This window comes from Saccopteryx leptura, chromosome 1 (assembly GCF_036850995.1).
Source record: "Saccopteryx leptura isolate mSacLep1 chromosome 1, mSacLep1_pri_phased_curated, whole genome shotgun sequence".
In the NCBI taxonomy this organism is placed as follows: Eukaryota; Metazoa; Chordata; class Mammalia; order Chiroptera; family Emballonuridae; genus Saccopteryx; species Saccopteryx leptura.
The window spans coordinates 285,936,230-286,080,408 of NC_089503.1; the positions used below are offsets into that span (position 1 = coordinate 285,936,230).

Here is a 144,179-nt window from a genome sequence, read left to right on the forward strand (position 1 = left end):
CCACTAGTATTACCACACAACAATAGAGCTAGCCTGTCTTTCATAGGCTTATGTCCTGGCAGTGCCTTTTCCTCCTAAGTGATGAACATCCTCTTTGCATTTTCTTCCAAAAGAGTCCAGTTTCATCACAGTTGAAGACTTGTTGGGGATGAATCCTTCAGCCTCTACATAATCTTTGAATTCGGACACAAATTTTTTGGCCCCAGACTTGTCCAAACTTGCACCTTCGTCATACCTAGTAACATTGTGTATGCCAGTGCGCCTCTTGAATTTTTTGAACCAGCCTCTGCTGCCCTTAAAATCACTAAGCACAGTAGCACTCATCCCAGGCATTTTCTTAAAGACATCAGCATACAACAATCTGGCCTCTTCACATATGATGGCCTCTGAAGCAGAATCGCCATCTGTTTTGGATTGATCCAAATTAATAATAACTGCTCAACACCTTCAATTGTTTGCAATCTCTGTTTCGTTAGCATATTCATGCCTTTTGTTACATTAGCCTCCTTTATTGCTTCCTTTTTTGCCACAGTGGAACTTAACTGTGGATGGCGACTTCTGTACAAGTGGCTGATTTCAGCAATCTTGAAGCCGCTCTTGTATTTTTCAATGATTTCCTTCTATAATTCGATCGTGTTCCTGCCCTTCTTCGAAGGGCTGCTGGCTCTGGAAACTTTCCTTGGTCCCATGATGGAGCTAAAAGGAAAGGGTTAACTTATTAATAAGGGAAACCCTTAACAGGGACAATTAGATTTGAGTACATGTGATTTTACCTTATGTGCATTACATATATTTTGAAACTGGAAAATGCAAAATAAACACATTACACCAAATACTATATATGCAGTAATCACTTACATGTAATTGTAGTGTTAGCACTCACAGTCAATAAAAAAAGCACAGAGACACTGGAAAGCAATTGAATTGTTTGGCTAGATGTGTGGGGTGATGCTCTCACAACAAGAAACACCACCACACTGAGCAGCAGAACGCTTGGGTCGCCCTTTGTTTTCACAAAATCAGCAGTGAGGTCATGTGGGCATGCCGACAAAATTTGAGGCAACCGACGAAAACTGAGACAAACTTCTTCGTGGAAAAAATCGACAAAAACAGAAACCAGCGATAATAGAAGTAAATGAAAACCTAGGTATTACTGTATATTTATAGATATGTGTTTTTTGGATTTGAAGATTTCATCAGAAAAGTCTGGAATATATGTATTCTTGAATAACCACCTTTCTGGAGAAAATAATTCAGTATTTCTGCATTCTGTTATTTAGGACCAACATGCTATTAAAAGTTATTTCTATTTAGGAAGTTTGTTATCAATCAATGATAATTGTGAAAAATTGTTTGAATGTTTTTAAATAGTGCTATCCTTTACCAATGCTGCCATCTCCTGGAGGCTATTAGGCACTGTAACAGTCAAAGAAGCTTACAGTTCATAGTGGTTTCCAAAAGTAATGTGATATGTGGCTATAAGAAAGCTTCCATATTTTTTCTTTTCTTTTTTTGGGTGAAGGTTTAATTTGAAAAAGGCATATATATAAATTTTTTTTCTATTTCCCCCTTAAAATATGTGACTACCTACCTTCTTAACGACCTACTGTAGGAGACAATGTTACACAATCATGTGTTGCTTAACATCAGGGATACATTCTGAGAAATGTATCATGAAATGATTGTGCATTATAGAAACATCATAGATGGACTTACAGAAACCTAGATGTAGGTATAACTTCCCAGGCCAGTGGTTTTCAAACTTTTTGAATTCAGGGTGCATTTAAAATAATTGTAGGTGCACTATAAAAAAATTTCTGAGAAATATATTATAATAATTAAGTCAAATATTAAAGAAAAAAAATAAAGTCCAAGCATGCTTTTATGGTAATTAAATGAAATAAATACGACAAAATTAAATTTATTCTGACATTAAAAAACATTTTGATGTTACATTTTTTGAGTTATGCTTTTTAGAATTCATAAAAAAGGATTAAAAAGTAAAAAAAAAAAGACAAAATAGTTATCTTTTTATATATATAGATACATTCTTAGTAAGACTTAGTAAATTTGGCAGGTACGGCACGAATGTGTTAAGTTTTTTCATCTTGTGTTTATGAGAAACATGAGCCTGATGTGTCCTAGTGATTTCTTCAATGTTTGGGCATATATTTGAAAGGCAAACTCTCATTTCCACATCAATACATTGAAGAATTCCTCTCTTTTTACTCTTACTTGTGTTGAGGATAGAAAATCCTAATTCACATAAATAGGATGTTGAAAATTCTAATTCACATTAATAGGATATTGAAAATTGTAGTAAAATATTCAAAGCTTTTTTTAGATATTGCCACATATTCTTCTTTTATAGAAATCCGAAAGGCTTCAAGAGACAATTCCTTATGTTTAATCATCAATCCAAAACCCCCACCATACATATCATCTTAACTTGACACCAAACATAGGATAGAAGAAACTTGCCACCAGTCTTTCTGGGGAACATGGGGGGTAGTGTAAAGAATCCAGCACCACAGCTTAACAGCCTTTTACAACCTAATTAGGCAGGTGAGGTAGGGGGTTGGGCAGACTGTCAGCTCACAGCCAATTCCCCACACCTCTGTCCCCCAAACATCTAAACTCCAAAAACCCTGGGGTTTTTTTTTGTCCCCAACAGGCACATATTTCTCTGGAATGCCATAGGGTGCACCTGGAAATCTTCTAGGGTGCACACTTTGAGAACCACTGTCCTAGGCTATAAACCCGTACCACACATTACTATACTGAGTACTGTAGGCAGTTGTAACATATTGGTAAGTATTTGTGTATCTAAACATGTCTAATCAAAGAAAAGGTACAGTAAAAGTACAGTATAAAAGATAAAAAATGGTACACCTGTATAGGGCATGTACCATGAATGGAATTTACAGGATTAGAAGTTGCTCTTGATGAGTCAGTGAGTGACTGGTGAGTAAATGTGAAGGCCTGAGACATTACTGTACACTATTATAAACTTTTTAACATTGTACACTTAGGCTACAATAAATTTATAAAACAACACAAGACTAAATTGAGAACAAAATGATGCAATCAAGAGATGCAATAAACACAAGATGTATGAGGCTGCTGCCAAGGTAACACAGCATATTGTCTTACAGCAAACATTGTTTTTGTAAGTAGAAAGAGTGTACCCTAAAATAAAAATAGAAAGTAAAGTAAATAATAAGACAGTGATGCAGTAATTTATCATCATACATACTGTATATAATTGTATGTGCTATATGTACAATTGGCAGTGCAGTAGGTGTGTTGACACCAGCATCACCACAAACATTGAGTAATGTATTACACTATGACGGTATCACTAGGCAGTAGGAATTTTTCAGCTTCATTATAATCTTGTGGGACCACAGTCATATCTGAGGCCCATGACTGACTGAAATGTTATTATGTGGCACATAACTGTAAGAGTACTAGGATGTAAAATGGATATGCTAAATATTCTTACTTTTGCCCCTCTAGATCTATTATCCACCCTCTCTACTCTGGTTTTTGTCCTAGGGGGAAGAGGCTGACCTATATGGACTATATCAACAAGCTTCCTTGAGTTTTTGACTTCTGATTGGACCTGGGCAATAGGAAGATTTCCTATGTTTAAAACATGTGATGAATTTCATGCTCTCGGCATTTCTGTTTCCTGGCACCCTTTTCTGAACTCCTACTTGGGTTACCTCTAACAGTAACCATGCTGTATTTTGTTCTCTTAAAAATGAATTTATTAGGATGACTTTGGTTAATAAAATTATATAGGCTTCAGGTGTACCCACGCTGTATTCTAATTACTGATATACCAGTTGGTACACGAACCTTGCCCTCCCCACCTGTTCATCACACTGTCAGCTGCATGATATAAGGGCCATGTCTTATTCAACTCTGTATTCCCAGCATTCAATGGCTGTCAGGGGAAAGGCATATGAAAACATAACCTATATAAATGATCACTCTGTAATGACTGGTCTGTGGGGATTCCACTCATTGCCTCAATCTTCCTGAGTAGTAGGTGTAATTGGGATATGAGGAAGAAAGGGAATAAATATCTATTGAGCTCCTACATTTAGCATTCAATATTTTTATTTAGTACACTTAAGATGTGACATAGGTATAATTATGGCAGTTTTACAGCACATACAGTGTGTAATTTGCCTTAGCAAGAGGCCAACTCTGAATATAAGCCCCAGGTTTCTCCTAACTTAATTACCCAGGCTCCTTTCACTTTAATATGCCTTTAGTGGCAATAATTGGTGGCATGGCCTCTATCAAATAAGATTATTGTTACAGATTTAAGAAATTAGAAACTAGGCATGTTTGGAGTGGAAGGAGCATTTTTGAGATTCAGTGTATGTAAAGCTTACTTCAGCAGCGTCATTATTTCTAGATTAATGCAAACAGTTTCAGAAAGGGCATTGGGACAGAGTGAGGAGGTGTGGCAAGATACATTTAGTGCTTTTTATCATTAAGACCTTTTTTTCTTGTTCCTTTTCTCTTTCTCCAGTATGCCTCATCTTCTATCATTTCTCCCCTCATCCTGACTTTGCAGTCTTATAATACTCAACCTGTACCACTCACAAAGCCTTATCATACTGCCTTCTATTGTAAATGTTTATGTACTTGGCTTGGCTCTGGTTCTGTATCTTCTACACCTTTGTATCTTGTTCTGACATTATGTACCAAGTAGATGTTCAATAAATGCCTGCTGGATAAGTCTATCATATATCTCTTTCAACTATTTATGGGATTTCCCTCTCCTCAAGTAGAGAGCAGTAGATTTAGAAGGGGATGTAGAAGGACAAAATAATATACTGTTCACAAAAATTAGGGCATCAGGGAATGTGCAGATACTCCAGTACTTTCAACCTTTTGTATAGTTAATTTTTACCAATGAAATAAGGTTTTGCATCTCATTTGCATAATTGAACAACTTTCTTTGACTTCTCATTTGCTTTTCTGATGTTCTTGTTTAATAAAAAAAAAATAAGTTTTTATTGCTTCATATTCATTTTGAAATATCCCCTAATTTTTGTGAGCAGTATATTTTGTGGGACAATAGTGGAATAGTAAAGTATTGCTTAGACTCCCTTTCAGTGAAGGACTTGTTGCTCCAGCTGCTGAGGTTGTTGTCAGTAGGCAGCTTCAGCTGGCAGTGTCTTTAGGAGTCACTTCACCTGTAAAGAACTGCCTCGGACAAGGTCACACCCTTCCCAGGGCAGCCCACCCCCAGTGACTGATCAAGGTGGAGGTGTAAATGCCTAGAGCTTTTTTTTCTTCTTTTTTTTCTTCTTCTTTTTTTGACAAAGACAGTCAGAGAGAAAGAGAGAGAGAGAGAGACAGACAGACAGGAAGGGAGAGAGATGAGAAGCATCAATTCTTCATTGCAGCACCTTAGTTGTTCATTGATTGCTTTCTCATATGTGCCTTGACCAGGGGGCTACAGCAGAGTGAGTGACCCCATGCTCAAGCCAGTGACCTTGGGCTTCAAGCCAGCAACCTTTGGGCTCAAGCCAGCGACCATGGGGTCATGTCTATGATCCAACGCTCAAGCTAGTGACTCCGTGCTCAAGCCAATGACTACATGCTCAAGCCAATGACTGCATGCTCAAGCTGCTGAGCCCATGTTCAAGCCAGATGAGCCAGCGCTGAAGCCAGTGACTTCGGGGTTTCAAACCTGGATCCTCTGCATCTCAATCCGATGCTCTATCCACTGCACCACCGCCTGGCCTAAATGCCTAGCCTTTATAGCAGGGGTCCCCAAACTACGGCCCGTGGGCCGCATGCGGCCCCCTGAGGCCATTTATCCGGCCCCCACTGCACTTCCAGAAGGGGCACCTCTTTCACTGGTGGTCAGTGAGAGGAGCACATTGACCATATCGTTAGCCAAAAGCAGGCCCATAGTTCCCATTGAAATACTGGTTTGTTGATTTTAATTTACTTGTTCTTTATTTTAAATATTGTATTTGTTCCTGTTTTGTTTTTTTACTTTATAATAAGATATGTGCAGTGTGCATAGGGATTTGTTCATAGTTTTTTTTTATAGTCTGGCCCTCCAATGGTCTGAGGGACAGTGAACTGGCCCCCCGTGTAAAAAGTTTGGGGACCCCTGCTTTATAGCTCAATGTGGACAGCTCTGATGGCCATTTTAGTTTCCATTTGAGAAACTGAGATAGGATTTCTATTTTTTTTTTTTTTTGTATTTTTCTGAAGCTGGAAACGGGGAGGCAGTCAGATAGACTCCCGCATGCGCCCGACCAGGATTCACCCGGCATGCCCACCAGGGGAAATGCTCTGCCCATCCAGGGCATCGCTCTGTTGTGACCAGAGCCACTCTAGCGCCTGAGGCAGAGGAGCCATCCTCAGCGCCTGGGCAAACTTTGCTCCAATGGAGCCTCGGCTGCGGGAGAGGAAGAGAGAGACAGAGAGGAAGGAGAGGGGGAGGGGTGGAGAAGCAGATGGGCGCTTCTCCTGTGTGCCCTGGCCAGGAATCGAACCCGGGACTTCTGCACGCCAGGCCGACGCTCTGAGCCAACCAGCCAGGGTCTAGGATTTCTATTTATTATTCTGTCTTTTTAAAATGGAAGTATATTCATTAAAATTGATGAGTAACTTCTAATCCACAAAGTATTTTTGACCCATTACCTCACTCATATAAATTGGATTACAAACTGTTTTCTTGAGGAAACCCATCTAGAATATTTTTCTTCTTTCTCTATCCCTTCCCTATGTTATGTCAAAATTTAGTATATTATAAAAGTTTATTGATGAGAACACTGAGCACTTGATCCTTCTTTTGTGTAAAAATTGAATTCATATAGCACTTTCTGAAGGTGTATAATAGGGTAGGAAAAATATGAGTGTTGGAGTTAGATTGATGGTTAATGCACATAAAATGTCTGACACATAGCAAATATTTAGTTAATGTTAATTTCTTTCCTGTGTTATGTTTTGTTAATTTTGCTGGCACCTTCGTAATATTATCTCCTTGTATCCATTCTTCCCAGCCAACATCTCTATTCCAAATAGTCAAAATCATGTTTTAATAATGAAAATCTGATTAGTTTCTTCTCTGCTTAAACTCTTCAAACTTCCTAATGCTCTTAAGATAAAGACCAACATGTGGGTGTGAGGGGTGGGTGGGGGGCGGGAGGGAGGGAGGAAAGGCGGGTAAAGGGGGTAAGTGGTGAAGGAGGGAGACTTGACTTGGGGGGGTGACTATACAATACTGTGTACAGATGATGTGTTGTAGAATTGTGTGCCTGAAACTTGTGTAATTTGGTTAACCTTTGTCACCCCAGTAAATTCAATAAAAAGGGACAAAAAAAAAAAAAAAGATAAAGACAATTCTTACCTTGGTCTCTGACAACCTGAATGTCAGGCCCCGTCTGCCTCTGCAGATTCATTTCTTATAAGGCTGCTGTCCTTCCTTCTCTCTGCGACAGACTCTTTTTCTCTTCCCCCGGTCTCTGTGTGTTTGTCACGTCTCTGCTTGTTCCACTGCCTGGAACGCTTCCTTCCTGCCCCTCTCTACCTTCCTTCTCATCCTTTAGATCTCAGCTCTGGAAAGTCTCTCTGATCTGCTTGCCTTCCTCTCACCCCCTGTTTAAATCATTGTTATATACTTTCACGCAACCACATTATTTCATTTTGTGATACTTATTTAAATTTGTAATTAAGTACCACTGTGATCAATTAATTGATTTCTGTCTTTCCCACCAGACTAAGTTCCATGACAGCAAGAAACTGTTTGCTGAATTTCTCATAGCCTAGTTTAGTGATCAGTAGGCCGTCAGTAAATATTGCAGAATTTAATCAGCAAAACCCCAGGAAGGTGTGTGAGTGTGTATGTGTATAATTTTATTATTACTATTTTAACAAAGGAGGAAACCAAAATTCATTCAAGTCCAAAGTCATACAAGCTTGTAGGCTCAGAGAATCTTACAATATTTAAAAAGAACATTTTTTTAAAAAAAGGATATTTAAGCCCTGGCCAGGTAGCTCAGTTGGTTACAACATCATCCCAATATGTCAAGGTTGCAGGTGAAATACCCAGTCAGAGCACATACAAGAAATAACCAAGGAATGCTTAAAAAAGTAGGATAACAAATCAGTGCTCCTCTCTCTCTCTCCCTCCCTCTCTCTCTCCCTCCCTCCCTCCCTCTCTCTCTAAAGTCAATCAACCAATCAAATAAATAACAAAAAATTCTAAAAAAATATTTAAATACATTATTTTTCTCTTTTGTATTATCCATCTAATAAAATGTGTGTATTGTTTTTGATCTAATGTCTTATTTTTTCCAATTACTTGGCATTCAGAAGACTCTGATACTCCTTTAAAATTGACTTGTGAGTTTTGATATGAATGGTAAAGAAATGCAATCACCTTCAAATATATATAATTATCCAGCCCTGGGAATATAAACTGATCCCAAATTGATATTCAAATCAATTAATCAAAAACTTGAGCCATACTAGATAGTTTATGTTAACAATGTGATTTATGATGGGGCCATGGGCTGTGCTAAATCTGTTTGACCTCTGGAGGGACTGGAGACTGAGTAAGGTTAGTCACAAGGGCACTCTATGCTGACCTGACTAATCTCCGGTAGAACCCTGGACACCAAGGCTAAGGTGAGTTCTCTGGTTGGCAATATACCATACTTGTCACACAGTGTTGCTGGGAGAAGCCACTCTCTGCACAGGTGCTGTCCATATGACTCCACTGGGGAAAAACTAGAAGCTTGTTCCTGGTCTCCTTTGGAGTCCACCGTATGCACCTTTTATGTTTGCTGGCTTTAATCTGTAGCCTTTCACTATACTAAACAGTAATCATGAGAATAACAGCTTTTCTGAGTTATGTGAGTTCTTCTAGTGAATCACTGAAACTGAGGGTTGTCTTTAGCGCCCCTGTCACCAGTGCTTGATAAAGGTGTGAACTTTGAGATTCTTTGGATGAGTTTCAAATGTGGCTTGAACATTTGCTGTGTGACCTGGATCAAGTTAGTCAACCAGATTTCTTCTCCATTTCTGCATAATTAAAACAAGCACAATAGCATCTATGTTACAGTGTTAGTATGAGGATTAATGAGAATTAATATAAGTAGTATACCTTGCATGTCTTTTATTAAATGTAACTATTTTTTATCATATTGGGGTAATTTAGTCAAAAGGGAAATTCTTGTCCACTGGCTAGTAATTTAGTCCAAGGGGAAATTCTTGTCATGTGGACTATGGGAAAATTAGGTTCTTTCTTACTTGGTTCACTCTTTGTAAACTGATAATCAGTTGAGTCAGCCAGACGAACTGTTCCTCCTACTCACAGGCACTGCTATGCTGGGCAGGGACAGCACAGGAAAAGAAGAAAAGGATTTTTCTTCCTGGTTCTAAAGATATACCTAAGATTCATACACATGCAATTAGCCTCTGTGCAGTAAAGGGGGTGAGCCCTCAGGAGGGAACAATTCATCTTTTGTGACTCTTTAATTTCAAGATATCCCTAAATGTTCCTTTTTTTAAGGTTTTTATTTAAGTTATTTGGATGACATTGGTTAATAAACTTATATAGCTTTCAAGTGTACATCTCTATGATACACCATCTTTAGATTACATTGTGCGCTTACTACCCAAAGTCAAATCTTCCCCCCTCACCCCTTTACCTTGGTTACCTTACATATATATAATGGAATACTATTCAGCCGTAAGGAAAAAAATGAAATAGTGCCATTTGTAACAACATGCATGGATCTTAAAAATATCGTGCTAAGCAAAATAAATTAGACAGAAGAAGCCAAAGACCATACGATTTCATGCATATGTGGGATATAAAACTAAATGTTTATTTTAACCTATTTCGCCTGAATAACAACACTGGCGTGGAGAGGGACACCATGCCCTGAGACTGGCCTCTGCTTCCCCTTCCTCCCAGCCCCGCCCCTCACATGCACACAAATACACACTGTCAAGGGAAGCCCTGCCCAGGGAGTGGCATGGAGGAAAATATGCGTTTTTTAAAATCCCCGATGAAAAGATAACTATGTATGTCCAACATCTAGGTCAGGCCAGCTTATTCTTCTTTAAAAGAAGGGTTTCAGTTAAAACTGGGACACATATACAATCTCAAATTAACCATGGGTTGTATTTTCTAAATCAGTTATTTCAAACTGAAAACATGTCATATAACAGGAATAAAAGAAGCTTGTTTTGTTAGTACTATGCTTGACATATAGTTTTGCACTATTATTGCTACAGCTGAACTCGGCTTTTACGTACAACACTGTATCTGCTGGTGTAGCTCTAGGACTCCCTTTTTATGGCCTGCTTCATCTCTGTGTACATAGTAAGACGCACTCTCCAACTCTAACTCACTGGCAGTGGCAGGGCAGGAGGTGGGTGTGGTGAGAGCTCCAAGGTATTATGAGAAAGGGGCATATATCTGTCTGGATACCTTCGGAGGTCTTACATAATTAGAAATTTTATTATCTCACATAACAGTAAGTCTAAGAAAGTGCTATCCCAGTGATTTAATTACTTTATTAGGGTCCCAGATGCCCAATTGCTATGCTGTGCTATTCCAGGTATTGACTTCCTTTCCACATTGGTAGCAAGACACAGGGAAATTTTTCCAGAATTCCCACAGCAAACTTCCCTTTACATCTCATTGGCCAGAATTTGATCATCTATCCATTTCCAAAATGAGCCGTAACAAAAAGGATGGCATTACTGTGATTTATATTATAATCTGAAAGATTATGGCTCCTGGGGACCCAATCTCAGTGCCCATTGTAGGCCAGTTGCTACTGGAACTGGTGACAACTTTCAGTCTGTAACTCCCTCTGGAGGCTCAAGTCTGGCCACTTGCTTTCCTCTCTCACTGATATTGCATCTTTCTTTGCTCACCACTATACAGGAACATACAGAACTCAAACGGAAAAAAAAAACTAAAACCTTTTCCTCACTTACCCAATCCTGAAACACTTGTGCAATTTTTCATTTTAATTTTTTTAAAACGATTTTTACTTTACTGCTAATACCCCCCCCCCACAACACACCTTTTCTCTTTTATTCTTACTTCCTTCTTTTTACTTGGTTGAATAGTGGAGATTACAAAGATTTATTTTATCTATCTGCTCCTGTATGTGCCCTGACCAGGGATTGAACCCCCAAGCTTTGCACATTGGGAGGATTCTCCAATCAACAGAGTCATCCAGCCAGAGCAAGTAGTAGAGATTTTTAAGAGTGACTCTTCTGGTAAAGAAAGGACTATGATGACATTCATTGCACTTAGAGGAGAGCCAGACTTCGGAGTCCCCTAGGCAGTTCTGATCTGGAACTGGGTACTACAGAGTGTATTGTGGGTAGGGAATGTAATGGGGATTTGGTTTGCTGTAAATGTGAGTCAGGCAGGAGAAGGAAAGAATTGGTCTCACATCCCTCCTCTCTCCCCTTTCCTATTGTTCTAGTTTCTAAGAAGCGAAGCCTGCTATGGAGCCATGTAAGAAGCAGGCAGGGTTTTGGCCTCACTGAGGTGGAAGTAACAGGAACAGGCAGGGAATTCTCTGTAGGTAGAGCACAGAGCGCATTCCTAGCAGCTGTGGCTGACGCAATGCTGTGAGAATACTCCAGCTCCCAGAAGCCTCCTGGGCATATCCAGGAAGGGAGCTCGCCTGCTATACGGAAATGACTCAGCGCCAACCAGGCAGCCTCCTAACCTTTTTTGGCCATTTGCCCTGCTGTAACATCCTATTGGCTGAACCCATGTATATAAGCTAGCTTACTTCTTGAATAAAGTAGATCTGCGTCACTGAACTTGTTCTCTGGAGCCGGGTCTTTGCGTCTCTGTCATCCTCACCCCTGGCAGGACTTGTCCACAATTCTCAGGCAAAGGGAGCTGAAAGAAAGGAGTTCCTGGGATAAAAGTCAGAGGCTGCTGCATGAGAAGCCAAATCGGTTTTCAACAGGTTGTACTGAGGCCCCTGGAAAGCTGGAAAGCAACTTGCCCTCTCCTTAAGAGTAAAGGCATGCACACCGACCCAATTTAGAGCCACCTACACCAATTTTTCCATTCATATCCAGACTCATATCCATGTTTGTTCCCTACAAACCCACACCCGTGCTTTCAGCACAAAGCAATGTGACCTCAGATATTTGCAAATTCACACCCACAAGGGAGCTCCCGTTCCATTCACATCCTATTAAATACATAAAGCACACAATTTATTGCCACAAATGCACAGGGAAAACAAAGCTTTTTAGTCTGCCTTGACTCAAAAGTAATCTGAAAAGTTAATCTTTAGCCAATACCTGGAAACAATGTGGGAAAGTTCTCACATAGACACAAATTCAAGGATTATTGAAATTTTCACCCAAAAAGAAAGAAAAAAAGTTTCTAAATCTAATAACATATGATCTCAGGGGGACCTAATCTTATACATTAATGTTTTTGGTGTAATCATATTGATAATTGTCAAACAGCTGCCTCTGTAAGGGGGAGGAAAAACAAGTTTATATGGACTCTCTCTTTCCTGAATCAGAAGTCTGTTTACATAGAACCAATGTGAGGAGTGTGTTAGGAGGAAGAGGACTGAACGGATCATCGGAAGAACTGAGGGTCAGTGATCCAAACCCCAGCTTTCTCTGATACTTATTGTGAGTTTGGGCAAGAGCTTTGATAAGTCCTGAAGAACACATGTTCTGAAGCATCAAGCTTGTTTTTTGATATTTTTAACAACACAAGTTGAAACGGAATTCCCTTGTGGATGAGGAAAGAAGGTTACTTTGTATATATTTCCTTGGTGCTCTGATCATTGGCAAGTTAGTGTGTGGAGAGGTGTGGAAGGATAGGGGAGAGAAATGGGTACGGAAAGTATACTGGGCTGGGTGTTCACTCTGTGTTGGTTCACTGTGAGACGCGTGGACGGAAAGAGATGAAGGGGAAGAAAAATAATGCTTGCAGGTAGTGGTAACACGGGATTCTCCCCACCTTTCCTGTCCCCATGGGTTTCTTTCTCATGACTATAGCTTTGACAGCAAAGCCACCCAGCATCCTCTCTCCCCTCTCTTTTCCTAACAGATTCTTTATTATATTCTGATAACCATCCTTTCCCCTTCTAATTTGAGGGTGTGGGTAAATCTTTGTTAGTGTAAGCCAATTAACAGATGACATTTCTTGGTCCAGCGATAAGCATGGTGACTTAAGTTTACCCAAACAGATTGAAGGGAGGGATTTATATTCCGTAGTTGGAAAAGTTATCTTCCTCTATAGCCATGCTTAAAAAAACAGTCCATAATGCCAGTTGCCATTGGCAGTCATCTTTCAGCTAGGCCGGAAAACCGACCTTAGGATGGACCTGATGCTAACAGGAGCAGACATCTGAGATCTTGATTATGTCACTGAGCTGTAGCTGGAGCTGTAAGGCCAGTGGCTGTAGCCATGCAGATTTGCATTGAAGCCGGGCAGATGCTAGCTAAAGGAACTGTGGAGCCGGAAAATGGTCGACCATTCCTTTTATTAGTCTTGCAAAGGCAGACGAGCAAGCAGGCAGGGAAAACCGCTTCCCTCTCAGAGCTGATGAGCAAACAGGTGGTGGGGGGAAACCCCTTCTTTGGAAACAGTAGCAAAAAATGGCCCCTCCCAATGGAGGCTGGCAATCTGCAATTTGCCATCTGCCACCCTTAGGGCAAGCACCTGCAGCCTTCTGTAGACTATACACACGTGGTGCTGCCCCGTGCTCAAGCACCTTCAGCCTTCCGTAGACTATACACGCGTGGTGCTGCCCCGTGCTCAAGCACCCTCAGCCTTCCGTAGACTGTACACGCGTGGTGCTGCCCCGTGCTCAAGCACCCTCAGCCTTCCGTAGACTGTACACGCGTGGTGCTGCCCCGTGCTCAAGCACCCTCAGCCTTCCGTAGACTGTACACGCGTGGTGCTGCCCCGTGCTCAAGCACCCTCAGCCTTCCGTAGACTGTACACGCGTGGTGCTGCCCCGTGCTCAAGCACCCTCAGCCTTCCGTAGACTGTACACGCGTGGTGCTGCCCCGTGCTCAAGCACCCTCAGCCTTCCGTAGACTGTACACGCGTGGTGCTGCCCCGTGCTCAAGCACCCTCAGCCTTCCGTAGACTGTACACACGTGGTGCTGCCCCGTGCTCAAGCACCAATCAGGCAAAGTACAAGCAAGCAAGCCTAACATCCTTGTTTGCCCAACAGGAGCCTAAATTAATTTACATGTTATGTGGTGTTATGTTCCTCCTCTAAAGTTCATATGTTGAAGTCCTAACCCCTAGTACTGTATCTTAGAATGTGAGTTTACTGGGATATAGGGATGTTAAAGGGGGTAATTAAGTTTAAATATGGTCGTAAGTATGGGCCCTAAGCCAATATGACCTGTGTCCTTAGAAGAGGGAGTGATACCAGGAATACATGTATTCAGAGGAGTGGCCTTGTCAGGACACAAAGAGAAGAAGGCCTTCTGCACACCAACAAGAGAGTCCTCAGGAGGAACCAAACTGTCAACACTTTGATCTTGGACTTCAGTCTCCAGAACTGTGAGAAACAAATTTCTGTTGTTTTACCCATTCAGTTGGTGGTATTTTGTTATGGCCGGCCTAGCAGACTAATACATAAGGTCATACATTTTCTCACGGCTTAAGAATCGATGAGTTGGGTCTAACTAGTGGTAGTGTAGTGGATAGAGCATTGACCTGGGACACTGAGGTCCAGGTTCAAAACCCCAAGGTCACCAGCTTGAGCGTGGGGTCGCTGCTTGAACACAGGATCATCCAAATGACCCCATGGTTGCTGGCTTGAAATCCAAGGTTGTTGCCCTGAGCAAGGAGTCTCTTGGCTCAGCTGGAGCCCCTCATCAGGCACATATGAGAAGCAATCAGTGAACAACTGAAGTGTTCTCTCCCTTCCTGCCTCTCTTTCTCTTGCAAGAAAAACAAAACAAACAAAAACCCACAAAAGAATAATGAGTTGGGATTTTTCAATTACTTGCATCCAGAATCATTTTTTTTTTAAGTAAAAGGTAGGTAGATAGAGAGACAGACTCCCACCTGTGTCCTAACCAGGATCCACCCCGGCAACCCTCATTGGGGGCTGATGCTCAGACTAATTGAGCTATTCTCAGCACCTGGTTGAACCAGTTGAACTGCTGGCTTCAGGAGGGGAAGAGAGAAAGGTGGGGGAGAGGAAGGAGAAGAGAAGCAGATGATTACTTCTCATGTGTGCCCTGACCGGGAATTGAATTCAGGATGTGTGCACACTGGGCTAATGCTCTATTCATTGAGCCTACTGGCCAGGGCCCCAGAACCATCTTGAACCAGGATATTCTTGATCTTTCCTGCTTCTCTCTGCAAGTTGGCCTTTTGCTGGTTTTTCATTTGTTTTCTCTATTTTTCAGAGTACAGAAGCCAGTTATTTCTGTTGCAGCCTTGGGTTTATTTCTGCTGCAGCTTAGGCTTTATATGGGGTTTCTAGTCAAATAAATAAAACAGATTGATTTGAGTTCATATGTACCAGTTCTAAAAACCCAGAAGAAAAAATAAGATTGATGCAGATGAGTCCAATTTGAAGCTTTGGATCAATTAGCTGGGCCTAGAGAACACAAGATGTGTAGCAGAGATTATGAGAGTAGACTCTTTGAGAAGGAGAATGGACATGTTTTCTTATAGAAGATATGGAGACAGAAATCTTATTGTCATCATATCCCTGGTGCCTAGACCATAAAATAGAGATGAGTCTACTTGGGTATCTTGTCTCTGCACTGCAGTCTAGAAACTGAATTTTCCTGGTGTACGTGTAGCGATGTTCACACTCAAAGAAAGTTGGGAGAGTTGCCTGGCAGAGGCATGGGTGGGATACAAAGGCATCAGGGAGAGACAAGGCAAGTCATGGGACTGTTGTTTGGGGGAGAGAGACTAGAACACGTGTAAAAGCCTTAGAGAAAGAGGCAAATAATTAGAGGCTGGATTAAAGAAGGACAATGAACATGTATTAAGCATAATAGTAGGTGCACAGGCTAACATACAAGCAGTCCTTCTGCCAGCCAAATAACTGTGTCCCTAAATTTACTATGAGCAGTTTGTGAACCCTTTTAGTCCCTCTCTCCTCGTGAAACTGAGAGTAACCGTGAGAGGCCCCTTATACATCACTGTGCTATTGCCTAGGAGGGGACACATGTTAAGGTTTCAGAAGGCCATGATCCATGTAAGGGTGAAGCTATTTAAGAGCTCCCGGACCCTCTGAAATTGATTAAGATGCTACAGTCCATGTCCTTGGCCACTGTATATGGCAAGCCTGATTTCTTTTTCTTCGACTTCTCTAGAGAATCCTGTATTTATACTGGAATATTAGAACCCTATATTCTACTGACAGGGCGTACATTGAAGGTAGATTCTCTGGCAGAAGAGAAGAGCAGGCTGACAGGCAAAACAGCCTTTGGTGGATGGTGTAGATCAGGGGTCCCCAAACTTTTTACACAGGGGGCCAGTTGGAGGGCCGGACCATAAAAAAAACTATGAACAAATCCCTATGTACACTGCACATATCATATTTTAAAGTAAAAAAACAAAACGGGAACAAATACAATATTTAAAATAAAGAACAAGTAAATTTAAATCAACAAACTGACCAGTATTTCAATGGGAACTATGCTTCTTTCACTGACCACCAATGAAAGAGGTGCCCCTTCCAGAAGTGCAGCGGGGGCCGGATAAATGGCCTCAGGGGGCCGCATGTGGCCCGCGGGCCGGGCCGTAGTTTGGGGACCCCTGGTGTAGATGGGATGTAATTGGTTTAGGCACTTGGCCCAGTTGAGAAGTAACAAGTGGAGCATTGGCAAAAAATGGGACCCCCGAGAACAGTCCAAGAGGACTGTAGATCCAGAAAGGCAGTTGTCCTTCTGCATCAGGGCTGGTTGACCACACAGAGGAAATAAAGGTTCATTGCTCTCCTGGGCACTATATTATCTATCCCAGGTAACCTGCCTGTTATCGGATCCTTTGATCCAGAGTTTTGGAAGACAGGATTATTGGCGGTTGGTGGAATCTAAATTATTCATGCAGTCTTTAATTTAGCAACTTGAAGAAACCACTGCTCCAATCTTTACAGTTTTTATAAGAGTTCTGCATGGGAATGGGAAATATCAATGATTAATGTTAAAACTAGGAACAGTGTGGGCAATTTAGGGATAGGACATAGGGAGTCTTCTCCCCTATGCATTTTAGAACTTAAAACATTATGTTAAGGGATAAATAATGAGGCAAGAAATAGAGGTACAAACAGCTTGTTTTCTTCTTGAGTAAGCATGTGCTTCTTCTAATGTCAGCATTTGATTGCTTTGGGGATTATGCATAATAGCTTGTGTACATCGCTGTCACTGCATTTCCACATTGTCTAATAATCATTTATGTATCTATCCGCTTACACCAGGCTGAACTTCTTGTGTATAGGGACTGAGTCTTATTAATCTTTGTATCCCTAGCACCTAGCAGTGATAAATGATGAAAGGTTTATCCCTTTTTTACCAAACATATGTTGTTCCAGAAATCTTTTGAATTAGAAATTTTCTTATAGCAAATCATATCTTAACAGTAAAACAATACTTAACAGACATTCAGAGAATGTTGATGATGCTAATGATGACATCTAGTTTCCATGGCAACATGCACTTATTCTTACATGTTTCTTGGACTATGTGAAACATGGGGAAAAAATATACTTCTTCCCACATCGTGAGAAGATTTTTGTATTGCAGTATTTCTATCCACCTTATTTTCTTTCTATATGTGTTTATCCTAAGTGGTTGAACCAATGATTTACATATTGTGGACTCTAATGAATTCACATTTAGGAATGGTACTGGGGGTGGTGAGGGAGAAAAGCAGAGGCTAAGGGGGGTGGGTTGTTAAAAATATATAGATGACAAACTCATTTCAAAACACAGTCTCTTTTTTTTTTTCTCCTGCATTTTCTCACTCTGATCCTCATCAACTCAACTAAATCCAACTCTCTTTAAATCTTGGAATCATTTCAGTCTGGATAGACCACATTAAAACCCATGAAAGGAGGGCTTAAGCTATTTCTAGAATGCGTCTCTTCAGGATGAATACTCAGCTGGTGTAACATATTGGTTATTAAATACAGTTGGTAACTCTCAGTTCTGACCACTAGCCCTCCTAATAATTCTCTGGGAACAATGACAGTTAACAACTTCTTCTACATCCTTCTAAAACCATTCTAGAATTATTCAAGCAAATATAAAAATATGTGTTCTTTTCCTTCCCCATAAATAATAGCATATTGCATGTATTGCTCTGCCCCTTGTTATTTTTACTTGTAAGTATATTCTAGAGATCCTTCTATATAAACTCATCAAGAGCTGCCTCATTTAATAACTAGAGAATATTCCATTAAGTGAAGGAGTAATGTATTTGTCAGCTTTTTCTAGGTAATAAACAATCCCAAAATATCAGCAGCATTTAACAATAAGCATTTATTTTCTCTCATGTACCTCAGCATGCATCTATTTCAGTCCATGCATGGGTAGTCTTGGGTGCTCTGTATGAGACTGCAGGTCTACAGATCAGGTGAGGCAGTGTTGTTCCATATGGAGGGGTAGTGGATAAACAGGCTGTTGTTATGGTGATGGCGGATGCACAAGTAAACAAGGTTAATTATTTAAGCTCATGTCAAGTCTCTGCTCATATCACTTCTGCTAACATCTCATTGGGCAAAGCAATCTACATGGTAAAGCCCATAGTCAAGAAGTGAGGAAATATATGTCACCCATCTTGAGGTCATGGCAAGGTCATGGATGTGTATGGATAACAGTAATACAGGGAGTAGAATTGGGACCAACAGCTCATCACACCACAAATTCTTTTTTATTTTATCAGATCTCTATTGACGGTTACTTAAGTTGTTTTTTACTTTTTGCTTCCTAATATACTTTAAATTCATTTCAGCTCCAAACTCATTCTACAAGATCATGGGGATTCACTCACCATCGTGCAGACTTGGCCTAGTCTCAGTGTGATGCCCTGGCAGCAGGATCTAATATCAGAGAAGTCCCGTGGACTCTCTATTATTGATCCTTACTGGTTAAAAGGGAGGTGGAATCCAGGGGACGTGATATTTTGAAGACCTAAGACACTATTATTTTCATGTCACAGGACTCTTTGGGAAGGTTTGGGCTACATGTTTCAGTTTCAAAGAACAGTCATTCTTTCTACAAATGCCTTGGTACTACTTAAATATGTGGGTCACCAAAAGCTAAATCTTTGGAGATATGTTTTACAGAAAAGGAACTATTTCTATGTACTTCGGTTCTTTGTCTCATTATTTCAATGGAACACGTTAAGTAGTGTTACTACTGCAAAACATTTAGATAGAATTGTAGAAAAAGAAGGTAAGGTATTACAAGTTTTCTCCAAGTGCACATATATCTATATAGAGGGAAAGTTTCTCAGTGTATGAGAAGAATATTGCTATACAACCTATATCCATTCATGCATTTCCAAGACTGTACAGTCTTCAAAATTATTTTTTTATTTATTAATTTTAGAGAAAAGAGGGAAAGAAAGAGAAAGGGGGGAGGGAGAGAGAGAGGGAGATTTATTTGTTGTTCTATTTATTTATACATTCATTGGTTAATTTTTGTATCAGGTACCTTGTTGTATTGGGAGGATACTCTCACCAGCTAAGCTACCCAGCCAGGGCAAGACTGTACTATCTTCATAAAAGAGAAATTGGGAGATAGAATATAAAGAAATTGACTGAAATGTTCTGCCATAGTAACACAGGTAGCTTCGACTTTTTCAAGTACATGACTACCTTCTTAGAATTCAGAATTATTCTTCTATAACAGGTTGGGGTCATCTTTCTTCTATCTCTACAAAGGAAAATTTATTTATTTATTTATTTATTTATTTATTTATTTATTTATTTATTTTGTATTGAGTGCTTAACTAAGTCCCAGGCACAGAGGATGCAAAGGTTAAAAGGTGCCATCTCTCCATCAAGGAGCTCATGGGCAAAAGTGGAGAGTGAGGCTGAACAAGAAAGCAGAGAGTAGGCTCACATAATGTACATGCAGTAATAGAAGCTTGTTCAAGGTATGAAGTTGGCACAAAGTGGGGAGGATTACCTAGGTAGATGGGGGAAGATGGGAGCAGATGATCCAGGCTTTAAAAGATAAGCACAAATCCATCAGCAAGACAGTAGAGATAGAGTGTTCGATGCATTAAGGATAGAATCATGATTAGAATACAGGCATGAAACAGCATGCATGTTGAGGAAGTACCTAGTAGTCAGCTAGCCAGAGATTAAGATATGAGAAATGTGACTGGTGGCAAAATGAGTGTGAAAAATAGGCATGGATTTTATTTTAGGGCTTAGAACAAAGGGATCGTGTAACTGATTGTATTTTGGAAAGACCACTCTGGAAATGTGGGAAATGGATTAAATAAGTGGGAGGCTGAGGACCGGCAAAGGCTAGGATAAGAAGTGGGAGATAAGTAACATGCTGATGGGAGTAAAGAGGTGTAAGGGGAATATGAATTCTAGAATGATTAAACCTGATGTATTTTAGGCAAATTTCATGATATTGCTCCTCCCTCTTAATAACTCTATTAAGGTTCCTGTGGCCTTCAGACACAATATAAACTCATCAACTTGGCACAGAAAACCCTTCATTAAAAGGTCTTCAGCTATTCTTTCTCCATTCCTTAGTTCCCTTTCCCAATTTGCATCTATGTTCCAGTTCTTTTCAAGTCTCAGAGTCTTGTTAGTTAATTTGGAAAAAGTTATCCCCTTTTTACCTGATGAGCTTGTCTATCTTTTAAACCTCCAGGGCACCTTGGATTTCTTGCACTATTGAACGGAAGTCACCATACTGTAAACCAGTGGTAGTCAACCTGGTCCCTACCGCCCACTAGTGGATGTTCCAGCTTTCATGGTGGGCAGTAGCGGAACAACCAAAGTATAAATAAAAAGACAGATTTGACTATAGTAAGTTGTTTTATAAAGATTTATTCTGCCAAACAGCGAAAATACAACATAAAGTACTTGGTAAGTAATTATTATTATATGCTTTAACTTGCTGTAACTCTGCTTTCTAAATTTTATAAAGTAAAGTTACTTCCCTACTTTATAAATCACTGTTACTGTGGAACCGGTGGGCGGTTAGAAAATTTCACTACTAACAGAGATACAAAAGTGGGTGGTAGGTATAAAATGGTTGACTACCACTGCTGTAAACTGACTCTCTAAGTAGACAACAAAGACTTTGAGAGCAGAAACTTTTACCTCTAATTCTACAGCTCTAGAATAACTTAGGGCTAATTGGGTCGGTTATCAACTAATACTTCTGAGTGGATGAGCGAAGTGCTCCGAGAACGCCTGGGACTCCTGATGCTCAAGTTCTATCTTGACTGTAGTTGTTTTAATACATTAGAGAAATGTGATGTTAAAACTTAAATCTTTGGAGAAGAGTCAGAACATGTAGCATTGCCACTAGGTTCAAATCTAAGAGGAAGCATCTGCCTCAGGTCTTGGCAGATTTCCTTGCCTTCCTCTAATCTGTTCTTTTACCTAACAGATGTCTTAGTACTGCAACCTCAAGATGATTAATAACTCAAGCTTTGGGGGAGAGAAGTAATTTTGTATTTTTTACCAGTACTTTGGACTAAAATCTTTCAATCCTCGTGTGATAATAATTTTATTATTTTCTACTAAGGTGTATACAAGCTTAACTATGAGTAATTGCTAAGAATTTATAATTACTGATGATGGAAGAAATGACAGATGGGTTTAGGCTCATAGGAGCCAGTGGAGAAGAAAGGGGACTATGAGTAAGAGCAAGTAGTAGAGGACATTTAGAAAAGGAAAGGAGGTGGTTTAGGGAAGTCTGAAAGCAATAATTAAGCAGCCCAGTGTACTGGGTTGCTTTGGTTGGTCTGTGGCTTTAGGTAGTAGTTCTAAACAGATGACACAGCCCTCTGGGAGGCCTTAGAGTTACTGGAAAGAACTTGAAATCCAAATTAAAACTTGTGTTTTCTAAATTAATAAATAGTAAAAATACAATTACTGACATGTAATGGTTTTTATACTTGAAAGACTGGGAATGCATCTGGATGAAATAGTAATTCTCATCCTGGTTGGAAGCACTAATTTTGAATTCAGTACCTTATAATGTATAAAGACCTTTTACTTACCATAACTCTGTAGGGAAGGATGGGTGGGTGTCACCATTTTTCAGATGCAGAAACTGAGACTGAGGCTGTGAGGTGTATGTAGTCTCATGAGTTGAATGACCTCAGTTGAAATGAGCTTGCAAATTCTATGGCTCTTAGTACAGTGCTTTTTTGTCTGTGTCACAGAGAAATCTCTGTGGGAAAAAATAATAGCCAGAACCAAAAACAGAGAAAGATGGGGTCAGATATAAAATGTACACTTCTAAGGAACCCAAGAAAAGCAAGAACTGGGCTGGGAGCAAGGTTGGGTCTTTCTGTTTAACTATGGAATTGCAAACTAAGGTATTCTTGAAGTAAGACTTGTTAATGTAATTGAACAAAGATACAATATATGGCCAATTAATTATAAAATAGTTGTTCTTTAAAGATCCTCCCCATTTATTTTTTTTAATTTGAGACAGACCCAAAATTATAGTGTTGAAGATTTATTGTGAGAATAAATATTAGAAATAATTGAAAAGGTTACATTCCCAAGGTTGTAGATCTAAGAATGAACTTCAAACTTCCATTCCAGTGCCAAAGAAAGGAACAGATATGACACACATTTAATACAAAAAGAAATTTAGTGTCTTTTTTGAATCATTAGAATATTTATTCTAGGCAGCAGCATAATAAAGAATGTATAATTCCTGCAGGGAAATCTGTGTCTATCAGACCCAAACTGTGCTAATGTATGCATTTAAAAATTAATTATTATCTCCTTTTAATTCAGTTAAAAGAATAAGGAGTAAACCCATAGAAAAATGAATAGTCTATGGAAGTCCTCCAAGTAGCTAATAATAGAAATAACTATGATTTATTATTATTTTATTAAAATAGTTTACATGCAATATTATATTAGTTTCAGGTGTACAACATAATTATTATTATTATTATTTTTTTTAAAAAATATTTTTCCAAAGTTAGAAGTGGGAGGCAGAGAGACAGGCACCCATATGCACCCAACTGAGATCCACCTGGCATGCCCACCAGGGGGCGATGCTCTGACCATCTGGGACATTGCTCTGCTGCAATCAGAGCCATTCTAGGGCCTGAGGCAGAGGCCATGGAGCCATTCTCAGTGCCTGGGCAAACTTTGCTCCAATGGAGCCTTGACTGCGGGAGGGGAAGCAAGAGATAGAGAGGAAGGAGAGGGGAAAGGGTGGAGAAGCAGATGGGCGCTTCTCCTGTGTGCCCTGGCCAGGAATCAAACCCGGGACTTCCACACGCTGGGCCTACGCTCTACTGCTGAGCCAACTGTCCAGAGCTGTATAACATAATTTGACACTTATATACCTTATGAAGTGATCACCATGATAAGTCTAGTAACCATCTGTCAATGTACAGAGTTATTACAGTATTATTGACTATCTTCCCTTTATATTATATTCCCATGACTTTTTCATTTTATAACTGAAAGTTTTTACCACTTAATCTCCTTTATCTTTTCTACCCATCCCCTCACCTCCATCTCCTCTGCGTTATCATCAGTTTGTTCTCTGTATCTACGAGCCTTTATTTTGTTTTATTTTGTTTGTTTGTTTTAGATTTCACATATAACTGAAATCATATGGTATTTGTCTTCCTCTGTTTGACTTATTTTACTTAGCATAATACCCTTTAGGTTCACCCATGTTGTTGCAAATGGCAAGATTTCATTTCTTTTATGGCAGAGTAATATTCCATTTTATGTAAGTACCACATCTTCTTTATCCATTTATCTATCAATGAATACTTAGGTTGCTTCCATATCTTGGCTAGTGTAAGTAATGCTGTGATGAACATATATATATACATATATATATATATGTATATATAAGCATATATCTTTTTGAATTTATATTTTTATTTTCTTTGCATAAATACAAAAAGTGGAATTCCTGGGTTATATGGCAGTTCTATTTTTAAAGTTTTGAGGAACTGTTATACTGTTTTCTATATTGGCTGCACCAGTTTATAATCCCACCAACAGTGTACAAGGATTCATTTTCTCCACATCCTTATCATCACTTGTCATTTATTGGCACTTTGATAATATCCATTCTGACAAGTATGAGGTGTTATCTCATTATAGTTTTGAGTTCTAATTCCCTAATAATTAGTGGTGTTGAGAATCTTTTCATGTGCTTGTTGGACATTTATATGTCTTTCTGGAGAAATGTCTAGTCGGGTCCTCTGTCCATTTTTTTTTTTAATTTTTATTTATTCATTTTAGAGAGAAGAGAGGAGAGAGAGAGAGAGAAGTGGCGGAGGAGTGGAAAGCATCAACTTGTTGTTGCTTCCCGAATGTGCCTTGACTGGGCAAGCCTGGGGTTTCGAACTGGCAGCCTCAGCATTCCAGGTTAATACTCTATCCACTGTACCACCATGCGACAGGCTCCTCTGTCCATTTTTAAATGGGATTGTTGGTTTTATTTAATGTTGTGTTGTATGAGTTTTTTTTATATATTTTGGATATTAACCCTTTGTCAGATGTTCCATTTGCAAATATCTTCTCCATTCAGTCATTTGTTCTGTCGATGGTTTCATTTAGTGTGTGAAAACTTTCTAGTTTGATGTAGTTCCATTGTTTATTTTTGTCTTTGTTGTCTTAGCCCAAGGAGACTTATCCAAAAAAATATTGCTAAGACCAATGTTTACTGCCTATGTTTTTTTCTAGGAGTTGTATAGTTTCAGGTCTTATATTTAACCCTCTTGAATCCATTTTGAGTTTAGTTTTATTTTAAATTTCTTTTATTTATTGATTTAAATCTTTTTTTTTTTTAAAGTGAAAGATACAGAGATAGGCAGGCAGGAAAGGAGAGAGATGAGAAATATCAGCTTGTAGTTGTGTCACTTTAGTTGTTCATTGGTTACTTCTCATATGTGCCTTGATGGATCGGAAGGGGGGTTCCAATGAGCCAGTGACACCTTGCTCAAGCCAGCGACCTTGAGCTTCAAGCCAGTGACCTTTGGATTCAAGCCAGCAACCATGTGATCATGTTGATGATCTCACACTTAAGCTGGTAAGCCTGCACTCAAGTTGCATGAGCTCAAGCCAGCTACCTTGGTCCTCAGCGTTTCAGGAAGATGCTCTATCCACTGTGCCACCACTGGTCAGGCTTGAGTTTAGTTTTATATATAGTGTACAAAGTGGTCCAATTTTTTTCCTATTATCTGTCGAGTTTTTTGAACACCATTTATTTATTTAAATTTTTATTTATTAATTTTAGAAAGAGAGAGAGAGAGGGAAATATTGATTTGTTGTTGTTGTTTTTGTTTGTTTGTTTGTTTGTTTTTTTTTCTTTTTTCTTTCTGAAGCTGGAAACGGGGAGAGACAGTCAGACAGACTCCCGCATGCGCCCGACCGGGATCCACCCGGCAAGCCCACCAGGGGCGACGCTCTGCCCACCAAGGGGTGATGTTCTGCCCCTCCGGGCGTCGCTCTGCTGAGACCAGAGCCACTCTAACGCCTGGGGCAGAGGCCAAGGAGCCATCCCCAGCGCCCGGGCCATCTTTGCTCCAATGGAGCCTTGGCTGCGGGAGGGGAAGAGAGAGACAGAGAGGAAGGAGGGGGGGTGGAGAAGCAAATGGGCGCTTCTCCTATGTGCCCTGGCCTGGAATCGAACCCGGGTCCCCCGCACGCCAGGCCGATGCTCTACCGCTGAGCCAACCAGCCAGGGCCTGTTGTTTTTTTTATTTATGCATTCATTGGTTGCTCTGATAGGAGATCAAACCCACAACCTAGGTGTAATGGGATGTTAGGTTATGCTTACCAACTAAGCTACCCAGCCATGGCCCAAACATCATTTATTGAAGAGACTGTCTTTTCCCCATTGTATATTCTTACCTCTTTTGTTGTAGATTTATTGCCCATATAAACATGTTTTCTTTTTAAATTTTATTTATTAATTGATGTTAGGGAGAGAAATAAAGAGAGAGAGAGAGAGAGAGAGAGAAACACTGATCCACTGTTTCACCTATCCATGCATTCGTTGGTAAACTTCTGTATGTGCCCTGACTGGGGATTGAACCCACAACCTTGGCATATTGGAATTATACTCTAACCAATTGAGCTACTCAACCAGGGCCATAAACATTTTGGTTTTTATTCTTCTTCTGGGCTGTCTATTCTATTCCACAGATCAATATATATGCATGTTTTGGTGCCAGAACCATACTGTTTTTTTTTGTTTTTGTTTTTGTTTTTAGAGAGGAGAGAGAGAAGGGGGGAGGAGCTGGAAGCATCAACTCCCATATGTGCCTTGACCAGGCAAGCCCAGGGTTTCGAACCAGCGACCTCGACGCTTTATCCACTGCGCCACCAGAGGTCAGGCCATACTGTTTTGATTATTATAACTTTGTGGGATACATTGAAGTCAGGATGCATGATGCCTCCAACTTTGTTCTTCCTCAAGATCACTTTGGCTATTTGGGGTATTTTGTGCTTTCATATAAATTTTAAGATTATTTGTTATAATTCTGTGAAAAAGGCCATTGATATTTTTTATTTGTTATTGTTTATGAAGAGCTATATAGTCTACTAAGTACTCTATGTACTATCCATTTATATTAATCATTAGAAAACTTTTAGGTTTTAAAATTAACATAATTATAAAAATAAAGCTTAAATAAGAATTACTCAGGTTTTTACCAAAAATAAATAAATAAATAAATAAATAAATAAATAAATAAATATAAAGCCTAAATAAGGTAAAGGACAGAGGAAGAAGTTATAAGAAACTGAGTAGGTATTTGAACTCAGAGCTGTCTGAAATCAATGTCTATATTATTAACCTTATGCTAGGTATTCCTAAAATGAGTCATGTATAATATTCCCTGGAAATCTCTGGAACTGAAATCTTGGTCTGGCCATTGTAAATACATTGTCTGATATTTAGCTGTCAATTCTATAAACTTGACCCAAATGGAAAAAAATTTGAGTGCATTCTCTCCAGAAGTCACTAAGTGGAGCTAGTGCACTAAAAAAACCATCAGGTTTTTGGAGACTAGGGAAGGATTTATTCTAGGAAGTCAGCAAAGGCTGGTTTTGATTGGAAAAGTGCTAAAAAAGATCACTTCTTATGACATCTGGCTTTTTTTTCTTTTCTGGATAATATAGATGAAGAGAAAGATGAGAAGTCTCTGGAGGTGTAGAGAATTGCTAGAGCCAAGAGCTATGTGGGATGCATGCATAATCAACAAATTCTGCTCTTTCCCAGGAGTGGTTTTAATAACCTGATGTGTGGCTGAGCTGGTGGGTTGTAGAAGCAGAGCACCCTGCCCTAAGTGGTTTGGCTTCTCTTAGAGACTCCAGCCTTTCACATTATATAATACTGAGCATAGCTACTTATAACTAGTGTTTCAAATGGAGTTTCTAAAATGAAGATAGTGAAGATAATAATTGTTATGTTAGCATACATGTATGTGGTACTTTACAGTTTGTAGATCCCTTCTACTTCCATTCATTTTGAGTGGATGAACCCACTGGCTGAGACTAGATGTTCCTGAATCAGAAGACATAGGATAAGAGCAGATTGGGATGGGGTGACTCTTTTCTTTCATGTCTAGGAAGGCATTATAGTAGGGTTCTTCAGAGAAACAGAACCAAAAGGATGGACATATATTGCAATTCAACAATTGTTTATTGAGAATTCACCGAGAACCAAATTGTTCTTTTTCTTTCTGTCTCCTCCAGTTCCTTTTGTCACAGGATTGAGGAAAAACAATTAGCCCTCTATAAACAAAGGTAAGTCAGGGAACAATATTAAATTCCATTTAGTACCCATTCCCAAGTTCCACTAGGATCATTATTTGTCTTGTACCCTGATCCAGTGGTTGGTTGCAGGGTACATTTCAGAGTTCATGCAAAGGCTGGTTTGTATTGTCCCACTTCCTGTAACAGGACAGTCAGTCCTTGTTTATGTGTACAGTGTGTTCCTGAAAACCACACCACACCACATAGGGATCCGTGGTCACACACATCATTTTTCCCCTCAAGACGAGTGTTTTAACTGAGGGTCATAGTCCTTTTCCAGCTTCTAGAATCTTCCCACATTCATTGGCTCATATCTTCTTCCTTCTATCTTGAAAGCCAGCAGTGGAGGCAGGCAAGTTCAAAATCTGCATGGTAGGCAAGTGTGGAGACCAAGGGAGAAGCTAATGTTGACATTTCAGCTCAAGTCCACAGGTAGTTTGCTGGCAGAATTCCCTCTTCCTTGAGGGTCCTCAGTCTTTTTCTTGGGCCTTCCACTGATTGGATGAGGCCCATCCACATTATGAAGAATAATCTGCTTTCTCAAAGCTTAAATGTTAATCCACCAACATCTGGACCTGTTTGGCCAAGTATTTGGGTACTGTGCCCTAGCTCAGTTGACAAATAAAATTTACTATCCCAAGTAAGCAAATAATTCTCTGCTAGACTTGAAGGGAAAATGGTGTTTCTTCAGCTGTATTTGCTATGATTCAGCACTGTTCATTTCAACTTCAAGAAAAGCAATCTACTCATCTCTTCTGCCTCTGAAATATTGGTGAGTAGGCAATGCTAATCTGGATAATTATATAAAAATTTTTATATAAATATATAATAAATCAAGAATTCTATGAAGCATTGTTTCTAACCTTATCATTCCATATTATGATTAAAATCATAAGATTCAGGCCCTGGCCGGTTGGCTCAGCGGTAGAGCGTCGGCCTGGCGTGCGGGGGACCCGGGTTCGATTCCCGGCCAGGGCACATAGGAGAAGCGCCCATTTGCTTCTCCACCCCCACCCCCTCCTTCCTCTCTGTCTCTCTCTTCCCCTCCCGCAGCCAAGGCTCCATTGGAGCAAAGATGGCCTGGGCGCTGGGGATGGCTCCTTGGCCTCTTGCGGCAGAGCGACGCCCGGAGGGGCAGAGCGTCGCCCCTGGTGGGCATGCCGGGTGGATCCCGGTCGGGCAAATGCAGGAGTCTATCTGTCTCTCCCCATTTCCAGCTTCAGAAAAATACAAAAAAAAAAAAAAAATCATAAGATGCAAGATTTGTTTTGGTACAAGTACTTAGCAATGCATGTAATGAATAGAGTGCTTTTCATGTAAAGTATAGAAGCATCAAATATTATTTCTGGAAGATCCCTAAAGATAATATGTTTAGACTATCTCATTTTACAGATAGTCACCAATCCACCACACAGTAAAAAAATCCATGTGTAACTTTTGACTTCTCCAAAACTTAACTATTAATAGCCTACTCTTGACCGTAAGCTTTCTCAATAGCATAAACAGTCAATTGACACATATTGTATATATTATATGTATTATATACTATATTCTTATATACTATATTCTTATAATAAGTAAGGTACAGAAAAGAAAATGTTAAGAAAATTAGAAGTTACATTAAATTAAAAACATTTAAATTTATTGATTTTAGATAGAGAAGAAAAGAGAGAGAGAAACACTGATTTGTTGTTCCACTTATTTATGCATTCATTGGTTGCTCCTCATAGATGCCCTGACTGGGGATTGAATCTACAACCCTGGCATGTTGAGATGACATTACAACCAACTGACCTACTCAGACAGAACCAAGTACTATACTGTAGTGATTGATACCATAGGTTTGTATTATCTGTTCCAAACATATGGGAGATTTAAAATTTTGAAGAATGATTATTGTGTAGTTAGAGAATGTGGATGATAAAAAAAGCTAAGAAAAAAATATCCCAAGGAATGTTTATATTTCATAAGTTGTAATCAGGTAAGAAGAATGAGAGATATCAGAAATAGAAGGAAAAAACTAGATATATGTGATGTTCCAGAAGTCAGGAGAGTGGTGAAATTAAAGGAGTGATTAGTAGTCCCTAATAGTTATGAATATGTTAACTCTAAAAGTTATTTGGTGGAGTCATTAAGTTTTTCTATATATAAGGTCATATCATCTGCAAGTGAGACACTTTTACTTTTATTCTTTCCAATTTCGATGGCTTTTATTTCTTTTTCTGGCTGATTGCTCTGGCTAGGACTCCTAGTACTACGTTGAATAAAAGTGGTGACAGTAATCAATCATCCTTTCTTATTCCTGATGTTAGCAGAAAAGCTTTCAACCTTTCACCATTGAATATATGCTAATTGCCACATATGGCCTTTATTATGTTAAAGTATGTTCTTCTACACCCAAATTGTTGATCATTTTTATCATGAAGAGATGTTGTATTTTGCCAAGTGCTACTTCTGAATCTACTAAGATGATCATATGATTTTTCTTTTTTATTCTATCACTGTGATTTATCACATTTATTGATTTGTGTATGTTGAACCATCCTTGCATCACAGTGATAAATCCCACTTGATCCCAGTATGTGATCCTTTTAACATGCTGTTAAATTCAGTTAGATAATATTTTGTTGCAGATTTTTCATGATAAAGATATCCATCAGGGATTTTGGCCTGTAGTTTTCTTTTCTTGTAGTGCTCATGTCTGGCTTTTGGTACCAGGGTAATTCTGGCCTTGTGAAATGAGTCTGGAGTTTTCCCTTCTCTTCATTTTTTCAAAATGTTTGATAAAGATTGACATTAATTCTTCTCCAAACATTTGGCAGAATTCACCGTCTCACCCTACCTATCATGTAGCTCATAGGTAGGCTATTTTTTGTTGGAAAGTTTTTGCTTACTGATTCAGTCTCCTTAGTAATTATTAGTCTGTGCCAATTTTCTATATATATTTTTCAAAATTTAGTCTTAGTAGGTTATCTTTTTCTAGAAATTTATAATTTCTTTTAGGTTATCCAATTTGTTGATATAATAATTGCTCATAATAATCTCTTATCACCCTTTGTATTTCTGTGGTATCATTTGTAAGGTTTCCTTCCTCATTTTTTATTTTATTTTTTGAGTCTTCTGTCTCTCTCTTTTTAAAATGTTTATTTTATTGATTTTAGAGAGTGAGAAAGGGAGAGAGAGAGAGAGAGAAAGAGAGAGAGAGAGAGAAAAAGAGAGAGAGAGAGAGAGGAACATTGATCTGTTCCTGTAAGTGCCCTGACTGGGGATCAAACCGGCAACCTCTGTGCTTTAGGACAGTGCTCTAACCCAGTGGTCCCCAACCCCCGGGCCGCGGACCAGTACCGGTCTGTGGGCCATTTGGTACCTGTCTGCAGAGAAAGAATAAATAACTTACATTATTCTGTTTTATTTATATTTAAGTCTGAACGATGTTTTATTTTTAAAAAATGACCAGATTCCCTCTGTTACATCCGTCTAAGACTCACTCTGGATGCTTGTCTTGGTCACGTGATACATTTATCCGTCCTACCCTCAAGGCCGGTCTGTGAAAATATTTTCTGACATTAAACTGGTCCGTGGCCCAAAAAAGGTTGGGGACCACTGCTCTAACCAACTGAACTATCTGGCCGGGGCTTCTCTCTTTTTCTCTTAGGTTTGTCATTAAAAAAATATTTTTTTAGAAAATTGGTTATTCCTTTCCTTGATAATTTCTATTATTTTTCTGTTCTTGGTATAATTTCTTTCTCCTTTAATCTTTGTTATTTTATTCCTTTTGATAACTTTGGTCCTGGTTTGTTGTTTTTCTGGTTCCTTGAGGGGTAAAGTTAGGTTGTTGACTTGACAGTGTTCCTTTTGGTTTCTCAGGGGCCCACAGATTCATGTTAACTGTGTGTGCTTACTAAATGTCTGCAAAGCTCACTTTTGCTGCCATCAGGAGTGTGCACAGGGATCCAACCATAGGTTGGGGGTGTGTGTGTGAGGTGTGTAGAGTCTTGGGGGGCACCCAGTGGCCAATTGGGGTGACCCATGGGCAGAGTGCCCCTGTGGCTCATGCATAGGCTTCTTGTTGAGTCCGTGGCACTGTTATTGGAATTCTCATCTTTTTAATGCCCTGCTGGATTCCTGCCTGACTCTCTTCCCATCACGAGGTCACATCTCAGTAGTCTTTAGGGTGGCAAGAGAGAAATGGGCCTCTTTGCCAGAGTCTTGCACATGTGGGGAAGCCAGGTGCTCATCCACACACTCTTTCCCCCACAGAAGGGTACTAAGGTTTTCTCCTGGCATTAAGCTGTGGAGACAACAGATTTGAGCCAACTCAAAATGTCCTCTTACCCTCTCCAATGCATCCAAACTTGTATTTCTTTTTATTTTTGCTCCAGTAGTGCATTGGCATTTCTCCAATGCATATTTCAGCTGCCACAGGACTCTCTCATCTGTGGGTGATCGTCTAAGACTGTGGTCAAGAGGGGCTGGGGCCAGTGCTGGCTCACCGCAGGGTCCACAGCCAGGGCATATGTGCTTATTACCTGATGCATGGGTGGCTGTGACTCCTCCCGAGTCCCTTGGCATATGGTGTTGGATTCCACAGCTCCCACAGAGGCATTTTGGCACATGGATATATGCCAAATTGTTGTGGAGGGGGCAGGATACAAGGGAGTGGTGTCTTTCCAGCCATCTTGCTCATACACGCTTTTTAGGGTCAAGTGAGAGAAATTGCTTGAAACTGGCAAAGCACCATTCATACTCATTTATTTAACTTCCACCCATTTAATCATTCAACCCCTATCAATCCATCTTGATCAGTCTATTCTTTCATTTAGCAAATATTTAATAAACATCTACAATATGTAGATGTGCATGGACTCAGTATAGGGATTATTAGTTCTCTGATGACTATTCATAAATTCCATTTTCTGAAGCAATGCCAGTTATTAGAATCACACTCTCTCAAACATATTTAATCAGTGTATGCAAATTAATTTGTTTACCAAAGGTAACTGTGTTATTTTAGTATTCAGATTTTATGTTTATTTTAGCTTTTTTTTATAAAAAGGTATTTAAATTTAAAAACCTTTTCTTGAATACATTCTCAGAGCAATTCTCTTTTTTAAAGTAACAAACAAATAAGCTCAGATAATCTGCCTTATTGGATTTATCACAAATAGCAACTATGTGCTTTAATGGGCCAGAATTATAGGTTTGTTGTCACAACATTTTTCAATGTTATACATCTTTTTGTGGCTGTTTTCCAACATATATTTAGGTTCACATTATAACTAGGGCATTACTCAATTTATACACAAATTGAGAATTAATTATTTACATTTTATTTTAACAACAGTATTGTAAAACTGTAATAGTAGCCAAGATAACAATTCCACAAATTTTTGTCATCTTATTAATTGCCAAATATTATCTATACCTGATATCAACAAATCTCTTTTTTATACATTATCAAGATTTTAAGAAATTTTCTTGTAGTTCAATCTATCCCAGATCTCCACAAAAATAGATCTTTGCCAGAGGAACTTAGAGGCCAGTAGGGAGCAAGGCTCTTCGGTCAGACTGGGTTTTTATCATGGCTCTGCAGATACCGTGTGGCCTTGAAGGTGTTTCATATCCTAAGTCACAGTTTATGAAGCTCTTGGTAAAATTCCTCATATAAGGTTTCCATAAATTATTATTATTATTTTTTTAGTATCTATGTTGATTTGATTAAATCAAGGTAGAGAGGTACACATAGTTCTTATTTTTTCTACATTTGTACTTAGAGATAATTTTTGTGGTATTTTACAGATGTTTCATATAAAATTAGGTTCAGCTGTGAGTTACAGAGGCCTAAAATAACAGTGGCTTAAAAAATATACCTCCCCCTCCCATAAAATGCTAGGCTGTCCAGGGCTGGTGTAGTGGTTGTATTCCACAAAGTTCCCAGGAATCCAGAATCTTGAGTTTGTGGCCATTAGCCTCATGATCTAGAAGGTTAGCTATCACCCCAGTCATCAAATTGACATCACAAAAATGCTTGAAGAAGAAAGTGAACAAGGACAGCAAGGGATAGAAGACAGTGACCTTTTAAGGGAGATCTCCAAAAACTGCCACTTATTTCCATGTTTGTTCTGTGGTCAGGAATGTAGGCACATGTTCAAACCTGGCTGCGGTGGAGGATTAGGGAATGTATTTCTGTTCGGAGAGCAGATGTGCTAAGCTTAGAACTGCAAGTCTTCTTACCACGAAGGAATGGAGAGAATGGATACGGGGGGACACTGGCGAACATCTCCCACAATATGTAACTTGTGTATTAAATAGACTCAATTCATTGTAATAAACATATGATTTAGTTGTCCAATAATTTCTACCAACTTTGCCAAATCACCATTTCTTCCCAAGAGCCAGCTTCCTTAATGATAGTTCAGTCTCGTTCCTTATACTTTGTTGGGCTGTTCAGAACAGTCCTGTTTCAATTTGTGAGCCCCCGGCTCTTCATTTAAAAACATCTATATTATATTTAATTCAAAGCTCTCCTCCCCAACCCTTAACCCCCACATTAAGGCTAGAGTAGCAGTTCCAGGGTCCAGAGGGAAGGGGCACCTGGTATTACTTGTTCTTTCTTCTCCCCCCATTTCCTCCTGCTCAGCCTCCCTGAGACGGAGTCAGGGATGGCATGAGGGACACACATGGTGACATCTTCCTACCTTCCTTTTGGCCACTTCCACTGCTTTGGCGGTTTTTGGAAAGTCCAGTGAGAGCAGTGGGGGTTCCTTTAGGCTCTGTTGACCAGGCTTCATCCTGTATCCACCATTGGCATAACTAATTCTTTGTAAGGTTTATGGTGTCTGCCTTTCATGGCTCCCTACGCAGGGTCTGCAGCCAGTTGCAGAATTTATCTCCTGCATGGCTTGAGAAACTGAAAACTGAGGGGACCATCTGTTCCTCCACACCTGGTTCTGCTCCTGTACCCTGCTAGGTGCTTTGTCCCGCTCTGGGGGCAGGTCTTAGATCTCCAACTGGGGCAAGCTCTGCCCTCTTCTGTTTTTTCTTTTTCTTTTTTTGTATTTTTCTGAAGTGACAAGCGGGGAGGCAGAGAGACAGACCCCTGCATGTGCCCAACTGGGATCCACCGGCATGCCCACTAGGGGGTGATGTTCTGCCAATCTGCGATGTTGCTTCGTTGCAACTGGAACTATTCTAACACCTGAGTCAGAGGCCATGGAGCCATCCTCAGCGCCCGGGCCAACTTTGCTCCAATGGAGCCTTGGCTGTGGGAGGGGAAGAGAGAGATAGAGAGAAAGGAGAGGGGAAAGGTGGAGAAGCAGATAGGTACTTCTCCTGTGTGCCCTGCTCAGGAATCTTACCCAGGACTTCCACATGCCGGGCTGACACTCTACCACTGAGCTAGCTGGCCAGGGCTTCTGTCCTTTTTTTTTGGCACTAAAATATACACAAAATCTTGCCATTTTTACCCCTTTTGCGTGTTTAATATGGTGGCATTAATTATGTTTAAAATGTTGTACAACAATCGCTACTATTTCCAAAACTTTTTCATCACCCAAATAGAAACTCTGTACACATTGAAACGAAACTCCCATCCCTCCCCCCCCTGCCCCCAGTCTCTGGTAACCTTAGTCTACTTTGTGCCTTTATGAATTTGCTCTTCTAGATATTTCAAACAAGTGAAATCATTCAATATTTGTTCTTCTTGTCTGACTCTTTTTAGTCAGCATGATGTTTTCATGGTTTATCCGTGGTGTAGTGTGTACTCAGAGGTTTATTCTCTTTTATGGCTGACAATATATTCTATTGTACGTATATACCACATTTTGCTTATTTATACATATTGCCCATTGTGAATAGTGCCGCCAAGAACATTGGCATCTGTTTGAGTTTCTGTTTTCAATACTTTTGGGTATATACCTAGTAGTAAAATTGCTGGGTTACATGATTTTATGTTTATTTTTTTGAGGGATTGCCAAACTGTTTTCCATCAAATGATGGGAAAGGGTGTACAAGGGTCTTGTTGTGTACGTGTTTGATTACAGGCATCCTAATAGGTATAAAGTCATATCTCATTGTGGTTTTGATTTACATTTCCCTGATGACTCATGATGTGAAGCATCTTTTCACATGCTTATTGGCCATTTGCATGTCTTCTTCACAGAAATATCTATTCAAATCCTTTCCCATTGCTTTAAACTAGGTTGTTTGTCTTTTTTTCTTTTGTAGGGGAAAGGGGTGCCACAGGAAAAGAAGAAAGAGGAGAATTCTTCATGCTGCTGCATTGTCCAAGAGCTCACCTTATGCCTGTAGTCTTCTTCTCATGGCTGTGTTTGTTGGTGCGGCAGTTCAGGTTTCTTGTCGCTGAGGTTGGGAGAGGGGTGCAGTAATGCAAGGCTCACAGCAAGAAGTAGGCTTTAAAAATGATGTTCCCAGTAATTACCTCTAGAGGCTCAAAAAGACCCTAGTCAGATCTTAGACAAACCTGCTTCATTTATGCATAGAATAATAATTCAATCTTATTAGAACAGGAAATGACCCTAGAGTTCATTGGATCCAACTCCATTTTCCAGCTAAGGCCTTGTAGGTCCTAAAAGGTGAAGTGACTTTGCCCACTATTTTGTTAGTTTAAAAGTGATTTTTTAAAATGCCTGGTTTATGTGTAACTATAGTTGCAAAAGTAATCTGCAAGAGGAACATATTAGCTGTACAACCTATTTCTGTTTTCCTTCCTCCATGTGACAAAAGCAGATTCAAGAGAAAAATATTTTGTCATCAACTCTAAAAATGGATGGTTTCTAGGCTTTTTGGATCAGGCTGTTATACTAAGTAAATGTAGATGAGCATTATGCTTGTCTAGCACTTACACTTATAACATCCCGACAATCAGTGAACAGGTATTACTATTCCTATTGGATGAGAACATGACCAAAATCGTCAGTTAACTCATGGCAGCTTTTGGTGCAGATTAAGGCCCCTCACCTCTGTGAGGGTGATCTGGCTGATTACTGATTAGCAGCGACTAGCAAGGTGTGGATGGGAAGAACATCAGAATGTGGAATGAGAAGAACCCAGGTTCAATTCTCAGCTCTCTCCTTGACTATTATCTTAAGCAAGTCACTTTATCTTTCTGAGTCTCAGTCTCATCTGTAAAATGGAGACAGAAAGAACACTGGTCTACCAATTGTGGGAAACGAAACAGAAAGTGGAGTAACAGTCTTTTGTGAATATAGAGTTATACAAGTGTTAGTGATTGCTATTATCTGGCTGTCTAGGTGGGAGGTCACTCAGTGTATTATAAATAAGACTTTATAAGGTTTAATGGCATTAGAAGCTTAGGTGAGCTTCAAAGAGCTTCCACAGAGTAAAAGCTGATGTCATCCTCTGGTCTTAGCCTAACCTGTAAGCATTGTTATTTAGAATTCAACAGACACAAGCTAAGTCTTCTTGAAATACTCCCCACTTTGTATGTAAGTATTACTTAGCTTTTATAGTTCTTTCACCCATGGAAAGATGCAACATTTGCTCATTTCACCTAGTATTTAAAGGGTCAGTTGTGAATCTGAAAATCTTTCCAACACACAAATCCAGTCATGACGCTCCTATACTCTTATACACACAGCCATTGCCACGATAACCACAGTGACCTGCTTGTCGTGGCTTCAGCTGCATGAGTGCCCTTCTCCCTCCTTGCTGCCGAATTGCCACTTTTGTGTTTTTCCTTTAAGACTCAGCTCAAAAACCACCCCTGTGAAACCACCTCTGACCTCTTCTTCCTCACATTGATGATGAATTATCCCTTCTCTGTATCTTGAGTGGGTACAGAGGAGTTAGAAAGTAGCTTAGAAATGGGGTCATCGAGAACTGAAGACTCAAAGGAGGGATGCTCTCCCTCCTGGGAGCCTGCCTGAGCCTCTCCTTTCTGCTGCCCTTTTTCTTCCCCCAGAAGTGGGCATCTATTAAACTGTAAGGGTCCCCCGGGCCTGACTGGTGGTGGCGCAGTGGATCAAGTATCGACCTGGAATGCTGAGGTCGCTGGTTCAAAACCCTGGGCTTGCCTGGTCAAGGCACATATGAGAGTTGATGCTTCCTGCTCCTCCCCCTCTTCTCTCTCTCTCTCCCATCTCTAAAATGAATAAATAAACTGTAAGGGTCCCCCGAGACTTGCAACCAGGGGAGCAGTGGGCAGCTTGTCCAGGGCTCACCCCCTGAACCTGTCTCCAAGACCCCCTTTCCTCTGACTAGCCAGTGAGCCAAAGCACCCCGCCTAGCCTCTCTCCTGTTGCTTCTTCTATTCTAGGCCCTTCCTTTTTCACTGTCTCCCACTTTAATAAACGTAGTCTCAAAATAAAAAAAAAAATGATTTGAAGGAGGACATGGAAAAACAGGGAGAGCCAGTGATGGGAAGGAAGGCTTGGGAACAAGATGCATTTAGGGTCTGAACCAGGCGGTGGCGCAGTAGATAGAATGTCGGACTGGGATGCGGAGGCCCCAGGTTAGAAACCCCGAGGTCGCCAGCTTGTGTGTGGGCTCATCAGGTTTGAGCAAAGCTCACCAGCTTGAGCCCAAGGTCACTGGCTTGAGCAAGGGGTCACTCGCTCTGCTGTAGCCCCCCAGTCAAGGCACATATGAGAAAGCAATCAATGAACAACTAAGGTGCCGCAACAAAGAATTGATGCTTCTCATCTTTCTCACTTCCTGTCTGTCTGTCCCTGTTCGTCTCTCTCTGTCTCTGTCACCAAAAAAAAAAGATGCATTTAGAAATTTTACTGCAGATCTGTCATAGTTTTCTTTTGAAAGAAAATATGAAGTATGAGGATTGCACGCTGGCACACAGGGTGAGGATAAGCGTAATTCAAGAGCATAAAGTTAAATATTTTTAGAAAGGCATTGTATTAATTCTGATATGTCTTTTATCAAAGTAGAGAAATTTATTGGATTAACTGGCTATGAATAATTTTTCAGATAAATTTTAATATTTATTGCTTTAAAAGAGCAAAGTCCAGAACTCAACCAAAACTGCTATCGAGAACAGGGCTAAAAGAAACATTACCTTCTTTAATGAAAGTGAGGAAAATGGGGAGCGAAACAGACTAAGGAAAAAAACCAGAGAATGAAAAGAGGACACAAAATTGAGGTGGCTATTGACCAGCCATTATCTGGTGACCCTTGGGGCAATGCCTCCTTCCCAGTTTCCTATTTCTACAGTTCCCCTTACGTAATAAGAAGAGGATAATGCTGGGGAGTCAGAAAAATGTTGCTCAAAATTCAACTAAATATAAGTAACAGTGAAGATATATCTAGTCCCTCAGCAAACTACTGATGTTGCATAGCAACAACTGCCTAGTTTTATTTCTGTCACAGTATTGCCATAAGGAAGCTTTGAAATTAAGTCTTTTTAAAAATTTTAAACAAACAAGCCAGTGTACTTTACTGTACCTATTGAAGTCACCTGCTTCTTTTAAAATTAGAAAGCATCCTCTGAAAGGAGGAGATAATTGAGGTAGCAAAAAGGGAAACAAAAATTGATTGAGTTCTATCTTATAATCTTTTTTTTGATGTTATTTAACTCTGACAGTAACTATGTGGGGTAGGTCTTAGTCTCGTTCTGCAGATGGGGAAACAAACATAGAAGCATAGAGTAACCTGGCCAAAGTCACCGGCCAGTAAGGGGCAGATTTAGGACTTCAGCATTCCCTCCACCCTATTTCTGTCTGACTGTGCTTTGCCCATCACTGTGCACTGCGGTAGGACTGTAGCTGGTGGTAACAACAACTCTTATCCCTTCTGAACATGTCTGGAATTGTGTCTGTAATAAGCTAGTCATACTTCCAGAGAATATCTGAAAAAATTTGGACCAATGTCTGACCCTAATGACTGCTTGTTTCAAGGTACAGATTTACCTGAGAAAATCTAAGTTTACGATTAGCCTAGTACAAGAAACTCAGAGAAAGGCAGACATTGTGAAAACAATTTCCCTTCAGGGCACCTGTGTTCTGCCTATTTGAGGGGTGTTCTTACCATAATTTCTGGTTTGGTGTTTGCAGACAGGTAGTTAGAAGTTACTCAGAAATAAGTTCCCTGTGAATCGAGACATTTACCTCAATCCTTTGTCTTTTAGCAGTTGCCTCTGTGTCTATAAGCAAGATTAATAAAACCAAAGACAAGGAACCCAAGGTGCAGGCATTTTGTCTTCAGAATGCTTACCTCTCGGCTTAGGCTTTGAGGAAAGATTCCACCTTGATTGCCGACCACTCCTGTTCTTCTTACACAGAGGAGGAATTTAATTAAAGAAGTATTTGCTGGGCACCTACTGTGTGCTGGTCATTGTACCGAGTGCTGAGTGTCGAGGGTACAGAGCTATATTCTATCATGACCCCTGACCTCAGGAGATTCTTCAACCTAATTGAGAGGACCTTTTTATCAGCGCATATGTTAACACTGTATGATATATGAGTGCTGTTACAGATGTAGGCTTTAGGTTCAGCAGGAGCACAAAAATAGGTGTCATTCATTCTGTTTCATCACAAAGTTTTTTGGTTTTTTTCTGGAAGAGGACTCACTTGATTACATTAATGCAGGCCTCAGGATCATTGAGGGGGCCTTCCAGATGGAAGGGCAGTGTGGGATCAGTGAACCTGGAGCATACATTTTTGGGAGGGAGAAGAAGCTGGAGAGACAGGTAGGAGTTAGTGACAGTGTGCTATCTGTGTCTGTTGGAGGTTGAGTTATGGTGCAAGGACAGGAGGGATATTCATTCTATGGATGATGGGAACCACTGAGATTTTTAAGTAGGAGAGTAACCTGCTCAGATTTGAGCTTTAAGAAGTCATATCTGGTGGCAATTAGAAGTAGATACAGCTGTTCAAGATTAGATGCAGAGAGCTCAAGAAAACAGTAAGTAAAACAAATCTGAGGAGATTTCTTTGCCAGTGGTCTGTTAGAAATATTTTAATGTGCAGATGAATACTGTGAAGTGAATTTGTTGTGGGTGTTCCCCCTTTGTCTCTCCAGACCCACTTTCTACCCTTCTCTGTCCTGGCTCAAGGAGACTGGCTTTTTGAAAATGTCCCTTGCACACTGGCTTCTTGGTTTCAGCCAATGGAAGGCACCAGCAGGAGATTACAGGATGGGCAGAGAGACAGGAGAGGGAATGTTAATACCCCTCCATTGGGTTGCAATTTGCCAGGGGCTCCATCTGAGGTCACAGTTTTAGTCTGAAAATCCTGTAACCAGTTAAAATGACCTGCAGGTTAGGCTGCCTGCTGTGATACGAAAAGCCAATATTTACGACACAAGGTACTAGTGAAAAGGAAAGAGGTTTATTCAACTGCCAGCCACCTGAGAAGATGGTGGGGACTTCTGTCCTCAAAAGCCATTTTAACAGCTCAAATTCCTTGGCCAGATTATCTAGAGAATCACAGGAATTCAAGAGGGGGAGAATTCCTAGGGGCATGGCAGACAGGCAGTTTCTCTCGAGGGAGAGAAGTTCTTAGCTACATGGCTGGCTGGACTTCAGTGGTCCTCTTGGCCTAATAAGAGAATCAAAACTGTAAGCCTTAGCATGCTGAGAGAGAGAGGAGTGTTCATTCTTCTCACTCTGATGTTAACTCTTGATGTGCATTAGCCAAAGGTCTGTGACTCATCACCAGTGTTAACGTCACTTATTCTGGGAGGGAACTAGGCTGTTGAGCCATAACATAACAAAACTGAGCCAGAGGTGAAAGCATAGGATTGATTATTAACTTTTGATTTGTTTCAGATTATGTAACTTTGATTACTAGATTGGTAATAATAAATCAAAGTTACAATGAGAGTGACAAGCTGAGTTTAATATTTACTAAGATCAACATGGGTAGCTTTATATACATTCTTTTATACGCTTATTTTATTAGTATACAATATATTCCCATTTTAATTCTATTCTATGGCTAGTCAGACTAATGTCAGGAATATAGTGTATTCATTTCCTGTTACAGTCCCTCCAGGCACAGCTCACTCTGGGTTCTAGAGCCACAGTTATCTCCTTCTTCTGGTTCCTTCAGACCCAGCAGCAGCAGTGACTTCCTTCTGTTGCTAGTTTAGGGGAGGAGCTTCACCATCCTTGCTAGTTCCCTTAGCCCGCATACACCTTTCTAAATAGTCTCCTAACTCGAGTATCTCCAGTTAGCACTTTGGAATATGATTGTTTCCTGCTGGGATCCTGACTAATAGAGCTTTGAAACTCTGTCCTTGAGAAATACCGGTCTGTTTCAAGGAGTAGTCTCAATCTGGGCCAGCGAGAAGGAGAGCTGGAACCCAAATGGCACAGGGAAGACAGGGAAGGTAAAGAGGCCGCAGACTGGAGAGGTGCTCAGAAAGAGCTGAGGGAGCAGAGCGGCTGACTGGGGTGGGGGTGGGGGGGGGGAGGCGGCCTCTAGCATGGCTCCTTGGCTTTGGGCCAAGGTTTCACTCACTAAGTCACAGCATAAAGAAGGAAGAACATGTACTCAGGAGGATATAAATAATATACTTTGGGACATACTAAATACACAGTGCCTGTAGGGCCTTTAGGAGTAGAGAGGGGCTCTCGCTCATCTACTGACTTGAAGACCATGCAGAGGTCAAAGTTTTTTATGCGGCTCAGAAGTTACCCTATTTACTGTTGCCAGTCCTTTGCTCATGGTCCTCTCTGTGCCTGGATGGGGAAATATATAGTTTCTAATGTCTTCATTGTGGCTTTGTGACAAAAGAGCCAGATACTTAAAAAATGCCAAGAACCTAGGGCCATATTGATCTTCTTAAAAGGCTCACATTTGTCTCTGTTCTCTCTTTATCATGTGCAAACAAGTCCCCTTTAAGCCAGACATGAAGAAGCCTTTAGCTGCCAGCCAGTCAGCACTGATAAGCTCCCACAACCCCTTCAATTTTTCCGGCATCCCCTTCAGAGGACATATGGTCCATACCTGTCACAAGGTGGCAGTCCTGCCCAACTGGCCCATTATAAAACTGTGGGTGTGCACATTAATCCCCCTGCCCTCAGTTCTCTTCCCGGATGTACCCTTAGCCCAAAAACCTTCAATAATTATAGAAATGGAGTTCAAATTCCTTAGTCTGACAACCAAGTCACACTCGCAATGATAAAGAAGGAAGCAGCAGTCTCTCCAGAGGCCCGATAGTATTTGCAGTGGTAATTAATGGAATAGTTCCAGTGAAGAAAGGAGCTTGAAGGAATGAGGAGGGACTTCTGGGTCCAGATTACATTGTCTGAGCGTAGGATAGATTTTACCAGGAAACAGTGGATTTCCTTTATTCTTTCATTTTTATAGTCTATGATTCCTTTAAAATGCTCATTGCACATACTGTTCCTACTGTTCATTCAGCAGGTGAACATCTGAGTTTACTTCAGTTTTTTCATATTTGTCCTTTCTTCCTAATTAGATTTTTCAGTCCTAGCATTTTGTATTCTTTATAATCTGTAGATGATGCTGTGCTTAAAGCAGGTGTAAAAAAGAGATACTTGTTGAGTAAATGGACGAATATGTTGCTAAATACAAATCACCAACATAAAGCTCATCTGAATGGAAAGGCCTGTGGCAAGCAGCCAGCTGACATCTTAAAAACAGCTCTGGGTGTTGTTGTTTTTTTATTCTTCACTCAGCTAACAATCTCAATCAAGATCAGCAAAGCCTGAGAGTAGGAAAGATTACTATGAAGAATGGAATCATGTTCAATAGGTTAGTGCAGAGGTTCAGCTGCTGGCTTGTTGTAGAATTTTAAGCAAATTCCTTAATCTACTTGGACCTTATTTCTTTATCTATGAAAGTAATCCATTGTGGAGAGACAGCACAATGTAGGAAAAGGAGCATTGAACATGAATCAAACATTGGCTCTAGTCCCTGCTCTGTTGTCAGTTAGGGGTGTCATCTTGACCTCCTAGGCTTCAGTTGTACAATTCTATGTATATTAACACTTAAATAATGCAAACCAAAACCATGGCTGTATATGTGTGAGTGAATATGGTGGGTGGGGGGTGTGATACTTGAATTAGTTATCTGTTGCTGTACAGGCAGTTTCTGGGTTATGGATGAGATAGGTTCTGTAGGTTTGAAAATGTTTAAGTATTTATAAGCACAGAAAGGTCAAAATAAATACTATGTTAAGACAAACATCTGTCTAAGTTGCATTTAATGGGTAAATGTACCTATTCCAATTTACATACAAATTCAACTTAAGAACAAACCCATAGAACCTATTTTGTTCATAATTTGGGGACTGCCTGTATATAGCAAATTACCCCCAAATTTAGCAGCTTAAAAGAACAAATGTTTATAATCTCATGCAGTTTCTGGAAGGTTCTGTCCCAGAGTCTCTCAGAAGGTTGTCGTCAAGGCCACAGTCATCTCAAGGTTCCATTGGGTCTTGAAAAGCTTGAGTTTCAGCCTGACCAGGCAGTGGCGCAGTGGATAGAACATCGGATTGGGATGTGGAGGACCCAGGTTTGAGACCCCAAGGTCACTGGTTTGAGCACGGGCTCATCTGGTTTGAGCAAGGCTCACCAGCTTGAGCTCAAGGTCGCTGGCTCAAACAAGGGGTTATTCAGTCTGCTGTAGACCCCAGTCAAGGCACATATGAGAAAGCAATCAGTGAACAACTAAGAAGCCGCAACAAAGAATTGATGTTTCTCATCTCTCTCCCTTCCTGTCTGTCTGTCCCTATCTGTCCCCCTCTATGACTCTCTCTGTCTCTGCCACAAAAAAAGAAAGAAAGAAAGAAAGAAAGAAAGAAAGAAAGAAAGAAAGAAAGAAAGAAAGAAAGAAAGAAAGAAAAGCTTGAGTTTCAGTTCTCAGTGGTTCATGGCCAAAAGCTTCAGTTTTTTTACCAGACGGTTGCTCACAACCTTGTATCTGGCTTCCCCCAGAGCAAGAGATCCAAGGAAGCTGGAGGTAGAGCTACAGACAGATGAAGAAGAAGGGGGGTACCCAAGTCTGAAGCTGTGGTCTCTTACAACTTAATAATCTTGGAAATGACCTGCCATCATTTCTGTGTTATCCTGTTGGTCAAATAGACCAACCCTGATACAACGTGAGAAAAATTACAAAAGAGTGTGAATATCCAAAACAGGATCGTAGAGTGCCATTTTGGAGGCTGAGTACCACAGAGCTCAAAAGAAGAATTAAGAGTATTTTCTTTTTTTTTTTCTTTTTTTTTTTTTTTGTATTTTTCTGAAGTTGGAAATGGATAGGCAGTCAGACTCCCGCAGGCACCCGACCGGGATCCACCCGGCACGCCCACCAGGGGGCGATGCTCTGCCCATCTGGGGTTTTGCTCTGTTGTAACCAGAGCTATTCTAGCGCCTGAAGCAGAGGCCACAGAGCCATCCTCAGTGGCCGGGCAAACTTTGCTCCAATGGAGCCTTGGCTGTGGGAGGGGAAGAGAGAGACAGAGAGGAAGGAGAGGGGGAGGGGTGGAGAAGCAGATGGGCACTTCTCCTGTGTGCCCTGGCCGGGAATCGAACCCGGAACTCCTGCACGCCAGGCTGATGCTCTACCACTGAGCCAACCAGCCAGGGCCAAGAATTAAAAGTATTTTCAAGCACTATTCCTACCCTTTGTCATCTCATTTGACTCCTTCCATGCCAGAGTGTGAGCTCCATGTTCTCCTCGTTCTCCTCTACATCTCCATGTACCTGGCGCATGTCATGTGCTCAACACTTGTTGAAATGAAATGAATGAATGAGTACTATACTTTATCCATGTTCCCACCCTATCACTTTCTTTCTATGAGATGATAAGAAACTTATCATCTAGTACATGGAAATTTCTTTACATATATAGAAAACAAGGTCCATAAAGGACTCCTGATTTCTTAGCAATAGAGCTAAGACTAGAATCTGACATCTAAACCCCCCATTCTCTGTACTTTCCACTTCACTGTCTCTTAACTTCAGTCTTTGTAACTTGGACTTATCTTTGACACAGAATTCAGTAGCTCTGTTAATACATACATCATCCTCAACAACAGGTCTGCCTTCTGTGTCATTGCCTTAGTTCCCCTTGTATGGAAATATTCAGTAATGCTTTAATTTGGTTTTCCTTCTATATTATTGTGTTCTTTCTGTTCACCTTCTGCTTCTTAAGCCCAAAGCTGAAATATACTGATGACCAAGGTTTCATGAATTTTAAGTTCTAATACTAAGTTGCACTATCGTCTTCTGTGCTATTTATTTTTATTCTGGTGATACGGTTCATAATCATGTGTCTGAAATGACTTCTAGTTTAAAAGGTAAAAGCAAAAATCCATTTTCAATAAGTCCTTTTTAAATCACAGACCTCATTTTTTCCCCCCTTATCTAGTACTAGCCTCATTAAAAAATATATTTGAACTCTCAGCATTTCTAGAGTGAAGATGTCTCTCTCACACTGTTTGAAGCAGCCTTCTCTACTTTTTCCTCTCCGATGAGGGCAAGTTGTACACAAAACTATTACAGCACACACCACATTGTGTTACTTACATGTCTCTCCCCTGTTAGACTGGGCTCCTTGAGGGTAGGCATTGTCTTACTCTCTTTTTGTGAACTCTACTATCATAGTACATCTCCTAGAAGGATCTCCAGATATATTTGTCAAGGAGACCAACAAATTCTTTATGTCATTTTGAATATTCATTAAACATATCCTTTTCCCAATAGTCTCATTCTTACAGAAGATGTTCCTGTACCTCTCTGAGTTAGAGATGGAGGTTTTCCTTGATTCAGGCTGTCATATGCTATCCCTGGAGAATTCTGTATCTCAAAGCCTGACCGGAACAAAACTGTCTGAAAGCCCTCCCACCCAGGGCAATGTAATTTTAGTTGTGCTTGGAAAACCTCTCTCCCACAGGGGTGGTCTTTTTTCAGATAAATCCAAACCCTTTCTCATCAGAGATTTTGGAGTTAGCTTAAAAGAGGCACCTTTTGAATCCAGATGTCTCAAGAAGAGGCTGACACTTGTCTCTCATCTCCTGGCACTTCAGCCGGATTAACATTTTCGTGGAAAGAGCCAGGAACAAGCAGATTCCTGTCAGAATGAAGCCCTCAGTGTGGAGTGGAGGTGGGGAAGCAGGAACATAAAGCAATGGTTGGCACAACAAACAGGAGAGAGGAGCAGAACAATGCTTTTGGTTCTGGCTTCCTGGTCTTTTCTTTTTCTCATGTATATTTCTTGAGTTTGTACCCAGAGTTGGAAATTAACCATGAGGTTGCCACTGGCTAAATTGCTTTGGTAGTGGAGGGTCGCCGTCCTGCACCCAGCTCTGGGAGTGCTGAGAGGGCTGTAGGGACCCGTTTTGCTCAGCAGAGGGGACCATGCTGGCAGCCTGCCACACTGTAAAGGTCGGTCATTTTCAACCATTCTCAAATTAGCTGTTCGTGAAAAACATTTGTTTTAGCCAGACAGTGTAAGTCATACTCTGGGTGACACATGCTTACTTTATAAGTTAAAGGTTAAAATTATTAAAATTATTTTTTTGAGAAATGAATTTTCGGCCCCTAAATCCATAGATGAAGTTAAAGACCCAGGTGATATTAAGAGACGGGGTTGGATGACTGCCATCCTTGTAGCAAGCAGATGTGTTTGCTGCCCTCAGAGTGACGGCGGAGTCTTCACCCTCGTTTGGGCCACCTACAGAGCAGAGGTGGGTTTGGGGTGGCAGGAAGAAGGATTTGGTTACTCTCTGGCTGAGCTCATGGTATTTCATTTTTCTGGGCTCCAAGAAGAGCCTAGTTCAGGGCAGAGTCTTGCTGAGATGTCCTGGACGGGATGTGGTCCTTCAAGGGGGCCTTCGTGGCCCACCTCTGTGGTTCCAGGCACATTCTAGGGCAGGCCTTGCCAAGGCGATGAGAGTGCCTGTGCAATGACTGGCCCATGACCAACCTATTATAACTGATGTGCCTGGGCAAAGCAGCAGCCAAGAACAGAATCCCCTGTCTTTTACTTGCACATTGGAACTTCTGCCCTGTTATTCCTGGGAAGTGCCCCAGGATGGATGCCAGATCCTTACCCCCTTGACTTCTCAGAAATTGCTCTCCGATTCATTTAGACCTTATGATACAGGAACTGATGGAGCTGCCTAATGCATCTTAGCATTTCAATGTTGTTACATTCATAATGTTATTCAATTTAAAAATAAATGTATTTTCTACTTTGCAACTCTTATGTTCTCTTTCATTCAGCTGTTTAACAATGTCAAATGCTTAGAACCAAGATTAGAATTTCTTATAATGGTCTCATTAAACCACAATAAAAGCACAGTCAGGAAAATTTATACTGTAAGGCATGCTAACTAACTCTTGGAAGCCCAATTTACATTTTATAAGTCTTTAATTGGAGGATTACCTCTTAAATTTAAAAGCTTTATGGGTACTTCGGCAAGATATTAACAATAACAAATTTTTGAGTTGTTTTGTTCATTCATCCATTATTTTGGCTACCAAAAAATGATTTGAGACAATGTATCCTAATTCTTTAGCACTGAAATAAAAGGACAAAGATGAAGTCAAAGTCATAAACTGCATTGAATAATTATTCTAGAAAACTTGGACTGAGGGAAATGCTACATTAAAAAAAAATTATTTATTTATTTTAGAGAGGGAGGGAGAGAGAAAGAGAGAGAGAGAGAGAGAGAGAGGGAGAAAGGCGGAGGAGTAGAAAGCATCAACTCCCATATATGCTTTGATCAGGCAAGCCCAGGGTGTTGAACAGCGACCTCAGAGTTCCAGGTCAATGTTTTATTTTTTTGTTATTTTTTTTATTATTCTTTTATTAATTTTACTAGGGTGACATCAATAAATCAGGGTACATATGTTCAAAGAAAACATGTCCAGGTTATCTTTTCAATCAATTATGTTGCATACCCATCACCCAAAGTCAGATTGCCCTCAGTCACCTTCTATCTAGTTTTCTTTGTGCCCTTCCCCCTTTTCTTCTCCTCCCCCCATAACCACCACACTCTTTTTTTTGTTTTGTTTTGTATATCTTTTTTTTTTAATAAATAAATTTTTATTTTAATGGGGTGACATCAATAAATCAGGGTACATATATTCAAAGAAAACATTTCTAGGTTATCTTGTTATTTAGTTCTGTTGCACACCCATCACCCAAAGAGAGATCGTCCTCCAGCACCCTCTATCCAGTTTTGCCAGGATCCACCCGGCATGCCCACCAGGGGCGACGCTCTGCCCACCAGGGGGCAATGCTCTGCCCCTCCGGGGCATCGCTCTGTCGCGACCAGAGCCACTCCAGCGCCTGGGGCAGAGGCCAAGGAGCCATCCCCAGCACCCGGGCCATCTTTGCTCCAATGGAGCCTTGGCTGCGGGAGGGGAAGAGAGAGACAGAGAGGAAGAGGGGGGGTGGAGAAGCAAATGGGTGCTTCTCCTATGTGCCCTGGCTGGGAATCGAACCTGGGTCCCCCGCACGCCAGGCCGATGCTCTACCGCTGAGCCAACCGACCAGGGCACTATGGTCTTTGTTTTAAAGTCCATTTTGTCTGATATAAGTATTGCTACCCCAGCTTTTTTTTCATTTCCATTTGCATGAAATATTTTTTTCCCATCCTTTTATCTTCAGTCTGTGTGCATCTTTTAATTTAAGTTGTGTCTCTTGTAGACAGCATATGTATGGGTCCTGTTTTCTTATCCACGCAGCTACCCTATGTCTCTTGATTGGATCATTTAATCCATTAACATTTAAGGTTATTACTGATATGTAATTGTTTATTGCCATTTTTTTCTTTAAAACTGTAATCCTCTTTTGCTATATTCTTTTTTTTCCCTTTGATCTGTTTACAACAGGTCCCTTAGCATTTCTTGCAGCCTTGGTTTGGTTGCAGTGAATTCCTTGAGTTTTTTTTTGTCTATAAAGCTTTTTATTTCTCCTTCAATTTTAAATGATAGCCTTGCTGGATAAAGTAGTCTTGGTTGTAGGCTCTTGTTCTGCATTACTTTGAATATTTCTTGCCATTCCCTTCTGGTCTCAAGTGTTTCTGTTGAGAAGTCAGAAGTCATCCTTATGGGGGCTCCTTTGTAGGTGATAGTCTTTTTTTCTCTAGCAGCTTTTAATATTTTCTTTTTATCATTTAGTTTTGGTATTTTAATTATGATGTGTCTTGGTGTTGGTTTCGTTGGGTTTCTCCTTAATGGTGTTCTCTGTGCTTCCTGAACATGTGAAATGTTTTCCTGCCTTAATTGGGGGAAGTTTTCCACTATGATATGTTTGAACAAAGTCTCTATCCCTTGTTCTTTCTCTTCTTCTTCAGGAACCTCTATGATGCAGATGTTATTTCTCTTCATGTTGTCACAGAGCTCTCTTAGAGTTTCCTCAGACTTTTTGAGTCTCTTTTCTTTTTTCTGCTCTGCTTCCATGCCCTTATTTATCATGTCCTCTAACTCACTGATTTGATTCTCTGCTTCATCCATCCTGCTTTTAATTCCTTCCATTGTATTCTTTATTTCAGATATTGTATTTGTCATTTCTGACTGATTCTTTTTTATTATTTCAATGTCCTTTTTTATATTTGCTATCTCTTTATTTAGGTTTTCATAATGGCCATCTATGGTTGTTCTAATATCTTTGAGCATCCTAACAATCGTTATTTTAAACTCTGCATCTGGTAATTTGGTTATGTCTGATTCACTTAGGTCCTTTTCTGAGGATTTCTCTTGGTTTATTTGTGTTGTATTTCTCTGCCTCCACATTTTCTCTTCACGGGAGTGGCTGTGATCACGCGCTTGGGTGCACAAGCGTTGGTGGCCTTGGCCTTTGCCCCGCCCCTGTGTGTGACGTTATGCTTGGTCCTGAGGGCACTGGCGAGCACCTTTGCTCAGCTACGGGTCTCTGCCTGTTTCCGGGCTTTCGCCCTGCCCTTGAAGGAGGAGCCTGCTTGAGGAATGGCTGCTAGCCTTGGCTCTACCACCGGGCAGGACTGCGTGCCCAAGCTCAGCTCAGTAGCAGAACTCCGCCTCTTCTTGGCTTTTGGCTCCACCCCCGCTGGCGGAGCTGGCTACCAAGTCAGACCCCAAGCCTGGTTTGCACAGGCGGGGCAAGGCTGTGCTCCTCTGCCCTTGCTCAGGGGCTGGTCTCCACCCTTTCCAGGGTTCCCGCCCTTCTCCCGCAGGCTGGATTACAGGCTGCCGGCAGCTGAGCTTGACCGCTTTTGCATGCCCCCTCCTCCCCAGCCGGGCAAGATTGAGCTCACACCTGAGTCCAGTGGTGGCCAGCTGGCTTCCACCCCTGCCAGCAGAACCATGCTTTTGTCTCCCGCTGCCGCCTGCCTTCCGGCGAGCCCTCAGCCGCATGGGTGGGGGCGTTGCAGCTCCGACCCTAAGACTCACTACTGTAGACCCAAAAGCTCCCTCCTTCTATGCGACTCTGCTCTGAATGCCGTGGGGGAGCTTGTTTGGCTGCTCTCCTGCTTCCCTTTGCTGGTATTGCTGTTTCCGGGGGAAATATTCACTTCAGCTTTGGGGAGTGACTCGTCCCAGGGGTTAGGGTGGCTATCTCCCAAACTGTTTCTCCCTGTGCCTCCTAGATTACACTCTATTCCTGTTACTCTGGTCCTCTCCTCTCTCCCCATCCCCAGAAGCCCCGGGTGAGTGGCTGTGAGGGAGATGTTCTGCGTGGTCCCTTTAAGAAGAATCCTGGGTCTGAGAAATCAGACTCTTTCTCACAAACAGTATCCTGACTTGTTTCCAGCTAAATACTGTCCTTACACCTCTTCTGGGCTCTGGGGCTGCAGGCTGGGGCTTTGTTCCTGGGGCTCAGGACCCTTCCCCCTCTGCTAAACTCACTTCCTGCCACGCGAGTCTCTCCCTGCTGCCGTTCACTCCGGGGAGCTGGGCAGCCTTCTCCGCATTTCCGCTTTTCCTACCAGTCTCGGTGTGGCTTCTTCAGTGTTCCTTGGTTGAAGAGTCCTCTTAGTTTAGTCCAAAGTTGGTTTTTCCAGATGATAGTTCTTAAAATTAGTTTGTAATCCACTTTGGTTCTGGGAGGTGGGAGTTGGTACGTCCGCCTACTCCAGTGCCATCTTGTCTCTCTCCACCACACTCTTATCACTGTCTCTTAGTCTTGTTTTTATGTCCCACCTACATATGGAATAATGCAGTTCTTTTTTTTTTCTGATTTACTTATTTCACTTCATATAATGTTATCAAGATCCCACTCTTTTGCTGTAAATGATCCGATGTCATCATTTCTTATGGCTGAGTAGTATTCGATAGTGTATATGTGCCACATCTTCTTTATCCAGTCTTCTATTGAAGGGCTTTTTGGTTGTTTTCATGTCTTGACCACTGTGAACAATGCTGCAATGAACATGGGGCTGCATGTGTCTTTACGTATCAATGTTTCTGAGTTTTGGGGGTACATACCCAGTAGAGGGATTGCTGGGTCATAAGGTAGCTCACCAGGTCAATGTTTTATCCACTGCACCACCACAGGTCAGGCGGGAAATGTCTACTTTTAAGTCCAAGACTCAGTTCTAGGTTCTCCCATAGCCAAAGCAGAAAGAGAAGCACATGAGTTTACAAATCTCTCAGCTAATATGAATAAGAATATTGGATAATGTCTTCCTGGAGCCAAATTCTAAAAAGAAATATTTATGTTGTGAATCTTTGGGATGTTAATCAAGATAGTGGGCATATCTTCAAATAAATAAGATGCTCTTTGTTTAGTATTAACTATACAAACTTTAAAAAATTAATTCAAATATAGTTGGCATACAATATTATATTAGTTTTAGGTGTACAACATAGTGATTTATCATTTATATATCTTACAATGAATACAAATTTTTAACCTAAAAATGAGGGTGTGTTATTAAATCTTAGTTTGTGAAACCATTTCTATAAAGAACTAAAGCAGTATTTAGTATATAACTTTCTGTTGAGTTGACATTACATAGCTTAGACATTCTAAAAGAAATACAAGGAAAATGAGAAGTCCATGATCTATTTTTCCTAAGCATTAGTGTTCACTGGGTTTTGATTAGAAACTTGTAGAAGACACTTCAGAATTGAAGTTCTTGGTGTCAACCGGAACCCCAGGTATCCTGTACTGTTTGAAATAATATTCATATCCTTTACGATGTGGTGTGTTGATGTTTTATTATACATTTTAAAGATTCTGACTTGTTTTCCTATCCTGATGGTGAACTACTTCAATTCTGAAAAAATGAAAAACTACCTGCAAAAATATTAATAAAGTACCTTGCAGACTGATTGAGATGTAGCAGGCAGTTGCTGCATGTGAATGCTGTCGGCAGAAGCAAACTGCCCTGGGCCTTGAAAACATCCCTATGCATTCTTGGCGAATGTGCCAGATTGCAAGGTCTCCCATCTCCTGCTGCTGAACAGGTTTTCAAAACTAATCACACAGGCTACTAAGTAGATCTACATGACTACAGTGTAACTACTCTGTAACTACATACTTGCTCCCCAGGTGAAGCGTGATTAACTAACCTCAACATACTTATTGCTGCTCCTTTTATTCTAAATATCTTTTTTTTTTTTTTTAAACTTGCTGCAATGTTTGCTGTTTTATCAAAAGTTCTGGGCTTTAGGTCTTGGGTTCCTGTCCTGTAAAGCAACTCACTGTGTGTGCAGTGTCATTTGGTCCCACACATCACTCCTGTTGGTCTTGAGGACAAGGCGAGAGTGGATGCTCGTGTTGCCCACTGTGCTGTGGCAATAAAGTCCTTTGTCTTTGACCCAGAAATCTCTTGTCCTCCATCTGTGAAACTGCCGTAGCCTACCTGTTTGGTTTGCACATAGGGGAAAATCTCTTGCTTTCTGCAGCTTTTGCTGGCTTCCTCTGTAATCACGCCTTAATCTTTCTTTTTCTTTAGACTGCCCCATCCTCATTACCTCTAAACGTGTTTCCCACAACCAGCAAGTTTCTTTCCCTGTCCCGTAACCATAATGACTGAGAGTCAGATTCTTCACCTTGAGTGAGAATTGTGATAGCATAAGATACCGTGGATAGCACATTCAGTTCATAATACTCCTGTCAAAAATGGTAATAGTCATGATATTTATAGTAATAACAACTAACGTTTTCATCATCACTATAGATGAAGAAATTGAGACTCAGAGAGCTTGTGCAGCTTTTCCTAGGTCACACAGCCCAGGAGCAGCAGGAACATAGCTAATGCCTAGGCCTGCTGACTCTCAGCCGTTCTTCTACACCGTTTCCCGAACGGTAGTTTCCAGTTCAGTTTCATTCATACACATAGTTCTTATCTTGACTTCTTCTCCCTCTTTACTAAGGGTCAGCACCTCTCTTTAATCTCAGCTCGAGTCTCATAACTGCTCCTGTACCAACCTCCTTCTTCAGTGTTGTCCTCACCCAGATTGGCCTGAGTCCCCTCTAGTCTGTTTTGTGCTGGCCATCTAAGTGAGTGATGGATAGAACTAGGGAGGTTACAGTGTCCCAGGGAATCTGCAGTATTGCTCACATTGGCTGGTGAAGTTAAAAAAACAGACATTCTTAATTTTAATTTCAAAATACTCATTGCTGATCCTCTTATTATTAATTTCCTTCAAATATCTTTGTTTTATTTTTTAGTTTACTTCCTCTTGTATCTAATACACACCCTGTGCAATGTTTAAACAATTCTGCTGATGTTTGAGAGGTGAACCCCATTATCCGTGACCCTGGGAAAAGTCACTGAGCCATCTGCATGGCAGACCTGGTGTTTGTGGCATGCAAGACTGCTTCACCTGGAAGAACATCTCTGATGCTACATAGAAACAGAAAAAACATTGTCCTTCCTACTTTCTACTTTGAAATAATTCACACTCACAATATGACCAGAGACTCCTATCAGCAGGGCTGCATGTCTCACAGGCAGAGCCCTCATTACCGTGATAGCGGTAATTTCTCATGCCCTGAATGGAGGTGTAATAATAATATTGATAAAATAGTTGTAATTATTATACTACCACCCCCACCACTTATTGAATAGTAATGATTCACAATGCTCACTATTAGGTTTACATATATTATTTCATTTAATCTTTTACCACTGTGTCTAAGGTGGGTAATGTTGTTACCCACCCCATCGTACAGATAAGAAAACTGAGGCTCAGAAAGGTGAAGTAGTTTTCTAATACTGTCCAGCTGACACATGGCAGAACCAGAATTCCACCTTAGGTGTTCAGATGTCCGAGCCCCCCTAAACCACTCTGTCTCAAAGCAGAGACTCAGAGTGTGATTGATGTAAAGAGCTGCGGCAGCAGCATTACATGGGAGTTTGTCGCTAATGTAGAGCTTCAGCCTTATCTCATGTCACTGAATAAAAAACAGATAGCTGGAGCCCAGCGATCTGTTTCAATACATCTTCCCGACTGACCCTGATCTATGCTAGAATTTTACAATCACGCTCTACACCTTTCTTCTCTCCATATAAACAGCTAATACGAATTCCATTAATATTGATAATAAGAAATAACTTACTTAAATAACTTACACATTTATTAACTATGTATTTGTTAAGATGCATAGTGTCAGACACAGCACTTTATAAAATACATTTGGCAAGAGAAATAAAGCCAAAGTTGGCTGACCAGGTGGTGGCACAGTGGATAGAGCGTCGGACTAGGATGCGGAGGACCCAGGTTCGAGACCCTGAGGTTGCCAGTTTGAGTGGGCTCATCTGGTTTGAGCAAAGCTCACCAGCTTGGACCCAAGGTCGCTGTCTCAAGCAAGGGGTTACTTGGTCTGTTGAAGGCCCACGGTCAAGGCACATATGAGAAAGCAATCAATGAACAACTAAGGTGTGGCAATGAAAAAGTGATGATTGATGCTTCTCATCTCTCTCCGTTCCTGTCTGTCTATCCCTCCGACCCTGTCTCTGTAAAAAAATAAAATAAAATAAAAAATAAAATAAATAAAGCCAAAGTCCGCAGAAGCCTCATGCTCTCACTGCCAGTTTACAGGGACTACAGCAGACAGAGGAGCATGGTAAACGACACCATGGGGACGTATTTGGTAAAATCCAAAGTGAGAATTCTACAGGATTAATGAGCTCATTTCTTCAAAAAATTAATTGCAATGAAAAAGATATAAAGAAAAAAATGTATAGGTTTAGATGAGACTATAAAGACATCAACCAAATGTAGTGTTTGGACTTTATTTGAATCCTGATTAAAACAAAATGAAAAACATATATAACCAATCAAATATATAAATATATTAACAATCAGATATTTAGGCACATTGAAATGCTGATTGAACATTTGAATATGATAAAGAATAAATGTTAATTTTTAAAGGTATGATAATGGTATTTATGCTTTAAAAAAGTCCTTATTTCCTCAGATGTACATACTAGAGTATTTACTGAAATAGAAGTTCTGAGGGTCAAGGCACTGCAATTAGTGAACGTTATAATAGTGCCCCCTCAGCACATTCTTCTGTCTCTGGTGTCTACATGGATATTTTTCTGAGTGTCTCTGCCCGTCTACCCCTGTAGCCCATATAATGGGGCTTGTAGCTTCAGCCTAATTTAGCTCAATCCCAAGTCCTGCTACACTTTCTAGTTTGAGAATGAGCCAATTAAGAAGAAAGCTTATTTCTAGGAAAAGAAGCACCTCAAACTTCCTTGTCTAGGCCATAGATAAGGTAGCCAGGACCCCAGGTAGTCTCCTGGTATCCATGACCTTGTGTAGTCTTATCACACAGTGAATCAGGGCTGACTTGTGTGGACAAGAGAATACAAGAGAAGTATTAGTGTTTTTTGGGTTTTTTTTAACATTAGTGTGATTTTTGAGGCTAAAAGAATCGCAGCTTCCTTCCTGTTCTCTTTGATTTCTGGCTCTGGGGAAAGCCAGCCACCATGTCATGAAGACCCCTGAAGTCCCATGGAGAAGCCCACGTGAAGGGCAAGCAGCTTGCCAGCACCAGGCTATCCATGTGTGAGCTAGTCAGCTTGAGAGTGGATCTTCCAGCTCTCATAAGCCTTCTGTGTTTGTAACTTCCACTCACATCTGATTGCAACTTCGTAAGAGACACCTAACCAGAATCCTGCAACCAAATCTCTCCAGAATTTCACACTCAGGTTAACTTCAAGAGATAATAAATGATTACTGTTTTTTTTAAATTTTTATTAATTTTAATGGGGTGATATCAATAAATCAGGGTACATATGTTCAAAGAAAATATGTCCAGGTTATTTGTCATTCAATTCCGTTGCATACCCATCACCCAAAGTCAGATTGTCCTCCGTCACCTTCTATCTAATTTTCTTTGTGCCCCTCCCCCTCCCCCTTCCCCTCTCCCACTTCCTCCTCCCCCCCAGTAACCACCACACTCTTGTCCATGTCTCTTAGTCTCGTTTTTATGTCCCACCTAAGTATGGAATAATGCAGTTCTTGTTTTTTTCTGATTTACTTATTTCACTTCAAATAATGTTATCAAGATCGCACCATTTTGTTGTAAATGATCCGATATCATCATTTCTAATGGCTGAGTAGTATTTCATAGTGTATACATGCCACATCTTCTTTATCCAGTCATCTATTGAAGGGCTTTTTGGTTGTTTCCATGTCTTGGCCACTGTGAATAATGCTGCAATGAACGTAGGGCTGCATGTGTCTTTATGTATCAATGTTTCTGAGTTTTGGGGGTATATACCCAGTAGAAGGATTGCTGGGTCATAAGGTAGTTCTATTTTCAGTTTTTTGAGGAACCACCATACTTTCTTCCATAATGGTTGTACTACTTTACATTCCCACCAACAGTGAATGAGGGTTCCTTTTTCTCCACAGCCTCTCCAACATTTGTTATTACCTATCTTGTTAATAATAGCTAATCTAACAGGTGTGAGGTGGTATCTCATTGCAGTTTTGATTTTCATTTCTCTAATAACTAATGAAGATGAGCATCATTTCATATATCTGTTGGCCATTTGTATTTCTTCCTGGGAGAAGTGTCTGTTCATGTCCTCTTCCCATTTTTTTTATTGGATTGTTTGTTTATAGTTGAGTTTTATGAGTTCTTTGTATATTTTGGATATTACGTCCTTATCTGAGCTGTTGTTTGAAAATATCATGTCCCATTTAGTTGGCTGTCTGTTTATTTTGTTGTCAGTTTCTCTTGCTGAGCAAAAACTTCTTAGTCTGATGTAGTCCCATTCATTTATTTTTGCCTTCACTTCCTTTGCCTTTGGAGTCAAATTCATAAAATGCTCTTTAAAACCAAGGTCCATGAGTTTAGAACCTATGTCTTCTTCTATGTACTTTATTGTTTCAGGTCTTAGATTTAGGTCTTTGATCCACCCATTTTGAATTAATTTTAGTATAAGGGGACAAACTGTAGTTGAGTTTCATTCTTTTGCATGTAGCTTTCCAGTTTTCCCAACACCATTTGTTGAAGAGGCTTTCTTTTCTCCATTGTGTGTTGTTGGCCCCTTTATCAAAAATGATTTGACCAGCCTGATCAGGTGGTGGCGCAGTGGATAGAGCATCGGACTGGGATGCAGAGGACCCAGGTTCGAGACCCTGAGGTTGCCAGCTTGAGCGCAGGCTCATCTGGTTTGAGCAAAATCCCACCAGCTTGGACCCAAGGTCGCTGGCTCCAGCAAGGGGTTACTCGGTCTGCTGAAGGCCCGTGGTGAAGGCACATATGAGAAAGCAATCAATGAACAACTAAGGTGTTGCAACGTGCAATGAAAAACTAGTGATTGATGTTTCTCATCTCTCCTCGTTCCTGTCTGTCTGTCCCTATCTATCCCTCTCTCTGACTCTCTCTCTGTCTCTGTAAAAAAAATAAATTAATTAATTAAAAAAAATTATTTGACTATATATATGTGGTTTTATTTCTGGACTTTCTATTCTATTCCATTGGTCTGAGTGTCTATTTTTTCTGCCAATACCACGCTGTTTTGATTGTCGTGGCCCTATAATATAGTTTGAAGTCAGGTATTGTAATGCCCCTAACTTCATTCTTTTTCTTTAGGATTGCTTTGGCTATTTGGGGTTTTTTATAGTTCCATATAAATCTGATGATTTTTGTTCCATTTCTTTAAAAAATGTCATTGGAATTTTGATGGGCATTGCATTAAATTTGTATATTGCTTTGGGTAATATGGCCATTTTGATTATATTTATTCTTCCTATCCAAGAACAAGGAATATTTTCCATCTCATTGTATCTTTTTTGATTTCCCTTAACAATGCTTTGTAGTTTTCATTATATAGGTCCTTTACATTCTTTGTTATGTTTATTCCTAAGTATTTTATTTTTTTTGTTGCAATCGTGAAGGAGATACTTTTTTTGAGTTTGTTCTCTAATGTTTTATTGTTGGCATATAGAAAGGCTATGGACTTTTGTATATTAATTTTGTATCCTGCAACCTCACTGTATTGGCTTATTGTTTCTAGTAGTCTTTTAATGGAGTCTTTGGGGTTTTCGATGTATAGGATCATATCATCTGCGAAAAGTGAAACCTTTACTTCTTCTTTTCTGATATGGATGTCTTTTATTTCTTTATCTTGTCTGATTGCTCTGGCCAGAACCTCTAGCACCACATTAAATAAGAGTGGAGAGAGTGGACAACTCTGTCTTGTTCTTGATTTAAGGGGGAAAGCCTTCAGTTTTATGCCATTTAATATGATGTTAGCTGATGGCTTATTATATATGGCCTTTATCATGTTGAGATATTTTCCTTCTATACCCATATTGTTGAGTGTCTTAAACATAAAATTGTGTTGTATTTTACCAAATGCCTTTTCTGCATCTATTGATAAGATCATGTGGTTTTTGTTCTTTGTTTTGTTGATATGGTGTATTATGTTAACCGTTTTAAGTATGTTGAATCATCCTTGAGATTCTGGGATGAATCCCACTTGATCGTGATGCATTATTTTTTTTAATATGTTGTTGTATTCGATTTGCTAGTATTTTGTTTAGTATTTTAGCATCTGTATGCATTAGAGATATTGGTCTCTAGTTTTCTTTTTTTGTGCCGTTCTTGCCAGGTTTCAGTATGAGGGTTATGTTGGCTTCATAAAATGTTTTTGGAAGTATTGCTTCTTCTTCAATTTTTTGGAAGACTTTGAGTAGAATTAGGAACCAAGTCTTCTTTGAATGTTTGATAGAATTCACTAGTATAACCGTCTGGACCTGAACTTTTATTTTGGGGGAAGTTTTTAATAGTTTTTTCTATTTCTTCCCTGCTAATTGGTCTGTTTAGGCTTTCTGCTTCTTCATGACTCAGTCTAGGAAGGTTGTATTGTTCTAGAAATTTATCCATTTCTTCTAGATTGTTGAATTTAGTGGCATATAGTTTTTCATAGTATTCTACAATAATTCTTTGTATATCTATGATATCTGTGGTGATTTCTCCTCTTTCATTTTGGATTTTGTTTATATGAGTCCTTTCTCCTTTTTCCTTGGTGAGTCTTGCCAAGAGTTTGTCAATTTTGTTGATCTTTTCAAAGAACCAGCTCCTTGTTCTATTAATTTTTTCCATAGTTTTTCTGTTGTCTATTTCATTGATTTTTGCTCTGATTTTTATTATCTCTTTTCTTTGGCTGGTTTTGGGTTGTCTTTGTTCTTATTTTTCTAGTTTCTTAAGGTGTGAAGTTAAGTGGTTCACTTGGGCTCTCTCTTGTTTGTTCATATAGGCCTGAAGTGATATGAACTTTCCTCTTATCACTGCTTTTGCTGCATCCAGAGATTCTGATATGTTGTAGTGTCATTTTCATTTGTCTGTATATATCTTTTGATCTCTGTTCTTATTTCTTCTTTGAGCCATTCATTTTTTAAAAGTATGTTGTTTAGTTTCCACATTTTTGTGGGGTTTTTTTCTCTTTTGCAGTTGAATTCTAGTTGCAAGGCTTTATGATCAGAAAATATGCTTGGTACAACTTCAAGTTTTCTGAATTTGCTGATGTTGTTTTTGTGGCCCAACATATGGTCAATTCTTGAGAATGTTTCATGTACACTAGAGAAAAATGTATACTCTGTCGCTTTGGGATGAAATGTCTTGTAGGTGTCTATCATATCCAGGTGCTCTAGTGTTTTGTTTAAGGCCAATATATCTTTATTGATTTTCTGTTTGGATGAATGATCTAGAGCCATCAGCGGTGTATTGAGGTCTCCAAGTATGATTGTATTTTTGTCAGTTTTTGTTTTAAGGTCAATAAGTAGTTGTCTTATATATTTTGGTGCTCCTTGGTTTGGTGCATATATATTAAGAATTGTTATGTCTTCTTGATTCAGTGTCCCCTTAATCATTATGAAATGACCATTTTTGTCTCTGAGTACTTTTGCTGTCTTGTAGTCAGCATTATTAGATATGAGTATTGCTATGCCTGCTTTATTTTTTTGAATGTTATTTGCTTGGAGTATTGTTTTACAGCCTTTCACTTTGAATTTGTTTTTATCCTTGTTTCTTAGATGTGTTTCTTATAGGCAGTATATAGTTAGATTTTCTTTTTAAATCTATTCTGCTACTCTGTGTCTTTTTATTGGTGAGTTTAATCTATTTACATTTAGTGTAATTATTGACACTTGTGAGTTCCCTATTGCCATTTTATAATTTGCTTTCTGTTAGTTTTGTATCTTGTTTGATTCTTTTCTTTTGTGTTTCTATCTTTTGTTTTTGTTTTTGGTTGTATTCCATACTTCTTTCCTCTGTTGCTATATTTTTTAAGTCATGTGCTTCTGTGGTGGTTTTTTCAAGGGTGGTTACCATTAGATTACTGTTGTTTTAAAAGTACTGTATTTGGTGCCTGACTAGTGGTGGTGTGGTAGATAGAGTGTCAACCCAGGACCCTGAGGTCTCAGTTCCATATCCTGAGGTTGCCAGCTTGAGCGTGGGCTTGTGGGCTTGCATGTGGGCATGCCACCTTGAGTGTGGGCTTATGGGCTTGAGTGCAGGGTCACTGGCTTGGGCATGGTATCATTGACATGATCTCAAGGTTGTGGGCTCGAAGCCCAGGATCCCTGGGTTGAGCCCAGAGTCACTGGCTTGAGTATAGTGTCACTGGTTTGAATCATCTTGAAGCTCATCTTACTCTGAACTTTGCATTTCATAAACAATAGATTTCTTTTACTGTTAAAGCCAATTTGGGTTTCTGTTACTTTAGCCTGCCTGATTGGGGTAGACAATGTGAGAATTTTGATGTTATGAATAGAATATAGGGAAAGCATGAGAATAAACAAAAGAAGAATGAGTGGAGAGGGATCCTGAACAGATAGACTATTTTTTTACTTGCCCAGGGATGCCACAACAAATTACCACAAACCGGGTGAGTTAAAAAAACAGATAGTTATACTTCAGATTCCAGAAGTCTAAAATCAAGATGTCGGTAGTATTGGAGGCTGAACGAGAGTCTGTTCCATGCCTGGTGGTGGCCAGCAATCCTTAGTTCCTTAGCTCATAATATATCACTTCAGTCTCTTCTTCTGTTTTCATATGGTATTCTTCCCCATATTTCTTCACATGGTCTTTTTATAAGGACACCAGTTATCAGATTTAAGACCTTTGCTTATTCATTAAGGTCACATTCTGAAGTGCTGGGAGATGTGAATGTTTTTTTTTGGGGGGGGGCACTATTCAACCAGGTACCACTGTGCTTATAGTGTTCATTGATTCAATAAATACCTATTGACTCCCTGAATGCTAGGTCCTATGTTAGTTATTAGGGATAAAACAGTAAATAAGGCAGATATGGTGCATGTCCTATATGATGTTTATAGTCCTTACAAGCAAGCCAGATATTAAACAAATGGTTATAAGAGTAATAAAAATTATGAAAGGGGAAATGGTGAATGCAATGAGACCTAAAGCATCTGAGACAGGGTGAAGGGTAATAAAAAAGGCCTCCCCATGGAAGGAGCATCTGAGCTGAAAACGAACAGCAAATAGATATTAGCAGGTGAAGAGTATAAACACCAGATTACTACAAACTAGTGCTGTTTATGAGAATTTGTACTTTTTTTTATTTAACTACTTTTTTTTTTTTTTTTGTATTTTTCTGAAGCTGGAAACGGAGAGAGACAGTCAGACAGACTCCCGCATGCGCCCGACCAGGATCCACCAGGCACGCCCACCAGGGAGCGACGCTCTGCCCATCAGGTGGCGATGCTCTGCCCCTCCAGGGCATTGCTCTGTTGCGACCAGAGCCACTCTAGTGCCTGGGGTAGAGGCCAAGGAGCCATATCCAGCCCCCAGGCCATCTTTGCTCCAATGAAGCCTCGGCTGCAGGAGGGGAGGGGAAGAGAGAGACAGAGAGGAAGGAGAGGGAGAGGTGTGGAGAAGCAGATGGGCGCTTCTCCTATGTGCCCTGGCCGGGAATCGAACCCGGGACTTCTGCACGCCAGGCCGACACTCTACCACTGAGCCAACTGGCCAGGGCGAGAATTTGTACTTTTTTTTTTTTTTTTGTATTTTTCTGAAGCTGGAAACGGGGAGAGACAGTCAGACAGACTCCTGCATGCACCCCACCAGGATCCACCCGGCACGCCCACCAGGGGCGACGCTCTGCCCACCAGGGAGCGATGCTCTGCCCCTCTGGGGCATCACTCTGCCGCGACCAGAGCCACTCTAGCGCCTGGGGCAGAGGCCAAGGAGCCATCCCCAGCACCCGGGTCATCTTTGCTCCAATGGAGCCTTGGCTGCGGGAGGGCAAGAGAGAGACAGAGAGGAAGGGGGGGTGTGGAGAAGCAAATGGGTGCTTCTCCTATGTGCCCTGGCCGGGAATCGAACCTGGGTCCCCCGCATGCCAGGCTGACACTCTACAGCTGAGCCAACCAGCCAGGGCCGAGAATTTGTACTTTTAACAAGCACTTCTGTATTGTGCATGCCTGATGGACCTTGAGAATCCTTGCTCTTGCTCTGGGGCCTCAGCTGACCCAAAATGTACCCCAGACACTCCTATCAACCACCTATGGGGAAGACCTCTCTCCCTCTGCTCTCCCACTCAGTCCTGTGACCTGAGGCGGTGGCGGGGACCCTCCCATTTGGACACATGGGGTCCATTCTCCATTGCTATGCAAAATCACCTAAATAAAACATGTGACTTGTCTCTAGTTTAGATTTTTCTCCTCCTCCTGTGAGCATTCTCCAACTTTTCCCTTTCCTCAACCCTCCTCCGTGTTCTGCCACATAGCAAGCCTATTCATTGCTTTGCATTTTAGAGGATAATTTACTTGCCATAGAATTACAGATGGCTGTTTTTCTCCTGAAAACATCTTAAGTGTATGTTGCATTCATTCAATGTTTTGTAGAAATGAAAGGCAGACATTTTAAAATTTCTCAATTAGCACAGAAAGTTATTTTTGTAAAGTATCTTTCCTTCAGAACAAAAGACAGAGATGGTCCACAATAACATTTCCCAAATATAATACTGTAACTGAAAAAAAAAAAAACTTATAACAAAATTTGGGGCTGTTTCTCAGGAAAACTATAGTAGATTCTTACAATTTGGTTTCTTTGCGAGGTTGGTGAAACCAACATTTAAAATGATCTGATTACCAATTTTAGAGCTTTAAAGAATCCCAAAATTCTGAAAGACAATTATCTATTTTATTTTGCAGATGAGGAAAATTAAATCTGAAGATGAGGTGAGGTACATAGTCCTCTTAGCCAAATAATTCAAAACACCTACTTTATCAAATGGTTATTTTATTTCTTTTTAATTACTTTAGTTCTCTACCTTACTTTGCATGTGTAGCTATGCTCTTTATGCCTGGCCCAAGCTCTCCAGGTTTCTTGTCCTTACTTGTTGCCACTTAACTCCTAAGAAACCCTGCACTCTTGTTGCCCAGTGGTTTAGATCTCAGAGAAATGAGGGTCAGTTCCTAGCAGGACTGGGAGACTGGCCCGCTCCACTGCTACGTGGGCTTCTGAGCCTTTTGAAAAGGTTAAGCATGTCTTAAATATACAGAAAGGAAAAAAATATTTTAAAGCCATTTTTATTCGTTGTCTTCAGTCTAAAAATAGGGTGACAGAGGGATCGTGGGATAAGCAGCCAGAGCAGAGAAGAGTCGGTTGCCACAGTAACCAATGAGCCATTTCACTGCATTTGCCTTGACTGTGATTTCTGGGAGGTTTTTCCCCCTTTCCTTCTCTTGTGTGTGGGGGTGGGGGTAGGAGGTAGGGGCACTTTTAGATTATATAATATGAAACCAGATTTCAGATTCCTTACTTCTCGAGTCAACCATTTTTCATAAAGTGCTATTCTGTTTTAACCCTCCCTCCCTTTCCCGTGAACAGCCTAGGGTCGTTGGCTTGGCTGGGGACCCAGAAGAAAGATTATGATACACCCATCTCCTGTACAGTAGTGCCTTTTCTGAACACTTTCCCAATTTTGGACAACCTAGCATCCTAGAAATATTCCCCCCTCAAATCTAATCAGGACCCATAAATGCCCCAAGCTCCAGCAGCCTCCCCACCACTCCATACTCCTTGGGGGAGACCATTGGGATCTTCTGTTTTTGCTCAAACTAGGTGAGTCCGCACTCAAGCTGGTGACCTCAGGATCTCAAACTTGGGTCTTCCGCATCCCAGTCCGACGCCCTGTCCACTGCACTACTGCCTGGTCAGGCAGGGAAGAATTATTTATTCAGTGCCTATTATGTGCCAGACACTGTGCAAGCTGCTCTGATTGTGCTATCTCTTACAACCATGCTGCAAGCTCAAAGAATATTAAGTAATTATTAGCCCAAAGAGGTGGGTTCAAGAGCCAAACCCGGGTCTATTAACCTCCGAAGCCCGTGCTCTTTCCTCTGATATGGGCCCACATCCAGATTCCAGGATCTTTTTCTATCCATCTTTCCATTGTCCTCTTTCTCCTCAACTCTCCACAGTCCCCATCTCCACACGGCAGCCTATGATGTCACCTGGCATCCCTCCCCACTCAGACCTTTCATGACTCCTCTTCATCAAAATACATCGCTCATCAAGTCCATTCATAAGGAGTCCAGGAGGAACCGGGAAAGCTAATCAGGTTTAAATCAAAATGTAAAAACTGCATTCGATATTTCCAAATGGGTTAAAATGATACATGAAAAGCTCCCATTTTTACTGCTTATTAGGGTGATCAGTTATGAATGAGAAGCAGAATGGGAGTATATTAGAAATCACTTTTCAGTTGCTGTGATCAAAATACAACCTGAACTCACCTAAGCAAGAAAGAATACATGAGCTAAAGTAAATGGGAAGGTATGTGAGGATGATCTGGCTGCAATATCTGTCGCCCCATTGACCACCAGAGTTGATTCGGCTGATCTGGCTGGCTAGGCGGGTGTCCCCTTCCTCCCTCACTGCTCCATGTGCATCCCTCCCAAAGCTGCATGCTCAGTCCAAGAGGACGACCTTCCCTGATAGAGAAGAGGACCGTTCTTCCGTCAAGGGTATACGAGTAGCTGCGCTCCCCTGCTAGAACCTCCAAACAAATCTCAAACTCCATTTAAAGTAAATGGGAAGCCAGGAATGAATTTTCCACAGGGATTTCAGAGATTCAACTGCTACTTTAGAACTCTTTCTGTTCCTTGACTCTGCTTGTCTCTGAGTGGCTTTATCCTTCCTTCCTACAGACAGGCTTTCTCAAAATTAGTAACATGGTTTCAGTTATATCTTTCCAGTTTCAATGATTTTTAAAAGTATTTTGTTTAGAAAATTAACTTTAACAGGGTGGCATTGATCAATAAGAGTACATAGGTTTCAGGTAAACATTTCTATAGCATTTGAACTGTTGATTTTTCTATAATTTAAGAGACAAAGACTCTTCCCACTCCAAATTGGAAAATTCCAGGGACAACAAGGTTTTAGTTAGCTTGGTTTTGGGGTCTCTTGCTCACCCTGGACCCATCACTTTGGCCACAGAATAGGGTCCTATCATTGACCACCTTGTATTTCATGTTAGAGAGGTGATAGTCTGTGATGGGTCCACCATGACATGATTCAGGTTGGGGAGAACCAGTTCCCCAAGGAAAGTGGGAATGCTGGAGGGAAGCAGTAAGAGCAGAGGTTCACTTCAGAAGCATGACTGAGGATAGCACTGCCTGGATACTCCGCAGAGCATCTGGGGAGAGGAGAGGCAGGCACAGAGCAAGTCCTTGATTGACTCGGAGGACAAAGACAAGGTTCCTGACTTCAGGAGTTCTAAATTCAGTGCAGGAAAAAAACCTAAGAACACAAAGAGAGTTGCAGAGATCTGTCAAAATGGGCATAAACAGCCAAAAAGGAATTGGAAGGACTGAAAATGAAAACGGAAAATGGTACCCTATTTTAATGGGACCAACAGCTAATAGAGCATTATATCTCCAGTTGGGTTTTGGGGACCCCAGTGTTCCATTAGATGCTACTAGGTGCTCCTAAGGAAAAAGAAAAAGGAACAGAGATGAAAGGAAAGGAAAGGACTCTGTGGTTATAATTTGGAAGTTATGGTTTAAATTTAATTAGGTTTTTAAATTTTTTGTTTCCTTTATGATGTCAATGTTCAGCCCACACTTGTTTGACCATAGAGTCGGCCCTCTTAACCACAGACTACTTACTAGCATTTTGAGATAGACCCATGTTCCACAGACCATATTTTAGAAAATATTGTCATAGAGACATCAACACAAATTGTGGTGACAATTAGAATGTCAGATTTAGCAGGACCTTTTAGAGATGTTGGCACACTCTTTTTAATTTAAACTTTTAAATTTAAGAAAATTGTAGATTCAAATGCAGTTGCAAGAAAGAATACAGAGAAATCCTGTGTACTCTTCACCAAATTTCCCTTAATGAGAACATCTTACAAGAACAATGGTAGACTATAACCATCAGGATATTGACATCAATATGGCCAAGATACGGAATGTCTTCATAACCACAAGATCCTCCATGTTGTCCTTTTATAACTCAGCTTACTTTCTTTCTGTCCTACCCATCTGTAATCCCTGGAAACCATTAATCTGTTCTCTACTTTTATAATTTTGCCATTTCAAGAATGTTATATAGATGGAATTTTACAGTATGTAACCTTTTGTGGTTGTCCATTTTTACTCAGCATAATTCTCTGGAGACTTATGTGTATCAATATTTGGTTTGTTCTTGTTTATTGCTAAATAGTATTCTGTGGTATGGATATATAACAGTTTAACCATTTATCCATTAAAAGACATCTTGGTTTTTTCCATTTTGGAGCTAGTATGAATAAAGTTGCAGTAAACACTCACATACAAGTTTTGTGTGAACATAAGTTGTGGTTTTTTTTTCATGTAAATACTCAGATTGCAATGATTTGGGTTGTAGGGTACTTGTGTGTTTAAGTTTTGAGAGTTTTTTATGTTCTAGCTACTGGTCCTCTGTTGGATGGGCAGTTTGCAAATATTTTCTTCCAGTTTAATAGCTTGTTCTTTCATCTTACTGACAGGATCTTTCACAGAGTAAATTTTTAATTCTGATAAAGCCAAATTTATCAATTTTTCCTGTTGTCAAGTGTAAGAACTCTTTGCCTAGTCCTAGATCCTGAATATTTTCCCCCTATATTTTTTAGTAAAAGTTTTATAATTCTATGATTTACATTTAAGTATGTGATTCATTTTGAGTTAATTTATATAGAAGGAATAAAACTTAGGTCAAGCTTTTTATTATTACTTTCACCTATGGATGTCTAATTGCTCCAGCACCATTTGTTGAAAAAGCTGTCTTTCTTCCACTACACTGCTTTTGCACCTTTGTCAAAAATAAGTTGGGCATAATTGTGTGGGTCTATTTCTGTGTTCTGTATTCTGTTCTCCTGATCTATGTGTCTGTCTCTCTGGCAATGCCAATGCCACATAGTCTTGGTTACCATAGATAGATAGTAAATATTGAAATCAGATAAATTGACTTCTCCCACTGTGTTGGACTGTTTGTGTCCTCCTCCCCCTAAATTCATATGTTGAGACCCTGATCCCCCTGTATGGGTGTATTTGGAGAGACAGAGCCTAAATGGAGGTAACTAAGGTTAAATGAGGTCATTCTACTGGGGCTTGAACTGATAGGATTAGTGTCCTTACAAGGAGACAAAAGTGAGCTCTCTCTGCACCCATGCTCCAGAGACAGGGTCCTGTAAGGGTGCAGTGAGAAGGCCACTGTCCTGCAAGCCAGGAAGAGAGCTCTCACCAGAAACTGGACCCTACCAGAACCTTGACCTTGGATTTTTCAGCCTTTAGAACTATGAGAAAATAACTATCTATTCTTTAGGTAATTGAATATGTAGTATTTGTTATGGAAGCCCTAGCAGACCAATACACTAATTTAAAAATACTAAATATATTAATTTTTTAGTCAAATATCTTTTAATGATATTTGTTTCTTTGTCTTTCCGTACACGTTTTAGAATAATCTTGTCTATAACTACAAAGGATCTTGCTGGGATTTTGATAGGAATTACTTTATTTATTTATTTAGTTTTAAGAGAGAGGAAGAGAGGGGGGAAGGGATCAACTTGTTCCAATTAGTTGTGCACCCACTGATTGCTTTGCATACGTACCCTGACCAGGGCTCGAACTGGCAACCCAGGTATCGAGCTGGTGACCTCGGTGCTCTGGGCTGATGCTCTTTCACTGTACCACCAACCAACACTTGATAGGAAATACTTTAAACTTTTATATTAATTTTGGGAGAATTAACATTTTTATCATGTTAAGTCTTTCCATCTAGGAACACAATATATCTCCACATTTATTTAGATCTTTGGTTTCTTTCATCAGTATTTTTTAGTTTTCAGCATACAAGCCCTATACATTTTATTAGATCTATACCTAAGTTTTTCTTTTTTAACACTTGTAAATAATAGTATATTTTTAATTTTAATATCCATGTGTTCATTTTTAGCCAATATAAATACATTTGAATTTTGTATGCTTATCTTTATCTTTATGACCTTGCTTAATTTACTCATTAGTTCTAAGTGGATTTTTTTTTTTTTTTTTGGTACATTCCTTGGGCTTTTCTATGCACACAATCTTTTCTATGTCTTTTGCAAATAGGGACAGTTCTGGTTTTTTCTCTCTGGTTTGTATGCTTTTTATTTCTTGCTTTATTACACTGACAATTTCAAACATTATGTTGAATAAGAGAAGTGAGAGTGGGCATCCTTGCCTTATTCTTGATCTTGGGGTAAAACATTCAATCTTTTATCATTTACTGTAATTTTGAAGCTTTTTTCATAGATGCTTTTTATCAAATTGAGAAAGGTCCCCTCCATTCCATATTTCTAAGTTTTTATCATGAATGGGTGTGGAATTTTGTTAAATGCTTTTTCTTTATTGATTAATATGTCATGTGAGTTTTCTTCTGTAGCCTAATTTGGAGAATTATGTTTATTGACTTTCAAATATTGAGCCAGTTTTGCATCTCTGGAACAAACCTCACTTGATCATGGTGTATAATTCTTTTTATGAATTGTTGAAATCTATTGGTAATATATTTTTAAGGATTTTTGAGTTTTTTCATTATGATGGATATTGGTATTTTTTTATTTTAATTTTTTTTGTATTGTCACTTATTGGCTTTGTTATCAGGCTAATACTAGCCTCATAAATTGAATTGAAAAGTTTCTCCTTCTGTTGTATTTTCTGGAAAAGATTGTGTGGAATGGGTGTTAATTTTTCTTTAAATGTTCAATAAAAATTTCAAGTGAACCATCTTCATTTGGGGGGAGTTTTTCAAATTATGGACTAACATTTCTTAAGGATTATAAAGCTATTCACATGATTTATTTTACTTTGAGTGAGTTGCAGTAGTTTGTGCATTTTTTAGGAAAAGGAATTGGTCCATTTCTACTAAGTTGTAAAATGTATGTGTGTAGAGTTGTTTGCAGTATTCCCTTGTTATTCTTTTGATGGCTGCAGATTGTATAAAACCCCTGTTTCATTCCGATCCTGCTAATTTATATCTGCTTTCTTCTCTTCTCTTTGTCAGTCTTGCTGGTTGTTCGTCAATTTTAAACAAGAAGAAGTCTTTTTTCATTGATTTTTGTATTTTTTTCTGTTTTCGATTTCATTGATTTTTGCTTTTGTCTTTCTTATCTTCTTCTTCATGCTTTGAGTTTATTTGGCTATTCATTTTCTCAGTTCTTTAGGTGAAAGCTTGGATTATTTATTTGACACTTTTTTTCTAATATATACATTTAATGCTATAAATTTCTCTCTGGCACTGCTTTAGCTCTGTCCCACAGATTTTCATACATTCTATTTTAATTTTCATTCAGTTCAATGTATTTTTAAAATTTACCTTGAGATTTCTTCTTTAACTCATATATTATTGAGATGTATGTTGTTTGGGTTCTAAGTGTTTTGAAATTTTTCTCTTATCTTTCTGTTATGGATTTCTACTTTGATTCTGTTGTGGTCAGAGAACACATTCTGATTTCATTTCTTTTAAATTAGTTGAGGTTTGTGTTTTGATCCAGGATTTGTTCTACCTTAGTATATGTTCTATAGGTACTTGAAAATGATGTATATTCTGCTGTTTGGTAGAGTGCTCTAAAAATGTTTATTGATTCTATTGGTTGATAGTGTTATTGAGTTCTTCTATAACCTTGCTGATTTTCTGTGTAATTGTTCTATCAATTGTTGAGAGAGAGGGTTCAAGTTTCCAACTGTAATTTGAAGTTGTTATCTCTCTTTTCAGTTCTATCAGTTTTTGCTTTACACATTTTTCAGTTCTGTTGCTTTGTGCATATGTATTTAGGATTACAATCTTGATAGATTGACGCTTTTATCTTTATATAATATTCCTTTCAATTTCTTTTAATTTTCTTTGTTTTGAAGTCTACTTCACCTGATGTTCATAGAAGAGCTCTTCCTTTTCTTTGATTAATGTTTGTGTAGTACATCTTTTTCCATTCTTTTATATCTATCCACCTATATAATTTTATTTAAAGTTTCTTTCAGATAGCATAGAGTTGGATCATGTTTTTAAATCTATTCTGAAATTAATTTTTAATTGGTGTATTTATATGACTTACATTCAAAATAATTATTGATAAATTAAAATATAAGTTTATCATTTTATGCTTAAAATTCTTTTTCTGTTTTTTTTCCTGCTTTTCCATAGGTACTCGATAATTTTAAAAAAGAATTTCAGCTTGATTTATTTATAATGTTTCTTGATTATATTTCTTTGTATGTCTTTTCAAGTGGTTGCTCTAAGTATTACATTGTACATAAATACTATTTCATAGTCTACTGGTACATTATCATTATCAGTTTGAGTGAAGTTGTTTTTTTTTTTTTACTTCCCTTTTGCTTTTTTTACTTTTCTCATTTAGAGTATGATTTTATTAAATATTTCTTGTATATATGTATATTTAAAACTACATCAGGCCATGTTATAATTTTTGCTTCAACCATCCAACATAATTTACAAAACTCAGAAGGTGAAAGTTTATTGTATTTATCTATTTTTTCTTACTGTGCTATTTCTTCCTTCCTGATGTTCACAGATTTATATTCTTAATAATTTTCACTCTTTTAAAATAATAACTTCTTTTATAAGATGTGTGCTGGCAACACGTTTTTTCAGTTTTTTGGGTTTTTTTTTCATCCAGGAATGCCTGGATTTCCCATTATCTGTGGGTTATACCTTTTATAGTTGTTCTATAGTTCTTGAATATTCTTTTCTATCTTGTGTTTTTTAGTCCTTTTTTTCTTTGCTTTTCCATTTTAAAGGTTTCAGTTGATGTATCCTTAAGCTCAGAGATTCTTTTCTCAGCCATGTCCAGTCTACTAATAAACCCATCAAATGTGTTTTTCATTTTCTCTGGTACAGTATTTTTGACTTCTAACTTACACATTTTTTTCTTAGAATTTTCATGTTTATGATTACATTGCCAATCTGTTCTTATCTATTCTTACATGTTGTCTATTTTATCCACTATAGCTTCTTTTTTCTTTTTGAGGTGAGAGGAGGGGAGATAGTGAGGCAGACTCCTGCATGTGCCCCAACTGGGATTCATCTGGCAACCCCACAGGGGGCTAATTCTCGAGTACTGAGCTATTTTTAGTGCCTGTGACAGACACTCGAACCAACTGAGTCATCCTAGCACCTGGGGCCATGCTGGAACCAATTGAGCCACTGGCTGTGGGAGGAGAAGAGGGAGAGAAGGGAGAGAGGAATGGGGAGAGAAGCAGATGGTCACTTCTCATGTGTGCCCTGACCGGCAATTGAACCTGGGACATCCGCATACTGGGCTGATCCTCTATCCACTGAGCCAGCAGCCAGGGCCCACTATAGCTCTTGTCATATTAATTATAGCTATTTTAAATTCCCTGTCTGATAATTCCTGCATTGCTGCCATATTGGTCTGGTTCTGATGTTTGCTCTGTCTCTTCAAATTGTGCTTTTCATTTTGTATGCTTTGCAGGGTTTATTTTTTGTTTTGTTTTTTTTTGTTTTTGAGAGAGAGACAGAGAAAGAGAGGGAATGAGAGAGAAAGAAATGGAAAAGGAGAGAGAGGGTGAGAAGCACTAACTCATAGTTGCTTTCACTTTAGTTGTGTATTGAGCTTGTTGTATGAACCTCGATAAAGGCCATGCCAGTGTCCCCTTGCTCAAGCCAGTGACCTTGCGTTGTCATGCCAGCGACCATTTGGGCTCAAGCTGGCAAGCTTTGGGATCATGTTCACTGATGAGCCTGTGCTCAGAACCAGTGACCTCAGGGTTTCTAACCTGTGACCTCAGTGTTTTGGATGGAGTCTTTTCCATTGCGCCAGCACTGGTCAGGCTGCAGTTTATTCTTGATAGCTGGACGTGATGTACTGAGTAAAAAGAACTGCAGTAAATAGGTCTAAGGTATGGGGGGGGGGGGAGCTGGGAAGTGTTTTCTTGTCCGGTGATTATGTTTCAGTCTTTTAGGGAGCCTATGGCCCTGAACTGCGAACTTCACCAGTGTTTCTGGGCACTTTCCCCCTGCCTGCCTTCCAAGGTGGGACAGCATGGCTAGAGTGGGGTAGGGTTGGGTATTTCCCTTTTTCCAGGTTGGCTAGGCTCTGATAAAACCCAGCAGGTTAAATAACTTCTCTTGGAAACAAGCCTTGTCAAGAGCAGAAGCTTCTGGAGCATTCTCTCCCTGTCAGAAGCATAAGGGAACCCCCCCCCCCAATATTCACCGCACAAATCTGATAGAACTCCTGGAGGTAAAACTCAGAAAAGTTTAGTCCCCCACCCCCCATGACTGGTTGCCCTGGTGTTTTTAATCCTCAGATTTGTTCACACTGAGCCTCTAGCAAATTGTCCATTTTAGCACTGGTTCTTGTGAAAGTTTCTGCTTGTGGTTTTCTGCTCTGGGAAGTTGCAATTCTTTGAATTCACCTGTCTATCTCTCCAATTTAGGGAGCAGCTATTTTCCCTGTGACCTCATTTTTTCTGGTGAATATAAAAGAGTGGTTGATTTTTCAGTTTGTTCATTTTTCTTCTTGTTGTTAGAATATAGTAATGACTTCCAAGCTCCTTACATGCTGAACCAGAAACCAGAACTCCAAACTCATACATGCAGATGCCTCCCACCACCACCACTCCCATATCCTAAACATCAGTCCTGTGGGCTCTACCACCAACACACAGCAGAATCCAACCATCTACTTCTTGCCCATTTTGACTACTGTTTAATCCAGCATTATCTTTTGTATGAACAACTCAGTAGCTTTCTAAATCATCCCTTGACTGTTCTATTCTGGTATGCCTACACTCAATTCTCCATTTGCAATATGAGTAATCTTTAAAATAACACCCAGATATAACTCCCCTTTAAAACTTACTAAGGCTTCCCATTAGACTTAGAATAAAATGCATTTTCAAATCATGTTCTGCAAGGCCCTCTATGATATAGCCCTGCCTGCTTCTCTTAATTCATGTCTGTTTCCTCAGTCATTTCACTCTAGTGTAGACCTTTCATTTGCCTTTTATTTTTTATTTTTTCATTTGCCTTTTATTTTAAATTTGCCTTTTGATATGTGTCTCGGTCAGTTTAGGATGCCATAAAACATCACCATAGACTGGGTAACTTAAACAGCAAATGTTTATTTCTTGCAGTTCTGGAGGCTAGAAGTGCAAGATCAGGGTACCAGCATGGTTGGGTTCTGCCGAGAGCCCCTCTCCTGATTCCCAGGTAGCTCTCTTCCCCTTGTATCCTCACACAGTGAAGCGAAAGTGAACTAGCTCTCTGGCCCCTTCTTACAAGGGTGCTAATCCCATTTGTAAGGTCTCCATCCTCATGACCTAATCATCTCTGAAGGGGCATTCCTCTGCATACCATTACCCTAGGGATTAGATTTCAACATATGAATGTTGGGGAGACACAAACATTTATCCATAACAATGTGCTAAAACCATATCAGCCTCAGGGCCCTAATATTAGCCTGAAATGCCCCTCCCCAGTTCTTTACATGCCTTGTCAGCCAGATCTCAGTTTAATTTGTATGTCTTCAATGTGATGGTTAGTTTATGTGTCATCTTGGCTAGGCTTGTGTAAGGGAGTGGTGTGTCAATCAAACATTAATATAGGTGTGAAAGTATTTTGTAGATAAAGTTAACATTTACAATAGTTGACTTTAATTAAAGGAGATTTCCCTTAATAATGTGGGTGGGCCTCATCTCATCAGTTGAAAGACCTCAAAATACAAAATTGCGGTTTCCCTGAGGGAGAAGACATTTTGCCTCAACACTACAGCATCAGCTCCTGCCTGACACTCCAGCCTGCTAGCCTGCCTCACAAACTTGGACTTGCCAGTCTCCTCAGGCATGTAAGATAATTCCTTGAAATGAATCAATAACTCTGTGTGTATATGTATGTATGTATGTCTTTGTGTGCTCTATCTGGTTGTTTCTCAGCTGTCTCTTTGGAGAAAAAACCCTGACCTACACACTTGGTAACAGCTTATCTGACCTGCTTCTCTGTCTTTATTCTTCCCCATGGCATGCTGTAGTATGTAGCCCTACTTTTTTTGTCTTTGTGTCCCTCATGTCTCTGCAAATCTCTCTTGGACATTTGTTTATTTATTTATTTTTAATCTCTCACATTTCCTTTAAGGACTGTGGAAGCAGTGCTACCTTGTCTGTTTTATTCACCCCTCTGTGCCCCCAGCATCTGTCTCAACACACGTTGTTGAATGAATAGATGAATGGCTGCCTTGCCTTCTTCAACACAAGGTCTGGTACTTTTCCTAACCTTGATCCAGTACCAACCTAGAGAGATGTGTTCTTGGCTATCTTGGTAGAATAAGATGTAAAAAAAAAAAAATGCGAGTGTTTAAAATTTTTTATTTTATTATAATTATTATTATTTTTAAGCAAGAGAGAGAGAGGGAGGGAGGGAGAGAGAAAAACAGGAAAGGAGAGAGATGAGAAGCATCAACTCATAATTGTGGCATTTTAGTTGTTCCTTGATTGCTTCTCCTATGTGCCTTGTCGGGGGGCGGGGAGGGGCTGAAGTCAGTGACTTTGGGCTGAAGCCAGTGACCTTTGGGCTCAAGTCAGCGACCACAGGATCATGTTGATTAACCCCAGCTCAAGCCGGTGACCCCACGCTCAAGCTGGCTAGCCTGCACTCAGTCTGGTGACCTCAGGATTTCAAACCTGGGACTTCAGTGTCCCAGGTTGACACTCTATCCCAGGGGTCAGGAACCTTTTTGGCTGAGAGAGCCACGAACACCACATATTTTAAAATGTAATTCTGTGAGAGCCATACAATGACCCGTGTACGTTACGCATTATCCAATAAAAATTTGGTGTTGTCCCGGAGGACAGCTTTGATTGGCTCCAGCCACCCACAACCATGAACATGAGCAGTAGGAAATGAATGGATTATAATACAAGAGAATATTTTATATTTTTAACATTTTTTTTCATCCTTTCTTATTTTTTTTTATTATTGGAACAGAGAGGGGGATAGATAAGGACAGACAGGAACGGAGAGAGATGAGAAGCATCAATCATTAGTTTTTCGTTGCGACACCTTAGTTGTTCATTGATTGCTTTCTCATATGTGCCTTGACTGTGGGGCTACAGCAGACTGAGTAGCCCCTTGCTTGAGTCAGAGACCGTGGGTCCAAGCTGGTGAACTTCTTGCTCAAGCCAGACGAGCCCGCACTCAAGCTGGCGACGTCGGGGTCTCGAACCTGGGTCCTCTGCATCCCAGTCTGACGCTCTATCCACTGCGCCACTGCCTGGTCAGGCTTATTATTATTTTTTTATTAAGTATTTGTGAGCCATAGGTTGCCGACCCCTGCTCTATCCACTGGGCCACCACTAGTCAGGCAAAAATGGGAGTCTTTTAGTGTCTCTTTTACTCAAGGCTTAAAATAGTAGGTCAATGAACAAGCCTGAAAATATAATAGGTCAAAAGTATCTCCACATTCTAACATGCTTAAGCAGGGTTCAAAAACTAGACAGTGTGGGAGGAGTGAGGGTACTTCTTCTCCACTTAAGCCTTGTTAGGGGACTTTGATGGAAAGACCACAGATTTGTCTGCCTCCTGCTGGTGAGACATAAAGCCCAGTGGCTGTGACTGGAGGTGCTCTCTGGGCTGGGAGAGCTGGAGGGAGGTGGCTCATGTGGGGCTTGGTGGAAGAGGGAGCAGAGTTTCTACGGATCGTAGGTATACCAGACACGGGCCTTGCTCAGAAAGAGAGTTGGCTGGGTTTCTCCTTTACACTCCCTGAGAGGGCTCCCTGCAGAGGGCAAGAAACCAGAGCAACAAGTGTAACATCAGGTGTACAGTTTCTGAAGGAGGAAACATTAGTGGTCCATCTAAGGAGATGCATTTCTTGCTTCAAAGGAACTGCAGACAAGCCATTTCCAGTGGTGTGTGGGAGCATCTCTGACGTGCTTGTGAAAATGCCATGAGAGGAAACGTCTTAAACACCTGCCAGCCCCAGAAAGCACCGCTGCCAGCTTACAGCACTACTAGTCACATCAGACCTTCCCTGTCTGTGGTGCAGCTGGCTAGGCTTGCGCAGCTAACAGATTCACCCCTAAATCTCAATGGCTTTACTCAGTAATGGTTTTATTTGTGTTCACACAAAATCTATGCAGCTGAGGTGGCCCTCCTGAGTCCCATGGCAGGGGAACACGGGAATGGAAGAGGCACACAGACTCTTAACTGCGTTGATCCAGAAGTCACATGTCATTTTCACTGACAGTTCCTTGGACAGAATAAGTCATATGGGTCACACCTAAATGTAAGAGAGGCTGGAAATGAAGGGGAGGGGCACATGGAATATTTGATGAGCCTAGCCTCTGCCCTGCTGTTCTCTTCCCCCTTCCTCCCACTCGCCCCCATCAGACTGGATGCAGGACTGATATTCGGCCTGAACACACCAGTGTACCCAGGCTATTAAATTCTTTTAAATCTAGGTGATGCATATAAAGTGGTCATTGAATTATTCTTTCTTCTTGTATATATATATATATATATATATATATATATATATATATATATATATATATATATATATATTCTTGAAACATTGAATTTTGACCATCACACAGGAGTAGTTTTTAAAAATTATATATTGAGCACTTATTATGTTTTAGTCTAAGGCTTTTATAAATATTTTCTTTTTAAATCTTCACTGGCCTGTGAAGTAGGCAATCTTAGTACCCCCTTTTTATAGGTGAGGATAATAAGGCACAGAAAGATGAACTTAGCCTAGAATATAGATATGGTAAATGATGTCACCATAATTACAGTTGCCTGTTGTTTATCAATAAAAATAGTAACATTTGGGAGGAAGTGATTATTTCTTATGCATTTTAGTACCTCTAGCATCCTTCCCAGGGCTTGAAACAAAATAAGTATGTAGCAAATGTTATCAATAGTCACTTGAACTACTGAAATGGGACTAGAGTATGACTAGAAGTGACTCAAGACACTGAAGAAATTTTAATTACTTGGATGAGATTGGAAAAGTCATGGGTATGTCCTAGACTTGTCCACAAAGCAGGAAGAACTGAGTCCCACCAATTTGATCGAGTTGGGGGTTATAGTGTACCCTTTAGATCCCACATGTTCCCGATACAGGTGACACTCACTAAGGAGATCATTTTGTAGAACTCACCTTAAATACCGCCTTCTTAGAGGAAACTTTCCTGAGCACTGGGGGTCCAGCAAGTCCCCACTTCTAGCCTCAGGTCCCTTCCTAATCTCCTTTAAAGCTCTTACCACAACTTGCAATTATTCATTTACCAGTACTTAACAAAATCTTCTCCATGAGGAAGGAACCATGTCTGTTATTTACTGTTTTATCCCCAACCATAAGAATGAATCACACATACTATATTATGTGCTCAAGGATATTTGTTTAGTGAATAAATGAACAAATGAATGAGGCTTATGCCTCATGTCACCCCTCTGTCCTATACCCTGCAACCTGCTAAGAGTGGCTTGGATTTAGCAGAATTGTGCATTTGTAGTACTCAGTAGGTGGAACTGGGGGAGGGTCAGTGGCAGGGAGGTACCCGAACCACATGCAGAAAGAAAGATCTCAGGACTCAACCAGAGTTTTCACTGTGCCATTTGTCCAATGCAAGGCTCTGCTGCAGCTACACTGATGGATTTTCATGTGTGTGGGGTGTGGGTTGTGGGGGAGAGAGTCTGACCTAGGAATTATTATCAATTAGTGTGCTTTACTGGGAAAATGCATTCTGGGATTAAAACCACAGACTTTAAACAGCACAGTTAAAATGGCTCATTTATGAGTTAGGCGATGTCTATATATAATATTAATCTTTCATTAAGAACTCAACAATTTTTCACATGCTGGACAATGTTGGCATCTGGAAAATACAAAATAAAAGATGTATTCCGCTCCTGCAAGAGTGCGCAGTTCCGGGGAGAGGGAGAATCAGAGTGCTGTCTCTTTCCTGCAGAACTGAAAAGGGGCTCCTTTTCACCCGTAACTTTGTGTAATTCCGTTATAGGGAGACCCAGACATGAAAATAATGATAATGCAGAGTTATTCTTAATGTGTTATGTTTTACTTTTATAGAAACCCAAAATATACTTTACAATGAAGAAGCAGTGTGTCATTTAAACAAAATCTGATTTTTTTATTTAAAAATTTTAAAATATTTCTCCTTTTTTTTCTCCCTTCTAATATCCCTATAAACTTGGTTGTGTGTTCTGTACTTTCCGCAGCTTGCAACCTGACATAATACTGGCTGCACTTGGCCTTGTATTGCAGTCGGTGATTCACACATCTGTCTTCTCGCACACGGTCCTGTGCAATCTCGGACAATGGCTCACTGATCTTTATGGACCTCCATCTCACGCCTTCCTTCTGCCTGACCCATGGAGGACGTTCACTCACCGTTAGTTAAAACATGTGGCCTATGTTTGCTTTTCTCCAAAAACACCTTTGAACACTTTGTGATTATTATTATTGTGAAGGAAGGAAAGGGTGTCCTGTGTGCACTTTGGCTGTTATCAAGGGGAATAGTTGTCACCAAAGTAGGTTATGCTTCCAGGTCTTTGAGAAGCTACTGATAATTTCATATATCATTATGGTAAAAAATTACATACCATTTTTATGCAATGGATCATTTCTTTTCAGTTTTTAGGGTGGAGTGGGAATCTGAACCAATGGGCTCATTTTTAGTGACAAGAGTGGAGACCAGAGGCAGATTAAGGTCGGTTGAGGCCCCAGGTGCAGAAGAAAATATTGAGCCCCTTAAAAGAGAGAGAGAGAGGGAAAAAATAAAAACACATGTTAAACATATTTTTAAATAAAAATATTATGTACTATTAATGTTAAAACTGCACATATGAAACCAAACTTGGTGTCATTAGAAGAAAGTGTAAAGTTGGGGTTTTGCAGGGCCCTTCACACGTCGGGGCCCAGGGTGCACGCCTGGTGTGCCCACCATTAAATCTGCCTCTGGTGGAGACTGCTCCTTACACCATCTTTGTTATTCAAAGAAATATTAGAAAGTGGGGCAATGGTATTGATTGTAGACATTTTTGATGTGTTTTTATTGTTTCAATTTGCTTTAAGTTTAGAGGTTATTTTCTGATTATTCTCAGATGTGGTTGGGGATCCATTTTGTGTTCTGAAATCGTCTGTTTACTCACCAACTGAACACTTTTCCAGAGTTAGTGTTCCTCCCCTCACATAGCGAGAGGAGAAGGAGTTAACTGCCGTCTCAAACTCATCTTAAAATAGTGATCATTCACTTACCTGATGTGCCTATAGGTCAGGGACTGTGTGTCTGGGCAGTTCTGCTGCTCAGCTGGCTTCCCGCCCCTGTCAGGGGATCTGCTGACTGGAGACGGAGGCAACCCGCCACCAGCTCTCAGGCTGCAGCAGGCGAGCTGAGGTGTGATGTGCCAGGCTTGGAAGCATGAGAGCAGAGGCACTTTCTCATGGTCATGCTTATGTCACATCTGCTAACGTCCCTTCAGCCAAAGCAAGTCACGTGGCTAAGACTCTGAGAAATGCAAAGTCACCTGGCAGTGGCATAGATGGAATATCTTTCCATGTCTTTAAGGCATCTTTAAATTTGTACTTTCCAGTGTGCAGGTTTTGTATTTCTCTGTTAAGTTTATTCCTAAGTATTTTATTCTTTAATGTCTGAATTGATTTTTCTTAAACTTCTAGTGTGTTTATAACTACTTTACAGAAATACGATATATTTTTGTATATTGATCTGGTATCCTGAAACCTTGCTGTTCTTACGAGGTTTTTTATCTTTTTTTTTTTTTCTTTTTCTGAAAATCAGTTTTTGGCTTTGTGGATTTATTATTGTACTTTTAAATTTTATTTAATTAATTTTCTGTCTTGTGCTATTTCTTCTCTTAAGGTATTTTTCTAATTCTTGAAATAGATGCTTAGATAATTGATTTTCAGCAGTTTCTTAGATGCACCTAAAGCTATACTATCTCTTAAAGCATGATTTAGTTGCATCTTACAAATTTCTAAGGGTAATGTTTTAATTATTATTTAGCTTAAACATCTTCTCTTATGATACTTTAACATGTAGCTTAGCTGTAGTATTCTTACTTTCTAAAGATATGCTTTCCAAAGATTTCAAAAAATTTTATTTTATGGATTTGAGAGAGAAAGAGAGAGAGCTCAGTTTGTTATTCCACTTATGTATGCACTCATTGGTTGATTCTTGTATGTGTCCTGACTGGGGATCGAACCTGCACCCTTGGCATGTCAGAATGGTGCTCTGACCAACTGAACTATCTGGCCAGGGCCAAAGATCTATCGTTCTCTTTCTCTTGTTTATTTATAGTTTAATTGAACTGTGATACTGGACATGTTTTATACCATATCATTCTTTTGAGATCTGCTATTTTCTGTGTCCCAGTTTACACTATTATTTTTACAGAAATGATTTTATAAACAATTTGTAAAAAAAAAGTTGTAAGGAATAAGTATTTTATCATTGTTGAGTGCAGTATTCTATATATCTAGTAGGTCAAATTTGTTAATTGTATTGTTCAAATCTTCTGTCCTTAATAATTTTTTCCTTTGTTTATCAGTTAATGAGAGAGATTATTTAAGTCACACAGAGTGATTGTGGATTTATCTATTTCTCCTTAGAACTGTATCACTTTTAGCTTTATATATTTTGAGGATTTGTTATTAAATGTCTATACATCACAATTTTTAATTTTCTTAGTGAATTAAATATTTTGTCATTGTGAAGTTGCCACTTAATCTATAATAATACTTTTTACATTTTGTCTACTTTGATATTTATATAGTTATAACAACTTTATTTTGGCTAGTGTTTGTGTAGCATATTTATTTTTGCCTTCCTTTATTTTAAACCTTTTAATCCTTTTTTTTAAAACAAAATATATTGTCATTGCTCCTGGTTCTGTGGGCTTATTTGGCTCAGCACAGTAGCTCTCACTTGAGAAGGGAAATCCCTCATGCTGTGGCAGTCACATGGTAGCTGATGCTTGTATCATAGGAGAGTTTGATTTGCCTGGATGTCTGAACTTCTTCACTTGCTTGGCATCTTAGCTCAAATGGCTGAAATAACTGAGAATGATCAGTCATTTCTCTTTCTCCATAGGACTTCTCTACATGAGTATCTCAGGGTTCCATATAGCATGTGGAGCTCACAGTAGTTTGAATTCTTGCATGGTGGCTGGCTTTCCCAGGTGCATATTCCAGAACACTAAGGCTGAAGTTACAGTCATCTTTATTAGTATCTAGAGAATTTTTTAAATTATTTTTTAATGGCTATACAGTATTCAGTTGCATAAACTTTGTTAGAAATTACTGAAATAACTGTTGATGAAAAACTTTAAACAATGTTATACATCTATTCTTGAATACATTTTTTTTTGCCTTTCTTTTTCTTACTTCTTGATAACCCATGCCCATTCTTTATGACTAAGCTAAGTACAAAGTTCTAATAAACTCTCTCACAAAGATTTACTTTTTCCCTTGTTGCTTTACACACCCCATTTTAGCAGTTATTACAACTGGTTGTTGTCTTTTGTTTGGATGTCTATTTTTTCTTAGCAATGTGAGTATCTTAAGATCAAAGGTCATGCTTGAGTCATTATGTCTGCCAATTCTTAGTGATATTTTTGGAACCATAAACATTCAATAAAAGCTGAATGTAAATGAGTTTTCCCCTCAGAGATCTCCTTCTTCCCTTCACATCCTCCTTGCTCTATTCATTAATTCCCTTAGGCACTATAGTACTGATTGCTGAAAAGACTCACAGGACTCAAGTAATTTATACTCATGGAACAGTATTATTACAAGCAAAGGATCCAGTGTAATAGTATAAAGAAAAGGATATGCATTTAAATTGACTGAAGATTTTATGTTCAAGTTTCTTTGCATACCCACTGCTGGGTTGAATAAGACATGCTTTGTCCCCAGGTCTTAAACCACCAATATTGTGTATGCAAAACATCTTACTGGGAAGCCAAAAGACTGCTTTTGGTTCAGGTCTCTTGAACTTAGCTGATTATATAGGCATATTACATTTATGTGGTCAGACTTCACTGCCAGATCTGCTTGGCTCCACTAAAACCAAGTAAAAATCACAAGTCCAATTATAATTAGTAAACAGTGCTGATAGGCTGATGCATCCTGTCGCCAAGCAACTAACAGGCCCATGATTAAAGAGCACCGTTTATCTTTAGTTAATATTATCACAGAGTGTGGGCCAAATGTTACTATAGTGCACTGGGAAGCTCTGGGAAAAAGCATTCCAGAACAGCTGAGATTATTGTTGAATAACTGATGAGAACGATACTGTCAGGACACTTAATTATCAGAGTGCCAAAGATTCTTTTAAACCTTAAACATGTAAAAATTTGTCTGTAAATAAGATAAACATAAGCTTCCCTGTAAATAAATTCAGCCAAATTTTAAAATACATTTTTGGAAAATAACTACTTATTCTTGAACTTATAACTAGGAGATTAAGTTAACATAAGAAGAAGTTAAAATTTAATTGACTAAACTTCAGTTATTATTTAGTTATGACCTTGACCTTCTTGTAACCCTTACTATCCTTCAGACCTTATTTTAGGCCCTATTTAATAATAGAATCTCAGTAGTGCAGGGGAGCCTTAATTTATCTTATGATATTCATGCTCATATTTTTAAGAAGAGAGAGAGAGAGAGAGAAGAGAGAGAGAGAGATTGACTTGTTCTTTCACTTATTTATGCCATCATTGGTTGATTCTTGTAGGTGCCCTGACTGGAGATCAAACCTGCAACCTTGTATGTTGAGATGCTGCTCTGACCAACTGAATTACCCGGCCAGGGTCTCATGCTCATTTTAATGCAAATACTAAAATCAGGTCTATCTCATTTCCACTGGGAAAAAATATATACTCTATATAAGTAAAATTTCCTGCTCCTCCCAATTTTACTTCCATTAAGATTTTGTTTCAGAGTGACATCAGAGAAATGGCACCGTGAGGAGCGCGACCAACAAATCTCCCCAAAATTTCAACAAGTTCATCAACCAGAGACAGAAAAATCTATCCTTGGAGTGTCCGGGAGTTCCACAAACTGAAGGCAAAGTGCTATCAACAAGACTACGCTCAGATGCCATTAAGAAAAAGGAAATCGAATATCATGGATACAAAAGATAGAGAAGTAGCACAGATAGATGTGAAAAAAATCTATGGAGAAAAAATTTAATAAATTGAAAACCTTGGAGCTAAATGAGAGACAATTTAAAATAGAAATCCTAAAAATTCTCAGAGATATACAAGAAAACACAGAAAGGCAATTTAGGGAGCTCAGAAAACAACTCAATGAACACAAAGAATATATTACCAAGAAAATTGAAACTATAGAAACAAATCAAACAGAGATGAAAAACTCAATTCATGAACTGAAAAATGAGATAACAAGCTTAGCTAATAGAAAAGGCCAGATAGAAGGTAGGATTAGTGACATAGAAGACAAGCAACTTCAGGCACAACAGAGAGAAGAGGAGAGAGACTCACAAATTAAAAAAAATGAGAAAGCCCTACCCTACAGGAATTGTCTGACTCCATCAAAAAGAATAACATAAGAATAATAGGTATATCAGAGGGAGAAGAGATAGAAAATGGAATGGAGAGTATATTCAAACAAATAATCAATGAGAACTTCCCAAGCCTGTGGAAAGAACTAAAGCCTCAAATTCAAGAAGCAAACAGAACACTGACTTTTCTAAACCACAAAAAACCTACTCCAAGGCACATCATAATGGAAATGGCACAAACCAACAACAAAGAAAAAATTCTCAATGCAGCCAGGGAAAAGAAGAATACAACATATAAAGGAAGGCCTATTAGATTATCATCAGATTTCTCAGCAGAAACTCTACAAGCTAAAAGAGAGTTGACTTCAATATTTAAAGCCCTGAAAGAGAGGAATTTTCAGCCAAGAATACTATACCCATGAAAGCTTTCTTTCAAATATGAAGGAGAAATAAAAACATTCACAAATACAGAAAAGATGAGGGAATTTATCATCAGAAAAACCCCACTCCAGGAAATACTAAAGGGGGTTTTCCAACCAGATTCAAAGAACAAAACAAAACAAAACCACAAGTAAAAGCTCCACCAAGAACACAATAAAACCAAATTTAAACTGTGACTACAAAAGGAAAAAAAATGGGAGAGGATGGAGATTAACAGTAGCAAAGGACAATGAAGTGCAGAAACACTCATAACATAGGGTACTACAATGAATATGGTAGGTACCCTTTTCATAACTTAATGGTAACCACCCTTGTAAAAACCACCACAGAAGCACATGACTTAAAAAAGGTAGCAACAGAAGAAAGAAGTATGGAATACTAACAAACAAAAACAAATGATAGAAAAACAAAAGAGAAGAATCAAACAAGATACAAAACTAACAGAAAGCAATTTATAAAATGGCAATAGGGAACCCACAAGTGTCAGTAATTACACTAAATGTAAATGGATTAAACTCACCAATAAAAAGACACAGAGTAACAGAATGGATTAAAAAAGAAAATCCAACTGTATGCTGCCTACAAGAAACACATCTAAGCAACAAGAATAAAAATAAATTCAAAGTGAAAGGCTGGAAAACAATACTTCAAGCAAATAACATCCAAAAAAAAAAGCAGAGGTAGCAATACTCATATCTAATAATGCTGACTATAAGACAGAAAAAGTACTCAGAGACAAAAATGGTCATTTCATAATGATTAAGGGGACACTGAATCAAGAAGACATAACAATCCTTAATATATATGCACCAAACGAAGGAGCACCAAAATATATAAGACAGCTACTTATTGACCTAAAAACAAAAACTGACAAAAATACAATCATACTTGGAGACCTCAATACACTGCTGACTGCTCTAGATCGGTCATCCAAACAGATAATCAATAAAGATATATTGGCCTTAAAAAAACACTAGAGCACCTGGATATAATAGACATCTACAGGACACTTCATCCCAAAGCGACAGAGTATACATTTTTCTCTAGTGTACATGAAACATTCTCAAGAATTGACCATATGTTGGGGCACAAAAATAACAGCAAATTCAGAAAAATTGAAATTGGACCAAGTATATTTTCTGATCATAAAACCTTGAAACTAGAATTCAACTGCAAAAAAGAGGTAAAAAACCCCACAAAAATGTGGAAACTAAACAACATACTTTTAAAAAATGAATGGGTCAAAGAAGAAATAAGCGCAGAGATCAAAAGATATATACAGACAAATGAAAATGACAATACTACATATCAGAATCTCTGGGATGCAGCAAAAGCAATAATAAGAGGGAAGTTCATATCACTTCAGGCCTATATGAACAAACAAGAGAGAGCCCAAGTGAACCACTTAACTTCACACCTTAAGGAACTAGAAAAATAAGAACAAAGACAACTAAAAACCAGCCGAAGAAAGGAAATAATAAAAATCAGAGCAGAAATAAATGAAATAGACAACAGAAAAACTATAGAAAAAATGAATAAAACAAGGAGCTGGTTCTTTGAAAAGATCAACAAAATTGACAAACTCTTGGCAAGACTCACCAAGGAAAAAAGAGAAAGGACTCATATAAACAAAATCTAAAATGAAAGAGGAGAAATCACCACAGACATCATAGATATACAAAGAATTATTGTAGAATACTATGAAAAACTATATGCCACTAAATTCAACAATCTAGAAGAAATGGATAAATTCCTAGAACAATACAACCTTCCTAGACTGAGTCATGAGGAAGCAGAAAGCCTAAACAGACCAATTAGCAGGGAAGAAATAGAAAAAAACTATTAAAAACCTCCCAAAAAATAAAAATCCAAGCCCAGATAGTTATACTAGTGAATTCTATCAAACATTCAAAGAAGATTTGGTTCCTATTCTACTCAAAGTCTTCCAAAAAATTGAAGAAGAAGCAATACTTCCAAACACATTTTTTGAGGCCAACATAACCCTCATACCGAAACCAGGCAAGGACGGCACAAAAAAAGAAAACTACAGACCAATATCTCTAATGAATACAGATGCTAAAATACTAAACAAAATACTAGCAAATCGAATACAACAACATATTAAAAAAATAATACATCATGATCAAGTGGGATTTATCCCAGAATCTCAAGGATGGTTCAACATACGTAAAATGGTTAATGTAATACACCATATCAACAAAACAAAGAACAAGACCCACATGATCTTATCAATAGATGCAGAAAAGGCATTTGATAAAATACAACACAACTTTATGTTTAAGACACTCAACAAAATGGGTATAGATGGAAAATATCTCAACATGATAAAGGCCATATATGATAAACCATCAGCCAACATCATATTAAATGGCATAAAACTGAGGACTTTTCACCTTAAATCAGGAACAAGACAGGGTTGTCCACTCTCTCCACTCTTATTTAACGGGGTGCTAGAAGTTCTGGACAAAGCAATCAGACAAGAGAAAGAAATAAAAGGCATCCATTTCAGAAAAGAAGAAGTAAAGGTATCACTTTTTGCAGATGATATGATCCTATACATTGAAAACGCCAAAGACTCCACAAAAAGATTACTAGAAACAATAAACCAATACAGTAAGGTCGCAGGATACAAAATTAATATACAAAAGTCCATAGTCTTTCTATATGCCAACAATAAAATATTAGAAAACAAACTTAAAAAAATAATCCCCTTCATGATTGCAACAAAAAAAATAAAATACCTAGGAATAAACATAACAAAGAATGTAAAGGACCTATATAACAAAAACTACAAAGCATGTTAAAGGAAATTGAAAAGGATACGAGATGAAAAAATATTACTTATTCTTGGATATGAAGAATAAATATAATCAGAATGGCCATATTACCCAAAGCAATTTAAAAATTTAATGCAATTTCCATCAAAATCCCTATGACATTTTTTAAAGAAATGGAACAAAAAATTATCAGATTTATATGGAACTATAAAAAACCCCGAATAGCCAAAGCAATCCTAAAGAAAAAGAATGAAGCATTACAATACCTAACTTCAAACTATATGATAGGGCCACGACAATCAAAACAGCATGGTATTGGCAGAAAAATAGACATTCAGACCAATGGAAAAGAATAGAAAGTCCAGATATAAAACCACATATATATGGTTAAATAATTTTTGAATAAGGGGCCAACAACACACAATGGAGAAAAGAAAGCCTCTTCAACAAATGGTGCTGGGAAAACTGGAAAGCCACATGCAAAAGAATGAAACTCTACTACAGCTTGTCCCCTTGTACTAAAATTAATTCAAAATGGATCAAAGACCTAAATATAAGACCTGAAACAATAAAGTACATAGAAGCAGACATAGGTACTAAACTCATTGACCTGGGTTTTAAAGAGCATTTTATGAATTTGACTCCAAAGGCAAGAGAAGTGAAAGCAAAGATAAATGAATGGGACTACATCAGACTAAGAAGTTTTTGCTCAGCAAGAGAAACTGACAACAAAATAAACAGATAGCCGACTAAATGGGAAATGATATTTTCAAACAACAGCTCAGATAAGGACCTAATATCCAAAATATACAAAGAACTAATAAAACTCAACACCAAACAATCCAATAAAAAAACGGGAAGAGGACATGAACAGACACTTCTCCCAGGAAGAAATACAAATGGCCAACAGATATATGAAAAGATGCTCTGCTTCATTAGTTATTAGAGAAATGCAAATCAAAACTACAACGAGATACCACCTCATACCTGTCAGATTAGCTATTATCAACAAGACAGGTAATAGCAAATTTTGGAGAGGCTGTGGAGAAAAAGGAGCCCTCATTCACTGTTGGTGAGAATGTAAAGTAGTACAACCATTATGGAAGAAAGTATGGTGGTTCCTCAAAAAACTGAAAATAGAACTACCTTATAACCCAGCAATCCCTCTACTGGGTATATGCCCCCAAAATTCAGAAACTTTGATACGTAAAGACACATGTAGCCCCATGTTCATTGCAGCATTGTTCACAGTGGCCAAGACATGGAAACAACTAAAAAGCCCTTCAATAGAAGACTGGATAAAGAAGATGTGGCACATATACACTATGAAATACTACTCAGCCATAAGAAATGATGACATCACAACAAAATGGTGTGATCTTCATAACAATATACGGAGTGAAATAAGTAAATCAGAAAAAAACAAGAACTACATGATTCCATACATTGGTGGGACATAAAAATGAGACTAAGAGACATGGACAAGAGTGTGGTGGTTACCGGGGGTGAGGGGGAGGGGTGGTGCAGGAGGGAAGGAGGGAGAGGGGAAGGGGAAGGGTGAGGGGCACAAAGAAATCTAGATAGAGGGTGATGGAGGACAATCTGACTTTGGGTGATGGGTATGCAACATAATTGAATGACAAGATAACCTGAACATGTTTTCTTTGAATATATGTACCCTGATTTATTGATGTCACCCCATTAAAAAAATAAAATGAAATAAAATAAAGAAAAGATTTTGTTTCAGATTCTTAAAGATATTTCTATACTCATCTTTATTAAAAATATAAAAAAAGTTTCTGTACACATGAGCACATTCACACAAACATTTTCCTTGTAATAATGAATTAATGTTATATATTTTTTTTGTGAATTTTTATAGTAAACAATACATATTACAGACATCTTCCCTCGTTTTTCAATAGTTTTTATTACCTTGAATTAAAAAAATATAGACATTGAGTTTTGGGGGGCATACAGTTCTGTGAGTGTTAACACATAGATTTAGAAATATGGTTAACCCCATATTTAGAATAGAAAACATTTACACCACTACAAAAATTTCCTTCTGCTGCTCCTTTGTAGGTAAGTCCTCTCCCCATTCATAATCTTGGCAACTATGCCTTTTCCAGACTATCATCTATGAAATCATGCAGTATGTGATTTTGAGATTGGATTCTTTCACTCAACCTCATTGCCTCTATGTAGAAAAGCTTCAGCAGTCTACCAAATGGCTTCTAAAACTAATACACAAATTTAGCAAAATTACAGCTTACAAGTTCAGCTTTAAATTATATATATATATATTGGCCCTGGCCGGTTGGCTCAGTGGTAGAGCACTGGCTTGGTGTGTGAATGTCCCAGGTTCAATTCTTGGTCAGGGCACACAGAGAAGCACCCATCTGCTTCTCCACCCCTCCCCATCACTCTTCTCCTTCTCTCTGTCTCTCCCCCCCCCCCCCCACCTGAAGCCAGGGTCAATATTGGAGCAAGTTAGCCTGGGACACTGAGGATGGCTCCATGGCCTCCACCTGGACTCCAACTGAGCATGGCTCCATAGTGGGCTTGCCAGGTGGATCCTGGTCAGTCAGGACACATGCAGGAGTCTGTCTCAGCCTCCTCTCCTCTCACTGAATAAAAAACAAACAACAAAATCATATATATCTCCTAGCAATGAGAAATGGGAAAATGAAATGAAAAACATAATTTACAGTAGTTCCATAAGGAAATGATACACTTAGGTATAAATCTAGCATACTTACCAGCACTTTAAAATTGTGCTGTTTGTTTTTTATTCTTGATCTTCTATCCCCTTGCACATTGTTGAGCTTCTTCTTAGTCCTTCGTATGTCAAGTAACTTGGATTACATCATTGACATTTTGACTATTATGAGAACCTCTATCTTGTTTGAATCATATGAAAAATGTTGCTTATTTTATTTTATTTTTTGCTTGGTTTGATAGACATATTAGTCACATACTGCTATATAAGAAATTACTCCAAACCCAGTAGTTTAAAATAGCAAACTCACAATTTCTGGGTGTTAGAAATCTGGGAGTGATTTAGTTAAGTGGTCCTGGCTTTGGACCTCTCATGATGCTGCAATCAAAGTGTTAGCCTGGGCTGCAGTCATTGAAGGCTTGATTGAGTCTTGATAACCCACTTCCAACTCATGTGGGTGTTGACAGGAGACTTCAGTTCTTTGCTACTTCTTGGGGCTTCTCATGACATAGTTTCCTTCAGATAGAGTGATCTAAGAAAGAATGTACCCAAGACTAAAATCAGAGTCTTCATACCCTCAAAAGAGGCAAACAGTCACTTCTGCCATATTCTGTAGATCACACAGACCAACCTTGGTGCAGTATGAGAGAGAACAACACAGTGAATATGGGGTCATTAGGAGCTATCTTGGAAACTGGCTATCAATCACAGTAGACATTCAGTACAGTTATGTGTATGCTTTCTGTAAACTTTGTTTCCAATTTAGTTCAATTTTCAAAGCCCTTACTGTACTATTTGGGTGATACACCTATGGTCTACTCCATAATTTAGTTCACAAGTTTTAATATAGTGTTTAGGATCATTTCACATTTCAAGGATGATCCCAGGATTTCACCAGTGCTATATGGGATCCTTTTGTGAGCTTCCTCTATTCAGTCTCCCAACATTTTGATTCTCAGAGGTAGGTGCCTCTTTCTGGTTCTTCGGCTAAAAATCAGAGTATTTGATTATTTCACTCAACCACATTCATTCCTAAAGCTGTGTCTGCCTCCACATCCAAGCAGTGGGAAGATTATATAATATATATGCATTCTCCTTACATTCTTTAGATTGTAGTGTCTCTCACCAGAGAGAAGGAATTCTTTTCCTCAAGAGTTTTAGGTTCCTGCCTGGATACTGCTGCTGCCATTGTCCAGCTACTACTCATTTGCTTTGGGACTGTGGCTTGTTTGGGGTCTTCAATGGGAAATAAAAGAAAAAAGTAAACAGAGAAAGAGGGAAAAAAAGAAGGAAAGAAGGGAGGGAGAGAAGAAGGAGAGAAGGAAGAGAGGGAGGAAGGAAGGGAGGGAGGAAGGAAAGGAGGAAAGAAGGAAGGAAGGAAGGAAGGAAGGAAGGAAGGAAGGAAGGAAGGAAGGAAGGAAGGAAGGAAACCAGAAGATCTTTTCTGTTCTCTCTGTCCTGTAGAGCAGTGGTCCTCAACCTTTTTTGGGCCATGAACCAGTTTAATGTCAGAAAATATTTTCACGGACCGGCCTTTAGGGTGGGACAGATAAATGTATCACGTGACCAAGACAAGCGTCAAGAGTGAGTCTTAGACGAATGTAACAGAGGGAATCTGGTCATTTAAAAAAAATAAAACATTGTTCAGACTTAAATATAAATAAAACGGAAATAATGTAAGTTATTTGTTCTTTCTCTGAGGACCAGTACCAAATGGTCCATGGACCAGTACCAGTCTGCGGCCCGGGGGTTGGGGACCACTGCTGTAGAGTGCCCCACTGCTCACTCCTCAGACCGGAAAAAGAGCTTTCTTAGAGCTGTTGTTTTCTGTGCTGGGTCCTCAGCTGTGGAGTTAAGTTACTTTTCAGTCCTGGCTGGGAGATGAGAAAGGAAAAAAACTAAACAACCTAGAAAATTTACCACCAAATTGTTCATAATTCTTCTCTTTCCTCAATCTGCCTGCTACCATCCACTTTTGAGAGTCTTTGTATAACTTCTCCATGTATTTTGTCTAGATTTTTACTTGCATTCAGTCTAGGCTTGTCATGTAAAATAGAAGATATTCTGTAATTTTTTATCATAAATTTATTTCCAATATTGCATGGGGCATACCTATACTTAAAAAGTTTATTGCTTATCTGAAATTTAAATACAAATGGACATTCTGTATTTTTATTTGCTAGACTGGACAATCCGAATTCAGTGGGAAATAGGGTATAGTTTGCTTACCCTATTGAAGTCAGAACAGGAACTTTGCCTTATTATTTTTAACAGCTTTCTACCATTCCTTTGCATGGAAGAATGTAATGTATTTAGCTATTTCATTACTGATGGACATTTAGGCAGTTTCCAGTTTTCTCCTCTTTCAAATAATGCCACAGTGACATTCATTGACATTTATCTTTGCACATTTTGAATCTCAGTTTCTTTATCTGTGCCAAAGAAGGAAGTTCAACTGCCTATCTCAAAGAGTTGTTGTGAGAATCAAATGATATAATGAGTGTGAATAAGTTTAGTAAGCTGTTAAAGACTAAAAAATAGTATTTCTCAGCACTGGCCTGGTACTGAATTGCAATGAACTTATAAGTATACATATTTAGCTTCCTACCAAATTAAAAAAATTCTTTGAGTAGATGGAATTTTTTTCTTCTCTATCAAGTACTATCATAGTACTTTATTTTTAAATGACTCTTACTGGATAATAGTTGATTATGAGAATGAAATTTGCCTGTCTTCTAGTATTTTTTCCATCCTCTTTTAGATATAGTTCATTAATTTTGTTTATCTTAGCTACCTTTCACCTATTTTTTAAAACAAATTTTCTAAAATTCTTGATCTTCAAATTTTTTTTTTAAGTCTTCTACTCACTTTGGGTTATGTTTGTTGTTCTTCTTCTAGTTTTTTTTAAGTGTAAGATTAGATTACTCATTTGAGGTTTTTCTTGTTTTTTAAGGTAGGCCTGTAAGGCTATGAATTTCCCTCTCAGGACTGCTTTATTTGTGTCCCTTATATTTTGGATTGTTGTGTTCTTATTTTCACTTGTTTCAAAGTTTTTTTTATTTCTTCTTTTATCTCATTGTTAACTCATTCATTGTTTAGCAACATGTTATTTGTGTTTGTGTGTTTTTCAGTTTTCCTCTTTTTTTGTGTGATCAATTTCTAGTTTCATACCAAAATGGTCAGAGAAGATGCTTGATATGATTTCAGTTTTCTTAAATTTATCAAGACTTGGTTTGTGTCCTAACATACTGTCTATCCTAGAAAATGTTCCATGTGCACTTGCACTTGAAAAAAATGTATATTTTGCTGCTGTTTCCTTGTTGATTTTTTTGTCTAGAAGATCTGTCCATTGATGTCAGTGAGGTGTTAAAGTCCCCTGTTATGACTGTATTACTGTCAATCTCTCCCTTTATGCTCATCAAGATTTGCTTTCTATATTTAGGTGCTCCTATGTTGGGTGCATAAATGTTTATAAAGATTATATTCTCTTGTTGCTTTGTTCCTTTTACCATTATGTAGTGACCTTTTTTGTCTCTTAATATAGCCTTTGTTTTAAAGTATATTTTGTCAAATATAGGTATTGCTTTTCCAGCTTTTTATTCCCTTTTCATTTGCATGAAATATTTTTTTCCATCTATTTACTTTTATTCTTGTGTGTGTATGTTTCTTTCTGAGGTGGGTCTCCTGTAGACAGCAGGTCTTCAACTTTTTAGAAAAGTTTTTGCCAAGTTTCCTAGATTCAGATGGTCAGCTAGCCCTAGGAACTCCAGATCTAATACAATATTCCAGTTAATGCAGGCATTGGTATTTCTTCTACTGCATCACAGACTGTGAGGGGGTCATATGCCCTTGCCTCAATATAGGGAAGGAACTCACTCCTCCAAGATTTTCATGGTTGCAAGTAACAGAAAACTCAATTTAAATTAGCTTAGGCCATAAAGATAGGTATACGTAGTTAAGAAATCCAGAGTTAGCACCTGTTTGATCTAAAGGCTCAAATAACGCCACCAAGGTAATCACATCATTCTACCTTTTTTATTAAAAGCTTCATACCTTTTTAAGTAAAGGCTCCCTGCCACTCTAGATAGCCCTTCCTGATTGCACAATGGCTATACCAGTTCTAGATTTTACATCTTCAATTTTACATCATAGGAAATAATATCTCTTTAAGTAGTTCTTAAAGAAGAGAGAGAAATTTTTCTCTTCCCAGAGTCTCTCATGGACTCTGATTCCTAATAAGATCACTGTGGCCAGGGGAATGGAATATGCTGATTGGCTTAAGTCATACCAGCCCCTGTTGTGGAAGAGTCTAATTCTTAAAAACTCTGGGTGAGAATGAAAAAACAGGTTTTCAGAAGAAATTCAGGACACTTTCAGGAAGTAGAAAGGATGTTGGAGAGCCAATGTCACATTTTCTCTATAGGAACCTCTATGCTTCATTTTTATTTTATATATATACTGAAGGCACCTTATTATTTTTTCTCACCTTAATTACTTTATTTCTTTGCATCATTACCATATGTGCTTGATAGAAGTCTGCTCAATGGTAGTTGTGTTTAATGAAAATGTTTTTCTAAGAGTCAAGTAATTTCCTTTCAGACACGTCTGAATTATAATTAATCATTTTTAAAAAGGTGCACATTTGGTTAGCCATACCCACTGAAATGTCTTACCATTCCACATCTTTGTGTTTAGTAAAAAATGAGAATACCAACTTTCTTATCCAAAGGCAGTCTTAACATGGTTACAGGTGGGTTCTCACTTTTAAATTGAGTTTAATTATAATGATTTGCCCGGGCAACAATTATCCTGAACTAAATAGGAAGATGATAAAACGCGGAATCAGTTGGGCACCTATATGCAGCTGCCATTGATGGGAGATGAAAAAAATATCATCGATTTAAGGCCAGCAGATGGTAAGAAGTGGACATGTTCTCTCACTCTTCAGTTCTCTTTAAAAAAGAACTGAAAATAAAGAAATAAACAAACGTAGCTGGGATTTGCAGGCCCGGGTAAATATTACTGATTCCACTTTCTAAGTAATTTCCCTGCCCTAAGGCAAAGGGAACAGAAACTATTAAAGACATCGGGTTGGGCAATTTAAAGCTAACCTCTGATTTTCCCCTTTATCCCATTTTTGTTGTTCAGTACATCATTTAAGGCAACAAACAGTCCAACTCTCTCTGCATAGACACAGAAATGTCTTTTGATTTGGCAAATAGCAAGCCAGCATGGATACGACAGCCCTTCTGAGAGTGTGTTCACAGAACCATGCTGCACCGTGTGGCCTTTGTTTCCAATGGAATGTAGGCTAAGTAGCTTCTAGGTTATTGTTCTCTGGTTACTGAACAACCAGGAAGTCTTCACCAGCCCCCCCTCCCAATTCATCTCCTTGCATGACATCCAGTGATCCCGGCGTATGGTCCGCTTGCACGTCTCTCTTGTCTAGTCCATCTCCTCCCAGCCTCACTAGCATCTGCCCTCAGGTTCCCTCAGGGCCCAGCTCCCATGCGTGGTACTCTCCCTCCAGCTACTCACGCTCTTACTTCATCTTATCCCTCTTCTATTCCTCTAGAATTTTCTCTTTCCCTCACTGCCCCTTTCCTTGCTATTACAATCATGTCTGAACTTTGGCAATGGGAATAAGCACTCTGAAAAACATAAATTATTCTGATAGAAAGAGCTGGTTCCTCTGAACTGGAAAGGAATGTGGAGCTGAGAATGGTGCTTGTGAAAGGAGAGAGCAGAAAGGGAGAGTTCAGAAACAAAGCCTTCTGTCTTTCCTCATATTTTCCTAGATTGTTGTCTCATTCCCTTCACCTCTCTGACCAGAAATGTACCAAAAAAAAAAAAAAATTAAAACATAACTTTTTCTTAAAAGCAAAGCCATTGTTTCACTACCTTGCATTATAGGGTTACAAAATGATAAAGTTCCCTCTAAAAATAAGTTTTTCCACAGACTGTTGGAAACGATATCAGTAGCATCACATCACAGGACCCTGTAGTCAGTCAGCTAGCATGCTGTGTTTTGAAGAGAATGGGGATTTCTCCCCTTAGTCCTATGCTTACAGTTTGAGTTGGGCCTCATTCTTGTTCAGTCTAAAGACTTACAGTGATGCACAATGGTGCTCCATCTGTAGGTATTGCTACGCACATTCACACCTAGTACGTTAGCATTTGGAGCATTGCATAATGGAGAACAAATTTATTCCTCACTTCATTGTTCCCAATAAGCTCAGCCTTTGGTATAGTTTATATGAATGAAGGTTGTTTGCTTTCATTTTCACATTTAGTGACTCTGAACTTGGCCACTCTGTAGTTCAAGAGCAGGAGAAGGAAGGAAAGACTGAACTTTGCAGGACTGTGAAAGTGACTGTTGGAGCCATTCTGCTTCCTTGGATGATGGTGAGAGCACTGGTGTCCGCTCCACAGTGTTGGATCAGGGAGAGGGTCAAGAGTAGCCCCATTGTGAGGCTCAGCCCATTGTGAGAGCGTCCGGGCCTGAGGTCAGCATGGGAGAGAATCCCAGCTGTGTAGACCCCCAAGAGTAGGAGGTGCTCCGCGCATTTGTTGGGAAGGTTGTAGCCAGTTATTTTTCTGGCTTACTAGAGCAGCTCTTCTCCAATTAGCAACCTTAAGGCCTGTTGTTAGTAATGGTTAAGTCAGTGCAAGTACTGGGACATGATTATTACCTTTTTTAATCAAAGGACAGAAAGTGGAAGGGTGCATTATTTTTTCTTCACCTGCAATATCACAATGATTTGGCTCTCAAGTCAGAGAGACTTGGTTCTGATTCTAGCCCCATCTTTACAAGTTGTATGCCTTCCATAAGAAGAAAACAGCAACAGTAGCTACCCCATAGGTTGTTGTGATAATTAAGTGAGATTATTCTCATTAGAACAATGAACATAATATGTGACACATCATAAGTCTTCAGAAAATGTTAGCTTGAAAGGGAGAATGGGGTACACTATGTTAACTTCTTTTTTTTTTTCATTTTTCCGAAGCTGGAAACGGGGAGGCAGTCAGACAGACTCCCGCATACGCCCGATCGGGATCCACCCGGCACGCCCACCAGGGGGCGACTTCTTAAAAAGTAAAAAGTCTTTCTGCAATCATCTTCTCTCAACTTCCATTTGCCCATGAACCTCCCAGCAACTCTTTAGATATCTTCAACTTTCCTGGTCACGCAGTTGAAAAATGACTGTAGATCACATTGCATACCAAATAATCTAAGAACTAGATAGCAAGCTCAGGATCTGAAATTAACTTTGCCTTTATATTGTTCATGCTAGTTGTTCTTCAAGTATAACTATAATCAGAAAGCTAGCACTAAAATTAGCACCAAGTTTCATTTTTCTCAGTGTTATCTGCTGCTGTAGTGTTTCCCAGACATGTTTATTTACTTGATTCACAACAGTGAACCTTTTCTCTTATTAGCTTGACAGCAATAGCTGGGTTCCACGGCAATACCCAGCACAGCTGGGAAAATCTTTATTACTGCGGACACATGGGAGGCCCAGGCCGCCATCTCCCCCGAGAAGCTTGGTGGGAATGTGTCATGGCGAGAGTTGCCTGAACAATTTTGCTGTGGATAAAAAGGAGGACCAGGTCGAACCTTCACTTTGACAATTTCAGAATTTTTTCTCCTCTGACTAGAATGCCAATTTAGCCTTCAGATTCCCCATTGTTCCCTTTTCTCTGCTCATCTGTGCTTTGGGTGCAACCATGAATTTAGTGAGAGGCAGAGAGGCCAAATTGACAGCTCCCAACTCCCAGACATCTTGCCCTTTGTCCAATGTCTCTCACTTACAACTTGGCAATGAACGAGGGGAGTCACTTGAGAGCTCTGTTTATAATCTCTGTGATGATTAGATGCCGGGATGCTGACCAGTCAGGTAGATCAAAATGCTGCAGCACTGGAAGCATTTATCCTGGGAACAATTACCCCTAACATGTCTCTAAAGTATCTATCACAAGCCCGAAGACTGAGATGGTTTGGGATCTTAATGGGGTTATTAGGTGAGCAATCACTGTTAATTCTGTAATTATTCAGTTCTTTCTTTCCATCACCTTCTCTAACATCTCTCCCCAACTAAAAATTATTCTTCCAACCCCAGAAGGAGCAACAGGAGGCCTGAGAGCACAGGTCTGTAGTCTGTGAGCTCCCTGTGCTGCCTGTGAGGCTGGGAGGTCTGCAGCCAGAGCCGCCAGTGAGGCAGCTTCTGAAACAAGTTAAGAGGGAGTGGGGGGAGGGACAGGGAAGTATGAAGGTGAGAAGAAGGGACAAAAAGTGACAAATTCAAAACAGGAATGAAAACAAAAATCAACAAGGCAACGAAATCAAAGCAAGCAATTTTATATTCCACTTCCTTTAGTCGGGAAAGACCAGTGTGCTGAGCCTGGCCCTGCCGCTGGGGGAGAGGCTCTAGGTGGGCGGGGCCTGTCACCAGCGCTGGGATCCCCAGCAAGGCTTTGGGCTGCTCTTACCATGTGTGGAAAGTGGAGGATACTTACAGCTGCCCAAGCCATCTCCTAGGGTGGATGAGAAGCTGAAGTTATAAGGAAATACATTTAAGTGGAAAAGGCTAATTCTAAACATGATAAGAATATCAGGTCTTTTCCAGAGAAATGTGTCTCCAACATGCATCAAACTTCTCTGTTTCTTTCCTTTCCCAGAAAATACAGTGCTTACTTTAAGGCATCTGAGGTTCTGTTCAGAATCTTCCATGGTCAAGTCGTATGCCATTTTATTAATATGTTTAGCCAAGAAGAAAGGCACGGACCCTGCTCTGCCACTAATTCCAAAGATAAAGATAGTACCAGGCAGCTGATCATGGCTTACCTTCAGCCAGGCTTTTCCACTGGAGATTACTGTCCAGTTGACAATCTCTCTCTGGCCAACCCCATGCATGACATGTAGGGTGGTCATCCTTTCTTGCAATGTATTGGGTGGGGTGGGGTCAGTGTGGTATAGAGCTTTGTCAACCCTATAGGTCTTCATTGTAGCTATAATTAAAACCTTTTTTTTTTTTTTTTTTTTTGCACAGGAACCCACAACATCCCAAACCACCCAGTCTTAGTCAGTCTGTGTTGCTGCCTAGTGTTTGAGAAGTCCATCATTTTTACCCTGGAGCTTGCTAAGGCTCTGGAGATGAAATTCTACATAGATCTTGTTAAGGATCACAGTGGGGTTTTCACCATGCTCCTTGGTCTGACTACTCATGCAAGATTTGGGGAACTCCTGCAACTCCCTAGGGTTCTGTTCCCTGTGGCATGCTGGGGCAAGGAAATAGCATCCTTGACATGATCCTTTTTCACCAGTCATGGCAAGAAAATGTTAAGTGCATCATGATAACTTAGTAGTTAGTGACAGACTTCCCTTACTGTTTAATGGCTTGACTTGGCTCTTCACCCTCTCACACAATATTAATTTATTGAGTGCCTATTAAAGGCACAGCCCCACAAAACCAACAAATATTTATAAAGTATTTGTGAGGGCTACATGCCTTCAAGGGATTTTCATTGTTGTGCCTGAGACATATGAGATATTCTAGAAAAATATGATATGGGATGCCTCTCAGTGAGTGGCAGAGAAAAGCACTCTGGGAACTCAGAGGACAAGGAGATCTATATTTACTAGTGTGGTCGTGGAAGAGCTCACAGAGAAGAGTAGACTTACATTGGTCTCTGAATGAATATGGGTAGGATTTGAAGGCATGGAGGAGGATTTGCACCAGCAGGAGCAAAGGTACAGAGGCCGATTGCACAGAGTCAACAATTTGTGAAGGGAGAAGAGGCCAGGTGAAGGAATTCCAACTAGTAAACAACGTTTAGATGTCAAGTAATGACCTTCATCATGGTGGAGTCAAGGAAGAGATGAATAGAAAAGATGTTTACATCAATTTTCATGATTGGATGTAGGGGATAAAAGAAAAGTTTTTAACATCAGAGTGTAAGCTTCTTGAGGACAGGAGCTGTATTTTAATTCGCTTAATCCCCAGTGCTTAGCACACTGCCTGTATGATGCAGCCTTCAGTAAGTGTTTTGTTTTTTTCTTTAAGTGAGAGAAGGGGATATAGTGAGACAGACTCCCGTATGCAACCCAGCCGGGATCGACCTGGCAACCCCCATCTGGCACCAATGCTCGAATTAGCTGAGCTATCCTCAGTGCCTGGGGCTGTCACTTGAACACATCAAGCTACTGGCTGCAGGAGGAGAAGAGGGAGAGGAGAGAAAGAGCGAGGAGAAGCAGGCGGTCACTTCTCTTCTGTGCTCTGACAGGAAATTGAACCCAGGATATTCATACTCCGGGCCAGTGCTCTATTCACTGAGCCAACTGGCCAGGGCCGTCAGTAAATGTTTTTGAATGAATGGGTGAAGAAAGAGTGAGTGAATGAATAAATGAATAAATAAATGAATGAAAGAAAAGAACACTTAAGCTATAAGCATAGGTTGTTGAAAGAATGGCTGTTGCCATTGATCAAATTTCTCCTTTCTTGAAATGCTTTGATTATCTGTGACTCCTTGTTCATAATACTTAAGTACAGACATTTAGATCCTATGTACACAAAGTTTTGATCAGCATATAGTTGCTCCTTTTTAAGGAAATGGTTCTAAGTTTAATAATTGTAGCTAAAGGAATAGTTTTAGTTTAGAGGTTTGTGTTTGATTTTGTTTTTAAACTTGAATAGAGATTTTACATATGCAGCATCCTCTCTTTAAGATTATTAAAACTGAAACCTGTGCAAGTTTTTATTATGTTTTAAGAAATTTCTTGTAAACTTCAAGACTTATACAGTGGGATTAAGAGACTGTTTTTATTTTTACATTTATATAATTCTGCCCCTTTTTTCCATTTCACAAGAAATCAGAATAAAAACATTTGTTTTGTTAGACCAGTAACTTTAGCAAAAAACTCAACATTTTGGTTTCTGAAAATGGAGGGGAAAATTCTAATATCAGAACTAGGGATTTTGCTCTTAGCCAAAGGTGACTATTCACTATCAATCTACAAGTTAAAACATGAAACTCTTTGCTAAAATACACCAACTTCTTTTGACTTAAATTCACTCAGAGGCCTTGTTCATATCTTTTAGAAAACCAAAGAGAGATCCAGGCCAATGATAACTGGAGTGATCCTTAATTTTATCCTTGATTCATTCTTTGCAAAAATCTCATGACACTGTAAACATCTAGAACCCTTATTTGCTGGACATTTACTAAAATAAAATTTCCTCTTCAGTAACAAAACTGAATCAATTCCCAGAAGTGCCAGTCAGGTGGCATTTTTCCACGTGACTGTGTGAGCTCTTACTCAAAACCAGATGCTCTCGCGAGCGGTCTGCTGCATTACCTTTCCCTGGGCCTATATAATAAAAAGTGACTTTGTTACCTGCAGTCTTTTCCTGGCTCCTGAATGATGGTAATTATGGAACATTCCAACTCTTTTAACCAAGATTTCTCATATAAAATTGGAATAGTGTAGTAATTTGTAGAGGATTATAGATTTTTGATGACACAGGGAATAAAGTTATATAATGGCCAAAGCTGCCCAGGTAGACAGTGGGGAAAAGACCTTGTACTTGCTGCCACAGATCACCAAATACCCAGTTTTCTGAGAAATCAATTACAGGTTTCATCGTCTATACTTGCTAGCCCTCCTCCGGCCACCACCAGGCTAAGCCTGACAGCGGAGAGTTGATGTCCATGTGATAAGAGCACGGGCAGAAGAGACAGGGAGAGCTTTCATCAGTGAAATCGTTATTGACAGAGACTTGCTTTTATCTGATGTTAGCACTGATCTGTGCAGTAGGTGAAACCATGAAGAAATTTAAAACACCAGCTTCCCTGATCTTACTATAAAATGAGATTATCTCCCTGGGTAGCAGCTTCCCTATGGCTGCCATACAATAGAAGGGCAGGGAGGGGCAAGCGACCCCTGAGGAACCCCGAGGACCCAGCCTTGGGCTTTCATTCAGCCAAAGGTGGAAATGGGGCTTGCATTAGTATAGAATTTTTTTTAACAACCAGGAACAAAAACTGACTTAAGGTACCTTATGTGGGAATGGGGATTTATTGGATAAATACTAAAATATGTTACAGGGTTTAATATAAAGTTGAACAATACTCTTTAGCAAGGGTGAAGACCAGCACAGTTCTGGGACCAGCCTCAGCATAGTGATAGCCTTCCTCCCTGAGCCCTACTGTTAAACAGACTCAGTTCTCAAACATCTCCAGTATCTGAGTCTTCATTCAGTATTTCCTATTCATCACAGAGAGACTCTCATTGTCCATCTTGTACTAGGTACTCATTCTAACTAGGACCAATTACTTATGGCAATTCATTGAGGCAAAATCAAGAAACAAAGATGCCCCCCAGAAATCCCCCTGTGGGGAGCCTGAGCAGCTCTGTGAGAAGTTAATAAAACACATTTTGCTACTAAGTCCCTATTACTGTGCAACCAGCCTAGGCAATAGAGATGAAACTCTTTAAAAATGAAAGAAAACTAATTCTCTGAGGCATTAAAGATGGCTTCAGATTTTTGGGAAACCCCAGTATTTCCACAAAATAATGAGCTATGAAATTACCATCATTAGTATAGCGGTTATTTATTGCTGCATAACACATCACCCCAAGACTTAAACAACAACTACTTTTATTTGCTCCTCATTCTGTGTATCAGCAGTTTGGGATGAGCTTAACTGGGCAATTCTTTCCCTAGTGCCATTTAGAGTCACTCATGTGGCTCAATCACATGCAGGCTTGAATGGGGCTGGATAGTCCAAGGTGGTCTCACTCACTTACCTGCCATTTGATGTTGGTTTTTGGCTGGGTCCTTTTCCCCATGGTCCTTCATCTACAAACAGGTGAACCAGGCATCCTCATGTTCAAAGAGGCATCTTGATGCCTGAGCTTGGAAGTTCCACAGTGTTACATCTGCTGCATTCTTCTATTCAAAGCAAGTCACAAGGCCAGCCCAGACTCTAGGATGGGGAAAGTAGACTCTTTCTCTTGATAAGTAGAATAGCAAAGTCATGAGTATATAGGGATAAGTGATTGTTACAGTTATTTTTGCAAATAACTTACCATGCTTAGGACCTACTTTATTAAAACAAAAACCAAACAGGAAACACTCAAGCATTTAGAACCAATATCAAACCATGGAGAAAGTTGAATGCCATGGTGTATAAAGCCCTGTGAGAAGTTAGTAGCAATTCATGGGACAGTACTAAATAATGCACATCCAAAAGTTTACTGGATTCAGATGAAAGGGGATTGGATTATGGATCCAGTCTTGTTGCCAACTTTCTCTGTGAATTTTATAAAGCCCTTAACCTCTGAGCCTCCATTTTCTTATGGATCAAATAAGAAAATATATAAGTCACACAACTTTCATGAGAAAGAGCCCTGTGAGATGTAAAAATGCCATACAAGTGAAAGTCATTAAAAAGTATTCAAATTGTGATACCTTGTTTTCCTCTCCTCTGTTATGTGGTGTAAAACAAGGACTGATTTCAGGCTTACATTGCTACAAAAGACATGTTTTTATAAAATTTTTCTTTTATCTAAATGCTTTTAAATGATTTGCCACTGAATGTAGTATAATCTGGTTTTTCTAAATGTACAAAAATGTGCACAATCAAAACACCTAAGAGGAGAGTAATAGGATGTATCCATTTGGGGGAAAAGGAAAGTCCGTGGCAAAGAAAATGAGCTTAAAAGCAGAAGAGAGACTGTGTCTGTTGGACTGTGTAAGAATAATCAGAGGAGATCCTTTGTGTGGACAGTTTTAAGAGAAAATGACTTAAAATGTCAGGAGTGTGTGCAAAGCTAGGAATGAGAGCTGAACTTTTTACTTAGTTAACTTTGAAGAAGTAAAAGAAAACTTTTCCAAAATACAAAAACTAATTTTTAAGAGAATAGATCCTGATGCATATAAAAACACCAGACTTTAATGTTTCCAGAGAATAAGTGGTACGGGCAGCATTAGTGAGGACCTAGAAGAGTCTTGTGAGGTCATTTCTGCAAGTAAATGAGAATGTAAGTATATTTTCCAGAATTTTGTAACCTCAGTTGGTCCCTTAGAGTGGACATCTGTGATGTACTTCTTCACATTCCCTCAGGCCATCTGACTCTGGGAACCTTCAGATATCCTTGCCAGCCAGTGTTCTTCCTCAAACCCACACTGGACATCCGTTTGTGCTGCTTTCTCAGTGTCTATGCTCACTCAAAAATGAAGGACTGTTATCATTCCCTAGGGCAGCCCTCAACCATTGGGCATAGGGACTGGTAGAAATAGGGATGCCCAGCCTCCCTGTTTCCTAGTGCAAAGGTGGACAATCATTGGCCCACAGGCCCACCTGTTTTTGTAAATGAGGTTTGTTTTGAACACAGCTAATGCCCATTTGTTTACACATTGTCTACGTTGCAATGGCAGAGTTGAGTTGTTATGACCGAGACTGCATGGCCTGCAAAGATGAAAATATTTGTTCACCTCCACTCCAGGTTGACAATTTTAAGGCCCATTCTATGTGGTTCCTCAGAGTGTCCCCAACAAGATGAAGACCCAGTGACCCACCATGATAAACAGCACTTTAATGCATGCTTTATTGGCTTTCGTCCTTTCTTCTCTCTTTCCCTGCCTGCCTCCCTTTTGTTTCCTAAGTTCACTTTCTAAATACTAAGGTGACCAATTGTCCTCCTTTAGAGAGGATAATCCTTCTTTTGTAAGTTCTGTCCTCCCTTGAAAAGTGTCCTCCTACATGTCCTCCTTTTTGATATTGGAAGACTAATCTGTAAATGTTCGTATTCGATCAATTCAGATCCATTGAGTGTGATGTGACATATTTGTATCTAAATGAGTACTTTTTTCTACAAATTATTAAAAATTAATAAGCATGTAAGCATAATTACAATATAAAGTATTACAAATGTTTTTATTATGCATTTATCATATTGTAGTATATTATTGTTGCAATGAATAAAATGTGTCTTTTATTTACGATATTGTTTTTTTCAATTTATTTTTGTCCTCCTTTTCATTGTAAAAAAGTTGGTCACCTTATAAATACAAACTCAGGGAACTCAGTCCTCCTTGGTATTTCTTTTTCCTCTTACGCTTAGAGACTTTGCCCCATTGTTTCATGTTGTGACACATCATGGGCACTGTGCATAAAACTAAAACACACATGTAACCTATCACTGAAACAAATGTTTTCTGAAATAATATGTATTTTTGCTGTCAGTATCATGCTTATATTTTTCATTCCATTTTACTCTCTTGTATTTTATTTCAAACAATTGTCTGGTTATGGCTGATCGAATTGATTTCAGCACAGCCCTAGGGGTGTCTTTACCAGTTTTTGAACCCATAGGTCTGTGCATGGCCACAAGCCAAATGCATGAACATAGGATCCACAAGGCTTTTGATTCAGATTGCCTGGCTAAAGAAATGCAGATTAGGTATTCAGAAGATGTGAGCAGGAACTCTTATCTGGAAAAGGCAGAATTGAATTAACTCCTTTTGGAGAGAAACAAAGGCAATGAAATGAGGGGAGGAGGCAGTGAGGAAAGGGAAGATTGCCTTTAAGATGAAGGAGAAGGACAGAGAACAGAAAAGAACACCCTTCCATCTCACATTGCATAGAACTGCACCCATGTGTAAAAGCAGCAAAAAATTTGATGTCCTCCATCAGTTATAATTTATGTTGTCTTTATGTCCTCCTCCTTGATTTCAAATGACCTCCTCTTGCTTAATACCACAATCTCTGGGTTCTTCTACCTCTTGGATACACTTTGGTTTCTTTTGATTTCATTCCAGCATTTGCTTTTAACTGTTATCATTTCTGAGGACTGTTACTTAGCTTTCTGTTGTTTTTTTTTTCCACAATGAACATCTGTTTTATTTCCTTTATAATATCTAGATGATTTTCCAGTCCCAGCATATCACTTTGGTATTTATCATTTGAGTAAAGATCTTACTTTGAATTAACTTTGCTTTTAATGTATACACTTTCAATTTTACCCACTCTCATGGTTTAACCACCATTTCTGTTTCACCCTACATTGTCTTTCCTCCAGATTTACTTACCCAATGCCTACTTGATACCTAGACCGCAGATTTAGTACATTCCAGATCGAACTCAATCTCTGTAGTGTCCAAGTCCCCTCTCCCCTTCTTCTCTGTATTCTTCACCATCAGTGCAATCACCTGGACCAGAAGTCTGGGAGCATTTCTAAACTCTTTTAAAAATTTTCTCCTCCATCTAAATAATCATGTGCCCTAAATATTTTAAAAGTCATTCTCTATTTCTATTGACATTGTTCTAATTTTGAGTTTTATCATCCTCTTTCGTATTACTGAAATAATCCATCTCTTGGTCTCCCTGTGCCTAGTCTCTCCCTATCCAATTCTTTCTTCACAAAGCGACCAGGGTCAACTCTTAAAACATGCAGTTAGAGAAACAGAAACCACACAACCTATTTTAAGGAAGGATGGATTAAATACTGGTAAATGGGCTTATAAGACATTGGAAAAACTGTAAGACTCTAGGTCAAAGAAGGTTGTTACTGACTTTAAAGTTTGCCAGTAAATCTATGATGTGATAGTAAGCTTTCCAGGAATGAGAAAGTGGCTGTTGTCGCCCTGGGAAAGAACCTTGTGAAAACGCTGCTGAAGTTCCTAACTGTCTGTGGCACCAAGGTGGTATGTCACCCACAGTAGGGCACTGAGAACAACCTAATGTCTGCTGAAGCTCCCACGTTTGCCTGCCGTGATTCGCGGAGTAAGGGTGGCCTTCAGTTTCCTTCCTGTACTTGCTGAATCTGGCAGAATTGTGAATTTATAGACTTTAAACTGGAATGCTATTGACAAGAGATCTGAAAATGTACTCCCAGATTCCCAACTCTTGTGATATGGGAGAGAGCATAGAAGAAATGGAAATGGCTCTGAGGAGCACAGGTAATCTGGTACATTCTCTCTATCACTGTGGAATAAGCTCTAAACTGCTTAATCCATGGTGAGCCACATGGTTCACCAGCCAGGGACTTACTGATTCTCCAACCCCCGCTGCTCCCCTTCCTTCCTTTGTGTCATCCTTACTGAGTTACATTCTTGCAGTTTCATGATTGTACTATGCAGTTTCATGCCTCAGGACCTTGGCTTATCCTGTTTCCCAGGTCTGGAAGTCCTCCTACTTTCCCACCATGACCTTCTTGGCAAACTACTATTTATTCTTAAGACCTCCAATGCAAATGTTTCCTCTTCTGTGAAGTTTCTTTATCTCCAGTAGGGTTGACCCTCTCTTGTCCCAGCACTGTGCCTTCCACTCACATTTTTATGTAGTCACTACAACATTCATTGACATGTCTGCCTCTTCTGTTACACTTAAGCTCCTTGATTCTTTTTTCCAATTGTCCGCCTAGTGCCCTGCCTCATGTTTGGCTTATCATAAGTGCTCTGTTCACATGGGATAACTGAGTAGATGAAAGCTTCTATAAGGCACTGTGCCTTGAGGCACAGTACTAGTGTGAGGAACCAGGCATCTTATAATAGAGATACTATTTGCTTAATTCTATGGGAACAGGGTTATATAGGTGGGTTCCAGCTGTGTTTTGATTCAGCCTGCATTCCTTGTTATATCAAAGGATTATTCAGCAGCTGCCTGGATTGCTACATCCCAAGTAACTTTTCAAATGGATTCTGATTTTGGAAATGGTGTTGAACTGTGACTAAACATAATTCAGTTTTAGAAAAGACATACTCATTTCGAATACCTGCTTGCTTTGTTGGACTGTAAGCTTTGGAAGGAGGAAATGGTGATGGGGTTAGGGGTGGGGAAAGGAAAGCTGGCCGTCTCTCTGCACAGAGAATGAGGAGGAGTAAATTGGTTTCCTAGGAGATAGCCTCCTTTTTTATTTAAAGTTTTTCTGCAGAAAGATTTCTGTACCTGTGTCATCTCCTTAGTCATAAGGAGTTCACCAGAGACGCAGCTCAAAATTACTTTCAATCAGCAGCTGCCCAAGGTGAGCCTGGTCTTCTGGCCTTTGGTCCTTATTCTCTGTGCTGGGGCCTAATAAAGGTAACGAGTAACGCTGATTTCAGTAGATATGTTAGTTATTTCACCACCTATCATTAGGACAGGAACCTTTAACAGTAGACCCACTGGGAGATCATAAGCACATACCCCCTCCGTATAATCTCTAAAACAGCTGCTCCACATGCTGCCTTCTGAGCCATTTCTTCCCACCAGGTTGCTCAGATTCTCTGAAAGGGAGCGCGGCAGTCTCTCAGCTCATTGGCATCTCCCGATGGATCTGTCTCTCAACTTCTGAGGAATCAAAGGTAATAGTTTGTCAAAAAGGAATTGTGATGAGTGATGTCAGAGAAATGGCACTGTGAGAGACATTCCTAATCTCTTCCCTTGAAATTTCAACAGATTCAACAACTAAACAGAGAGAAAAAATCTCAGGAGTACCTGAAATATACACACACCAGACAAAGGTATGATTGGGTGAAAAGCTGGCTGAATATATAATCCACTCTGAAGGAAATAAGATGGAGAATGGGGTATTCTGCTGATCTGAGGAAGGGGCGCTTTTGTTTGAAGCCAAGTGAGGTGAAGAGTCTGAGTTAGAGGGGAAGGAGCTGAGTTGGGGTAGGTGCTCAAACAGAAGAAAGAACACACCAATTCTACCTGAGATTGTGGATGCAGGGCATGCACACAGGCAGCGGGGTCCACCTAGAATTGCCAGGGTGCCTTCATGAGCCGGTGCCAACATCTTTGTGTATTCCCAGCTCCATGATCACTGGCAGTGTGCAAGTGGCTCCACCTAGCCTCACTGGCGTGGGCACACACATGCACACACATGGGCTGGAATTTTAGCCTGAGATTATCAGCAATAGGCACCAGCATGGGCTGTTGCCAATGTCTTTGTGCATTCTTGGCACCACAATCAGCAGCGCGGGGTGCACTCAAAGGCCAAAATCCTTGGCCTGAGACTGCCGGGGCTGGGCACCTCTGTGAGCCAATGCAGAATTCTGAGTGCATTTCTGGCTCTGACTGAGATCACAGGTGCTGGATGCCTGAGTGGGTGGGTACAGGCCTCTGTGTGTATTGCTGGAGTCATGGGAGCTGGACACACATGCAGGCTACCAATGGAGAAATCTGCAGAGATTAGACCTGTGGCATGTTGACATGCTACACTTGCCCTCGAGCCCACAAAAAGCTGCTTGATTGGCCATCGGCTCCCAGCCCTGCCTGCTCTTGCTGGCGGCTCTGGTTGCCACTGCCTTACCAAGAACTGTGCTTTGAGCGGTACTGGAAGAAGGACCTGACTGCTCTTAGAACCTCTGTCTCTGCAGACAGTGGCTGGGCAAACCTCACAACTAGCAGTCCCCAGGCTGCTAGCTCAGGTGGAAGGGACATGGGGAGAAGCACCTGGAAAACTGAGATTGCCATTTTCAGAGCTTTAAAGTCTTAACAAACCTCACATACCAAAGGGATTGAGACCCAGCCTACATCGTTGCCACAGTGACAAATAAGCCGACCTTTGCCCAACAGCCCCACAGGGGCAAAACTTGTAGTACACCTGATGGAAAAAAAAGGAAGAAGTTACTCAAAACCAGGAGAAAATTACATTTTTATAACTTTTTTTCATGTTGGTCATTTTATCTTTCTTTCTTTTCCTTTTGAACTTCATTATCCATAGTTGTTGTAGTTTTCATTCTTGTTTTTGTGAGGGTTTCATTTCAGAAACCTTTACTTCCTCTTTGTTTGTTTTTGTTGTTGTTCCTGTTTTTCCTTTCTTCTCTCTTCTTGTTTTCTCTTTTTTTCATTTTTTCCTTTTTCTCTTATTCGATCATCATTTATCATCAAATTATTATGTTTTGGACTCATATTTTTCTGTGTGGCATTTTGCTTGGTTTTGACTTCATATTTTCTCTCTTTTCTCATTTTTTCATTTTTCCTCAGTCCCTGCTCCTTGTTCTCTGTAGTTTTTGTTCAACTTATCATTATACAATTTTCATTTTCTCACTGTATTTTTCTTTTCATTTTTTTTTTAATAATTTTATTTTTTTTAATGGGGTGATATCAATAAATCAGGATACATATATTCAAAGATAACAAGTCCAGGTTATCTTGTCGTTCAATTATGTTGCATACCCACCACCCAAAGTCAGATTGTCCTCTGTCACCTTCTATCTTGTTTTCTTTGTGCCCCTCCCCACCCCCTTTCCCTCTCCTATTTCCCCCTCCCCCCTGTAACCACTACACTCTTATCAATGTCTCTTAGTTTCACTATTATGTCCCACCTACGTATGGAATAATACAGTTCCTGTTTTTTTCTGATTTACTTATTTCGCTTCGTATCATGTTATCAAGATCCCACCATTTTGCTGTAAATGTTCCGATGTCATCATTTCTTATGGCTGAGTAGTATTCCATAGTGTATATGTGCCACATCTTCTTTATCCAGTCATCTATTGATGGGCTTTTTGGTTGTTTCCATGTCCTGGCCACTGTGAACAATGCTGCAATAAACATGGGGCTGCATGTGTCTTTACGTATCAATGTTTCTGAGTTTTTGGGATATATACCCAGTAGAAGGATTGCTGGGTCATAAGGTAGTTCTATTTTCAGTTTTTTGAGGAACCACCATAGTTTCTTCCATAATGGTTGTACTACTTTACATTCCCACCAACAGTGTATGAGGGTTCCTTTTTCTCCGCAGCCTCTCCAACATTTGCTATTACCTGTCTTGCTAATAACAGCTAATCGAACAGGTGTTCTCACTGTATTTTTAAAATTTATATATATATATATATTTTACTTATCCCTTATTAATGTTATTAACCATACCACTCTAAAATGCCATTAAGAAAAAAAAAATCAAATATGGATACAAAAAACCAGAGATGTAGCTCAGGTAGATGATGAAAAATATCTAGAAAAATTTTTTAATTATTTAGAAACCTTGGAGTAAAATGACACAGAATTCAAAATAGAAATCCTAAAAATACTCAGAGAAATACAAGAAAGCGTGATAAGGCAATTTAGAGAGCTCAAAAAGCAATATAATGAACAAAAAGAATACTTTACCAAGGACATTGAAACCATAAAAAGGAACCAAACAGAGATGAGAAACTCAATACATAAACTGAAAAATGAGATAATAATTTTAGCTAATAGAACAGACCAGCCAGAGGAGAGAATTAGTGACATAAAAGACAGGCAACTAAAGATACTACAGAGAGAAGAGAAGAGAGACTCACAAATTTTAAAAAATGAGAAAGCCCTACAGAAATTGTCTGACTACATCATAAAGAGCAACAGAAGAATAATGGGTATATCAGAAGGAGAAAAGAGAGAAAATGGAATGGAGAACATATTAAAACAAATAATCGATGAGAACTTCCAAAGCCTGTGCAAAGAATAAGAGCCTAGAATCCAAGAAGCAAACAGAACACCAAGTTACCTTAACCCAAACAGACCTACTCCAAGACATATCACAATGAAATTATAACAAGCCAATGACAAAGAAAAAATCCTCAAGGCATCCAGGGAAAAAAAATACAACATATAAATGAAGGCCTATTATGCTATCATAAGATTTCTCAGAAAAAACTCTATAAGCCAGAAGAGAGTGGACCCCAATATTTAAAGTACTGAAAGAGAGGAACTTCCAGCCAAGTATACTATATCTATCAAAGCTATCCTTCAAATACAAAGGGACAATAAAAACACTCACAGATATAGAAAAAATGAGAAAATTTATCACCAGAAAACCACTTCAAGAAATACTAAAGGTGGTTATCTGACCAGATACAAAGAACAAAACAACAAAAAAAAAAAATCACAAGTAAAACTCCATCAAGATCACAATAAAAACAAGATTAATCTGTAACAACAAAAACAAAAAAGGGGAGAGGACAAAGATTAACAGTAGCAAAGGAGGATGGAGTGTAGAAGGACTCATAAGATAATGTACTACAATGAATATGATATATATCCTTTCTATTACTCAATGGTAACCACCCCTGAAAAAACCACCACAGAAACACATGGCTTAAAAAAAGAAGAAACAGAAGAAAGAAGTATGGAATACAACAACAACAAAAAACAAAGAACAGAAAAACAAAAGAGAAGAACCAAACAAGAAACAGAGCTATGAGAAAAAGTAATAAATAAAATGGTAATAGGAACCCTCAAGTATCAATAATTACACTAAATGTAAATGGATTCAACTCACCAATAAAAAGACACAGAGTAGCTGAATGGATCAAAACAGAAAATCCAATGGTATGCTGCCTCCAAGAAACACATCTAAGCTACAAGAATAAAAATAAATTCATAGTGAAAGATTGGAAAACAATTCTCAAAGCAAATAACATCCAAAGAAAAGCAGGTATAACCATACTCATATCTAACAGTGCTGACTACAAGACAGCAAAGGTAATCAGAGACAAAGATGGTCATTCCATAATAATAAAGGGGACATTGAATTAAGAAGACATAGCACTTCTTAATGTATATGCACCAAACCTAGGAGCATCAAAGTATATAAGACATCTACTAACTGATCTAAAAATAAAAACCGACAAAAATATAATCATACTTGGAGATATCAATACACCACTGACAGCTCTAGATCATTCTTTCAAACAGAAAATCAATAGAGTAATATTGGCCTTAAACAAAACACTAGAACAATTGGATATGATAGACATCTACAGGATATTCATCCCAAAATGCCAGTGTATACATTTTTCTCCGGTGTAAACGGAAAATTCCCAAGAATTGACTATATATTAGGCCACAAAACTAACATCAGCAAATTCAGAAAGATTGAAATTATACCAGTATATTTCTGACCATGAGGCTTTGAAAAGAGGTAAACAAACCCACAAAAATGTGGAAACTAAAAAACATACTTTTAAAAAATGAGTGGGTCAAAGAAGAAATAAAAGCAGAGATCTAAAGATACATACAGACAAATGAAAATGACAATATGACATATCAGAATCTCTGGGATGCAGCAAAAGCAGTAATAAGACGGAAATGCATATCACTACATTCCTATATGAACAAACAAGAGAGAGCCCAAGTAAACAACTTAATTTCACATCTTAAGGAACTAGGAAAAGAAAAACAAATGCAACCCAAAATCAGCAGAAGAAAAGAAATAATAAAAATCAGAGCAGAAATAAATGAAATAGACAACAGAAAAACTATAAAAAAATCAATAAAACAAGGAGTTGGTTCTTTGAAAAGATCAACAAAATTGACAAACTCGTGGCAAGACTCACCAAGGAAAAAAGAGAAAGGACTCATATAAACAAAATCTAAAATGAAAGAGGAGAAATCACCACAGACATCATAGATATACAAAGAATTATTGTCGAGTACTATGAAAAACTATATGCCACCAAATCTAACAATCTAGAAGAAATGGATAAATTCCTGGAACAATACAATCTTCCTAGACTGAGTCATGAAGAAATAGCCTAAAGAGACCCATAAGCAGGGAGGAAATAGAAACAACTATCAAAAACCTCCCAAAAAGTAAAAGTCCAGGGTCAGACAGCTATACTAGTGAATTGTATCAAACATTCAAAGATTTGGTTCCTATTCTTCTCACAGTCTTACAAAAAATTGAAAAAGAAGCAATACTTCCAAACACATTTTATGAGGCCAACATAACCTTCATACCAAAACCTGGCAAGGATAACAGAAAAAACTAAAACTAAAGACCAATATTTCTAATGAATTTGGATGCTAAAATCCTAAACAAAATACTAGCAAATCAAATACAACAACACATTAAAAAAGTAATTCACCATGATCAAGTGGGATTCATCCCTGAATTACAAGAATGTTTCAACATACGTAAAGCAATTAATGTAATATACAATATTAATAAAACAAAAAACAAAAACCATATGATTCTATCAATAGATGCAGAAAAAGCATTTGATAAAATACAACTCAATTTTATGTTTAAAACACTCAACAAAATGGGTATAGAAGGAAAATATCTCAACATAATAAAGGCTACTTATGATAAACCATCAGCTAACATCATATTAAATGGCAAAAGACTGAAAACTGTTTCTCTGAAATTAGGAACAAGACAAAGTTGTCCACTCTCTCCACTCTTATTCAATGTAGTGCTGGAAGTTCGAGCTAGAGCAATCAGACAAGAGAAAATAATAAAAGGCATTCATATTGGGAAAGAAGAAGTAAAGGTTTCACTTTTTGTAGATGATATGATCCTGTACACTGAAAACCCCAAAGACTCCACAAAAAGACTATTAGAAACAATAAACCAATACAGTAAGGTCATAGAATATAAAATTAATATAGATTAGTCTATAGCCTTCTTAAATGCCAACAATGAAACTTCAGAAAATGAACTCAAAAAAATAATCCCTTTTATGGTTGCAAAAAAAAAAAAAAAAATACCTAGGAATAAACATAACAAAGAATGTAAAGGACTTATATAATGTAAACTACAAAGCATTGTTAAAGGAAATAGAAAAAGATACAATGAAATGAAAAAATATTCCTACTTCTTGGATTGAAAGAATAAATGTAGTTAAAATATTACCCAAAGCAATATACAAATTTAATGCAATTTCCATCAAAATTCCAATGTCATTTTTTTAAAGAAATTGAATAGAAAATCATCAGGTTTATATGGAATTATAAAAAACTCAAATAGCCAAAGTAATTCTAAGAAAAAAGAACGAAGCTGGGGTACAATACCTGACTTCAAATTACAGTGGTACCTTGAGATACGAATTTAATTTGTTCTGTAACCGAGCTCGTAAGTCAGTCAACTCATATATCAAACTGCTGATACTGGACCCTTGCGCCAATGCACCAACTAGCAGCAAGCAGCTTCCCGAATCACAACTTGTATCTTCAAATTTCGCTTGGATTTTGAACAAAAATACAGACTGAGTTGCAGCTCATATCTTTAAAAAATTTGTATGTTGGTCTGTTTGTATCTCAAGATACCACTGTATATTACAGAGCCACGATAATCAAAACAGCACAGTATTGGCAGAAAAATAGACACTCAGACCAATGGTACAGAATAGAGAGTCCAGAAATAAAACCACATATATATGGTCAAATCATCTTTGATAAAGGAGCCAAAAACACATAATGGAGAAAAGAAAGACTCTTCAATAAATGGTGCTGGGAAAACTGGAAAGCCAAGTGCAAAAGAATGAAACTCAACTATAGTTTGTCTCCTTGTACCAAAATTAATTCAAAATGGATCGAAGACCTAAATATAAGATCTGAAACAATAAATTACATAGCAGAAAACATAGGTACTAAATTCATGGACTTTGGCCATAAAAACATTTTATGAATTGGATTCCAAAAGGAAGGGACGTGAAGGCAAAGATAAATGAATGGGACTACATCAGAATAAGAAGCTTTTGCACAGCAAAAGAAACTGACAACAAAACAGACAGTCAACTAGATGGGAGATGATATTTCAAACAACAGCTCAGATAAGGGCATAATATCCAAAATATACAAAGAATTCACAAAACTCAACAACAAAAAGCAAACAATCAAAAAAAATGGGAAGAGGACATGAACAGCACCTCTCCCAAGAAGAAATACAAATGGCCAATAGATATATGAAAAGATGCTCATCTTCACTAGCTTTTAGAGAAAAGCAAATTAAAACTACAATGAGATAACACCTCATACCTGTCAGATTAGCTATTATCAACAAGACAGGTAATAACAAATGTTGGAGAGGCTGTGGAGAAAAAGGAGCCCTCATTCACTGTTGGTGGGAATGTAAAGTAGTACAACCATTATGGAAGAAAGTATGGTGGTTCCTCAAAAAATTAAGAATAGAACTACCATATGAGCCAACTATCCCTCTACTGAGTATATACCCCCAAACTCAAAAACACTGGTACATAAAGACACATGCAGCCCTATGTTCATTGCAGCATTATTCACAGTGGCCAAGACATGGAAACAACCAAAAAGCCCTTCAATAGATGATTGGATAAAGAAGATGTGGTATGTATATACTATGGAATGCTACGCAGCCATAAGAAATGATGACATAGGATCATTTACAACAACATGGATGGACCTTGATAACATTATACTGAGTGAAATAAATAAATCAGAAAAAACTAAGAACTGTATGATTCCATACATAGGTGGGACACAAAATTGAGACTCATGGACATGAATAAGAGTGCAGTGGTTACCAGGGGTAGGGGAAAGGAGTAGAGGGAGGGAATGAGGGGGAGGAGCGAGGCATAAAGAAAACCAAGTAAGAGGTGACGAAGGACAATTTGACTTTGGGTGAATGGTATACAACATAATCAAATGTCAAGATGATCTGAAGATGTTTTGTTTTTTTCAGTGATTAATTGCTTTTTATTGTCAAATAATATTTCACTCTATGAATAATAGTTTATCCATTCATAAGCTGAACATTAGTGCTGTTTCTGCTTCTTGATTAGTATGAATAATGATGATATGAATATTTGTTTACAAGTTTTTCTGTGGACACGTGGTTTTTTTTAATACATAAATTTTTATTAATTTTAACGGGGTGACATCAATAAATCAGGGTACATATATTCAAAGAAAACCTGTCCAGGTTTTCTTGTCATTCAATTATTTTGCATACTCATCACCCAAAGTCAGATTGTCCTCCATCACCTTCTATCTAGTTTTCTTTGTGCCCCTACCCCTACCCCTCTTCTTCCTTCCCTCCCCCCCATAACCACCACACTCTTGTCCATGTCTCTTAGTCTCATTTTTATGTCCCACCAATGTATGAAATCATGCAGTTCTTGTTTTTTTCTGATTTACTTATTTCACTCCATATAATGTTATCAAGATCCCACCATTTTGTTGTAGATGATCTGATGTCATCATTTCTTATGGCTGAGTAGTATTCCATAGTGTATATGTGCTACATCTGGTCATATATATATTTTTTTTTCTTTTCTTTTCTTTTCTTTTTTTTTTTTTTACTGTGATTAAAGCCTTTAAGCAAACTCTTGGCCAATACAACAAGAATCCAAAAAAAGTCCACATCCAGGAAAAGTCCGCATGGCACTGGAATTATTGTCACAATTCTATACTTTGCAGCTCACGTCTAAGTCTCAATGATCACTGCTTCTAGCTGGTAATGATTCAGGTAGACTGGAAAAGCCATCTGTAGCATGTATGGAGATGGAGCCTCTGTTCTCCTCTGCCTGGAGATGAGACCAGGTTGCTTTTTCCTGAATCTCTGAGACTGTGGCTTGGTAAAGAGAACCTTGGGATACACTAAGCTGGGTGGCAAAGGTAAATTCACAATAGAAGTTGCAAAAGGGGGAGAGAGAGTTCTAAATTAGGAGTAGGTCCCAGCCTGAAATATGAGTGAGGCATTGAGGTAGGAGGAATAAAGGGGACACTATATATTGAACAAAGCAGCAGAAAATAGGACTATCAACACCCACAACAGAGATCTTTGAGGGAAGAATAAAAAACCTGACTATTCAGGCAAGACATAGTTAAGTGGCCCTTGAGCAAATGAGATCAGTTTACCTGCTTCTTGGAAGAAATACCCTAGGCTCATCCACAGTGTCATAGATGGGGCCAACGGCCCTGGGCACCTTCAGCCTTCAGTGGCAAACCCCAGCATTCTGGGCAAGGTTAGGTCATAGGTAGCTGGGGCAGGGCTGGAAGAGACTGAACCCTCCCTTAGAGGAGCGAGGGGAAAGCCTACCTTCCAGTGTCCCTGTTTCCTCACAGCAAAGGCATGTAAGCCTGGCAGGCTTTAGCTCAATGACCTTCCTTTTCACTATTGAAGCAGGACCCAGATGGATTCCTATGAGACTTCTTTGGGGGCGTTGGAGCCTTTAAGGGCATATCCTAAAAGCTGGTAATTCACCTGATCTCTATTGGGCTTTTTCTGCCTCTTGGTACCTTAAAAGCCATGCTCAGAAGATCTCGCTGAGGGGTTTGAGGATCCCCATCCACCTATATAAACCTTTTCCGTATATCTGGAGCTATTTGGAAAAAGACAAAACAGTGTTATTAGCTGGATCAAATAAAAGAAGGTAGAAATTTGCAGGAGAAGATTTGGTGTCTCCTGTTCATCAGCATTCAAAAAAAATTTAAAAATTTTTAAGTAAAAAGCATAATATGTTAGACCCGTAGGAGTTCCAGGATATGACTCCCCCCTTTAAAATTTTTTTTAATTGACCTTAAAATATTTGCTGGGTACACTTTAATAATACCTTGACTTTTAATGATTGTAAGAGATACCCATAATTCGAAAGGTATGAAAAAATACAGTAAATGCTTTTGCTACATATGCAGGAGCATTGTCAGTTTAACCAGTTTAGGAAATCCAATAATAGAAAAATGCATACAGACAATGAGCTATAACATGCTTAGTAGCCTCTCCTGTTCTGACAGAGGTTACTATAAATCCAGAATAGGTATCCACTGTAATGTGGACATAGGACTGTTTGCCAAATGAAGGTATATGAGTAACATCCATTTGCCAAAGTTGTCTTGGCAGGAGTCCTTGAGGGTTAACTCCAAATGAAGGGACAGATTATAGTATAGGACCCCTTGGACAGGATTTACCAATCTGCCGTGCTGCTTCCCAAGAAAGTTGAAACTGTTTACACAGGGCTGCAGCATTCTGGTGATGAATAGTATGAAACTGAATTGCTCGATCTGTCATGGTTGCTCCGAATAATTTTCTTTTGGGTAGCTTGATCAACAAGGGCATTCCCTTGTGCTAAAGCTCTAGGGAGCATGGAGTGAGCTCGAGTATGTCCTATAAAACATGGAGCTCTATGTTGACATACAAGTCTTTGAAGAAGGAGGAACTGCTGAAATAGTTCGTCAGCAGTTGTCCCTAAGACAGCAGTCTTTATAGTGGAAACCCCATAAGTAAATATTTGCTGTCTGTATATAGATTAAAGGAGAAATATGGCGAATGCTGAAAAGCCATGATAATGGCATATATTTCTAGTCTTTGAGCTGATTTTAAGTTGACTATTTCAGTATAAAGTTGTCCATTGATTTGCAAAAGCGATTTGCCATTTAGTGGAAGTTTCCCAGAGCCATTGTTGTCAATCTTTTGAAAAAAGGAACAACAATAATTTTGAGGCTCAAAACCTATAAACTGTAAGGGTCGCCTATGCCCCTTGATAATCCAGGAGGCAACAAGATCAAAATATGGAAGTGTATTAGCTGGTTCAATGTGCCCAAGCTTTAGCTGCTCTTGTACCAATTGAGCAGCTGCCCTAAGTTTCTCCTGAGAAAGGGGCCATTGGTCTACCCATACAGGATTATCTGATTTCCACATAATTGGGTCTGCACAATGCATTATTGGGGTAGCAGGAGCTACCAAGGCCCCTATGCTAAATTTTGATACCCTAATCCACACCTTCTGGTATTGGGTGCCATTTCTATGGGGGTGAGAATTCCTCACTGTTCTTTCCCTAGTCCCTTAGTGGGCAAAAATCCCCAATCAAGCATCTGAGTACTGACTAAACCATTAGGACTGACAAGCTTTGTGTTTTTCAAAACATCTCTACCCCCCAAATTAACTAACCATCCAGGGAGCGCATAAGGCTTAAAAAATCCAGAATGACCTTCTTAATCTTCCCAATGTAAAAAACTTGAACTTTGTTGAGGGGATTTACTCTGCCCTATACCTTGTAATTCTGTGGCTGCTGCATGAGTGGGCCAAAAAGGAGACCAATGTAGCTTAGCAATTACAGATACATCAGCTCCAGTATCTAAAAGTCCTTTAAATTTATGCCCTTGTATTGTTAGTTCCATTTCAGGGCATTCCTGACCTATTTTTTTTTAAAAATCCAATTGGCAAAGTCAGAAGAGCCAAATCGCCAATTTTCTTGGGGCCCCTTTTGCAGGATGTGGCCTGAGAAGCAGAATTAGCTTCCTTATACTATTCTTCTAACTGCCTGAATTAGCCCTGAGACAAATTCTTTTTTTTTTTCTTGATTAATTTTAATGGGGTGACATTGATAAATCAGGGTATATATGTTCAGAGAAAACAGCTCTAGGTTATTTTGCCATTTGCTTATGCTGCATTTCGATCACCCAAAGTCCAATTGTCTTTCGTCACCTTCTAACTAGTTTTCTTTATGCCCCTCCCCTCCCCCATCCTCCTCCCTCTCCTCCCCCCAACTCCGTAACCCCCACACTCTCGTCCATGTCTCTGAGTCTCATTTTTATGTCCCACCTATGTATGGAATCATATAGTTCTTAGTTTTTTCTGATTTACTTATTTCACTCACTATAATGTTATCAAGGTTCATCCATGTTGTTTTAAATGATCCGATGTCATCATTTCTTATGGCTGAGTAGTATTCCATAGTATATATGTACCAAAGCTTTTTAATCCACTCGTCCTCTGACAGACACTTGGGCTGTTTCCAGATCTTTGCTACTGTGAACAATGCTGCCATAAACATGGGGGTGCATTTCTTCTTTTCATACAGTGCTATGGTGTTCTTGGGGTATATTCCTAACAGTGGGATAGCTGGGTCAAAAGGCAGTTCGATTTTTAATTTCTTGAGGAATCTCCATACTGTTTTCCACAGTGGCTGCACCAGTCTGCATTTCCACCAGCAGTGCAGGAGGGTTCCCTTTTCTCCACATCCTCGCCAGCACTTATTCTGTGTTGTTTTGTTGATGAGCACCATTCTGACTGGGGTGAGGTGACATCTCATTGTGATTTTAATTTGCATTTCTCTAATGATTAATGATGTTGAGCATTTTTTCATATGCCTATTGGCCATCTGTATGTCCTCTTTGGAGATATGTCTATTCATTTCTTTTGCCCATTTTTGGATTAGATTGTTTGTCTTCCTGGTATTAAGTTTTACAAGTTCTTTATAAATTTTGATTATTAACCCCTTATCAGACGCATTGTCAAATATAATCTCCCATTGTGTAGTTTTCTTTTTATTCTGTTCTTATTGTCTTTAGCTGTGCAGAATCTTCTTAGTTTGATTTGGTCCCATTTGTTTATTCTGTCTTTTATTTCACTTGCCTGTGGAGACAAATCGACAAATATATTGCTGTGAGAAATGTCAGAGAACTCACTGCCTATGTTTTCTTCTAAAATGCTTATGGTTTCACAGCTTACATTTAAGTCTTTTATCCATTTTGAGTTTATTTTTGTGAATGGTGTAAGTTGATGGTCTAGTTTCATTTTTTTGCAAGTAGCTGTCCAATTTTCCCAACACCATTTGTTGAAGAGGCTGTCTTTACTCCAATGTATGCTCTTACCTCCTTTGTCAAATATCAGTTGTCCATAAAAGTGTGGGCTTATAATGGTTATATCTTCCTGTTGGATTGCTTTCTTTATAATAAATTTTGAGTTGATGTATGCTCATTATCGTTCATTTCTAGGAATTTTTAAATTTCTTCTTTGATCTCATTGTTTATCCATTCGTTATTTAATAACGTGCTATTTAGTTTCCAAGTGTTTGAGTATTTTTCAGTTTTTCTGTTGTAGTTGATTTCTAGTTTTATGCCATTGTGATCAGAGAAAGTGCTCGATATGATTTCAATCTTCTTAAATTTGTTGAGACCACTTTTGTGCCCTAACATGTGGTCTATTCTAGAGAATGTACCATGAGCACTTGAAAAGAATGTATATTCTGCTGCTTTAGGGTGAAAGGTTCTGAAGATATCTATTAAATCGAGTTGATCTAGCATGTCCTTTAAGTCTGCTGTTTCTTTGTTAATTTTCTTTCTTGAGGATCTATCTAGTGATGTTAGTGGGGTATTGAAATCCCCTACTATTATAGTATTGCTGTTGATCTCGCCCTTTAAATCCATCAGAGTTTGTTTTATATATTTAGGTGCTCCTATATTAGGTGCATAGATATTTATAATGGTTATATCTTCCTGTTGGATTGCTCCCTTTATCATTATGTAGTGACTTTCTTTATCTCTTACTATAGCCTTTGTTTTAAAGTTCATTTTGTCTGATATAAGTATTGCTACCCCAGCTTTTTTTTCATTTCCATTTGCGTGAAATATTTTTTCCATCCATTTATCTTCAGTCTATGTGCATCTTTTTTTTTAAGGTGTGTCTCTTGTAGACAGCATATGTATGGGTCCTGTTTTCTTATCCACGCAACTACCCTATGTCTTTTGATTGGATCATTTAATTCATTTACATTTAAGGTTATTATTGATATGTAATTGTTTATTGCCATTTTATTCTTAATCTTTTTTTTTTTTTTCTTAAGCTGTAAACGGGGAGAGACAGTCAGACAGACTCCCGCATGTGCCCGACCGGGATCCACCCGGCAGGCTTACCAGGGGCGACGCTCTGCCCACCAGGGGGTGATGCTCTGCCCCTCCGGGGCGTCGCTCTGCCGTGACCAGAGCCACTCTAGCGCCTGGGGCAGAGGCCAAGGAGCCATCCCTAGCGCCCGGGCCATCTTTGCTCCAATGGAGCCTTGGCTGCAGGAGGGGAAGAGAGAGACAGAGAGGAAGGAGGGGGGGTGGAGAAGCAAATGGGTGCTTCTCCTATATGCCCTGGCCGGGAATCGAACCCGGGTCCCCTGCACGCCAGGCCGATGCTCTACCGCTGAGCCAACCGGCCAGGGCCGCCATTTTATTACTTAAAAATTGTATTCCTCTTTTGCTATATTCTTTTTCTCCTTTGATCTGTTTACAACAGGCCCCTTAGCATTTCTTGCAGCCTTCGTTTGGTTGTAGTGAATTCCTTGAGTTTTTTTTTTTGTTTTTTTTTGTCTGGAAAGCTTTTTATTTCTCCTTCAATTTTAAACGATAGCCTTGCTGGATAAAGTAGTCTTGGTTGTAGGCTCTTGTTCTGCATCGCTTTGAATATTTCTTGCCATTCCCTTCTGGTCTCAAGTGTTTCTGTTGAGAAATCGGAAGTCATCCTTATGGGGTCTCCTTTGTAGGTGATAGTCTTTTTTTCTCTAGCAGCTTTTAATATTTTCTCTTTATCACTTAGCTTTGGTATTTTAATTATAATGTGTCTTGGTGTTGATTTCTTTGGGTTTCTCTTTAATGAAGTTCTATGTGCTTCTTGAACATGTGAGATGTTTTCCTCCCTTAATTGAGAGAAGTTTTCAGCTATGATATGCTTGAACAAAGTCTCTATCCCTTGTTCTTTCTCTTCTTCTTCAGGAACCCCTATGATGCGGATGTTATTTCTCTTCATGTTGTCACAGAGCTCTCTTAGAGTTTCCTCAGACTTTTTGAGTCTCTTTTCTTTTCTCTGTTCTGCTTCTGTGCCTTTATTTACCGTATCCTCTAACTTGCTGATTTGATTCTCAGCTTCATCCATCCTGCTTTTAATTCCTTCCATTGTATTCTTCATTTCTGATATTGTATTTGTCATTTCTGACTGATTGTTTTTTATTATTTCAATGTCTGTTTTTATATCTACTATCTCTTTATTTAGTTGTTCATAATGACTATCTATTTTTGTTCTAATATCTTTGAGCATCCTAATAATCGTTATTTTAAACTCTGCATCTGGTAATTTGGTTATATCTATTTCATTCGGGTCCTTTTCTGGGGATTTCTCTTGACTCATTTGTGTTGCATTTCTCTTCCTTCTCATCTTCACTGTGTAAAAGAAGGTCTTGGCCACTGGAGTCCACTGGGTGTGGCCTCTGTTTTCTAGGTTTGGTCTGTCTGCAGGCCCGCCACCCCCTCTGCTGTTGCTGCGTAGGGCGTTTGGGTATGGGCGTTGCTGTTGCCTGCCCACTGGGGCTGTTGCTGTGGTTTCTGCCTTTCCTTCACAGGGTGGCTGTGATCACGTGCTCGGGTGTACAAGACTTGGTGGCCTTGGCCTTCACCCCACCCCTGTGGGTGACGTTATGGTTGGCCCTGAGGTCAGTGGCAGCACCTTTGCTCAGTTGCTAGTCTCCGCTTGTTTCCTGGCTTCCCCCTCGCCCTTGTAGGAGGAGCCCGCTCGTGGGACAGGTGCAAACCTTGGCTCCACAGGACAGGTGGGACTGCATGGCCATGCTCAGTAGCGGGTCTCCACCTGTTCTGGGCTTTTGGCTCCACCCTGTAGGAGTAGCTGGCTCCCAAGTAAGGCCACAAGCCTCGGTTCTGCAGGCAGGGCAAGGCTGTGTCCTGCACCCTTGCACAAGGGCCGGTCTCCACCCCTTCCGGGGTTCCTGCCCTTCTCCCGCAGGCTGGACTACAGGCAGCCCACAGCTGGGCTTGACCACTTTTGTACGTCCCCTCCTCCCCAGCCGGGTGACCTCACACCTGGTCCCAGTGTTGGCCACCCAGCTTCCGCCCTTGCCGACAGAATCGCACTTCCACGTCCCGCCACCGCCACCCTCCGGCGAACCCTCAGCCAAGTGGGTGCAGGCACTGCAGCTCAGACCCTAAGACTCACTACTGTAGCCCCAAAAGCTCCCTCCTTCTAAGCGACTCTGCTCTGAGTGCCACAGGAGAGCTTGTTTGGCTGGTGTCCTGCTTCCCTTTGCTGGTATTGCTGTTTCCAGGGGAAATATTCACTTCAGATTTGGGGAGTGACTCGTCCCAGGGGTTAAGGTGGCTGTCTCCTAAAATGTTTCTCCCTGTGCCTCCTAGATTATACTCTCTTCCTGCTGCTCCAGTCCTCTCCTCTCTCTCCATTCCCCGGAGCCCCGGGTGAGTGGTTGTGAGAGAGGTTTTCTGCGTGGTCCCTTTAAGAAGAATCCTGGGTCTGAGAAATCAGTCTCTTTCTCACAAACAGTATTCTGACTTGTTTCCAGGTAAATACTGTACATATGCCTCTTCTAGGCTCTGGGGCTGCAAGCTGGGGCTTTATTCCTGGGACTCAGGACCCTCCCCTCTCTGCTAAACTCACTTCCAGCCACGTGCATCTCTCCCAGCTGCTGTTCGCTCGGGGGAGCTGGGAAGCCCTCTCTGCGATTCCGCTTTTCCTACCAGTCTCAGTGTGGCTTCTTCAGTGTTTCTTGGTTGAAGAGACCTCTTAGTTTAGTCCAAAGTTGGTTTTTCCAGATGATAGTTCTTAAAATTAGTTTGTAATCACTTTGGTTCTGGGAGGTGGGAGTTGGTACGTCCACCTACTCCATCGCCATCTTGTCTTCCGTGGAGATGTTTTTTCTAAATCTATATACTCTATTTGATCAATGTCACCCTGTTAAAATAAATTGTCTAAATAAAATTATAAAATTAAAAAAAAAGAGATTGTAACTCTGTGGCCCTGGGTACATGTGATCAGGCTGAGCCAGATTCTTTTATACATGGCTTTTATTTGTTATGGTCGATTGGCAGTAACCGAGAGACTCTTCTAATTCTCCCTCCCAGTGAGTTCAAGATGAGACCAAGAAATGAACATTTCTATCTGAGTGGGCTCTGTGCATGGAGAAGATGTGAAGAGCTGTACGGTGTCATGGAGGGGACTGGGAGAGGCAGACAGGGATGGGGGTGGGGAGAGAAGGAAAGAGCGGGAAGATGGAGAGAGAAAGAGAGACTGAAGAAAGGTGCGAGTGTTCAGTGCAGCTTGTGCCAGTTCCTCAACAGACCTGGTTTGTTGTTATGACTGGCATTTTGCTGCACTCACACTGCATATGTGAAGATAGAGAGGGTCCTCGAAGAGAAAGGTTGTGGTTAGTACATCCTTGCTGAATTCCTCCTCTTTTTTTTTAGATCTTGGAATAATAAACCGACACTTGACAGTTTCCACCTTAGAAAAAACATATCCTGAATAGGATATGTTTGTACCCCAAGTGTTGATTTAGTTAACCCTCAACATCCTGACCTCCTTGATCTGGAAAGCATGCAATCTGCATATAGGATCTTCTCAGGTTTATCCCCACACCTGCCAGGAAAATTAATATTTCCTGACAGTGCGGCAGGCTGTCCAGCTCTTGTCCTTCAAACCTCGATAGACCAAGACTACAGTGATTTGAATTAGTTTTGTTCTTCAGTTGACCCTGTGTCAGTGCTAGAGCCACTAGAAGCTCGGGATGGCTCAGAACAACATGCTGCCCAGAGGCCACTTTAGTATCTGTGCCCTGTGTCTTCTGGACCAGGATCCCAGTCCTCAAGAGTGCAGGTTCTCTGTCTAAGTGCTGACTGTCTGCTCTGACTCAGTGCTGTTGCCCTTTGCCCCGCAATGCTGTCTGTCTGCTACCCAGGGTAAATCTTCAGCACGTCCTCTGCTACCGCACATGCAGCCTTTGCCTGGCATCCCACCTCTGTCCTGCCCTTCTCTCCTTCTGTCCTTCCCTCCCTTTTCTTCCATACATAGTGAGCAGGCAGAGTTGTCTATGCATAATTTGCTTCAAAGTTCCTGTCACTGGCACCCCCCGTTCCAGTGCAGAAACTTCAAGAAAGGAGGAGTAAAAATTGTCCTGCTCAGTGACATCTCAAGGATGGGACAGAGGGAACTGGGCGTGTGGCCAGGAGCACCCTACCCCTCAGCCATGGGCTGTGTATGGTAGGGAAGAACACTGAGGCAAGGACAACATGGGGAAATAGTGTAGAAGCCAGGATCCTGGTCTTTCAGTGGTGCTGGGGCTGGGCTGGGCGTTGTTGGAATACTTACAGGAAATTAAAAAAACTAGGAATATGGATATAATTTGTTAATACCAGAGAAGAAATATTATAAAAATTATGCTAATTTTCATAATTAATAAGAATGATTTACCCTTTATAACTGATTACTAAATGTACCATAGCTATTATGCACATCATTAATAGGTGTCAGGTTAATTTTATTGTAAGTTTTATTTGGTCACAATGTAAAAACTCTCTTTCATGCATGCTCAATCTTCTCGTCTGACAGTGGCTTCTGCTTACAACTTTTTTTTTTTTTTTTTTTGTATTTTTCTGAAGCTAGAAACTGGGAGAGACAGTCAGACAGACTCCTGCATGCGCCCGACTGGGATCCACCCGGCACGCCCACCAGGGGGCGACGCTCTGCCCAAAATGGGGCGATGCTCTGCCCCTCCGGGGCGTCGCTCTGCCACGACCAGAGCCACTCTAGCACCTGGGGCAGAGGCCAAGGAGCCATCCCCAGCGCCCGGGCCATCTTTGCTCCAATGGAGCCTCGGCTGTGGAAGGGGAAGAGAGAGACAGAGAGGAAGGAGAGGGGGAGGGGTGGAGAAGCAAATGGGTGCTTCTCCTGTGTGCCCTGGCCGGGAATTGAACCCGGGACTTCTACACGCCAGGCCGACGCTCTACCACTGAGCCAACCGGCCAGGGCACAACTTTCAATAATGAGGAGAAGCATAGTTGAAGACTGAATTAGGACAGGAAACTCAATCTGTTCTGAACAAGACATTTGAATATAGTAACCATTATATGTTTATTGAACACTTTTATATTTAAAAATGCTGCGAATGATACTATATGTTCCTGAATTTCATTGAAAAGATCACTCTTGACCTCTGTTTTCTTCCTCTAGAGCTGCCCTGTCCACTAGCTCCATGTGGCTATTTAAATGAAATTAACTACATCAATCCTTCAGGTACACTGCTCACATTTCAAGGGGTCAGTAGCCACATGAAGATAGTGGCTACGTACTGAATAGTGCACATTTGGAACATAACCCTCACTGCAGAAATTTCTGTTGGGCAGTGTTGCTGGAATCTTTGTGGTAGTAAGAGTTGGATTGATCTATCATGGAATGAATGGCCAGGTTAGCTGGCTCTGAATTTTCTTCCTTGAGGTGGGGACCAGGGAACGTCGGGGCCCCAGCTTTGAGGGAGATGACAGCGACTGCAGCAGTGACTGAGAAGAGTAGACTTACCACAAGAAAGCTGCAAACAGCAGTGAGGAAGCTCAGGCAGGACATTAGGAGAAGCCCTCCCAGGCGATGTGCATCCTGTCACTGCTCTGAGAGCAAGCTGCTCTGCTACTGTCGCCTTGTTCAGTGGGATGCAGATAGGTAACATCCAAATCAAGTCAATTTATTAGTCTTCCAGTGTATCAAGTATCACTTAATAAAAATTTACAGGGTGAATAAATGATGTAACAGAAAGCTGATTTTTATAATGTTAACAACGTTCACAGAGCATTACAGTTTATATACATCTTTAACGCATTCTTTCATTTTATCCTCGTAACCATGTAAAGTGAGTAAGAAACCTGCTATCCTTCCCTTGCTGGTTGGGAAGTCAGTGGTTTTCTCAAGGTCACCCAGCTAGTAAGTAAGAGTTGTGACTCTCATTCAGCGTTTAGGACTTGAATGACATGTTCTAAGGTAACACATAGCTCTTTTTTAAAAATTATTTTTAAAATTTTTAATCTAGTTTTTTTGTGCCCTTCCCTCTCCCTTCTCTTCTTCCTCCCCCTCCCCCTGTAACCACCACACTCTTGTCCATGTCCCTGAGTCTCATTTTTATGTCCCATCTATGTATGGAATCATGTAGTTCTTAGTTTTTTCTGATTTACTTATTTCACTCAGTATAATGTTATCAAGGTCCATCCATGTTGTCATAAATGATCCGATATTTCATCATTTCTTATGGCTGAGTAGTATTCCATAGTATATATGTACCACATCTTCTTTATCCAGTCATCTATTGAAGGGTTTTTTGGTTGTTTCCATGTCTTGGCCACTGTGAACAATGCTGCAATGAACATGGGCTGCATGTGTCTTTACATACCAATGTTTTTGAGTTTGGGAGGTATATACCCAGTAGAGGGATTGCTGGCCCATATGATAGTTCTATTTTTTATTTTTTGAGGAACCACCATACTTTTTTCCATAATGGTTGTACTACTTTATATTTCCACCAACAGTGGATGAGGGTTCCTTTTTCTCCACAGCGTCTCCAACATTTGTTATTACCTGTCTTCTTGATAATAGCTAATCTGACAGGTGTGAGGTAGTATCTCATTGTAGTTCTGATTTGCATTTCTCTAATAGCTAATGAAGATAAACATCTTTTCTTATATCTGTTGGCCATTTGTATTTCTTCCTGGGAGAAGTGTCTGTTTATGTCCTCTAGCCATTTTTGTATTGGATTGTTTGTTTGTTTGTAGTTGAGTTTTATGAGTTCTTTGTATATTTTGGATACTATGCCCTTATCTGAGCTGTTGTTTGAAAATATCATCTCCCATTTAGTTGGCTGTCTGTTTGTTTTATTGTCCGTTTCTCTTGCTGTGCCAAAGCTTCTTAGTCTGATGTGGTCCTATTCATTTATCTTTGCCTTCATGTCCCTTGCCTTTGGAGTCAAATTCATAAAGTGCTCTTTGTAACCAAAGTCTATGAGTTTAGTACCTATGTTTTGTTCTACGTAATTTATTGTTTCAGGTCTTATATTTAGGTCTTCGTTTCATTTTGAATTAATTTTAGTACAAGAGGACAAATTGTAGTTGAGTTTCATTCTTTTGCATGTGGCTTTCCAGTTTTCCCAACACCATTTGTTGAAGAGGCTTTCTTTTCTCCATTGTGTGTTGTTGGCCCCTTCATTGAAAATTATTTGACCATTTATATGTGGTTTTATTTCTGGCTTTCTATTCTGTTCCATTAGTCTGAGTGTCTATTTTTCTGCCAATACCATGGCTCTATGATATAATTTGAATTCAGGTATTGTATGCCCTCAGTTTTGTTCTTTTTACTTAAGATTGCTTTGGCTATTCAGGGTTTTTTATAGTTCCATATAAACCTGATAATTTTCTGTTCAATTTCTTTTAAAAATGACATTGGAATTTTGATGGGGATTGCATTAAATTTGTATATCACTTTGGGTAAAATAGTCATTTTGGCTATATTTATTCTTTCTATCTAGGAACAAGGAATATTTTTCCATTTCATTGTATCTTTTTCGATTTCCCTTAACAATGCTTTTTAGTTTTCCTTATATACGTCCTTTACATACTTTGTTATGTTTATTCCTAGGTATTTTTTTTGTTGTTGTTGCAACCATGAAGGGGATTATTTTTTTGAGTTTGTTTTCTGATGTTTCATTTTTGGGATATAGGGAGGCAATGGACTTTTTGTATATTAATTTTGTATCCTGCAACCTTACTGTATTGGTTTATTGTTTCTAGTAGTCTTTTTGTGGAGACTTTGGGGTTTTTGATGTATAGGATCATATCATCTGCAAAAAGTGAAACCTTTACTTCTTCTTTTCCGATATGAAGCCTTTTATTTCTTTTTCTTGTCTGATTGCTCTGGCTAGAATTTCCAGCACTACATTAAATAAGAGTGGAGAGAGTGGACAACTTTGTCTTATTCCTGATTTTAGGGGAAAAGTCCTCCGTTTTATGCCATTTAATATGATGTTAGCTGATGTTTTATCATAAATGGCCTTTATTATGTTGAGATATTTTCCTTCTATACCCATTTTGTTGATGTTTTAAACATAAAATTGAGTTGTATTTTATCAAATGCCTTTTCTGCATCTATTGATAGAATCATATGGTTTTTGTTCTTTGTTTTGTTGAAATGGTGTATTATGTTAACTGTTTTATGTATGCTGAACCATCCTTGTGATTCTGTGATGAATCCCACTTGATCATGATGAATTTTTTAAATATGTTGTTGTATTCAATTTGCTAGTATTTTGTTTAGTATGATATTTCAGTATCTGTATTCATTAGAGATATTGGTCTGTAGGTGTGTGTGTGTGTGTGTGTGTGTGTGTGTGTGTGTGTGTGTGTGCTGTCCTTGCCAGGTTTTGGTATGAGGGTTATGTTGGCCTCATAAAATGTGTTTGGAAGTATTGCTTCTTCTTCAATTTTATTGGAAGACTGAGTAGAATAGGAACCAAGTCTTCTTTGAATGTTTGATAGAATTCACTAGCATAGCTGCCTGGCCCTGGACTTATATTTTTTGGGAGGTTTTTGATAGTTGTTTCTATTTCCTCCTTGCTTATGGGTCTGTTTAGGCTTTTTGCTTCATCACAATTTAGTCTAGGAAGATCATATTATTCTAGAAATTTATCTATTTCTTCTAGATTGTTAAATTTGGTGGCATATAGTTTTTCATAGTATTCTACAATAATTCTTTGTATATCTATAATATCTGTGGTGATTTTTCCTCTTTCATTTTGTATTTTGTTTTTATAAGTCTTTTGTCTTTTTTTCTTAGTGAGTCTTTCCAAGGGTTTGTCAATTTTGTTGATCTTTTCAATGAACCAGCTCTTTGTTTTATTAATTTTTTCTATAGTTTTTCTGTTCTCTATTTTGTTTATTTTTGTTCTGATTTTTATTATTTCCTTTCTTCTGCTAGTTTTGGGTTGCCTTTGTTCTTTTGTTTCTAGTTTCTTAAAATGTGAAATTAAGTTGTTTACTTGGGCTCTCTCTTGTTTGTTCATAGAGGCCTATAGTGATATGAACTTCCTTTTTATTACTGCTTTTGCTGCATCCCAGAGATTCTGATATGTTGTATTGTTATTTTTTTTTGTCTGTATGTATCTTTTGATCTCTGCTTCTATTTCTTCTTTGGCCCACTCATTTTTTAAAAGTATGTTGTTTAGTTTCCACATTTTTGTGGGTTTGTTTACCTCTTTTTTGCAGTTGAATTCTAGTTTCAAGGCTTTATGATCAGAGAATATGCTTGGTATAATTTCAATATTTCTGAATTTGTTGATGTTATTTTTGTGGCCCAACATATGGTCAATTCTTGAGAATGTTTCATGTGCACTAGAGAAAAATGTATACTCTGGCACTTTGGGATGAAATGTCCTGTAGATGTCTATCATACTCAATTTTTCTAGTGTTTTGTTTAAGGCCAATATTTCTCTATTGATTTTTTGTTTGGATGAACAATCTAGAGCCATCAGTGATGTATTGAGGTCTCCGAGTATGATTGTATTTTTGTTGGGGTTTTTTTTTTTAGGTCAGTCAATAGCTGTCTTATATATTTTAGTGCTCCTTGGTTTGGTGCATCTGTATTAAGAAGTGTTATGTTTTCTTTTTTTTTTTTTTTTCAGAGACAGAGACAGAGTCAGAGAGAGGGATAGATAGAGACAGACAGACAGGAATGGAGAGAGATGAGAAGCATCAATCATCAGTTTTTCGTTTTGACACCTTAGTTGTTCACTGATTGCTTTCTCATATGTGCCTTAACTGTGGGGCTACAGCAGACCGAGTAACCCCTTGCTCAAGCCAGCAACATCGGGTCCAAGCTGGTGAGCTTTGCTCAAACCAAATGAGCTCGCGCTCAAGCTGGTGACCTCGGGATCTCAAACCTGTGTCCTCTGCATCCCAGTCTGATGCTCTATCCACTGCACCAATGCTTGGTCAGATGTTATGTTTTCTTGATTCAGTGTCCACTTTATCATTATGAAATGACCATTTTTGTCACTGATTACCTTTGCTGTCTTGTAGTCAGCATTGTTAGATATGAATATGGCTACACCTGCTTTTTTTTGGATGTTATTTGCTTGGAGTATTGTTTTCCAGCCTTTTACTTTGAATTTGTTTTTATCCTTGTAGCTTAGATGTGTTTCTTTTAGACAGCATACTGTTGGATTTTCTTTTTTAATCCATTCTGTTACTCTGTGTCTTTTTATTGGTGAGTTGAATCCATTTACATTTAGTGGAATTATTGACACTTGAGGGTTTCTTATTGCCATTTTATATATTGTTTTCTGATAGTTTTGTATTTTGTTTTATTCTTCTTTTTTGTTTTTCTATCATTTATTTTTGTTTGGTTGTAATCCATACTTCTTTCCTCTGTTACTTCTTTTTTTAAGCCATGTGCTTCTGTGGTGGTTTTATCAGGGGTGGTTACCATTAAGTAATGGAAAGGGCATCTATCATGTTTATTGTAGTACATTTTCTCATGAGTGCTTCTGCACTCCATCTTCCTTAGCTACTGTTAATCTTTGTCCTCTCCCCTTTTTTGTTTCTTTGTCACAGATTAATCTTGTTATTTTTGCGATCTTGATGGAGCTTTTACTTATGGTTTTATTTTGTTTTGTTCTTTGTATCTGGTGGAAAACCCCCTTTCGTATTTCCTGAAGTGGGGTTTTTCTGGTGATAAATTTCCTCATCTTTTCTGTATCTGTCAATGTTTTTATTTCTCCTTTGTATTTGAAGGATAGCTTTGATGGGTATAGTATTTTTTTCTGAAAATTCCACTCTTTCAGAACTTTAAATATTGGGGTCCACTTTCTTCTAGCTTGTAGAGTGTCTGCTGAGAAATCTGAGGATAATCTAATGGTCCTTCCTTTATATGTTGTATTCTTCTTTTCCCTGGCTGCCTTGAGAATTTTTTCTTTGTCATTGGTTTGTGCCAATTTTATTATGATGTGCCTTGGAATAGGTTTATTAGGGTTAAGATAACTCGGTGTTCTGTTTGCTTCTTGAATTTGAGGCTTTAGTTCTTTCCACAGGCTTGGGAAGTTCTCATCGACTATTTGTTTGAATATGTTCTCCATTCCATTTTCTCTCTCTTCTCCTTCTGATATACCCATTATTCTTATGTTGCCTTTTTTGAGGGAGTCAGGCAATTCCTGTAGGGCTTTCTCATTTTTTTAAATTTGTGAGTCTCTCTCCTCTTCTCTCTGTAGTGTCTCGAGTTGCCTGTCTTCTTTGTCACTAATTCTCTTCTCTATCTGGCCTGTTGTATTAGCTATGCTTGTTACCTCATTTTTCAGTTCTTGAATTGAGTTTTTTATTTCTATTTGATTCAGTTTCATAGTTTCATTTTCCTTGATGATGTATTCTTTCTGTTCACTGAATTGTGTTTTGAGCTTCCTAAATTGCCTTTCTGTGCTTTCTTTTCTATCCCTGAGTATTTTTAGGACTTCAATTTTAAATTCTCTGTGATTTAACTCCAAGATTTCCAAGTTATTGAAATTTTTTTCTATAGATTTTTTCTCATCTACGTTACATCTCTGTCTTTTGTATCCATGACATTCTATTTCTTTTTCCTTAATGGTATTTGAGAGTGGTATTGTTAATAACATTAATAAGAGTTGATAAAAAATTAAAAATTAAAAAAAAAATTTGAGAAAATAAAGTAAAAATCTGAAAATTCTATTTTGCTAAGTGGAACAAAAACTACTAGAACAGAAGGCCTGAGTTGGGGGGAAGTGACAAAGGGGCAAAAAATGAGGTAAGAACCCACAAAATGCTACAAGCAAAAATATTTGGATTAATAATAAAATAATTTTAATGATGGTTGAATGAGAGATATAGTGAAAGAGAAAAGAAGAAAAAAGAAAAAGAGAAAAAATACAGTGAAAAATGAAAATTCTGTTGTATTAAGTGGAACAAAAACTACATAGAATGGAGAGCTGGAGTTGGGGGGTGTAAAGCCAGTAGCCAAGGCCACCATCACAGCAGCCTTGCCCATGCAGGTTTGCATTGGATTCAGACAGTTGGTAAAGAAACAACGGAGCCAAAAACTGGTGGGCCATAGTCTTTAATCCTAGCTTAGACCCGGCAGGCAAGCAAAAAACACACACTGGGCTCCAAAACCCACTCACATTCAGTGCTCACAAAGCTACTGATTTAACCGAAGTTTCCTAGAACCAAAGGTTCTAGCTCACCAGACTTATTCACCTCTGTTCCCCATCTCCTTCCTTCTCCCTGCACAAACTCTGCCCAAGCTGGCTTCTCTCTCAGCACTTTGCCATCTTGGCTGCTTCTCCCGGCCTACTCCATATGGCCTCTTTCTGCTCTCTGCTCTCTAATGCTAATCTCAGAAACCAAGAGCACAAGCTCCCATTCTGCACCTATTTTATAGTGTAGAAATCCAAACCTTTAATCCAATATACAAAATAGGGAAGTCTATCATACAAAGTCACTTCTCTGAGGCATGATTGGATTGTACCACCCCACATCAAAAAGGGTGGGAAAGGCTTAATCCCAAAACCAAGCCCCAGGCTACAAGGATTCTGCCTGCCCACAGCCAGCCCCCAACACACATTAATATCACCTGGGTAACGGCCTCTACGTGGGCAGCGCCATCTTTAACAAAGTGAGCATAATACATTTTATCTGCCCAACAGGGGGGAATGCTAATGAGATGAAAAGCAAAGTAAAAAGCACACAGAATGCCACAAAGAAAATATTTGAATCCAGAATAAAATAATTTGTTTATGAGTGAGGATCAAATGAGGGGAAAAGTAAAAGAGAAAAGAAGGAACCAAAAGAGAGGGAGAAAAAAAGAGAAAAGAGAAAAAAAGAAGAAAAAAAGAAGAGTTAAGTTTATTGGAATGTAACCCTAGTAGAGAAAAAAAAGAATGGAAAATGTAACATCTATGGGTAATGAAATTCAAAATGAAAAGAAAAGAATAAAACATAAAGAGGATAAAAGGACCAAGGTGGAAGAAAAAAAAGATAAAAAATGAAAGAAAAAAATGGAAAAAGTTATAAAGACTGGATTTTTTTCTGGTTTTGAGAGGTTGTCTTCCTTTTCCTTCTTTCTTTCTCTTTTGGCCACTGATGCTGTACCCCAGGTTGTGCCCCTGTGTCACTCTTAGGTAGAGATTTGCATAAACTAGGTAGATGACATAAACTAGGCCTCAGTCCTGTTGGTGGGCGAGGCTTGTTAGCGTTTGCAGGCTTCCACATTGGGAGAGTCCGTTTTCCCGGAGCCTCTTATCAAATCTCTCCTTCCTGAACCAGCAGCCTGGGACACAACTCAGAAGTTGCCCCTGCCACTGCCTGGAGAGCAAGAGGCTCTAATAGCTGCCAAATCCTCCCTCTATTCCCACTCAACACAGGGTTCTGGGTAAGGTTTTGCCAACCAGAGCTGCCAGTGTAATCAGGCAGGGCTGGGAGCTGATTGCCTTTCCAGGTGTCTTTCTATGAGCCTCTAGGTGTGTCTAGTATGCCTCAGCGCTCCACAAGTCTACTCTTCCCAGGCTTTTTCCACTTTATAACCTGTATCAGCTGGAAGGAAGATGCGCCAGTCACTGCCTGCAGAGCAAGAGGTCTTAAAAGCTGCCAACTCCTTCCTCCAGGTCCTTTTAAAGCACAGCCCTGGGTATGAAAGCTCTGCAGACCAGAGCCACCAGCTTAAGCAGGCAGGGGGTGAGCTGACTTCTGGTCAGGCTCCTTTCTAAGGTTCCCCGGGTATGTCTAGTTAAATTTGCCTCAGCACTTTGCGGGTCTGCTCTCCACAGGCTTCTCCCTTGCTGGGAAGCCTACAGCCCAGCCCTCCCAACTTCCTTCTCTGAGGTTCGTCCCATAGGAATGTGTTTTTTTACCTGTATCGGCTGGCAAGAAGTTGCCCCAACTACTGCCTGCTGAGCAAGAGGCCCTAAATACTATCAAGTCCCTCCTCAGGGTTCTCTCAATTCACAGGCCTGGGAAAGCAGATCCCGTCAACCAGAGCTGCTGCCAGCGTAGGCTGGCCAGGCAGTGAGCAGACTGTGGGTTAGGCTCCTTTCAGCAAACCGCAGGTCTGCTCTCCAGAGGCTGTCTGCAAGCTGCCTGCACACCCTTCACCCAGCACTTCTGTAGGTTTTTCCCCCGGGAATGTGCTTTGTTAGCCTGTATGGCTGGCAGAGGTGCCCCGTTCAGACAGTTTCGGGAGTAGGGAAGCCAGCTTTTTTGCACTTTCTGCATGATGTTGGTTGGGGAGCAGGGATTATACATAGACTCTAGCTATAGCCCACGCAGAAAGCTACTGCTGACAGTCTCCGGCCTAGCCCCTCCATCTGGGATGGCGGATGCCCATGCCTGAGGTGCCAGGAGGAACCACTCATTCACTGCCCGCCCATCGGGATATGGGAGTAAACAAAGCCCACTCCGCAGTCAAGCCACTTGCCCACCTTTGCCGGGGTTTGCTGTTGGTGTTAGCTCCATGTGGGCTGAGCCGCGGGCACATTCTCTCCTTGGCTTGAACGTCTCTGCCCTTGCCTGCTCATTCACTCCGCCCCAGCCCTCCCTTCCTCTCAGTTCCAAGTGAAAGCAGCCCTTGCTTAGGTCAGTGAGGAAAGTGGAATACTCCGTTCTCTGTCCTATTTCTTTCAGAATGGATTATATATTCAGCCACCTTTTCACCCAATCGTACCTTTGTTTGGTGTATGTGTATTTCAGATGTTCCTGTGATTGTTTTTCTGTCTCTAGTTGAATTAATTTGTTGAAATTACAAGGAGAGGTATTGGGAGTCCCCCTCATGGCGCCATTTCTCTGACGTCACCTGGACTGACTTTTTAATATTAGTAATATTGGTGTTTGAATTGTTTTATAGTTTGCTGTTTCTATCATTCACTCATATTCTCTTGTCTTCACAATGATCCTATAAGGTTTTTTATAATCTTTGTTGGGCCAAGTGCAGAAAGTCGCCAAAGCAAGGATGATAGGCCAGGCCTCAGTGTGTTGCAGCTCCAAGACCAGAAAAGCAGCCAAACCAGACAAGGCACTCAACAGCTCAACACATAGCTCTTTAGGTGTCTTTCTAATAAGAGTATTTCTAGCAACCAACTGCTAATTTGCTAGGATTCAAGGATGCCTTTGGCGCTTAGTTTCCTGGGGGCCAGTTGATTCGACTTTGATAGGTGTTTTAAGTTGCCGATGTGATGCGTGGCTTATATGTTTCACATTTCCCTGCGTTGGTGCTCTCAGGCCTTCACAGGCGGACTGCCCAGCATTCTGAAGCAGTGGCTTTCACACTGTGTCTCACTGATCCTGTAGCTCCACGGGGGCATTGCAGGGGCTGCCAGTCAGGGTGGGCACAGTGGGGAGGCCTGTGTTTGGGCTCTGGGCTATTCACAGTTGATATACTTTCAACTATTTTTATATATTTGACATAACACAAAAGAAATAATTCACTTGAAAAAAGGTTCTTTTGCTAACCATTAGAAAAAAAAAATCACCATTCTAAAGAATTTCTGTGGCAGCTTGCTTCCTGTGATGAGAAAGTGGAGCAAGCTGAACTGTGCTCAGGCATCACCTGGGAAAGGATTCATGAAAGAGGTCAGCTCTTTCTTTCTAATGAGAAACACCCCTAGAAGTTCAGAGTCTCTCACACCCTATGGAGCCAGCCCCAAGGCAGGACAGGGGACAGAAGGTGGGGACCAGAGGACCATGGCTATTAGAGCTGCCCACTGGTCTTATTCTGACACTTGGCCCTCATTCCCTTCCCAGGCAGGATTTCTCTCCGCTGCCTGAGCCCACAGCATTCGTTGAGTCCTCCCACAATGACTTGACACTTGTGCTGTTGCTCACCTATTTACAAAGCAAGAAACTCTGAAAGAGGTCAGAAGATTCCTTGATATCAGCCCTTGGTTTTCTTGTTCCTCTCCTGATGTGAAGACACTGACATTGATTGAATAAGCCAGGAATTTTACATTATAATCATTCCTGTGCCTAGTATTTGTTCAGCAATTGATCTTAAAGCTTTTCATGTTTCAGCATTAGATTTGAATACATATGATACTACTGTCATCACAAAGAGGAAAAATGAGATGTGGCCTGTGGGAACTGGAAAATAAAGTTAACTTATGACAATAAAACTAAAAAAATCTACACATAGTGGATGAGATCAGACATCTTTGGAATTTACACACCTTAGAATAATCAAGGAATTGGCGCCCAAAGGACAACACCATGGGATACATAGCAAGACTAGGGTACAGTCTTAAGAAGATGAAATGGCACCACCATTTTTCAAAGTGTAACCCAAAACATTCCAGGAAAAAGATGAATAACTGAATCATATTCTGCAGTAATACAAGGCTAGACCACTGACCTGACCAACTGTCTGCTGCCCTGTTTGGGCATATATCTTTTTGTATGTTGTAATTATATGGTGTTGAGAGGGGGATAACATGCTGTGGGAGTTTAAGTCTCCAATTCTGTCCAGAGAATCTAGGATCTAGTCACCGGATCTAGCACACAGGAACATTTTGGTTATTAGGAGAGGTGCATTCTCTGGTGGGGTAAGGAATGTTGATCTGGCTTTCCTCAAGCCTAGGTAGATATGTTTGACTTTTTGAGTACAAGAGATAGAGGACACCATCACGATTCATCTCAACCAGTGGGATTTATTTTCAGATACCTGGGAAAACTGGTAGGTGGTTTACACTCAGGACATCAGAATGACTCTCCCGGGCTGGAGACTTCTCCACCACTCGGCTTCCAGGTGCGCTCGCCATGCCGGCTCTGCTTCTCTTCTCTTGCACTGTCCTGTACTGCCAAACTAACTTGTCTCCATTTTTTTTTCCATATCATTCCTTCTACTGAAACATGATTTGTTGTGTAAAGGCTGTTACTTCTTCTCTCTTTCTCTCTCCCTATGTTTTATATTTAAAATCTCAAAAAGATACACTCTTACTAAGTTGCCGTCTAAAATAAGGTCGATTCCTAGACCTTTAGATGGTGGCTTCTCTGTATAGGAGCAAGTGAAACAAAGGATGAACATCTACTTGTAGGGGAAATTTCAAAAGACAAGGCCTTGGAGGCTTCTCTAGAAGGTGGTAAAATTGTCAGCCCAGTAATTGGACCTGGATGGTGAATAATTCCTCACAATTTTGTTCTGACTCATACTCATCAACTAGCTTATAGCCTATTCATTTAATCTACCAGATGCTCTGATACTCACGTTTCCAGGCCATAGATACTTTAATCACTGGGAAAAAATGTCCTAAACATAAATTATTAGTAAATTGACATTTTAGTTTATGTAATGGTTAATTTTACATGTCAATGCAGCTGAGCTATGCTTTCCAGTTATTTGGTCAAACACTTTACCCAATGTTTCTGTGAGGATGTTTTTTGATGAAATTTACATTTAAATTGGTGGACTTTGAGTGAAGCAGATTGTCCTCAGAATGTGGGTGGGCCTCATCTAATCAGTTGAAGGCTTTGATAGAACAAAAGACTGACCTTTGCCCACACAAGGAGTTTGGGCAGCACACAGACTTCAGCCTTGAACTCCAACACTGGCTCTTCACTGGGTCTCCAGCCTGATGGCCCAATCTGCAGATGGGCTTCACAATTACATGAGCCAATTTCTTAAAATAAACCTCTACTTATATACACGTCCTACTAGTTCTGCTTCCCCAGAGAACCTTGACTAATAGAGTTTATGTTGAGTCTTTTGTGAGAGTGTTTAGCATGGGTCAGTTCTCCTGAGCTTATTTTACTCTGGGGGCTCTAAAAACTCATATTTCTCTAGTAGCTGTCATCTTTAGTTAATAGCTTTCATCTTTTTGCTCTCTGCCTATGTTAATATCCTTCTGAGACATTCTGTAATTTATTTAATGTTTATTGAAACTTCTTGAGATTCAGATTTAAGTCTTTATAGCTCTTTAAAGTGAGATTTCCATGAATCTCTAAATAGGTATTTAAGGACAGATATACACTATAGCTCAGGGTATTAGTTAAGGCTGAACCTGGAAGGGTATTTGGGTATTTGTAGCAGCAGACCAGGTGGACAGGGGTCAGGTTTCTCCCAAGTTGTGGTTATTGTATTTCTTTCCTATTGTTGCTTTAACAAATTACCACAGATAACGGCATAGAGCAACACAAATCTATCATTTTATAGTTCCAAAGGTCAGAAATGAGTCTCATGGGTCTAAGAACAAGGTCTCAGAACAGCTGCATTCATTCTAGAGACTCCAGGGCAGAACTCCTTGTTTTGCCCAGCTTTAAGAGGCTGTCCCCATTCTCGTGTCTGGCTCCCTTCAAGCTGGTGACTGCTTCACTCTGAGCTCTGCTTCCATTGTCACGTCTTCTCTGACTCTGACTTTCCTGCCTTTCCCCTTCATTTATAAGCACCCCCAGGATTCCATTGGCCCATCCAGGTAATTCAGAATAATCTCTCCTTTTAAAAATCCTCAGTCAGATCTGCAAGATCCTTTTTGTCATTTAAGGTAACTGATTTACAGGTTCTGGAGATTAGGATGTCGATTTTTAGGTAGAGGCATTATTCTGTCTACCACAGCTATGTACTTTTAATAAGGTTACATACTTTTGATAAGCATTTAGTGCTTATAGTGTGGCAGGACTCTAAAAATTGAAAACAAATAAAATAGTCATTAACGTCATATTTAAAAATCAACACATAATTTATAATGAAGGGACACAAAATCATCTGTAGAAGATGAGATTACTTGTAGGCAAGCTAGTGTTCACTGAATCACTGATAGAATTAAATCAAATTAAAGAAAAGGAGGAGTGGCCCTGGCCGGTTGGCTCAGCGGTAGAGCATCGGCCTGGCGTGCGGGGGACCCGGGTTCGATTCCCGACCAGGGCACATAGGAGAAGCGCCCATTTGTTTCTCCACCCCCCCCCCCTCCTTCCTCTCTGTCTCTCTCTTCCCCTCCCGCAGCCAAGGCTCCATTGGAGCAAAGATGGCCCGGGCGCTGGGGATAGCTCCTTGGCCTCTGCCTCAGGCACTGGAGTGGCTCTGGTCGCGGCAGAGCGATGCCCCGGAGGGGCAAAGCATCGCCCCCTGGTGGGCAGAGCGTTGCCCCTGGTGGGCGTGCCGGGTGGATCCCGGTCGGGCACATGCGGGAGTCTGTCTGACTGTCTCTCCCCGTTTCCAGATTCAGAAAAATACAAAAAAAAAAAAAAGAAAAGGAGGAGTAAGATAGGTAATATACTAGCAGTGTTCACTCAAACACAAGAAGGGGAAAAAAAACAGATCCTGGACACTGTTTCAGTCTCATGGTAAATAGGTAAATATGCCTGATCAAGAGTAACTGATACAGGGCTTTAGTCCTTACATTTCAAGTACTGTAGGCCTCTTGGCAAGTTCATTCTGATGGTAAGATTGTATATCAGGCTAAGGAATTTGGACAGTGGGTCCTAAACTATATCTGAGGATTATGTTGTTTCATGATATATTGATAAGTGTTCTATACAGACAAGAATCAAATTCATTCTGGAAAAGCTGCCTATCTACTTCGTTGGAGATTCACAATATACATTTGCAGAACAAAGGAACTATGCAGTTATGAAAGCAGTTTAACTCAGTTTAATCCAGCATTTCCTAAATTTATTTGATTACTGAACTTTTGTTGTTGAAATATCTATTGAAACGCCTCACAGCGCATAACACGTTTTCGGGAATGATGCCTTAAAGATTTGATTTATCTACCTCCTGTTGTTTTGAGCCATGCTCATAAAACCACCATTTGATTTCCATGTAGTTGGACCACAAGACAAAAAAAATGTTTTGATCAAGCCAACATGATATTTTCTGTGCATGTGGTGTTATATTTCTCACTTTAAATTAACACATCAGCCTTTTGATGTTTGGTCTTGTCTTATGTGCCATTTAGTTAGTGTGAGTTGATTTATTTGTCATCTAACTTCCATGTACTTTCAAATGCCTGTCTGCTTACTGATATCTCCAAAAAGAAAGGCAGCCAAAACTTTATCTACTAGTAGAGTGACAGGTGGAAAATAATGATGAGTTCTGGATCCAAATACTTGTCCTGGTGGCTTGATATGGGAGTTGCCTGGACCACTTGAGAGATGACTGCTATCCTGAAGCAAAACATCAAAACAAAGAGCTGAGATTACCATGTACTTCTCTATCCTCAGACATTCATTTTCTCCCCCTTGTCAACTAAATGATGGATAACAATAGCATCAATCTACTATACATGGTTACTACAAAGTGTATCCATACTACTGATCATAAAAGGGTCCTCCAAAGCTTAGAGAGAATATGGGTTTAAGAAGAGCCAAATTGAGATTCAAAATAACATGTACTACATGTTTAAAAGTCAACCTGTAACATAAAAGATCTTTTGTAAGAGCAATTAATGTTAGAACCATCAGATTTTCCTCTTCTTTCACTCAGCTATAGCTAGATT

At 39.6% G+C, this 144,179-nt stretch overlaps 1 long non-coding RNA gene across 1 annotated transcript; it reads left to right on the forward strand.

Moving 5' to 3' along the window:
- The first annotated feature begins 28,743 nt into the window (after positions 1-28,743).
- Positions 28,744-85,233, forward strand: LOC136389341 (uncharacterized). Its single transcript, XR_010748298.1, has 3 exons — positions 28,744-28,785; positions 29,744-29,854; positions 84,682-85,233. It is a non-coding gene; the product is annotated as an uncharacterized lncRNA (long non-coding RNA).
- Positions 85,234-144,179: the final 58,946 nt, after the last annotated feature.